Consider the following 144,179-nt stretch of genomic DNA (forward strand, 5'->3'; position numbering starts at 1 on the left):
TAATTCGATCTCCTTTATAATATACGTAATCTTGATTTACGACCTAAGAACGTTTTGAAGTGTCTAAAATATGGTGCCAGCCTAGCCTGACAGGGCTAATTCTTTCATTCTCCGTTAACATCTCGAGAATGAAGCATACATTTTTGTGAATATTAAAATATAGAACGTGTATGTGAAAATATATTGTAAAAAGTGTAATTTTATAATCATTAAAGTGCTTATTGAAAATGGCAAATAGCCGAAACGTTTAAGCAAGAATAGTGTTTCATTTATTTAGACCGAAAAACCCAGGAATAAAAATATTTCTATTTATATATATATATATATATATATATATATATATATATATATATATATATATATATATATATATATATATATATATATATATATATATATATATATATATCAATTTACAAATTATTGGGTTAACAGCTGAAATGGAAGACTCAGTGTACTCTTTTCTACGATTCCAATATTTCGTTAACAGTCGTTAACATCATCAGGGACGCTGAAATAATATTAAAGGTATTATGATGTTAACGACTGTTAACGAAATATTGGAATCGTAGAAAAGAGTACACTGAGTCTTCCATTTCAGCTGTTAACCCAATAATTTGTAAATTGATAATTACTAATCAGCTGTGATCATTGCTAGTTTATATATATATATATAATCGATAACTCTTCTACCCTAAGGTGTTGGGTATAAAGTCTAAAATAAAGTAATAGATAAAATTTTTATGCTTCGTACACAAACTTCCTCCAATCCTTCTTATTTCTTGCCATTTTCTTCGCTTGTTCTTTAGTGACTCCTCTTTTGTCTAGGATGGCAGCGATTTCATCGTCCCAGGTCTTCATGGGCCTGCCCCTCGGTCATTTCAGGTTTCTTCTCGCTTCCCAAACTTGTTTTACTGGCCTTCCTTTATCCATCCTAACCATGTGGCCGTACCATCTTAACTGGGCTGCTTCGATTTTCTTCTCTATTGGTTGGACTTTAAGGCGTTCTCTTATTTCCTCATTCCGTATCCTGTCCATCCTGGTCACACCTAGTACTCTTCTTAAATACTTCATTTCCATGTTTGCAGTTTCTTCTTTAGTCTGGTGGTGAGCGTCCAGCTTTCACATCCAAATGTTAGGATAGGTACGAAAACTGTGTTGTAGATTGTTATCTTGGCTTTTTGGGATACTTCCTTTTTTCGATAGGAATGTGCTCTTAATTGCATGCTATATGCTAGCTGCGCTTGCTATTTTGTTGTTTATCTCAGTATCGTGTGCACCCCTACTCTCTATTTGAACTCCCAGGTATTTGAAAGTTTCAACTTGTTCAAAGATGTCGTTATTGATTTTAATTTTTGTACGTTTATCTGTTTTCCCACATATCATGACCTTAGTTTTACTTTCGTTGATCCTCAGATTACGTTTTTCAAGTTTATCCCTCCATATTTGGAGGTTTCTCTTTTCTCTGTAGTGCGGCCTCATCTCTTCCAAACACAACGAGATCATCTGCAAATGCACATTCTGCTATCTGTATCATTTCGAGATTTCTATGTCCAACAAATATTTTCGATGTTCCTTCTCAGGTTTCCTTCATTACATCATCTAGAACAATATTGAACAAGATGGGACCTAGTACACCTCCTTGTCTTAAGCCATCTTTAACTATAAACTCGTCCGATTCCATATTATCTGTTCTTACTCTATTTCTTGTGTTTTTGTATAGGCTCATAATTGATTTTCTGAGTTTAGTGTCTACTTCCCTGTTCATTAAGTTTTTGTCGATTTCTATCCTTGGAGTTCTGTCAAATGCTTTTTCTAGATCTATAAAAGCTTGGTGTAGTTCTGTGCTTGTATTTCGCGTATTTTGTATTAGCTGCTTGAGTGTGAAAATATGGTCATGAATGCTTCTTCCCTTCCTGAATCCGCTTTGTGACTCTTCCAGTTTGTGGTCCACTTCTTGTAATAATTTTTTCTCTAGTACACGTTCGTAGACTTTGGAAGGTATACTCAGGAGGGTTATACCTCTATAATTACTGCAGTCTCGTCTGTCTCCTTTTTTGAAAATGGGTAGAACAATCCCACTTCCCAGTCTATTGGGATCTTACTCTCATTCCATGCTTTAATGCAAACTTTTCTGAGCATTTCATTTCCATTTTCTCCCATATTTTTTAGCATTTCCGCGGATATCTTATCATAGCCAGCTGCCTTTCCTCTTTTAAGCTTGCATATTATTTATTTTATTTCATCTGTTGTTATTTCGGTTTGATTTTGGTTTTCAAGTGCATTTTCTTCGGTGTTATCTGATTATTATTGGAGTCTTCTTGGGTCAAGAGGTTTTCAAAATATTCTCTCCATCTGTTTATGATGCTTTCGTTCTCGCAGAGAATGTGCCCATTTTCATTTTTAATTTGTTTTGGTGTTTGTTGTACCTTCTCTGCTCTTAGACTTCTCAGCGTTTTGTAAAATAATTTTTGATTAGTGTGGTAGTCTTTCTCCATTTTATTGCCAAAGTCCTCCCAGCTCTTCTTTTTCGCTTCCATAACCATGTCTTTTACATTTGCCCTCTGCTGTTTATATTTTTGATAGCTTTCTGGGCTCTGCTTCCCTAGGTATTTCTTCCACGCTAACTTTTTTAATTTGACCTCTTCTTTTATTTCATTACTCCACCAATTTGTGCACTTCTTGTTTTTATTGTTTATAGTCATTCCGCAGACTTACTTGCCTCCATCTAGGAGTGTTTCTTTAAGTTCTTGCCAAGTTTCTTCTAAGTCATAGTTCTGGTTTAAATGCTTTTGTAGACTATTGTTTACATAGTTTTTGTATTTCTGTGCTATTTTTTTATCTGCTAGTTTATATGACTTAATAGCTGCGTTTGTGAGATTTTTTGGGGTTTTGTCTCTTTTTCTCAGTTTCCTTTGAGTTAGTTTTTGTTCGTGTCCTATACTTGTTCGGATACTACCAAGTAATGGTCGCTATATATTTCTGCTCCCCTTCGCACTCTGACATCTTTAATATATTGTCTTAAAGATCTGTTCACCAATACATAATCAATAATAGATCTTTCTACTCTGCTCTTAACTTCTCTGGTGAATTTATGCACATCTTTATGCTGAAAAAACGAATTCATTATTAAAAGATCATTCTCTCTGCAATAGTCTATAATACGTTCTCCATTATTATTTCTTGTTAGTTCTCCATATTGGCCCAGTACATCCGAGGAGTCGTTGTTGTCTTTTATGCCTACTCTACCATTAAGATCTCCCATTACTATTGTGTTCCCTTCTGCGCTGTCTATAATCTCTGTCGCCTTTTCCCAAAAAATATCCTTGGTCTTCGCTCTTTCGGTATAATTTGGCCCGTATATGACAAATATGTTAAGTAGCTTCTTCTCATCGGTTTTCGTCATTATTTTCAAGATCCATTCGGTGATACATTCCCAATCCTTAATGCTGCTAGTCAAATTTTTATTGATTAAACAACCAACCCCTTCACTTGCTCTTTCTAATTGCGATACTCCGCTGAGGATTAAAAAATGGCCATTTTCTAGAAACTGTGTGCTCTTGCCCTTTCTTTTTGTCTCTGTTATACCTAGTATGTCTACTCTAGCCTTATCAAATTCTTCTGCAAGTTCTGTCTCCTTACCGTTGAGACCTCTTACGTTTCAAGTTCCTATTGTCCATCCTTCGGGTATTTTGGTCTTCTCAGTTGCAGTTGTTTCTATACTTTTGATCTTGTTATTTGCAGCTGTTCTGTGTATTTGTAAGCATTTCTCATCATTCTTACAGTTTAAGTTTCTATCCTGATCGTTGCATATTGCTTTATTTCTACTCGTGTCCTTGTTCATTTCCTGTTCCATTATCGTTTTTCCATTGGCGCTTTTTATTAGTTTTTTGATTTTTCTATCTTATCTTCTTTATTATTCCATTTCCATTCTTCATTATTTACCCAGAGTTTATTTGTACCAATTTTATCTCATTACCTTTATCTCTCTCTTCTCGTGCGATCATCCGGATAGTTTTTTGTATTTCTCTTTCTCTCATTGTGGTGTCATTGTTGATATATATTTTTTCTTCCTTGTAATTTTTTAGCTTGGACTTATTCTTCATGACTTTGATTTTGTCTTCCTGGTCTTCTAGTTCAATCAGACAGGTTTTTGTTCCCAACTTTTATGCATTTTTTATTTTGACCTCAATTTCCATATGTCCTTTGAACAAATTCAGCATCGCCTCTTTTATTGCTCCTTGTTCATATGTGTCTATTGTTAATCCATTCATTACTACGTTGTTCTTCCTCCGTTGTTTTTCCATAAATTCCATATTTTCCTTTATTTCTTTCAGTTCCTCTTTGATTTCCTTGTTTTCTTGTTTAAGGTGTTTGTTCTCGTTCTTCAACTTTCGGTTATCTTCAATGAGCTGTTCTATTGCTTCTTTACTGCTCTTTTGGTCTTTATTTATCTCTGTGACATCGTTTGACAATTTACTCATCATTTCAATTATGGTATCTAGTTTTGATTCATACTTTTTTGTGGTGAATTCATTGAAAGCTTTCTGCTCTTCGCGTGCTCTTCTCTTTCCTCATTTTCGTTGTCCCCCTCTCTCATTTTTCTTTTTGTTCCTTCGTCCGTTGTCGAGCTATCACTCTCATAACCTTTTCCTTTCTCCAAAGTTGTTAGGTAGATTTGATCGATATGCAATCACAAGAGGATCACGGCTATAAGTTTAATATGGTTTATCAAGACCATTTAATACAATTTGTTTTATTGAGACCGTTATAAAGTAAGAGGGCGGCAAAAGTTGCTTATCAATAATTAATAATTGATATTAACAATATTGTCGGTGATGGATTGTCCCTAAGGCTTGGAGATTGCCCTTGAATTGCCAATTCTAAGCTAGTATGGGAGGGATTGTGTGTGTCCTAGATAAACTAAGAGACCGTAGCAAGGTTACGGTAGCCTGGGTACTGGGACGCGAGGGTCATGAAAAAGCCGATGAAATAGCCAAACAGGGCTCATCAATGCCATTCGTTGGACTGGAATCCTTCTGCGACATTGCAAAGAAAGTGACAAAAACGACTACAAGAAAGTGGGTAGCTCACAAATATTTTGAATGGTGGAGGAATTCACCAGGACAAAGACAGGCGAAACAGCTCATTCCAGAACATTCGCCAAAATTTACGGCAGACTTAATAAGCAAAGACAGGAAAACAGTCAAAGCCATAGTAGGTCTGCTAACAGGGCACCATAAGCTGAATAGGCACTTGAAGCTAATAGGATTGTCAGGTGATGACCTGTGCAGATTCTGTCACCTGGAAGAAGAAACAGCAGAACACATTCTATGTGAACACACAGTCATTGTGAGAGTCTGGCAAATGTGTGGTTTTTTGTCCAAAGTGTGTGGTCCAAACACATTTGGAGAAGAAAATCCACCGATAAATAGCTACACAGAAGGTTCAGTCTCGAAGCTATTGGACTTTTTAAAAAGGGCCAGGCTACAGGATGTTATATAGGTCTAGTAGACCACAATAGATCTGAAAAGGTCGCAGTGGAATAGGCCAAAAGGCCACCTGTTTAAATCTATCTATCTATCTATCTATCTATCTATCTAATATCTCGAGAACTATACTTCCATGTGAAAATCCAAAAAACACGTGTTCAATATTTTTCAAAAACTATCGAATAATACTAAACACGATCCCATTTCCATCCCATGGAGATGGGGTGGGGGTAACTTTAAAATCTTAAATAGGAACCCGGTTTTTATTGCAGATTTGGATTCCTCATGAAAAAATAGAGAATATTTATTCGAGACATTTTTAGAATTGTTTAAAGATGGCGCGAAAATTGGAAAAATACGATTTTTTAGCGGAGTCTATCAACAAATCTAAAAACTGTCTCAAATAAGTGTTACTTACTTTTTTATGAGCTATTCAAATCTGCAATAAGAAATGGGTTAATAAATAGTTTTTTCCGACTATAACGCCATCTATCAACAATTCGAAAAAATGTCTCGAATAAAAGTCACTTATTTTTTTATGAGGTATTTAAACTTTCAATAAAAAATGTGGATTCCTATTTAAGATTTTAAAGTTACCCTCCACCCCACCTCTAAGGTGTGGAAGCGGGTGTCGTGTACGGTGTCATTCGATAAATTTTTGAAAATGATTGAAAACGTATTTTTCATTTTTTGATGCGATGTATAGTGCGCGAGATATTCGATCGTCCCATTACTTTTGGGACACCCTATATAATTATAACTATATTTATCTATTTTTTAATATAGTAAGCATCTATTTTTATGTAATATCGTACAATAAACACAGTGGTTTAATTATTGTTCCGCTAGCTACTGTAGTTTTCGAGAAAATTACGGAAAATCTCTATTTTATCATAGAAAATCTCTATTATTATGTAAAATCATCCAATAAACACGATGGTTTAATTATTTTTCCGCTGGCTACTGTAGTTTTCGAGAAAATTGCGGAAAATACCTATTTTACGATTTTTTCGGATTTCCCGGCATTTTCTTGCAAAAAAACACATTTATTTTTATGCAAAATCGTCCAATAAACACGATGGTTTGATTATTCCGCTAGCTACTGTAGTTTTTGAGAAAATTGCGGAAAATATTTATTTGACGATTTTTCCGGATTTCCCGGCATATTCTTGCAAAAAACACATCTATTTTTATGTAAAATCGTCCAGTAAATTCGATGGTTTAATTATTTTTCCGCTGGCTACTGTAGTTTTCGAGAAAATTGCGGAAAATACCTATTTTACGATTTTTTCGGATTTCCCGGCATTTTCTCGCAAAACTAATTTCAGATTCGGAATCCTGAGGGTCGAAAACATGTTTGCAAAAGGTTTTCGTCTTCTTTGCCAATTTTGAGCAGTTGAGAATATTTCAGTGGACTATTTATTTGCGTTCCAATCGTAGAATTGATTAAATTGCTAAAATCTGTTGCAATAAATTCCTAGTTAGAATTATATCTGTGCAAGTATCTACGTACATAGTATAGGTATTAGTTACGATGTAAAATACAATAACCTTTTTGATGAATTGGAGTTTATTTGTGAGCTTATAAATACGGGGTTGAAGTCTTGTGAGTTTGGAGTCTAATTAGAATATTTACATCATTAAGTAGTAGTTAAGTGACTGTTTTTTTTTTTTTTTTTTTTTTTTTTTTTGTAAGCATTTATTAACAATCAGAATTACATATTCTATAAGCTAATTTGATAACAAGTACAATAACATATATCAATGTATTATTGTACACTAAAATGGCGTTATGAGGTACATCACCCAGCGGTTTCACCTCAGTTTCAGCGAAGATCTATGGGCCATAATCTTCGCAATCTTCTGTTGTTTAGTGGCTGTAGTAATGGTAATATTAATTGGTTGGGGTGGTCTTCCAATTTCTCGTGATGTCTGTTGGCTCTTTCTTGAATTACTGTGCTGACTAACGGGATGTTTAGGTCTGTATGAAGGGTTTGGTTGGAAATGTACCACGGGGCATTTGCGATGGTGCGTAGAATTTTTGATTGAGTTCTTTGGATAATTTTTGTATTTGATTTGCTGGCACAACTCCATAGTTCTATACCGTACGTCCATATAGGTTTGATGACTGTTTTATAAATCAGCAGTTTGTTCTCAATTGAGAGTCGAGATTTTCTACCTATAAGCCAATTAATTTCTTTCACTCTCAACTCAATTTGTTTCTTCTTCTTAAAAATGTGTTGTTTCCAGTTTAATTTAGAATCAAGATGAAGCCCCAGGTATTTAACGATGTTCTGTTGTGGTATGTTGACTTGATTAAGGCTAATATTTGGGCATTGGTCTTTCCTTAGTGTGAAAGTTATATGTGTTGACTTAGTTTCGTTAGCTTTTATCTTCCATTTCTTTAACCACTGTCCAATTTGGTCTAGGTGTTCTTGAAGTTTTAATACTGCAGCTCTTGGATCCTCTTCAGTTGCAAATATTGCTGTGTCATCAGCGAAAGTTCCAATGGTGGTTTGTGGAGAGGTTGGTAAATCGGATGTGTACAGTACATAAAGAAGTGGACCCAATATACTACCTTGTGGGACTCCTGATTGAATTTTGTTACGGTTTGATAGTTCATCCTCCACTTTAGTTTCAAATTCTCTGTGATTTAGATATGATTTGAATAAGTCAAAGTATTTGTTGGGTAGGGATTTTTTGATTTTATAAAGTAATCCTGGGTGCCATACCTTATCAAATGCTTGGCTGATGTCCAGAAAGGCTGCTGTGCAATACTGTTTATTGTCCAAAGCTCTATTAATTACATTTGATATGCGATGGCATTGTTGCACTGTAGAATGACCTTGCCGGAATCCAAATTGGTGTTCTGGGATCCAGTTTTGGAATTCTAGGTCGCTCATAATTCTTTTAAGTAACAGCTTTTCAAGAAGTTTTGACATTATTGGCAGTAGACTTATTGGGCGGTATGATGAAACATCCGTTAAAGCTTTACCAGGTTTCGGTATCATAATTACTTGGGCAATTTTTAGTGATATAGGCCAATAATTAAGTCTTAAGATTGCATTTAATATGTACAATAACTTCATTATACCTTTTTTAGGAAGTTGCTTTAGCATTGTTGCTGTTACGAGATCAGTGCCTGGTGCCTTCTTTTCATTCAAATGATTAATTTCATCTTTGATCTCCTTCGGTGTAATTAAAGTTAGTCGCTCTCGTTGATTAATTGGTAAGGCTAGTTCCTGCTCTACTTCTTGTACTTGGTCATTGTCGTGTGGCTTGAAGACTTCAGTTAGATGTTCAGCAAATAAATCAGCTTTTTCTTTGTTGCTTTTTGCCCATGGTCCTGGTGGTAATGAGTTTTTCCGAATTGGAGGTGAAGTATTTATTGGTTTATTTTTGTTTTTGATTGGTTTCCAGATAGAGTTATCTTGACGCGAAAGGTTTGATACATAGTTTTCAAATGAGTTGTTTCTCATCTGTTCTAGAGCTGTTTTTAAGTTTCTTGTTTTGTTATTATAAATTGTCCTGTCGTCTGGTCTGTGAGTTCTTTGCCAAATTGATCTAGCTTTTCGTTTTTCTGCTACTAGTCTTTTTATTTCAAGAGGAATGTTGGTTGAAAATTTTTTTTGTCCAGGTTGAGGGGTAGACTGTTTGGCAGCATTTTGAAGTAAGTTGATTAGATTATTAGTTTCTGTTTCTATTTGTTCGGGAGTTTGCAATCTCACTAGTAGATTTACTTCCTGTTCTATAATTAGCCGGTATGTGTCCCAGTTTGTTTTGAAGTTATGCAGTCAAGGTGTTGGTTTTTTGATTATCACCGTTGTGCTAATTGTGGCAATTATGGGACTATGATCTGATGATAAATCAAAACTTGGTACTACATCTGTATATGATTGAGATATTCCGTTTGTAATAAAGAAATCCAATAGGTCTGGTGTTTTATTTGGATCGGTTGGCCAATATGTCGGTGATCCCGTCGATAGGAATGAGTAGCTTTTATCCTGGATAACTTTTGCTAGCTCTCTGCCTTTGGTGGTTGTTAGGCGTGAACCCCATAGCGTATGTTTACAGTTGTAATCTCCACCTGCTATAAATTTTGGCCCTAGAGTTTCGAAAAAGGGTAGAAGATCTTCTTTTGTAAGTCTATGCCTGGGTGGACAATAAATTGCTGTGACAGTTATATCATATGGAAGAGTTTGTATTTTTATCGATGTTGCTTGAATGTGATTTGTTTCGTATTTTAGCATTTCATAATGTTTTATAGTTTCTCTTATCAATATGGCTGAACCTCCGTGGGCTGTACCATCTGGGTGATTTGTGTAATATAATTTATACTTAGGTATCTTGAAGTAGGTTCTGTCTGTAAAATGGGTTTCACTTACTAGTAGTATGTCAATGAAATTTTGTTCCAGAAATAGTTTTATATCTTTTTTATGATTAGGAAGACCATTGGCATTCCATTGGGCAATTCTTATGAACTTAGACATTGTTAGTTTACTTTATTTACTAGCATGGAAATCATGTTGAGCACCATACTGTTTTGTTGCATTAGCTGGTTAAATAAATTTTTAAACTCTTCTAGAAATTTGGTAAGTATACTCGCTGTATCTTCGTTATTGTTCTGATTATTTGCTGCAGCTTGAGCGTAACTTTCATACTGATTCTGAATCCTGGGTTGTGTATATATTCTGGGTTGTGTATGTATTTGATTTATTGCTGGATTTAATACGTTTCCTCTGTTATGATACCTGTTATTAAAATTATAAATTTTTTGGTAATGTTCACATCCTTTATAATTTGCGGGGTGATCCCCACCACATAATGCACATTTTGCTGGAGTTTCTCTAGTCTTCTTACAAGTTGTGGTATTGTGGGCTCCTCCGCATTTAACGCATACAAATGGTTTATTGCAATATGACTTGGAGTGACCGTACGATTGGCATCTCATGCATTGTATTATGCGATTTTTGGTTGTTCGGGGAGGTTCAATTTCAATAACTCTATTCTGTAGCTCCCTTAAGTTATAAATATCTTTGTTATTTGCTGCCGGTTCGAGATCCACGAAGAACAAATTAAGTGGCTCTTTAGTAATTCTGTGTTGTGCATTTATTATATTTCGAACTTTATGACCCAGTTTTAGGAGTTCGTTTTTTATATCCTCGGTGTTAGTAGAGTGGTGAAGGTATTTTATTACAATTCTATAGGCTCGATCCTGTTTTAACTGATATGTATGGTGATAAATGTTATGTTCATTAAAATATCTAACCATTTTTCTATATGTATCTGGCGTGCCACAACTTAATTTTACGACATTGTTAGTTAAACTTTTTGTATGATATTCTTCCCTTTCTGCTACATCCTTAATTTTTTGTACCATTTTTTGATAGTCTTGTACACCGTGTATGAAAATTGGTGGAGGGTTTGCTGTGTTGTTCTCCTTGGGAGGGACTACTTCATTTTCTAGCGCTTCAAATCTATTTTCTGTTACAATAATATTTGTACTGTTTGCATTGTCTGTTGTTTTTCTGATTTTTCTTCTTTTTGAGCTTCTAATTGCTTGCCAATCGTTGCTGCTAGCTGGTTCGTTGTTTTCTTCCTCTTCTTCACTGGTGGATGGCAATCGTTGTAATTGATAATTTGAAGCAGAACTATGATATGTGATCGGCACTAATGGAATTTGTGTCTGTGGTAGTGGAGGGTACAAGTTAGGTGGCTTTGGTTTAGTTGGTGATGGTTGCGACATCGATATTAGATATGGCGTGGTTTCTACATTCATGGCTAGTTGTCCTTGTGTGTTGACTTGTTGATACATTTGTGGGTTGGTTATTGAATTATTACTAAACTCTGTATTTATCCCGGATGGAAACATATTTTGAAAAATATATTTATCATCATTTGCGTACCTGTGTATTAGTTTTCCTGGACTGGGCTTGTCACAGTCCCGAACAGGGTGTTTTTTTGCTCTACTAAATTACTTCGATATGTCGATACAAGAATGGACTGAACAAATTTTATCTACGTTAAATAATCTGTGGTTATATCACAAAATTCGAAGAGAAACTTTGAATTATGTATTTAAACTTTGACAGTTATTTTGACAATAAGTGACTGTTGAAGTTACGTCGAGTGTACGTATTTATTAGCTACCAAAAAGTTTTTTACTTCGCGACTTCGAATGATTTCAAATTTCTATTATATTCGAATTTATTATTCAGTTATTATTATATAAAATATGCCACAATCTAACTATGGCAATGCCAAGTTAGCATTTACAACACAATCAGTAATAGGCGAGTAAGGCACCCCTAGAAATAAAAACGAAAAAAGACGACTGATTCGAACAACGTGGAATCGATTCCTTGTGACAGTTAACACAAAAAATCTAAATATTATTTTTATATAGGAACGGCAGATAATTTTTTATTTACATTTATTGAATTTTTTTTTCAAAAGTAAGAAAATATATATTGCAAACATTTTTTAGGTGAATTTGACATTAATAAACACTCATTGTTTCTTAGATACGCTAGTATAGCTTAGATACACTAATAAACACAATTATAGTAAACAAAAAATTAATTCCAAATCACCAGTTTGGCTTTAGGCAGAAACACTCAACTATAGACTAACTCCACAGAGTCACCGTTATTATAGAAAATGCACTAGAGGAAAGAAAAGTTTGTTCAGCTTTATTCTTAGATGTTGCCCAGGCATTTGACAGAGTTTGGCATGAAGGACTTTTTCATAAATTAGAGACTCTTCTTCCTAAATCATACACAGACATAATTAAATCGTACTTAACTGATAGATATTTCAGAATCAGGCAAGATGATGCTTATTCTGAACTTAAAAAAATAAAAGCCGGAGTCCCCCAGGGCAGTGTATTGGGCCCGGTATTATATCTCCTTTATACATGTGATCTACCAGAATTTGATAACTAATGTTTAGCTACTTTTGCCGACGACACCGCCATATTAGTAGTAGATAAAGATTACGTAGAAACAGCCAATAAACTACAAAATGCGATGAGCAAATTCCAAAAATGGACTAAGACGTGGAAGACTACATTGAATGAAAGCAAATCAGTACATGCTGATTTCACTAATGAAAAAATTCTGTACGCACCAATAAACATTAATGGACAAGACATTCCCTATGCCAACGCAGCCAAATACCTGGGCTTAACCCTAGACACGAAGCTTAGCTGGAAAGCCCATGCAAAGAAAAAGAAGGAAGAATTAAATATCAAATATAAAAAATTGTACTGGCTACTGGGAAGATACTCAGGGTTGTCAACGTATAACAAGATGCTAATCTACAAACAAGTTATAAAACCAGTATGGACGTATGGTATCCAACTATGGGGATGTACAAAAAAAAAACAAACTTGAAAATAATACAGACTTTTCAAAACAAATTATTAAGGGGCATAGTTAACGCACCCTGGTACATCCGTAATGACGACCTCCACAAGGATCTACGAATGGAGCCCGTCGACAAAGAAATCCGAAAACACGCAGAAAGTCATGAAAAAAGACTTCTTCTCCATGAAAATATTGAGGCCATCCAGCTCCTGGACAACTCAAACCTGAAAAGAAGACTGAAGAGGACCAAACCTCACGAATTGGTGTAGTGTGCGACAAAGCTAATAGCGGAGCATTGCGCGACTATTGTGCAAGCAACGTGTTGGTGTAGTGCGTGATAAAGTGAAAAGCAGCGCTTTGTGTGATAGTGCGCAAGCAAAAGTAATAATAAAGACAACTAAGAAGATATCAAAGGGTGACTCTTAGATATTAAGTAGTTAGAAATATAGGATGGATAAAAAGTTACTCATTGGTCAAATACCAGATTGTAGCAGTTAGCAAATAAATAAAAAAAAATTGTTTCTTAGAATTGTTTGAAAAAGATCATGCTTAAATAGTAATTCTATTTGCTACTATCCTTTTTTTCTATTTTAGGGTCCATTATTCAACTTTCCATACGCAGCAAGACAGAAAAAACCTAACATCTGATCATTCGCATTGTGATCTCTAGACTAAGTTCTGATCTTGTAAAAAATGTTTTCATGTTCATGCATGTTTTTCTAGCATTTTCCATTCATGATAGGATTTCATTTTTGGGTTACACTCGCTGTTGATATTTGTTCCCCAATATTTGATGGAATTTATTTGTTCTATTATTTGTCCCTTGGCATACAAATGTATGAATCGGTCATTTTAAAAACGACAGAATATATCGACATTTTCTCAAAAATAACTTTATAACATTTTCATGGAGTTGGTACCAGTCTCTACTATTTGTCGAAAAAATCACACTAATCGGACCTCCGAAGGCGTTGTATATAATATTATAAAAGTAAGTACCAAGCCACAATAATTGCCCCCTTAAAAAATATATTGCATTTAAAATGGTTTTTCTCAAAAGTACTTCAGCGGATATATGTCGTTATTAAAATGACCGATTCGTATGTTTATTGATATCTTAGAAAATACTAGAATTCTATCTTTGGAAACATTTAGATTTAAACCGAACATTTCGCTATGACGAACTTGCAATTAGGACGGAATCATCAGCGTACCTGATGTTGTCTCTGCTGGTTCCGTTAATCTTGATCCCATCTTGGACCTCATCTAATGCGTCTCTGAATTATGCCAAAGATATTGTAGATTCCAAATACAAATTAAATACTAGCTGTGATAACATGCAACACTGTCGCACTTCTTGTCGGAATCGCATATCTTCCGAGGTTGTGTACTTTACTTCAATTGTTGCCGTTTGTTGCCAATGTAGTGCTGAGATAATTCGCAAGTTTTGTTAGTCAATACCAGTTGTTCTCAGAATTTCGATCATCTTTTGATGATTGATGCACTCAAATACTTTTCGATAATCAATAAAACATGTATAGACATCTACATTCATATCTCTAAATCGTTGTGTATATAATATAATATATGTGTATACCTACCATATGTGTATAAGAAGACCAGGATGAAACACAATTTGGCTTCAAAAATGGACTGGAAACCCGGGACGCACTCTTTGCACTAAATGTGTTATTGCAGAAATGCCGAGATCAAAGGGAAGACGTCTTTGCTGTATTTATTGACTATGAGAAGGCCTTTGATCGAGTACAACATCACAAATTAATTAAAATATTAAAGGATAAAGGAGTTGATAGTTAAGATGTACGAATCATAGAAAAATTATACTGGCGTCAAACAGCGACAGCTTGCATAAATGGATAATCAACAGAAATATGCAAAATACAAAGAGGTGTCAGACAGGGTTGTATACTGTCCCCACTGTTATTCAATTTATATTCAGATAGAATAGTTAAGGAAGCGCTGCATAATTTGGAATGGGGTGTGAAAGTTAATGGAATTCTGATAAATACAATCAGATATGCAGACGATACAGTTATTTTAAGTGATGATATGAATGGATTACAACACCTTTTAAATGCCATTGACACAGTGGGAAGAGAGTTTGGCCTAAATATAAACTGTTCAAAAACAAAATACATAGTATTTACACGTTTGGCCCATCAAGATTCACGGTTATATGTTGATGGTCATATAATTCAAAGAGTACCCAGTTTTAAATATCTTGGTTGCCATATTACTGAACAACTAGATCTAGATAAAGAGATAAAATGTAGAATCGAGATAGCCTACGCGACATTTTTAAAAATGAGGTCATTCTTCTTTAATGATAACTTGCAACTTCAACTTCGAAAGCGCATGATTAAATGCTACATTTGGTCAGTCCTCTTGTATGGTGTCGAAGCATGGACATTAAAAATCTCCACCATTAACCGTTTGGAGGCCTTCGAAATGTGGCTGCACAGACGTATACTGAAAATAGCATGGACGGATATGCTGGCAAATGTGGCAGTCCTTAAGAGAGCAAAGGCTACTCGCGAGCTGCTTGATAACATCAAATATAGAAAGATGGCCTATTTTGGACACGTAGTAAGGGAAGACCGGTATAATATTCTTCAACTTATTATGATGGGTAAAATCGAAGGAAGCAGAGGAATTGGTAGAAAGCAGGCTTCTTGGTTGAAGAATATCCGGGAGTGGACAGGAATAAAGAAAGCAGAACACCTATTTAGAATAGCTCGAGACAGAGACAGTTTCGCCATGTTAATCGCCAACGTCAAGGGAACCTGATAGGTCACTTTAAGAAGAAGATAACATATCTAAGGCAAAAAAGAGCTTCTCGTGTTCCCAATCCGTTTCGAAATCCAAATTGAGTGTCACTTACCTAAAACTAACACACTAACACTTCTTGTAAATTCGTGTATGGATGACTCAGAAAAGTCTTAAGGAGGTAAGAGATCAAGCTTAATATTCGATACTTATGCTTTTGTTAATGTTAAGAATGTGGATTTTAGCCAGTCTGGTGGTACCTACTTTATCTGTGTCATATTCTTATTGAACAGTGCTGTTATTAAGGCTAGGCTTTTACTTTCGTTATTTGCAATTAATTTAAGTTTATTGGCAATTGATGGAAAAGTTATTGGCATTATAAGGCAATTGATGGAAAATACAGGAATAAAAAACAAACGCTCATATGGTATTCATTCATCTTGAGAAAGCGTATGATAAAGTTCCTCGAGATATTCTGTGGTGAGCACTCAATAAGTACTGAATCTCTAGTGAATATGTAAGGATTGTGAGGGATATGTATCAGGGAGTAACGACTAGTGTTATAACAGGTGTAAAAGTGACTGATAAATTTCATGTGAAAGTAGGATTGCACCAAGGCTCGGTAATTAGTCCTTATTTATTCTCAGTAGTTTTGGACCAGATAACAGAGAAACTACAGGTTAACATTCCATGGTGCTTAATGTATGCTGATGATGTAGTGTTAATAGGAAATAGTGAAAGAGACACAACAAAAGCTGGAACAGTGTTGACAAGCTCTGGAGGAAAAAGGTTTAAAACTTAGTAAGATTAAAATAGAGTATTAGGAATGTTTGGAATGAGAGAAAAAGTTATACATTTTAAAGCTATTAATGGAAGAATCTCCTACATCAGAATCGAAAATAAACAAGCCAATATATCTTTAGTTAACTGCTATGCACCTACCAAGGAAGCAGACCAACAAGATAAAATGGAATTCTATGAACTTTTAGAAGAAACCTGCGAAAATATTCCTAGGAACGATATCTTAGTAATACTGGGAGATTTTAACGCGCAAGTGGGAAAAGAGAGCTACAACCAAAATGTAGCAGGTAAAGAAACGATCCACAATGTCACAAACGATAACGAGGCAAAAGTTTGCAATCTGGCAGCAGCAACAAATACCTACATCGTCAGTACGAAATTTATTCATAAAAGGGAACATAAGATAACCTGGATGTTACCAGGGAGATCAGATGGCAACCAAATAGATCATGTTTTGATTTCGAAAAAATGGACAAAGATAATACAAGATGTGAGATCCTTTAGAGGAGCAAACGCTGACACTGACCACATACTCTTAATAGCCAAAATGAAGATGAAAATCATCAAAGGTAATAACAAAATAGGAAAAAGAAGGAAGTGAAACTTAACCAAATTAAAAGTGCAACAAACAAAACAAGAGTATTCAGAGGAATTAGTACAAAAACTAAAGAGGTACGATGGCACGAACGTAGAAGAGGAATGGACAAATATAAAAATGAGCATCATAGAGGCTACGGAGCAAACCATAGGACCTCAAGAAAATAAAAAACTAAAGAATGGTTTGACGAAGAATGTCGATACCAAAGTCAACTGAAAACGCTGGCACGAAACAAATGGCTTGAAAATAGCGGACAAAAGGAAAGATAACAATACCAGAAAGAAAAGTAAAAATGTATAAAACAACAATATAATGGTAACAAAGTGACCAGCAAAATAAACAAAAAAGATTGGGAAAATCACTTTAAAGATATAAATACAAGCAACCAAGCGATCGACACAGAAGAAGAAGATATAACAGATAACCGAGATGAAGAAGAAGATGCACCTACCTACCAAGAATTTATAGAAGTAGTAAATCAACTAAAATCTGACAAAACTCCAGGACCAGATGAGATTAACAATGAACTTATTGTAAATGGAGGAGATGACCTTCTAAACCGTATTGTATATAAATTAATGGTCAGTATATGGGAAAAGGAATACATGCCTGAAGAATGGAAGAAAGGACTCATTGTACCAGTTTTTAAAAAAGGAGACCCAACGCTTTGCAGCAATTATAGAGCAATTACGCTATTAAATACAACATATAAGATCATAACAACAATTATAAGAAATCGGCTAACCAGATACACAGAAAAAAACTTAGGACCATATCAACAGTGATTTAGAAAAGGGAGATCAACAATTGATGCAATCCACGTTTTAACGCAAACAATCGAAAAAAGTTACGAACATGGCATAGAATTGCACATATTGTTTATTGATTTCCAGCAGGCTTTCGACAGCATCTACAGAAAACAGCTATTAAAAGAAATGAAAAATATGAATATACCTGCAAAATTAATAAGATTGACCAGAATGACAATGAAGGACTCAACAGCAAAGGTCAAAACAGTGGATGGTGAAACGAAGAATATCAACATAGAACATGGGGTAAGACAAGGTGACAGCCTGTCGACAACGCTCTTTAATATAGCCTTGGAGGGAGTAATTAGAAACACAGGGCTAACAAAAAAGACAATAATCCAAAGTTCTACACAAATAATAGGGTATGCAGACGACCTAGGGTTGATAGCCCGTGACAAGAGAAGTCTAGAAGATGCACTGCTAACATTGACAAGAGAAGCAAAAATCAGGGGGTTAATAATTAATCAGAAAAAAACAAAATACTTAATAAGTACGAGAAATCAAGACCAAGTAAATAGAATAAAAGAGATAAGAATAAGTGATAATGTATTCCAAAGGGTTGACTGCTTGAAATACTTAGGAGTGACAGTAGATGGTCAAAACAGAAGAAGCAAAAAGATAAATGAAAGAGTTAAAGCAGGAAATAGGGCATTCTGGAAATACCACAAGTTACTTAAAGATAAAAACCTGAGCAAGAAAACAAAGACAAAGATATATAGAGCGGCAATTAGACCAGTCATCACCTATGGAGCAGAAGCAATGTGCCTTACAAAAAAAGATGAAGAAAAACTGAGAATAATAGAAAGAAAAATTATTCGGAGAATACATGGTACAATCAAAACAGATCAAGGAGAAATACGAATTCTGATGAATCACGAAATAAGAAATCTAATGGAAGGAGAAGATATAGTGAGATTCATTAAAGCACAAAGGCTAAAATGGTTTGGCCACATCCAACGAAGAGAAGCAGATGCACTAATTAGGCAGATAACAAATTGGACGCCAGTAATAAACATACCTAGAGGAAGACCGAAAATAAGTTGGGAAGACCAACTGCGAGAGGATATATCCAATATGGAAATTACAGGCTGGAGAGAAAAAATACAGAATAGGAAAGAATGGAAACAGATTACAGAAAAAGCAAAAAAACACGAAAACCTATAAAGGATAATGAAGAGGAATTATGCGGACCAATCCACCGCATGAAATGGATTAAAAGAGCTCATGAACCTGAGCGACCTATACTCTATACTAGAGTGACCGGTCTATATATATATATATATATATATATATATATATATATATATATATATATATATATATATATATTGAATGTTTATTTAAAGATGGAGTTAATACAAATAAAATGGTATCTTTGGATGGTGAAATAATTGTGAAGAGCAATAGTTTTAAGTACCTACCTAGGATCGGTATTACAGAGTAATGGAGAAATAGATGGAGATGCATGCAGTAGAATTAGGGATGGATGGATGAAGTGGAAGGAAACGAGTGGTGTGTTGTGTGACAGAAACATTCCAATGAAGCTGAAGGGAAAATTCTATAAAACAGCCATAAGACCGGCAATTATGTACGAAACTGAATGTTGGACAGTGAAAAAGAAAGAGGAACAACGAATGCATGTGGCGGAAATGAGAATACGTAGATGAATGAGTAGAGTGACATGAAAGGATAAAATTAACAAAGAGTATATTAGGGGAAGTCTAGGTGTGGCACCTATATTAAAGAATTGCTCTAAATTAAAGAATTGCTCAAGAGCAGACAGGTTTGTAAAGGGCATTAATATTGATATGACCCAAGATAGAATTGTGTGGAGAACAGCAATTAGGTAAGCCGACACCGCATAGGGATAAGGCAAAGAGAATGATTATTTGCAATTAATTTAAGTACTTGGGCATTGATATTGTCCGGATCGGTGGCTTTTCCGTTTTATGAGCTTTTACTGCATGAATAACTTTTCTTTGGTTATTTCCGGACTTTTTTATTTATTTTCTTGGAAGAAAATGAGAAAATAGGGTTTTCTTAAGACGACCTTATCTTCAAAACGATTTGACCATTTTAATAATTTTTGCTCTTAAAACCGTACATCGTATAATATAACCCAATTGTCCAATTTTCAAATATAACCCAATTGTCCAATTTTCATCGAGGATCTTTTATATTTAAGTGTTTTTAACATTTCCAAATCGAAAACGAAAACTTTCAATTAGGAATCATCCTCCTCCCAAAATTAATAAAAACCTGCATTTCTTTATTTTTTACTTAACAGATCATTTTTGTTGTATCGAAAAAACTTTTCATATTAATTAATTTAAACCTTCCATTACACTTACGTTAGGTATTCAAAGTATAAGAACATTAAGTTTTTTAGATACATAATAAAAAAAGATCCGCCTACATAAATTTGATCTGTATCGAAAACATTTTTTCTTGAGAAGATGTTATATTAGATGTTACAACGACGGGAGACGTGACTAAATTATTTTAATTTGTAGTCGTAAGACCTCAGATAAAACTGCACTATGCTAGAGAACTGTGGTCTGCAGAAAACCGAGTATTGCTTTTGCAGCATACAAATTATCCGAACAATGTGTTCATATCAACAAGACCAATACGTATACTATGTGGTAAAAGTAGACAAAAAGTTAAATAATAGAGAGATATTGCAAATTTAACAGAGCCTACGTGGCTCTATTTAAACCGCGCTATTTTGACAGAATTGACATTTCTCAGACGTTTCATAAATACAGATATTGCCCAACATTTTGATTGCGGTATTTTACGGCTCAATGAATATCAGTTGTTTGTCTTAAATTGTATGCAATTTAAAATGGATCACGACTTAGAAGCTCATATTTTGGCAAATGCTAATGATGAAGACATCCGGTTTATCATCTTGCATAACATTCTGGGAGATGAACATAATATTACATGCTCAAAATCGAGAATTTAATTTAGGTTTAATAATAAGGTCGAGCAAGAGAAGCACATGATCCTAGAATGTTCTTATAAAAAAAAGATTTTCCTGTTGCACTCTTCATGTTTTCCTGAACTAACGTCCAATTTTCTGAAGAGGTCAATGAATTTTGACATAACATTTGTTTTAATAAACACAAATCGTCATCAGACGTAAATCTAATTCGTTTGCTATTCTGGGGTACTAATTTTAGAAAATTATTAAGTACGAATAAATTTGGTTTAAATGAAAGACAAACAATAAACATAACCTGAAAAGAAAACAAAACGAATACGGCACAGCGTAACGACTCCCCTAATAACGACAGGCTGCATTTCCAATAACACAGCGTAAGCCAAATATCACATCTGCGCATGCTCTACTGTCAAAATAATGCTTGCTGTAATACAGTAGTGCAAAAGTGACTTTGCAATATCTGTCTATTGTGTTTATATGGGATTAGCCACAGTAGTTGATTGTTGATGAAAATTATATTTTTACCTAAAAAGATTTAAAGTTTCGATTTCCATTCCATTCCAGGGTCTTTCATTCTTCTTCTTCTTCACGCGCCTTCTCCGTTGCGGACGTTGGCTATCATCATAGCAATTTTAATTTTGTTTGCAGCGTTTCTGAATAACTCGATCGATGTTAGTCCAAACCATTGACGTAAGTTTTGAAGCCAAGAATGTCTTCTTCTGTTGGGTCTGCGTTTGCTTTTTTTTACCCTGTATTGTCAGTTGGAGTACATGATATTTATCATGTCTCATAATATGACCGAGGTATTCAAGTGTCCGTTTCTTAATTGTGAAAGAGATTTCTTTTTGTTTTCCCATTCGGCGCAATACCTCTACGTTGGTGGTAGATAGAGTCGTCCAGGATATTTTGAGGATACGTCTATACACCTACATTTCGAATGCCACCAGCTTCCTCATTAATGATTCCGTTAGTGTATATACCTCTGCGCCGTACAGCAAGACCGGAAATACATAGCATTTTAGCAGCCGTATTTTTAGTGGAAGAGATATATGTCAGAATGGGTGAATATATTTCTCATGTTGTTAAATGGTGTTTCATTGGGAAACGGAAACACTTAAATGGTAACTAGAGGTCATTGAGGCGGTTCTAGATATACTACATTTATTTCCTCACCGATTTTTATAACCGAGTTACAGGATATTTTATCGATATTGCCCATTTCTTTCGAGACACATAACTTAAGAACCACCTTGTATATTTTTTTGAAATTTGGTACACATATGTCTCATTCAGAATCCAAACCACCCAACTACTAATTACAAGCAAAATTTAGGTCTGGACTAAAAAAAATATAAATTCATTGTGACCGTAAAACAATACCCTGTATTTTAAAATTTTCAAAATCCATTTGCACATTTGAAAAGAGCACAGAAAACGAAGTCAATGGTTACCTTCAATTTCTTGGCCAGATAATTTAATGACTTAATTTTGAAATTATATAAAAATTTTTAAAAACTCTGAAATTAAAAAGCAGGTATTATTAACTTTTAATGATAAATTATTAAAGTTAATGAACAAATCCTCATTTTAAAAATAATCCATACTAATTTACTACATTGGAACGACCCATGTAGTGTCCATCACAAGAAAAATCCAGGTCCGGATTAACAAAAAAACATAAACTAATTGTGACCTTGAAACAACACCCTGTATATTAAAATTTTCAAAATATGTTTGCACATTTGAAGAGAGCACAAAAAGCTGAGTTTATAGGTTCGCATTAATTTTTTGCGCAGAAAATTTAATGGCTTTAATTTTGAAGCTGATTCTAGAACAGACCCACAACAACCCACCATGGCTTGTAGAGCCAATGATGATGATGATAACATTGATTGCATGTATAACATTGAATTATCTCTCCCAATTCATTTGAACTATACCCTATAATACAGTCCACGCACTCTGAAATTATTTTAATAATGTCCCATATGTACAGGGTTATTCACTATATTTTGACCCCCTTTAAATTGCTTTATTTACAGAATTAGAAAAAACGTAAGATACAAAAGCTCTTCGATTTTTAAATTATTATTTTTTTGGCATATATATCATACTAGTGACTTGACGTGATCCATCTGGGCGTGATGACGTAGTCGACTATTTTTTTAAATAGGAACAGGGGTCGTGTGCTAGCTTCTTTGAAAGTTTATCAATTCTCTATTCAGTAATATAAACATTAAGATAATTATTTATACAGGGTGTCCAAAAAAATTTTTTTTTAATTAAATTAATTGACACAAAAAGTTAAGTCTTCTACAGCTGGTAGAAAACAGAAATAAAAATTTATTGCACAAATAAACATTGCTTTTTGTTTAAATTCAATGTTCAAGCTGCCAAGAGGCAGATGGGTAGCTTGAACATTGAATTTAAGTGAAAAGTAATGTTCATTTGTTCAATAAACATTTATTTCTGTTTTATGGCAGCATTAAAATGTGGTTTGAATTAAATACATTACATACATTCTTCTTTCTGTGTCAATTATTTTAATTAAAAACAATTTTGGACACCCTGTATAAATAATCATGTTAATGTTTATATTACTGAATAGGGAATTGAATAACCTTTCAAATGAGCTAGACACGACCCTTATTCTCATTTAAAAAAATAGTCGATTAAGTCATCACGCTCAGATGGATGACATCACTAGTACCATATATATGTCAAAACATCATAATTTAAATTTGAATAACCTTTGTATTTTACATTTTTTTCTAATTCTTTAAATAAAGCAGTTTACAAGGGGGTCAAAATATAGTGAATAACCCTGTACATGTCCAAAAACTATAAATAACGTACCCGTAGGTTTTGGTAGTTACTTCACCTATCTCTTGGAAGGCAGAATTGAATAAATAAAATTGCCATTGAAACACCTATGACTAATACCGGGTGTCCATCTATATTTTCCCCCATTTTAACTGCCTATAACTTCTAAACGGCTCAAGATAGAAACATGCGGTTTTCGCTGAAATGTTTTATTTTACTAAAAGTTTTGTATGAATTGATTCAGTTTTTTATATCGCTTTTAATTACGAAAATAAAAATGGCGGATTTTTGAAAAAAACTTTGTTGACTTTTTTTTAATAGAATACCCAGTATATTTTTTTGTAAATTGAAAGAACGATCATTCACCTATCCAGCGATATAAAGTTTTTTAAAATCGGTTGTCAAATGTGGATATCACATACCTAAATAACATGTAACTAAGCAAATGATATTATGTTGTGATTTTCACATTGCATCTCTCATTTTAAAAATTAATTTCTCAGTCATTTGACAACCGATTTTAAAAAAAATTATATCGCTGGATAGGTAAATGACCATTTTTTCAAGTTACAAAAAATATACTGGGTGTTTTAATAAAAAAAAGTCAACAACGTTTTTTTTTCAAAAATCCGCCATTTTTTATTTAAAAGCGATATGAAAAATGGCCATTTACCTAAAAAATTGAAAAAACGATCATTTACCTATCTCGCGATATAAAAATTTTCAAAATCGGTTGTCAAATGACTGAGAAATTAATTTTTAAAATGAGAGATGCAATGTGGAAACCACATAACATAATATCAATTTGCTTAGTTAGAGAGTTGCACCTCTCATTTTAAAAATTAATTACTCAGTCATTTGACAACCGATTTTGAAAAACTTTATATCGCTAGATAGATGAATGACCTTTCTTTCAATTTACAAAAAAATATACTGGGTGTTCCATTAAAAAAAAGTCAACAAAGTTTTTTTCAAAAATCCGCCATTTTTTTTTCGTATTTGAAAGCGATATAAAAAATTTAATCCATTCAGACAAAACTTTTACTAAAATAAAACATTTCAGCGAAAACCTCATATTTCTATCTTGAGCCGTTTAGAAGTTATAGGCAGTTAAAATGGGGGAAATATAGATGGACACACGGTATATTCCAAACATAACTATAATTACTCTGACATCCCTATATTCTCCGGTTACAGGTTACGTGTAACAGGCAGTGTATGCCTAAGACTTTTATCCCGCTGATTTTATGAGATATCATCAGGCAACCACCACTTTCGTGTAAAGGACTGTCAGGAGCGCGACAATGTTATTAATTTATGGGTTTCATTAACGAACCTCGATTACAATAATGTTAGTTTTATGCGTTTAATGTCTCCAGCAGATTCTAAGTATCATTGGCGAGATTTAAGAAGGATGATATTAACCGGGGGGACTTTCTTTGTTTCGTATTGACCTGAGGGGAATTGTTAAAGACAAAGAAAATTCATTCAGTGAATCAACAATAAAGTTATTTATAAGATGTTGGCCAAAGCAGAGACAAGCATTCATAATCCAAATTCATTTTTTTTGTTGGATGAAAAGGGGGCTTAGCAAGGTTTAGATTTTTTAAACATATTTTTATTTTATATTTACCTGCAAAATGTTGACTATTTGGGAACAATGGAGACCATTTGCGACCAGTTCATCCATCTATAAACGCGTGTGTGATGCATTGTGTATTAGTGAGACAAAACTCAAGTCGGTTTTGAAAAATCGAAAAAGTGTAAACAGTGAAGAAGAAGTCTCCAGCAGATTCTAAGTATCATTGGCGAGATTTAAGACGGAAGATATTAACCGGGGGGACTTTCTTTGTTTCGTATTGACCTGATATGAGGAGAATTGTTAAAAACAAAGAAAATTCATTCAGTAAATCAACAATAAAGTTATTTATAAGATGTTCGCCAAAGGAGAGACAGGTATTCATAATCCAAATTAATTATTTTTTTGGATAAAAAAGGGGACTTAGTAAGGTTTAGATTTTAGAAACATATTTGTCTTTTATATCTACCTGCAAAATGTTGACCATTTGGGGACAATGGAGACCATTTGCGACGACCAGTTCATCCGTGAATGAACGCGCGTGTGTGTGTGTGTGTGTGTGTGTGTGTGTGTGTGTGTGTGTGTGTGTGTGTGTGTGTGTGTGTGTGTGTGTGTGTGTGTGTGTGTGTGTGTGTGTGTGTGTGTGTGTGTGTGTGTGTGTGTGTGTGTGTGTGTGTGTGTGTGTGTGTGTGTGTGTGTGTGTGTGTGTGTGTGTGTGTGTGTGTGTGTGTGTGTGTGTGTGTGTGTGTGTGTGTGTGTGTGTGTGTGTGTGTGTGTGTGTGTGTGTGTGTGTGTGTGTGTGTGTGTGTGTGTGTGTGTGTGTGTGTGTGTGTGTGTGTGTGTGTGTGTGTGTGTGTGTGTGTGTGTGTGTGTGTGTGTGTGTGTGTGTGTGTGTGTGTGTGTGTGTGTGTGTGTGTGTGTGTGTGTGTGTGTGTGTGTGTGTGTGTGTGTGTGTGTGTGTGTGTGTGTGTGTGTGTGTGTGTGTGTGTGTGTGTGTGTGTGTGTGTGTGTGTGTGTGTGTGTGTGTGTGTGTGTGTGTGTGTGTGTGTGTGTGTGTGTGTGTGTGTGTGTGTGTGTGTGTGTGTGTGTGTGTGTGTGTGTGTGTGTGTGTGTGTGTGTGTGTGTGTGTGTGTGTGTGTGTGTGTGTGTGTGTGTGTGTGTGTGTGTGTGTGTGTGTGTGTGTGTGTGTGTGTGTGTGTGTGTGTGTGTGTGTGTGTGTGTGTGTGTGTGTGTGTGTGTGTGTGTGTGTGTGTGTGTGTGTGTGTGTGTGTGTGTGTGTGTGTGTGTGTGTGTGTGTGTGTGTGTGTGTGTGTGTGTGTGTGTGTGTGTGTGTGTGTGTGTGTGTGTGTGTGTGTGTGTGTGTGATGCATTGTATATTAGTGAGACAAAACTCAAGTCTCCAGCAGATTCTAAGTATCATTGGGGAGATGTAAGACGGAAACTATTATCCGGAGACTTTCTTTGTTTTGTACTGAACTAAGTAGAATTCTTGATTTAATTACTGGGGAAATCTTAAAACATTTTCCTAGGAAAGCCATAGTAAAACTGACATTTCTTATAAATGGCTCTTTCAGATTAAGATATATTCCCAAGATATGGAAAGTCGCTGAAGTAATAATGATCTTTAAACCTGGAAATCAACCAAACACAGTATCATCGTACATGCCTATTTCATTACTACCTGCGTAATTTTAAAACTGTATGAGAGAAGCTATTGCTGAAAAGGCTGAAACCTCTCATAGACGCTAAGGCTCTAATTCCATCACACCAGTTTGGGTTTCAAGAAAGTCATTCAACTGTCGACCAAGTACATAGAATAACGGATAGAATAGACAAGTCGCTGAAAGAAAAGAAAGTTTGCTCCGCTGTCTTCCTCGGCGTGGTGCAAGCTTTCGATACCCCCTGCTACACGTCACCATGCAAGAGTAGAGGAAAGAAATGGCTTGTGAAGAAAGAAGAAATCTTGGCTGAGGAATATCAGAGATTGGACTAACCCCAGTGTTGGATGTCTATTTCACGTTGCAAAAGATAGGAAAATGTTTAAAGAAGTGTTTGCCAACTTCCGTTAGAAGACGGCGCAATAAGAAGAAGAAGAAGACACTCACACAGGATACCAGATATATTTCAGAATATGTAATATATGTTAAGTATCTCGTAAACATAGACCAGTAAACAACTAGTTAAAGAATTCGCTAGCTCTGTGTTTTTAGTTTTTGTCTATAAATAGCCCGAATGAACTAATTTAGCCTAAACGAATATAAATAGCCTAAACGAACGAATAGAAAATTCAACTACATCTTAGATCTAAAGTTTTTGATGCATGCATTATTCCGATATTAGCATATGGGGCACAAACATGGACAATCACAAAAAAGAATATGAACATACTCAGAGCCACTCAACACCCGATGGAAAGAGCAATGCTTGACATATCACTTAAGGACAGGAAAACAAACACATGGATAAGACAGAAAACCAAAGTCACCGATGTGGTACAAAAATCATTAAAATTGAAATGGGAATACGCTGGACATGTAGCTAGGAGCGATCTAAACAAATGGCACAGAACAGTTCTAACCTGGAGACCATACCAACACAAAAGACCCAGAGGCAGACCTCCTATGAGATGGACAGATGATCTGAAACGAACTGCGGGAAAAAAATTGGCTACAAGTAGCGTACAACAAAAAACAATGGAAAGGAAGACTTGAAGAGGCTTATGTTCAGATGTGGACGTGAATAGCTATACGAAGAAGAAGAAGAAGCCCGAACGATATAGGTCATAAATCATACAAAAACCGCACTTCGGTTTGGTAGACTGAAAAGTGAGGAGGAATATAGCAGGGAACGAAATGTCCTTATATTAATATAAAATACCGCTCGACGAGGCATATTCGAGATATGTACTTTTTTATATAATATATCCGCTTCTATTAGGATAAACTAGTTTAGCCTAGTCTAAACCAATTTAATCTAGTCGAAAGTAATTGATTACAGATTGGTTGCTGATTTAAACGTAAGTTTAGAAGTCACTATTAAGAGTTGTAAGACTTTTAAGTATTTAGGGTAAATGATAAACCGAAATGGCACTTGTATGAAAGACATAGAAATGAAAATAGTACGGGGAAAACAAGAAACGAAAGCACTCCATGGAGTGATATGGAAGAACACTCTAACTAAAGAAAACAAAAAAGGATTTTTCAGGGCATAGTGCTGAATATTACCCTAAAAGGGCGGAAGAATGGCCGGTGATAACAATAATACGAAATAAAATACGAACAGTTGAATTGGAATTTGTGAGAAGGTGTCTACAAATTACCAGGTATGATAAAATAAGAACAGAGGAAATATGAAACAGAATAGAAGTAGAATGCTAAATTGCAAATAAGTTGTGGTAGCAAAATTAGAGCCCTGAAATGGTACGGGCATGTAAAAAGAATGTTGGAGCACAGGTGGCTAAAAAGGTTACTGTACAGGATCCGCGGGGAGGAAGAAGGAGATGAAGACCGGCTGTGAGATGGAAAACTCACATAGGAAATGCTATGATAGATAGAGACCTCAGAGATGCTGACTGGGAGAATAGAGTGCTATGGGAGACGAAAACGGCAAACACATAATGGGAAAAAGCCAAGAAGAAGAAAGTAATTCAGCGAACTAGTACGGCTTAACATAAATAATAAATTGAATAAAATACTTCGTTCTTCTAAAAATAATCATTTTTATTAAAATTATAATTATTCGTAACAAACAAACAATAATATTCCAAAGGTCAAATTTCTCACCTTTAGTACCTACCATACTTGGATTATAAGCTTTCATTTGACACCTCATTTGTCATTCTACCTGGTATAATGACGCAGGAGTTGAGTTCACGGACAGGCAGACAGACGGACGGACGGACAGATGGACATGGATAATTCAACGTTTTCACATTTTTTCAAAATTGGTGAAAACAATATTAATGCGTACTCGATTTTATTCGTAAGTGTATCCTTTCTCTTAATTTTTGGAGAAAACCTTATTCTTTTATTTATTATTTTTTATATTATCTAATTATACAAGAATAAGTATATTGATTTACAGCATGTATCAATATCTTTATTCGATGTATCATATGATCCAATATATCGATGTATAATTTTTTTTGCCATCACTGTTGGGACGTGATTTGGAATTCCCCGCATGTAAAAGTCCTTACATGTTCGCTAAATTATTTTTCGACTCGGCTAAATTGGTTTAAACTAGGCCGTACTATTTATTTATTTAGCGTATGGCTTAAGTATATCACAGAATATATTTAGATTTATGCATTATACAATGCATCACAAACAGATGTCCAATTTTTTTATATATTCGATTGACCCTTCGGTTGCCATTACAAAGTCTATAGGGTCGCCTGTGTATGCTCTGCGTGGGCAGTCCTGAACAATGTGACTGATCGTCTGTCTTGCAGCGCCGCAGTCACAAGAAGGCGAGGGGAGTTTACCCCATCTGTGGAGGGAGTCGGCGCATCTTCCACAGTTTGTTCGAATTCGATTAAGGGCTGCCCAAATCTTACGGGGACGTTCAAATTCGCCAGGTTTCCCTATGATGTCCGGTAGACTATGATAATGCGGATCTGTCCTACTTTCCCAATCTTCTCTCCATCGGGTATTTAAGTCAAAGTTGGATTGCTGCAGCGCTTGAGCAGATTGTAGAGGGGGTAACCTGGATCGGAGACGGTTTCCAAGAATATCGGGGATGTCGTTGTGGACTAGAAGCTGGCGACTGTCCATTATTTTGTTATATTCTTTAACCAATGCATGTTCGCGGCGTAGGTTGGGTGGTGCTATATTACTAAGGGTAGGTAGCCACATTGTAGGGGTGGGCTTAATTGTGCCTGTTATCATAGGCCGTACTAGTTTATCCTGAAGTGTGAGTCTTTATTATATCAGGATAAAGTGTGTGTATTTATATCAGGATAAACTAGTTTGGTCTAGGACAAACTAGTTTGGCCTAGGCCATACTAGGGTATCCTATCGCGTTTAGGACAAACTAGTTTGGCCTAGGCCAAACTAGTTTGTCCTGAAATCGGGTTTGACCGATAACATATTATACAGGGTGTCCCGAAAAGATTGGTCATAAATTATACCACACATTCTGTGGTCAAAAATAGATCGAATTAACCTAACTTACCTTAGTACAAATGTGCCCATAAAAAAAGTTACAGCTCTTTGAAGTTACAAAATGAAAATCGATTTTTTTCAATATATCGAAAACTATTAGAGATTTTTTATTGAAAATGAACATGTATCATTCTTATGGCAGGAACATCTTAAAACAAAATTATAGTAAAATTTGTCCACTACATAAAAATTGTATGGGGGTTTTGTTCCCTTAAACCCCCCCCCCCCAAACTTTTTGTACGTTTTAATTAATTCATTATTGCGGTACCATTAGTTAAACACAACGTTTCTACAACTTTTTTGCCTCTTAATATTTTTTCGATAAGCCAGTTTTTATCGAGATGCGGCTTCTTTTTTAATATATTTACATAAAAATTTTATGGGGATTTTGTTCCTTTAAACCCCCCAAATGTTTGTGTACGTTCCAATTAAACTATTATTGTGGTAACATTAGATAAACACAGTGTTTTTAAAACTTTTTTGCCTCTTAGTCTTTTTGTGAAAAGTCACCTTTTATCGAGATGCGGCTTCTTTTTCCAAATATACCTAAAAATGTAAATTATAAATAAATTTTCAGATTATTAACAGGTCTATAATCGTGTACTTACTTAACCATATACAAATATGTGGTGGATTCGACAAATATTCAAAATATCTCGATAAACACTGGTTTTTCGAAAAAGTACTAGGAAGCAAAAAAATTTTAAAACATTGTGTTTAACTAATGGTGCCACAATAAAAATTTAGTTGGAACGTACACAGAAGTTTGGGGGGGTTGAAGGTAACAAAACCCCCATAAAATTTTTATGGGGTGCACAAATTTTACTTTAATTTTTTTTTAAGATATTGCTACCATAATAATTCCACATGTCCATTTTCAATAAAAAATCTCAAAGAGATTTCGATATATGAAAAAAAATCGATTTTCATATTGTAACTTCAAAGGGCTGTAACTTTTTTTGTGTGAACTATTGTATATAGGTAAGTGAGGTTCAATCAATCTATTTTTGACCCCAGAAGCTGTGTTATAAATTATGACCATTCTTTTCGGGACACCTTGTATAATGATTCCTTCTATGCATGCAGGCTCACTCATTATACAGGGTGTCCCGAAAAGATTGGTCATAAATTATACCACACATTCTGGGGTCAAAAATAGTTCGATTAAACCTAACTTACCTTAGTACAAATGTGCTCATAAAAAAAGTTACAGCCCTTTGAAGTTACAAAATGAAAATCGATTTTTTTTTCAATATATCGAAAACTATTAGAAATTTTTATTGAAAATGGCCATGGGGCATTCTTATGGCAGGAACATCTTAAAAAAAAATTATAGTGAAATTTGTCCACCCCATAAAAATTTTATGGTGGTTTTGTTTCCTTAAACCCCCCCAAACTATTGTGTACGTTCCAATTAATTCATTATTGTGATACCATTAGTTAAACACAACGTTTCTTAAACTTTTTTGCCTCTTGGTATTTTTTAGATAAGCCAGTTTTTATCGGGATGTTGCCTCTTTTTTAATATGTTTACATAAAAAATTTATGGGGGTTTTGTTCCATTAAACCCCCCAAATGTTTATGTACGTTCCAATTAAACTATTATTGTGGGACCGTTAGGTAAACACAGTGTTTTTACAACTGTTTTACCTCTTAGTCTTTTTTTTGATAAGTCACCTTTTATCGAGATGTGGCTTCTTTTTCAAAATATACCTAATAATGTAAATTATAAATAAATTTTCAGATTATTAACAGCTCTATGTAATCGTACTTAACCATATACAAATATGTGGTGGATTCCATAAATATTCAAAATATCTCGATAAACGCTGGCTTATCGAAAAAGTTCTAAGAGGCAAAAAAGTTTTAAAAATATTGTGTTTACCTAATAGTGTAACAATAATAATTTAATTGGAACGGACACAAAAGTTTGGAGGGGTTTAAAGGAACAAAACCCCCATAAAATTTTTATGGGGTGCACAAATTTCACTATAATTTTTTTTAAGATGTTGCTACTATTAGATTGCCACATGTCCATTTTAAATAAAAAATCTCTTAGAGTTTTCGATATATGAAAAAAATTCCATTTTCAGTTTGTAACTTCAAAGGGCGGTAACTTTTTTTGTGTGCACTATTGTATATAGGTAAGTGATGTTCAATCGACCTATTTTTGACCCCAGAATCTGTGGTATAAGTTATGACTAATCTTTTCGCGACACCCTGTATATTTAGTGAGCGATCGTTCTGTAATATATGAGATATAATATATAGTATTATAGGTCTCCGTGCGTGAATCTTGCGCTCGAATGCAGATCCTATAATGCTATCTGTTTCTAGAACAAATTCTTATATACCTTTTACAAATTTTTTTCCTTTCTCTTTTTGTACATATTCAATGTAAAAATGACAAAAAAACAACAAAAGACGCGCTTTCTTTCATTCGCGAAAAAAGCGTTCCATATTACAGAAAAATACATCGAAATGATATGTAATGTACAGAATGTATTGATAAATATATATCCACTTGAAATTTATGATGTAATAGATACTCAAAGAGATGCTTGTAAATCCTCTTCAATAAATATATTTATTCAGGCGTAAATTGGCGCTACATTTTCTGAGTTCGTAAAGTAGCTTAGTGCGAATTGAAAGCTTGTACACTTTTAGTTTTATCTGCTCTTCACTCGCACTTTTTTATTAAAAATAACATGTTTCAATTGGTTTATTGAATCAAGAAATTTCGTTAAAGACCAGCTTTTGCAATGGAGCAAAATACTGTGATTAGAAAGTACACTTGGCGTCATAAAAAACTGGTACAACTCTTATAACCGAAAATCGTTTTTTAAGTTGTATAAGTTGGTCTTGCCAAATGTGTTATTCTAATTTCTAGGGCATTGTTGCCAGTTAAACGAAAATATTATTGAACTCTTGAGCCAGTTTTCGGACAGACCAACCATCTTCTATTTTAGAAATAATTATTCTCGTTTTATCACACTTAGGTACTTAATTGACGTGGCATCGTTAAAAATTTACTTTGACCAACTTGTCAAATCTGACTGATGATATGTAATTAAATAAGTCATCGAGGACTGAACCTATAGCTTTTTATTATTTTTAATCGTTTAATTTTTCAGTTATAAGTGGATTTTTTAAAGATTAACAACGCTCTCTCTGGTTATTAAATTTATTATATACGGTTTTTTGATGATAAAAATAATATCTATACAGCGTGTCTACTTAAGTTGGAGACATATGGGAAACTTTTTTATTATTAATTTTACGAAAAAAAGTTATTCTTTATAAAAAGTTCTGCATGCCCCAAAACCTAAGATTCAATCATCAGATATAAAATTTTTTCAATATTATACGAGGTATGTCAAAAAATATGAATTTCGGTCAAGGGTAAAGTACCTTTATTTCTCTCAATATCAAAAATTCTTATGATAAAAAGTTGTTTGGAATTAAAAACTAAGATCCAATATGCAATTACATGCTTCTAATTGGAAAAAAACATTTTTCTCAAATTTATGGGTACCCAACATTGTTTTTAATTATTACAAATATGATAACTCGTTTATTATTCCTTTTACTAAAAAAAGTTATTCTTCTTAAAAAGCTTTGCATGGTCTAAAAGCCATGATATATCAAGACACAACCATGATATATCAACTATTTTATACGAGGTGTGTCAAAAAATATGAAATTCGCTCAAGATTATAGTACTTTTATATTTCACAATATTTCAATTAGAAGGATGTAATTGCATATTGAAACATAATCTTTAATTCTAAACAACTTATTTAATAACCGTTTTCAATATTGTGAAAAATAAAGGTACTTTACTCTAGAGTGAAATTCATATTTTTTGACATACCTCGTATAAAATTAATAAAATGTGATATCCGATGGTTGCATCTTCGGTCTTAGGACATACAGAGCTTTTTATAAAGAATATCTTTTCTTCGTAAAAGTAATAATTAAAGAGTTATCGTATGTGTAATAAATAAAAACGAAGTTAGTATCAATAAATTTGATAAAAATTTGGAAAATATTTTTTTCCAATTAGAAGCATGTAATTGCATATTTGATCTTAGTTTTTATTTCCAAACAACTTTTCATAATAAGAATTTTCGATATTGAGAGAAATAAAGGTACTTTACTCTTGAACGAAGTTCATATTTTTTGACATACCTCGTATAATATTGACAAAAATTTGATATCTGATGATTGAATCTTAGGTTTTAGAGCATGCAGAACTTTTTATAAAGAATAACTTTTTTCGTAAAATGAATAACAAAAAAGTTTCCCATATGTTTCCAACTTAAGTAGACATGCTGTATAAACATTTTATACATTTTTGAACGTTATTTTTTTTATTTATATCTAGTGAAATTCCGTTATCTGTAATGGCTACAACGAAGTGATTCACTAACCATTGTGTCAAGTCTGAACACAGGTTTACATTAGGAAAAAAGTGTACCAGTTTTTCATGACGGGAAGTGTACCTACCACTCTAGGAAACGAAGCATTTGAAAATCGAAAAATTCTTCAACTGGAATATCTCTGGAAGTCAATAGACAAGGCGTAGCATCTTATGGTTGTCGAGATTTTTACAGCGTCATGGATTTTTATTTTTAGCAAAAATGCGACTTTTTCAATTCATTTCAATATTTTGAACAAACTACGCATTGTACTAGTAGTCCAGGGTAATAAGGTTTTTTCCATGACACTCGAGCAGCCAGGGTACTGAAGCGTCTTTTCGACAGGTAATACCTATAAGAGCAAATTGTAACTATTTCCTGCGTGGGATCTGGCGGCCATTTTTATTTATAAACAATTAAGTGTCAAAAAATGGCATTTTCCCCTTTTTTTCAAATCAATGGAAAACAGTGAAACTTATGGTTTTTTAGTACAAATATCTTTGATATTATGGAAAAAGCTTTAAAATGACGTATTACAAAGTTTGATATACTCATTTATTGTTAATGTAATTGCGAAAAAAGGTCGGAATTGCAAACAAAATTAATTTCGCAATATCTATTGCAAAAATTAGTGTACAGCTTTGAAATTTTTGTCATATAAGGGTTCTTTGATGCTTAATATGTGATAAAAATTTCAAAGCGATTCATTCAATTTTTTAAATTTTATTCAAATTGTTTATCCCAGAGAGCATTTTTTTTACAATAACATAAGTCAGAAAAAAATGACGTTAGAACCATTCCACATATGTCAAATGAAAGTGCATGAGCTATATGTTCAACTTGGTTTAAAAAAAGCGAATAAAAAGTGCATTTATTAGTAATAAATAATTATGCAAAAGTATCGTAAATCTTTCCTTATAACTTTTTATTTTGTTATATAAGAAATTATATATATTTATTAAAATTTTTATCAATTATGATATAAATAACATTACTTGGTAGTTGTGCACTTAAAACAGGGTAAAAAAGTTAATTTTTTTGGAAAAAGTTATTCAAAAAGTTTATAAGGAAAGATTTACGATACTTTTGTACAATTATTTATTACTAATAAATGCATTTTTTATTCGCTTTTTTAAACCAAGTTGAAAATATCGTTCATGCTCTTCCATTTGACACCTGTGGAATGGTTCTAACGTCATTTTTTTCTGACTTATGTTAGTGCAAAAAAAATGCTCACTGAGATAAACAATTCGAATAAAATTTTAACAATTGAATGAATCGCTTTGAAATTTTTATCATATATTAAGCACCAAAGAACCCTCATTTGACAAAAATTTCAAACCTGTACACTAATTTTTACAGCAGTTATTGCGAAAATATTTTTTTTTGCAATTCCGACCTTTTTTCGCAATTATATTAACAATAAATGAGTATATCAAACTTTGTAATGTGTCATTTTAAAGATTTTTCCATAATCTCAAAGATATTTGTACTAAAAAAATCATAAGTTTCACTGTTTTCCATTGATTTGAAAAAAAAAGGGAAAAATGCCATTTTTTGACAGTTAATTGTTTATAAATAAAAATGGCCGCCAGATCCTACGCAGTAAATAGTTACAATTTGTTCATATAGGTATTGCTTGTCGAAAAAACGCTTCAGTACCCTGGCTGCTCGAGTGTCACGAACAGGGTATATTTTTGTCTTTGTCTTATTACCCTGGCCTATAGGGCGGTTTAGCTTTCAAAAGAAAAACAAAATTTTTGGAAAATTGGCGATTTATTTCTGAATGTAGTCTCCTTTAGCTCAATACACTTGGCCCAGCGATGCTTCACTTTCTTTAACCCGCCTGAAAAATACGTTTTCTCAAGGTCTGCAAAGTACCTAAACTTCAGTGGCGGTGATAAACTCCTTATTCGACTTAAATTTCTGCCCGGAGAGTGATTGTTTCAAGTTTGGATAGAAAAATAAGTCGTATAGGCCCAAATCTGGAGAATGCAATGGATAGAACAGCAGTTTGTAGTCTAATAGACTAAGAGCCGCTATAGGTGAAATTTCTTAATCATTTTAGGCACGATGGGACCCTATAACTTAAATAGTAGAACCTAAAAGAAAACGTTTGAACACTGTGCCGTCACTTTTCAGTGGCACATGCGTCGACAGTGGCGCATCAAACTTTCCACTTATGGACGGGATAAATAAATTAAAAGTTAACAGACCTTACTAACAGAATTAATTTTTTTTTATTTTTTAAGTTCTATGTGATTAACACATAGGATTCATCGTAATTTTAACCCACCACCGCCTTCCCCCTGCCCCCACCATCAAAAACTTCATTTTTCGTTTTTATTTTTTTTTTTGGTGGGATGCAATCAATTTTAAAATTTCAAAAAATTCACACGCATAGTTGAGGCTTTTATAAAACATGCCTATTTTTTATAGACCCATAGGTAGAGTGTACATAACCTCAAAAAATTAAAAGAAATCTTTTTTTTTTTCAAAAAACCGTATAACTTTTTTTGAGGAATAGCTGCAGGTCTAATTTTTTCTTAATCTTGTGTGTTTTATCAAACACTATATTTTTAATTTTTTTCAGATTTTTCCGTAAGGTTCACCACCTTCAAAAATCCAAAAAACTGTTTTTTGGGGGGTTTTGGGGGATTTTCCCTATTTTATAGACTTCATAATATATCAAATCAATTTTGTTTTTATAGGTTATATGTAACTTGAAGTAACTGAGTTCTTTAGAATATTTAAAAACCAGAAAAACACGTTCAAACCCCCCCAAAACCCCCTTAAAAACAGTTTTTTGGATTTTTGAAGGTGACCAACGTTACAGAAAAATCTGAAAAAAATTAGAAATATAGTGTTTGATAAAATACACAAGACTAAGAAAAAATTAGATCTGCAGCTATCCCCAAAAAAAAGTTATATACTTTTTTTCAAAAAAAAAAATTTTTTTGAGGTTATGTACACTCAACCTACAGGTCTATAAAAAATAGACGTGTTTTATAAAAGCCTTAACTACGCGCGTAAATTTTTTGAAATTTTAAAATTGATTGCATCCCACAAAAAAAAAATAAAATCGAAAAATAAAGTTTTTGATGGTGGGGGCAGGGAGAAGGGGGTGGTGGGTTAAAATTACGATGAATCTTATGTCTTAATCACATAAAACTTAAAAAAATGAAAAAAATTAAATTCTGGTAATTAGGGAGGGTATTTTTAAATTTATGTATCCCGTCCATAAGTGGAAAGTTTGATGCGCCACTGTAGACGCATGTGCCACTGAAAAGTGACGGCACAGTGCTCAAACGTTTTCTTTTAGGTTCTACTATTTAAGTTATAGGGTCCCGTCGTGCCTAAAATGATTAAGAATTTTCACCTATAGCGCTCTTAGTCTATAATTCGACCAATTTTGCCACGGCGATAGCGGAGGTGTGAGCCGGACCGTTTTCATGGCGGAAGAGTATTTTTTTTCCAAATTGGGGATTTTTTGTTTGAAATTCGGCGTCGAATCGGAACATAATAAAGTCCTGTGATCGTTTTACCCTTTTCCAGGAAGTGGATATACAGGGTGATCAACTTCTGTAACAAAGTCCAATATATCTGTTATTATAAAATATGTGAAAAAAAGTTGTTAATAAAAGTTATAGACACCTTTAATGTACACATTTTAAAATTAGTGAGAAATATATAGGGTCCTCCATAACACGGTGCCAAACCAACGTTTTGTTTTTTTTTAATGGAATACCCTGTATTTTATTCAAAATCTGGTTTCTCTACATTTTTCTGATTAAAAATATATGACACTTGTCTAGGATTATACTGAGTGTTTCAAAGTTATGAGCACTTTTATCAAAAAATCATACTGATTTGATCGCCCTGTATGATTCTAACAGTATAATTTAAACTTATTTTTTTACTGCTGTTGACTGTCAATATTAAAGTAGTTTTGCAACAACGTACAATTTTTTTATCACTACACAAATTGTATACAGGGTAAGTCAAAATTCAAATAAAAGATTTTCTTCATATTTTTAAATGGAACACCCTGTATTTTATATTACCTTCGAAAAGTTCTTTCATTATACTTGCATATCTTTTAAATATTCCCTATACCTAAAGTTATTAGTTTTCGAGATATTTTAGTTTTATTTTTGATAACTCAGAGATACGTTAATTACAGTAAATTAATTACCCTTAATATTAGAAACCTCCAATGAGTTTGTTAACGATAATTAAAATTAGACTGCATTTCATTTTTTCTCCAAGTTTATGGTAAATTCTATACAATAACGAGAATTTTATTGTTTAAGGTGGCTTTGAAATAATTGACACAAGAACTCTCGTAAGACTTTAATTATCTGTACGTTTTATTTTTGTTATTGATTATAATTGTTTGTCATATTGTTATAATTGTTACCTAACAATGAATTTTAGTCGTGAAGAAATGACAGACATGATATGGATTTTAGGAGAGTGTTTCAAAATCTCAGTAGTTGCCAAAGGAATTTATAAGGAACGGTGTCCATAGCGTCAACAACCAAATAAGAGAGCATTTGACAACTTATTAGACAGGTTTAATTGTACTGGTTCTGTTTATGAAGCAAAGGAACCAACAAAAATCATTATTACGGATGAAAATTAATTAAATTTTTTACTGCCTGTTACAGAAAATCCTCATACAAGTATTCAACATATTACAATAGAGCAAGATATAAGTTATGGATCTATCCAAAACATACTCAAGAAAAACAAAATGCACCCATATCATATACAATTACATCAGGAACTTGTTGGGGATGATTTCGAACGAAGGGTACAATTTTGTCAATGGTCACTACAAATAGTTATACAGATGGATTTTTTTGAGTTTGTTCTATTTTTTTTTTTTTTTGGAGACGAGGCAACATTCCACAAAAATGGTAGTGTAAACAGACACAATTTTCATTATTATTCCACAACCAATCCGTACTGTGCTCAGACACATAGTCAAACGAGATGGTCCTTAATTGTTTGGGGTGGAATTATAGGCAATTACGTCATATGTCCTTTTTTCTTTGAGGAATCGGTAAATGGTGAGGTATATTTAAATTTTCTAGTGAATCATTTATCTATTCTACTTGAAAATGTACCATTAAACATCCGTCAACATATGTGGTACCTTCACGACGGAGCCCCTGCTCACCGCAACGCACTTGTCAACGGTGAACTCGATGAACTATTTCCTGAAAGATGAATAGGAAGGGATGGGCAAGTTCATTGGCCACCAAGATCACTAGAATTAAACGAAGTTGACTTCTTTTTGGGGTCATATTAAAGACGTAGTGTATAGGACATCCCCAACAGTAGTTGCCGATATGAAAATAAGGATTCCAAACGCCTTTCAAAGTGTCACACAACAAATGCTTACAAACATCAGTGAAGTACGTTGATAATTTTTTTTATTTAATTTAGTTTTTTAATAAATTTTAATAAATTAAAGTATTGTTATTAATAACTGAGTAATACATGTTGTTATTAACAATAAAACTAAAATATCTCGAAAACTAATAACTTTAGGTATAGGGAATATTTAAAAGATATGTAAGTATAGTGATAGAACTTTTCGATAATAATATAAAATACAGGGTGTTCCATATAAAATTATGAAGAAAATCTTGTATGTACATTTTGACTTACCCTGTATACAATTTGTGTAGTGATAAAAAAATTGTACGTTGTTTCAAAACTACTTTAATATTGACAGTCAACAGCAGTAAAAAAATAAGTTTAAATTATACTGTTAGAATCATACAGGGCGATCAAATCAGTATGATTTTTTGATAAAAGTGCTCATAACTTTGAAACACTCAGTATAACCCTAGACAAGTGTTATATATTTTTAATCAGAAAAATGTAGAGAAACCAGATTTTGAATAAAATACAGGGTGTTCCATTTAAACAAAAACATAACTTTGGTTTGGCACAGTGTTATGGAGGACCCTGTATATTTCTCACTAATTTTAAAATGTGTACATTAAAGGTGTCTATAACTTTTATTAACATTTTTTTTCATATATTGTATAATAATAGATATATTGGACTTTGTCACAGAAGTTGATCGCCCTGTATATCCGACCCAGTGGCGGTTCTAGCCCGGGGAAGGGGGCAGCCGCCCCCCAGTTTTTACAGGACCAAGAATAATTTGCATATAAAGAAATGTATTGGCCAGGCGTATGATGGTGCTTCAGTTATGAGGGGACATATAAATGGCGTTAATGTTTTAGTCAGAAGAGCTTCTGAAAACCCATGTGTTTAGTGCACTGTTATGCCCACCGGTTGAATTTGGTATTAGTGGATACATCTAAAAATGTGAACATGGTTGACGAAACTCTGGTATTGCTTGAAGCAATTTATTCCTTTCAATCGGCTTCTACCTTGAGACATCAGAAATTTAAAGACGCGCAAGATCTAAAGTCCAGAAAGTTTGAGATGTCCCAACAAAGTGATACCAGATGGGTATGTAAATACAAAGGGGTAATGAATTTCAAAAATAACTTTTTAGCTGTAATATTTGCCTTGGAGGACCTGAAATGCTCTACAAACAAAGTTGAATCTGCTACTGCTAAAGGATTCTTGCTGCAACTCAAAGAGTTTGAAATTGTATTTGTTTTGCAAATTTAGGTTTAGGGGAGATTTTTGAATATACAAACAAAACGTCTGTAGCTACTAGTGAGCTCTGCCGTTAAAGTAATCGATGCTTTGAAAAGGTTACTACAAAGTAAAAGATCTGATAATCTATTTGATGAATGCTGGAGACAAGCTTGTTGTGTAGCTGAAAAAACGGAAATAAAAACTCTAAAAGACTCTGATAACCAAATAAAGCGTAAGGGGCAAATATCAATAAAATTTGATGATTCAGTCATCATGACTGCTACAGGGACAAAGATATATGCATAATGATAAAATTCTATTCAAACGAATGTTATTTGAAGTGCTAGACCATATGATAGGCGAGCTTGAGCACTGAATTCCCCACAACTGACCCTGCATGAAGTTTTACAGAGCAGTACAGTAGATATGTTCATTAATACAAAAGATCTTAAGTATGCAATTGAAATGGCAAAAGAGGTTTTTCATGATTTCAAAGGAAAGACAACAGATTTTATTTTGATTTACTTCCCAAAAAAAATTTTGTATCCTGAGCTTTCAAAATTGGCCCAGCTTTTATTTGCATTATCTGTAACGAGTGATGTAGCTGAAAGAAGTTTTTCCATAATGAAAAGAGTCAAACCTTATCTGCGCTCTACCATGACAACTAATCGACTGACGAACCTTTCAATAATATCGATAGAAAGAGAAGAAAGTAAAATGTTGATGAACAATCCAGACCAAATTATAGACATTTTTGGCCAGTAATGTTGGCCAGAGAAGATTAAATTTGTAAATAAATATAATAGTCTAAAAGCTAGTGAACCCTCCGACTAACGGTCTTCCTGTAAGGCTAGAAATATGTATAGTGATAATTTATATAGCACACCAAGGCTAAAAACCATGACTTGGCAGGCATCAGCCCTGCACGTGTATCTACCAGGTGAATCGGAAAGTGCATAGTTTAGGGGAAAAATAAACTTTCTCCTGCAAAGTTTAAATTTAAGTATGTATTTGAATAAGCCACTTAGAAGAAATGTGTACAATGACAGGCGATTCTGAACAGCACAAGGCCTTGCCAGGCGAGGGGGAAAGATTAGGGGGTTTTCCAAAATTTATTTTTTTTTTTTGCATCGAACAAAGTTTTTTTAGGTTTCTTGAATCATTCCAAACATAAAATGTCTCCAGTGATTTTTCTCTTAGGTTAATAGTTTTTGTTATATAAGCGATTAAAAATTTTGAAAATTGCGAAATCGGCCATTTTTAACCCTAAATCGGACATTCAACTAAAAATTTCAATTTTGCTAAGGTAGGTAGATATTCTTTAAGCAATGATTGATAAAATCTCGAATAGTTTTTTGCAATACAATACCGAAAACCCCTTTGTATTTTAATTGCTAATCAAGCGAGCGCGACACTGTAGTATAAGTGAGGACGTTTGAGTTTGCATAAATTCATTATCTCGAGAAAAGGCAAATTTGAAGAGAAATCCTGACAGGTCGATTTTTATTCTTAAATTAGGACTTTTTGGCATATATATATATATATATATATATATATATATATATATATATATATATATATATATATATATATATATGAAGAGGGCGAAACACATTTCTAAGAACTGGTGTTTGGATCTTTGATTCTATTCGAAAAATTTTTCCCAACCCGAAATGGTGGATGTGTGAATTGTTCGTAAGGGGATTTTTCCACATTCTCTATTTCATCTGTTTGATTTTATATATATATATATATATATATATATATATATATATATATATAATACTAGTGACGTCATCCATCTGGGCGTGATGACGTAATCGATGATTTTTTTAAACGAGAGTAGGGGCTGCGTGATAGTTCATTTGAAAGGTTATTTAATCATCTATTCAGTAATATAACCATTAACATAATTATTTATACAGGGTGTACAAAAAAAATTTTATTAAATTAATTTAGACAAAAAGAAGAAAAAAATTGTTTGTACACCCTGTATAAATAATTATGTTAGTGTTTATATTACTGAATAGAGAATTAAATAACCTTTCAAATGAGCTATCACACAATCACTACTCTTATTTAAAAAAAATCATCGATTACGTCATCACGCCTAGATGGATGACGTCACTAGTATTATATATATGCCAAAAAGGCCTAATTTAAAAATAAAAATCGACCTGTCTGAGGATTTCTCTTCAAATTTGCCCATTCTCGAGATAATGAATTTATGCAAACTCAAACGTCCTGACTTATACTAAAAAACAAAGGGGTTTTCGATATTGTATTGCAAAAAACTCTTCGGGATTTCATCAATCAATGTTTAAACAATATCTACCTACCTTGGCAACATTGGAAATTTTTAGTTAAATGTCCGATTTAGGATTAAAAATGGCCGATTTCGCAATTTTCAAAATTTTTAATCGGTTATATAACAAAAACTATTAACCTAAGAGGAAAATCACCACAGACCTTTTCTGTTTGGAATGATTCAAAAAACCTAAAAAAACATTTTTCGATGCAAAAAAAATTATTTTAGGAAAAACCCCTAATTTTTCTCCTCGCCTGGCAAGATCTTGTGCTCTTCAGAATCGCCTGTCATTGCACACATTTTTTCTAAATGACTTACTCAAACACATACTTAAATTTAAACTTTACAGGAGAAAGTTTATTTTTCCCCTAAACTATGCACTTTTAGATTCACCTGGTAGATACACTGCAGGGCTGATGCCTGCCAGGTCATGGTTTTTAGCTTTGGTGTGCTATGAATTATCACTATACAAATTTCTAGCCTTACAGGACGACCGTTAGTCGGAGGGTTTACTAGCTCTTAGACTACAAACCTTGTCAACAAGCAGTAAATCTGTATAAAATAAAATGTGTTGTTACAATTTCTCATTTATTTATTTATTGTTTAATATATTTTTATTTAAAGATGTTTTTGGAGGAGGATTGATAGATTTCATTGATCAATAATTAATCAATGTTATTTCATAAGTGTGCTGAAACCGATGGAATTTCGAAAATTCAATTAATAACTATCTTTTTGTAGAATTGATTTTTTGAATGTTTACATCCCCTTTCAATGATTGGGGCTTTTGAGAACCAAACGTAACCACCGGTCACTCAAAATCCATTGTGATTTGCCCCCCAGTTCTTTTGGTCTAGAACCGCCACTGATCACACCCTGCGAATCCCAGAAAATGGTGACCATCACCTTTCCCGCCGATTGGACAGTCTTTGCCCTCCTCGGAGCACGTTCACGAGGTAACGTCCACTGTATCGACTGTTTCTTGGTCTTGGTCTCTGGTGAATACCGGTGTAACCATGTTTCGTCGTCAGTTATGACACAATGTAGAAACACATTTGAATTACGCTTAAACAGTATCAGACACTGCTCTGAAGTGGTCTCATGGTTGCGTTTAATGTTCGGGGTTAGAAAATGCGGCACCCATCGCGCAGAGAACTTTTTTATGCCCAAAATTTGATGCAGGATATGACCAACGCGAATATGATGCTGCAATATTACAGTAAAAAGTTTGCCCAAAGTTTACCACGTAAACATACATAATTATTAAACAGACATACTTAACACTAGAGAACAAAGATTTATGATATACTATATTCTGTCGAATAGAGAGTTACACCCGTCTCTAATCTTGGATGTAAGAGCACTAACATCAGCAGAAATAGGAAGCGATCATAAATTGGTATTGTACAAAATCAGAATGAAAACACATATATGTGATAACAAAACAGCAGAATACACCACCAAGATTAAAGTCGAAAGCTTACAGGACGACATCACAAGATACCTATTCCAAAAAAGACTAACGGAAAAAAGCATCAACATGTGTATCACAGAAAGTGACGGAGTCGAAGAAAGCTGGGCAAAAATTAAGTCTAATATCTTAGCCTCAGCCAAGGAAGTTCTTGGTGAAAGAAACATTAATAAAAATAAATCGTTTCCAAGACGAAGAACTCCATGGTTTTGTACAGAAGTGAAGGAAAAATGTAAAGAGAAGAAAAAAGCTTACCTAAAATACAAGTCAACTAAAACACAAGTAGTCCAGGGCTCATCTGTTTTGAGATAGACGTTGAGAGGTGACTCAAATTTTTTTGCAGAAATTGCTTGAAAATAAATCAAATAATAATATTTGAGTTATCCTCCCTCTCAAAAAGTCCGGAACATTGTTTAAATAATCAAAATGTCAAAAAATGAAGGAAAAATTCGATTTTTTTCTTCGTTTTTTGATTATAACTTTAAAAGTTTTCATTTCCGAGAAAAGTTGTACTGACGTAAAAGTTGCGTAATTAAATTTGATACAATATAGAATTGGTTAAAAATTTAAAAAATAGTCACCCTAGTTGCAAAATAGCAATAATTGCGAAAAACCATACAAAAACAAGTATTCGCATTTTACGTTTTTCAACCATTTATGCTACACTTAGGACCTTCACATTTCACCCAGAAAAACTTTATGATACAGTAAAACAATACTGTAAATTTAATTAAGATCGGTTCAATAGATTTTGCAAAATAAATTTTGCAATCCAGCTTTCGCAAAAAAATTTATTTTTTCAAAATGCTACAGAACTGAAAATAAAGCAGATAGCAAGTTGAAATGTTTGTGCTTATAGAAGTGTATTGCACCTTTCATTTGCAATTTTCAAAATTAAAATTGATTAATTACCACGGCGTCAGGAAATTTTTTAAATAAACATTAATTTTTGGTGCTACGCGCAGGACAGCGGTGTTCGATTCACACAAGTTGATTTTCACCAAAATTTCTTCCAATCTTTATCTAATATATTATTTTCTTACTAAAATCAAACTAATTTTATTATTGTTTGTGAAATATTGTTTAAACAATTGCATATGTTTTAAAAATAATAAACTTTTATTCTCTAAGTTAAAATATATGAACAAAGAAAGTTTTTGCTAATAAAAGTGTTATTTCAAAGGATAGAGTATGTGTTTTTATTTTGCAATAAACAAATTTATTTATTTATCTCGAAATATAATAAAAATTAAAACGTATCAATCATTATCAAAGGTTAATGGAATGCCCAATCAGAGCAAACTATCCGCTGTCCTGCGCGTAGCACCAATAATTAATGTTTATTTAAAAAAATTCCTGACGCTGTGGTGTTAATCGATTTTAATTTTGCAAAATTGCAAATGAAAGGTACAGTACACTTCTATAAGCAACAAAAATTTCAACTTACTATCTGCTTTATTTTCAGTCCTGTAACATTTTGAAAAAATGAATTTTTTTTGCGAAAGCTGGATTTCAAAATTTATTTTGCAAAATCTATTGAACTGATCTTAATGAAATTTACAGTGTTGTTTTACTGTATCATAAAGTTTTTTTGGGTGAAATATGGAGGTCCTACATGTAGCATAAATGGTTGAAAAACGTAAAATGCAAATACTTATTTTTGTATGGTTTTTTTCGCAATTATTGCTATTTTTCAACAAGGGTGACTATTTTTTTAATTTTTAACCAATTTTATATTGTAGGAAATTTAATTACGCAACTTTTATGTTAGTACAACTTTTCTCGAAAATGAACACTTTTAAAGTTATAATCAAAAAACGAAGAAAAAAATCGAGCTTTTCCTTAATTTTTTGACATTTTGATTATTTAAACAATGTTCCGGACCTTTCTGAGAGGGAGGATAACTGAAATATTATTATTTGATTTATTTTAAAGCAATTTCTGCAAAATAAATTTGAGTCAGCTCTCAACGTCCAAATGTACTAATATTTTTACAGATGCGCCTTGGTCTAAAGAGGCATACGATAATTATAAGACTATAAGAAGCGAAACACATTCAGTAGTAAGAAGAATAAAAAATGATCACTGGGAACGTTTTTCGAAAGAAATAAAACATTATTTTTATGGTCTCCAAAAGGAAATATGGCGCTTTATAAGAGGTCAAAGAACGGAGGTAAAGTAACTAATAGAATTAAACACATAGAAAAGGATACATGGATTGACTATCTAAAAAAGCTCTATGCAGAAGAAGAACAAATGATGCTAGAACCGGAAACACCAGAAATTACCACAAATGAAGATGTTAATATAAGTGCACAGGAATTACGAAAGACACTCGAAAAGCTGAAGAACAGAAAAGCTGCAGGTAAGGATGGAATACCAAACGAATTACTGAAATATTGTGGAGCAGCAATGACAGAACAATTAACAACATTAATTAACAAAATCATAAAATACAATAAAATACCGGAAGAGTGGAGAACGAGCGAACTAATTCTACTATTCAAAAAAGGAGATAAAAAGCAGCCAGAAAACTACAGAGGTATCAACTTGTTAAATACTACCCTAAAACTTACAACGAAAATCTTACAAGACGTAATGAATCAGAGGATAAGTTTAGCAGATGAACAGCAGGGTTTCCGTACTGGAAGATCGTGTACAGATGCAATATTCGTCATAAAGCAAATTACTGAGAAATCACTAGAGTATAATAGACCAGCATTTCTATGTCTGATTGACTTAAAGAAAGCATTTGACAGGACAGAGTAAGACTCAAATATGTAATCCATCTTCTGTATAATAAAAAAGTCCCTCTAGATATCATAAAAACTATTGAGAACATCTACCAAAACAACAAAATGGAAGTCAGAATAGATGGACAACTTACAGAACCTATAGATATAGGCAGCGGAATAAGACAGGGAGACTCATTGAGTCCTATGATTTTCAATTTAATCATGGATGAAATCATCAAAAACGTCAACAAAGAAGAGGATATAGAATAGGAAACAAAGAAGTAAAAATACTCTGCTACGTAGATGACGCAATATTGATAGCCCAAGATGAAGATAGTCTGCAAAAATTAGTCCACAGATTTAACATAAGAGTAAAAGAATTCAATATGACAATTTCATCTCAGAAAACCAAAACAATAGTAATCAGTAAAGAACCAATCAGATGCAAAATAGAAATTGATGGTATCAGTATTGAACAAGTAATGGAAGTAAAATACCTTGGAATTACATTATCAAGTTACGGAGACCTAGACAAAGAAGTGAGAAATCAAGTACAAAAAGCAAATAGATTGGCAGGATGCCTTAATAACACTATATGGCGAAACCGACATATTAACAGTGAGATGAAGTCAAGAATATATAAAGCCAGTGCAAGACCAATAATGACATATGCATCAGAAACAAGACCCGATACAGCCACAACACAAAGACTACTGGAAACGGCAGAGATGAGAGTACTGAGAAGAATTACAGGAAATACACTGAGAGATCGAAAGAGGAGCGAATATATTAGAAGACAATGAAACGTACAGTGTATAAACGAATGGACACTAAATAGAAAAAAAGAATGGAACAACCACATAACCAGAATGGGGGAGACACGTGTGGTCAAAATAGCACGAGATAAATCACCAATCGGTAGAAGAAGTATCGGCCGACCGCGCAAAAGATGGAGTGACAACCTTCCATAGAGGTATCAGTCCGCCAATGAACAAGCAGAATTGCTTATAAAGAGGAAGAAGAAGAAGAAGACTTAATTAATAAAACCAGCGTTAGAAACAACAAAAAACTAAGTCCCATGAAAAGGAATTTGCTCAGACGCATTTAAAATAAAACAAGGATTGAAATAAGATCTATTGAGTAAGGTAATCATAAATCCACTGAGCACTTCTCGAGCATGATATTTCCCCCAGGGGACCAATGGAATAGAATATCACGCAATGCAGTTCGCTGGATGTGATAAGAAAGAACTAAATTTCATGAACTATTATCCCGTTTAAACGAGAGATGCATGTAGCGAAAAATATACTACATCAAGTGTTTTCAAAGAGTTAAATAAGTAAGAGTTGAATTGAACTATTTTAAGGTCGCGTCCCCAAATATAGCTTTCTAGATAAAAACAAGAATGCAGTCGAACCCGCTTATTAGAATAGCCTTCGTGCCAAGCAAAAATATTCTTATAAGCGGGATATTCTAATAACCGATCATTGGTGGCTAGCTGAAATAAATATACCGAATATACGTTATAATATTACATACTATGTCAATATGTATATGCATTTCGAGTGTTAAAAGTTGGTGTGAACACAAGGTGATTTGCTCTCTGGTGAAAAAAGTTGTTTTAGTACGGAAGTAAACATTGGTTTTTGGTGAAATTTTCACAAAGTGTGTGGTGAATTCAACATTTCAACTGTAAGTCATCTTTCTGTTAATTTGATGCACGTAAGAGAGGAGATTTAAAAAGGTAAACTCAAATACACAAGAGACTGTAGAGAAATATACATAGACGCAGCGCTGACGTTCAAGGAAGCAAAGATACAAAAAGAAATCAGAGACATAGCAAAACAACAGAGAAGCAAAGGAGCAAAAGTAAAAATCAGATACCAGAAATTAGAAATAAATGACAAAGTGCTAAAATGGAATGCAAGAGAAAATAAACTTATAGAAATTGAAAATGTCCCAAAAAACTAGACAAAAGAGAATGGATGGATGAAAAGGAAACAGACAATGCAAACGAAGAGGTAAATGAGTCAAGGTATATTCAAAATAATAAGAAAAATACAAAAAAAAAGGAAGAGAATTAAAAAAATGACAAAAAAAATTGGAACATGGAACGTCAGGACACTGCTAGAAGAAGGAAAAATGGAAGAGCTAGCGACACAGTTGAAACAATACAATATAGATATTGCAGGAATTCAAGAAACCAGGTGGGGGGGACATGGAAAAATCGAAAAAGAAAATTATACAGTATGGTATGCTGGAGAAGAAAAACAAGGATATGGAGGAACTGCTTTTATTGTGTTAGGGGAAATGAGGCAAAAAGTTATGGAATTTAAACCCATAAGTCAAAGATTATCATACATAAGAGTAAACAGCAAACCGAACAAGTTGTCCATAATAAATGTCTATGCACCCACAGAAAACAGTGATGACTTAATAAAACAACAGTTCTATGAAACACTAGAAGAAAATGCCGAAAAAATCCCGGGAGAAGATATATTAATTATTATAGGCGATTTCAACGCACAAATAGGTAAAGAAAAATGCTTTAGGGAGGTTGCAGGGGAAAACTCATTACATAGCACAACAAACAATAATGGAGAAAGATTATGTAATTTAGCAGCGGCATTAAACATGGACATAAGTAGCACGAGATATAAACACAAAAACATACACAAGATAACATGGATGAGACCAGGCAGTCTGGAGGGGAATCAAATAGACCATGTACTTATTAAAAAGTCACACAAACAGTCGATAAATGACGTGAGATCTCACAGAGGGGCAAACATCGATTCGGACCATATGCTAGTGATTGCAAAATGTAAAATAAAAACAACAAAGAATGAAAGACGAAAAGCACAGGGAAGATGGGACGTAGATAAATTGAAAGATAAAGGAGTAAAAAGATTTGTAAAAGAAGTAAATGTAGAGATGCAGTTCAAGGAGGAACAAGAAATGGAGGAGCAGTGGAAAAAAATCAAACAAGGAATAAACGCTGCAGCAGAGAAAGTAGTTGGAAAAATGCAAAAAGAAAGAAGAAACAATTGGTTTGACGAAGAGTGCAAACTAGCAGTGGACGAAAACAATAAAACAAGATTGAAATGGCTAAGCACAGGTAAAGAAGAGGAACGAGAAAAATACCAAGATCAAAGGAAAAAGACAAAGAAATTGTTTAAATCAAAGAAAAATAAAAAAGTAGACGAAATTATGAACGAGATCGAAACAGAAAATAAGAGACACAATTCAAAACCACTGTACCAATACTTAAAGCTAGGTAGTAGAAAACGGACAGCTAATGTAACCATAGAAGCAGAAACATGGCAGAAGTATTTCGAAGAAATGTATCAAGAAACGGATGTAGAAGAAGAAAGAGAAACAATAATGAACCCGGGACAAGGTGAAGAAGAAGAATTGACCTATACAGAAGTAAAAGATACAATATGCAAACTGAAAAACGGGAAAACAGCGGGAGACGACGGAATATGTGCAGAACTTATAAAATACGGGGGTGAAGCACTATACAGAAAGATTTATGAACTAATACAGAATATATGGAATAAGGAAACAATGCCCGAAGAATGGAAGAAAGGAATTATTGTAACAATCCCAAAACAAGGAGACCACAGGATATGTAAAAACTACCGAGCAATTAATTTACTGAATGTAACATATAAAGTACTGACTGGTATAATTAGAGACAGACTAACAATATACACAGAACAAAGCATAGGAGACTACCAGTACGGTTTCAGAAAAGGAAGATCCACGATAGATGCTATCCATACACTAAAACAAGCGATAGAGAAAACATACGAGTACGACGGAGAAGCACATATACTTTTTCTAGACTTTAAACAGGCTTTTGACAAACTAAGTAGAAGAAAAATGATCCAAGACTTACAAGAGAGCAAAATACCAAATAAAATTATAAGAATGATAGAAATGACAATGCGAGATTCCCAAGCAACAATAGACACCGGAAGAGAGAGAACAGAAATAATAAAAATTAAAAATGGAGTAAGACAAGGAGATGCGCTCTCAACTGTACTATTTATTCTATCATTAGATAAGATAATAAAAAAGTTGTCAAACGCAGGAACTATAAATAAAAATACAGTACAAATAATTGGATATGCGGACGATATAACCATAGTAGCAACAGATAAAAAGGCATTAAAGAAAACCTTTCAAGAAATAGAAAACGAATCCAAACTAAGAGGACTGGAAATAAATGAAAATAAAACAAAATACATGAATGTAAGTAAAAAAAAGAAGACGCAACTGACAGAAATGACAATAGACGCACACAGCTTCGAAGAGGTTGAAACATTCAAATATTTGGGAGTATTAGTCAACAGAAGAAATGAAAGTGTAGATATGAAAAGAAGAATTCAAGCAGGAAACAAAGCATTCTACAGAAATAAAAAAATTTTCAAAGATAAGAAGATAAGCCGAAATACAAAAATGAAAATCTACAAAACGACCATAAGACCAATAGTGCTATATGCTTTGGAGACATTCACATTAACAGCAAGAGAAGAAGAGCAGCTGAAAGTTTTTGAGAGAAAAATTATGAGAAAAATTCTGGGACCAAAGAGGGAAAACGAAGAGGATGCAAGGCAATGGATGAACCACGAAATACAAGAATGGATGGGTCAAGAGAACATAGTAAGAGCAACAAAAGCACAGAGAATTAGATGGTATGGACACATAATGAAAAGAGAGAAGAACAATCCGTTAAGAGTTATAACCGAATGGATACCACCAGGTACAAGAACCAGAGGCAGGCCTAAACTCAGATGGAGACAACAAGTGGAAGAAGACTTAAGAAGTATGGAAATTAGAAATATAGGAAGCAAAATCAGAGAGAGAGAAGAATGGAGAAAGGTAGTGGAAACAGCGAAGTCACACCAGCAATTGTAAAACCAAAGTCAGAATGGGATGATCCCCCACAAAAAGGATCTTCAAGTGAAAACAGCTTCAGCTTCCTCGGGAGCGTACAGCTTGTATATATATATATATATATATATATATATATATATATATATATATATATATATATATGGTTTTAGGTCTTTTTATGTCAATAAAAATTTATAATCTATTTACAAAAATAATTACGAAACGATTAGATAATAAATTAGAATTGGGTTTTAGAAAAGACTTCCGAACAAACGATCAACTATTGGTAATAAATAATCTTATAGAAAAATGCTGTTTCTAAAAACAGCCAAGTGTGTGACAATGTGTGGCATAGAAATTTGTAGACAAATGAAATTATTTTATGACCTTGTCGGCATACGATTGAATTTTCTGTGGGAAAGGAGCGTTTACTCATAACACAGTAATAAAGTGTTTATTAGCTACCTGACAAACCGCAATAATATACAAATTAGCAGGCTTTCGAAGCTCTTACCGACAAAGCATTATATCAGGCAAATTTAAAATTTTTAGGAAATTGTACGTAAAAATTTATTTTTTGACCTGATATAATTATTCTAAAAAGCGGTATTAGGTTACTAAACCATATTCCAATAAACGGATAAATTTATTAAAGGGCAAATTGAAACCTTTCGGGACCTCGAATTTATATTTCATAAACCGGGATATTCATATAACCGGTACTCTAATAAGCGGGTTCGACTGTAATTAAAATAATCGAAAATATCTATCCGAACAACACAATAAAAGTAAAAGTAGAAAAACTAACTGACCCAATTAGAGCTGGCAATGAGATAAGACAGGGACACTCCCTGAGTCCTCTATTGTTCAACCTGATCATGGATGAAATAATAAAAAAGTAAGAACTAAAAGAGGATACCAATTGGGAGAAAAACAACTTAAAATAATCTGCTATGCAGATGATGCAATACTAATCTCTCAAAGTGAAGATGATTTACAACAACAAGTGTTGCCCAAATGCAAGACCAAGACGAGACTTAGAGAGTCTTGGTCTTGGTCTTGCACCAATACACCTGGTCTTGTTCTTGGTCTTGGTATTGCACTCCCGGTATTGGTCTTGGTCTTGGTCTTGCAGCAAGAGTCTTGCAAGTCTCGCAGTTACCCACTAGCATATTGCTATTAATTTATTAAACGTTACTTTAGATCTTAGAACAACGTAACAGTATAGGTACATTTTCAGCTTGACTTAACATACAGGGTGAGACAGATAACCTTCCTATTAGAAATATCTCGAGAACTAAAGAGAACAGAATCATGAAAATTGGAATAAAGGGGTTTTGAAGAGTGATCTATTTAATGAAAATATTTTTATATATTTCCGACTTCAAGTTATACCGGAAGTTGCTTATAACTTCGTTTTTTTAAAATAGGATGCCCTGTATATTTTTACATTTCTGAATTCTCTTCATGTCTTCTTTATAAAAGTATGAGGTTTTGTAATGTTATATAGGGTAGTTTAAAAGATAATTACGTTTTCTTATTAATTTCGTATCAACTTTCACACCCTGTAGAATTGTAGTTATTTGACATCAAAAACTTTATTTATGTTCAAATGATGCACAACGCATGCATGTAACTTTTCTTTCAAAACCTTCATAGTATGCACCAAGTATGCTGTCAGCGCACACAACATGTACCACCTGATTACAAATTATGCACATATGTGCGTCAGAGCTCTCTTTTTGGCAAATACAACAAACCACATCTGAAGAAGTAATCTGAATTGTTTGACAATTTTCTTCCTCTCCTAGTAACGACGGTCCATGGGCTTCGTTAGTATTATGGTGATCCTTAGTTTTTTCTCCGATTGCAATATCTTCTTTCACAGTTGACGATGGAGACGAATTTTATTTTAGCACAAACAGGTGGAATGGGAATGTCACCGTCAACTGTGAAAGAAGATATTGCAATCAGAGAAAAAACTAAGGATCACCATAATACTAACGAAGCCCCTGGACCGTCGTTACTAGGAGAGGAAGAAAATTGTCAAACAATTCAGATTACTTCTTTAGATGTGGTTTGTTGTATTTGCCAAAAAGAGAGCTCTGACTCACATACGTGCATAATTTGTAATCAGGTGGTACATGTAGTGTGCGCTGCCAGCACACTTGGTGCATACTATGAAGGTTTTTAAAGAAATGTTACATACAAGCGTTGTGAACAGACAGAAAAGATTAAAATAAATAAAGGAAAGACGATTGAAGGTCTCCATGCCCAAGCTAATGCCATGAAACAATTAAGTGAAAAAAAATTCCTCCAATTTCGATCGGAAAAACTGTAACAATACCTATCCCCAGCTTTGATAGAGCCAAAGGAGATGCTCTAAATATTTTGGGTATCATACAAGATAAAACAATTGACGGTTTATATAAAGTTGGTACGAAATACGAAACAATAAACACACTTTTTTTAAGAAATCAAATAAGAGAATGCAAAGAGAATTTTCTTAATTTTGATGATGTTCCACACGTCAAGCTGTCTCTAAGAGACATTAGTACAAAAGATTATTTTGGAGTACAAGGCTTTATAAGATGTAACTGCAATAATAAATGCTCTTCAAAATTATGTAAGTGTAAAAGGTCTAACGTCTTGTGCAATTTTAAATGCCATAAAGCCTCAACATGTGAGAATAAACACTAATTTTTTTATTTTAATTACGACAATATAACAATAATAATCAATAAAATTAAAAACTAACGTTTTATTAAACCTAATCTAACGAATAACGACATATTATTAGTTGATCGGGGTTTGACTAGTTTTCATAAAATTAAATTTCGACCTTTGCCTGACCAACTTACTCTCTCCTAGGTTTGACTAGTCAAAGGCCGAAACTGTAATTTATTTGAGGCTTTCACTAAGACCGTCAGTCAGACCCGAGGATTGCCTAGTCAAACCTAATATAGAGAGGATCAAAATTATTATGGAATAAATTAATTTGTTCGAGAATAGGCCACTTTGCAGAAAAATTCCGAGATAAATAGATTTTTATTTTAAAATTCTGATTTTTTGGCAAATATATCATACTAGTGATGTCATCCATCTGGACGTGATGACGTAATCGATGATTTTTTTAAACGAGGATAGGAGTCGTGTGCTAGCTCGTTTGAAAGGTTATTAAATTCTCTATTCATTAATATAAGCTTTAACCTAATTATTTATACAGGGTGTTCAAAATAATTTGTTTTGAATTAACAAAAATTATTTGGCACAAAAAGAAGAATGTATGTAATTGATTTAATTCAAAATACATTTTACTGCTGTCAGGAAACATGAAAAATGTTTATTTGGCAAATAAATATTGCTTTTCGCTTAAATTCATTATTGAAGATGCTACCAACCTGCCTCTTGGCATTTAATTTAGGCGAACGGCAATGTTTATTTGTTAAATAATTTTTTTCCTGTTTTCTGACAACAGTAAAATGTATTTTAAATTAAATAAATTCTTCTTTTTGTGTCAATTACTTTGATTTAAAAAAACAGTTTTTTGGGCACCTTGTTTAAATAATTAAGTAAATGTTTGAATTATTGAATAGGGAATTAAATAACCTTTCAAATGAGCTAGCACACGACCCCTGCTATAATTTAAAAAATAATTGATTAGGTCATCACGCCCAGATGGATGACGTCACTAGTATGATATATATGTCAAAAAATTATAATTTAAAATAAAAATCGACCTGTCTTGGGATTTTTCTCCAAAGTGATCTATTCTCGAAAACGTGAATTTATTCCATAATTTTGAACCTCTCTGTATAAGAAATTAATCCGTGTCTCCGTGGAGCAAGGATAATCGTGGTTCTACTGCAATTACATCTCGAAGGCTTCTATTAGTCATCTTATAAGTACGTTTACATAATCTATTACATAACAGATGATTCTAGACACCCATGGCCTGTTGAGCTAAATAAAAATGCAAAAATAATAAAAAGGGTAGTTGGTTAATTGAGTTGTGTGATAGGAAAACCTTTTTTGTCGATGATAAGCACTTTGTGTTCAGTAAAACCAGAGAATATCACGCACGGCCGATTGCAGATAATTTCCTGATGCAAATTTCGTAAGCCCAAACCGATTTGGGGGATTTAAATTTTTCATGAAATTCAGAAAAAGCGTAAACTTCTATTTTACGGGCTAAATATCATAAAAGCGATAAAATGACAAATGTTTTATACATAAAGTGAAAGCACTTGCTTGCGTTCATACCCAAGTTTAAAATCCATATTTCCTGAGAGGATTCCTGTAAAGAACTAAATCAAGTCAATAATTTGAAATTAAGTTCAACTCTCTAACTCGGAAAAGGCATAAGCGCGACAAGAAATCAAAAAAGGTGCTCATTTTTAATGTTTTTCTTATATAGTTGAAGTTTTTTATTCGTTCATATTGCACAATTTTTCCTTTTCTTTATTAATTAACTCTTCTTCACAGATTTTTAGGTATTCTGATATTTGAAAACTGTATACAGGGTGTCCAGAAACTCTCCCGACAAACGAAGAACGGAGATTCCTCAGATAATTTAACCCAATTCATCTAGTCCGAAAACGCTTCCTACGGAAGCTAGAGTTCTTTGAATACGGAGACTTGTGATTATTTTTTTTTAAATAGCTCCAGAACGCTTCTATTTAGAAAAACGAAAACAGGTATGCCTATTTATCTTCCAGAGATAAATGGATTCCATCAATTGCGAATTTCTATTAACGGTCATAGACCTCCGTTTTGGGTAGGACAACGGTTATTTTATTCCATTTTTAGTCCAAAGACTCTTTTGTCTTTAACTTTTAAGTATTTTTGACAATGGATTCTTAACCTCTGAGATATTCTAGTACTAAAAGGTACGCTTGCTTTAAGTCGGTATGATTCACCGTTTTCTCAAAAAATCAATTTAAAAATTTCTCGTTTTTGTTTTAAAAAATTTTTAAAAAAAAAAAACTATTTAGAAAAACGATAAATCCACAGTTTTTTTATCTTACCATAGGTAAATCGATTTTATCAATAGCGAATTTCTAGTACCGGTTATGGGCGTCCGTTTTGGGTAGGTCAACGGTTATTTTATCGCTTTATCGGTTTCGTCTTTAATTTTTAAGCATTTTTGACACTAGATTATTAAATTATGAGGTATTCTAGTACTAAAAGTTATTCTTGCTTTTAAGTCGATAAAATACACCGTTTTATTTTGAATTTTTTTTTTTTTTTTAATTCAAGAAACGAAAAATTTTCAAATCGATTTTTCTAGAAAACTGTGTATCCTACCGACTTTAAGCAACACTACTTTTAGTTCTAGAATACATCAGAATTTAATAATCAGAGTTTAATAATCAAAAATACTTAAAAGTTAAAGACAAAAAAGTTATGCGATAAAATAACCGTTGCCCTATCCAAAACGGACGCCTATGACCGGTACCAGAAATTCGCAGTTAATAGAGTCAAATTATCCCTGGAAGATAAATAGGTTTACCAGTTTTAGTTTTCCTAAATAGAAGCGTTCTGGAGCTATTTTAAAGAAACGAATTACCAAACGCCATCTTTAAAGAGCTCTAGCTCCCTTAGGAAGCATTTTCGGACTAGATGAATTGGGTTAAATTATCTTAAAATTATCTGAGGAATCTCCGGTCTTCGTTTCTCGGGAGAGTTTCTGGACACATACCTTCTATATTAAAAATTTTAGAAAAATAAGAACTAGTTAAAAAGGATAGTGATAGCGACATAATAAACTGAGAGCTACCTGATCAAGATGAAATGGAGATTATCCCTGCAATTCCAAAAGAAGAAAAAGAAAACATAAACCCAAAGAAAGCTCCTGGATTTTACCCAAAAATTACGGAGGAAATTTTAAAGAAACTTCCAAGGAAATCTATAATAAAACTAACACAGATATGCTTTCATTTTGAAACTAGGGCGCACAATTCGTATACAATACATGCCGTATGTCATAACACTTATGTCGTATTATGGATAATGCATACACTGTGTCCGTAAAGTATGGAACAAATTCTTTTTTAGCTAAACAGAGCATTTTAAGAAATAATCCTGAAACACGTCGATTTTTGATTTTAACTTACCGTATTTTAAAATAATATTCTAATATACAGGGTGAATTACTTTCGAGTAATGACGTCACCGTCATTTTTTTTAATGGAACACCCCCATTTTGTCTCAATTTTTGGATTACTCTAGCTGAGCTGATTCTAAAAATGTATCACATGTTCATTCAAATTGGTACAGGGTGGACAAAAATACAATAGTTTTGTGTGTGCTCATAATATTAAATTTTGATTAATTTTTGATACTAAATTAAAATATTAAATTAAACAATATCAAAAATTAATTAAAATCAAAAATTAATTAATATATCAAAAATACAATAAGTATTTTTGATAATATTGTTAATTTAACTGACGCGTTACTTAATTTAACTAACAAAAAAAAATTACAGACGATCCACTGTGTAGTTGTGGTAAAATGGGTACATTGGTACATGTTTTACTTGAATGTCCAATAAATATTGTAAACATTAATAATCTATATAAAAACTTAATTCACTACAAGATAAACCTTCCAATAGACCTAAATTGTATTATTTTTTCAGGAAATAATAATATACTTTATGTACTTCATCAATACATCATAAACTGTAAACTAAAATTGTAAAATTACTAACCAATTTTGTAAGCAATTCTGCAAAACAAACTAAATGTAAAGCATTAAAGGAAAAAAAAAAGGTGAATACAAAAAAAAATAATAAAAAAATAAACCAATTAAAAAAAACAAAAAAAAACAAAAAAAAACAAAAAAAAAACAAAAAAAAAACAAATAAAAACAAAAAAAAACAAAAAAAAAACAAAAAAAAGGAAAACAAAAAAAATTAAAAACATACACACAAAGAGGGTAAAACGTCCGCGGCGTTGAACCGGGTTGATGCTCTAGCGCGGAAGGAAAAAAAATTAAACACCTTACACTTTACTAATGCTACATATTACTAACAAAACAAATGAATACATCATGCTCAAGTTTGATACTATGAAACAATTTACACAAACTATTTATACAATCTAACATAGTCTGGCTAATTGGTTCTCACCAAAGCCATAAATTCCACAGAAAAAAAAACGCGTTACTTTATGAACACACACAAAGCTATTGTATTTTTGTCCACCCTGTACCAATTTGAATCAATATGTGATACATTTTTGGAATCGGCTCAGCTAGAGAAATCCAAAAATTGAGACAAAATGGGGGTGTTCCATTTAAAAAAAATGACGGTGACGTCATTACACGAAAGTAATTCACCCTGTATAGTAGAATATTATTTTAAAATACGGTAAATTAAAATCAAAAATCGACGTGTTTCAGGATTATTCCTTAAAATGCTCTGTTTAGCTAAAAAAGAATTTGTTCCATACTTTATGGACAAAGTGTATACATAATATACATATTATTATGTATCACTACTTTATCAATCAAAGATAGAGTAAAAACTTAAATTTTTAATTATAACGCGGGCACATAAATTTGATACACCCTGTATATTGATTTGTAACTACAGTGGAACCTCGATTATCCGTCTCTCCATTAACCGTCACCTCTGTTAACCGTCAGGGTCCATACATAAGTTGTATGTATTGACTACATAAGCAAACATTGAGTCATCAATTCATTTTGTTTGAACATTTGACAGTGGCGATGTCAATGATGCTATTGCAACTGACAAAGATTTGCTTAAAGAAGCTAGAGAAGCTGTATCGCTCATGCAACAATTCATCGAGTGGTATTCTCTACAAAAAGAAGCCAATAAAGTAGATTGCATGATCTTACGCCGATTGAGAAATTCAACCGTTGCAGAATTTGAAGCAACAGTAAAACAAACAAAAATTTCATAATATTTTAAACCAAATTGATTTGATTGTCCCTCTTGTATTTCCAAACAAAACATACCAATAAAATTTGAGAGTTGTACTATAAATTTTTATTTTTTTTAATGTTCTGTTAACCGTCTTTTCGATTATCCGTCATACCATTGGTCCGGTGCCCTGACGGATAATCGAGGTTCCACTGTATTTAGTAGAAGGTAGCTTTTACGCAGTGGGTTTCTCCTTAATGAGTTTTTCCCTGAAGACTTAAAGACATTTGTAAATACAGTGAAGTGAAATGACAATTTATTTCGGATTATAATTTAAAATGATTGTTTGTTACGGGAAGGTAAAATCCACAGGTAGTTGTAATTATTAGTTTTTAGAAAAATAAAGGTAAGGAGATTTGGAATTTTAAGGCTGTTTGTTTTAAGCACAAGAGTATTTGTATAATTTCCGGAAAGTGATTAGGGTGAGTAGAAGTATTGTCTGAAAGAATGCCTGGTTTTTCGAATGAAAAAGAGGAATGAGGAAAAGAGAAATGTTTCTGATTGGCTTGGCAATTTGGAATGGGGAAAGGGAAGTTTGAATGTTGAGACAGTTTTGGAAAAGAAAGATCATTGTGCGGTCGGCATCCGAGAAAGCAGTCGAAAGTTTTCGCGTATAGTTCAGAAGCAAGTACTAGTGGTTGTTTGATAGTGGAGAGTAGCTGAAAAGTGGAACGAGAGACAAATCAAATTGAGAAGAAAAACCTCTTTGATTCTGTAAAGTCCAAGAGAGTAAGTTACAAGATTTATCGTTATTAAAATTATTTGTGACACCAAGTAAAAAAGATACTTGGGTCTCAGGAGATTATTATTGAGAGAAAGAGAGGAGAGAGTTTTGGAGTTTATTGAACGAGTACTGGTCAAAAGCGTGTGTTTTGGAGAAAAAGTTGCTGGTATGCTGCTGGATTGATGCTGAGAATGGAGAGGGCTTTGATTGGTAGCCTAACATAATGAACAAGGAAGAGCTGTTTGGGTCAGGAGGAGACATCCTTGTGTGTGCATCAAAAAGATCAGTCAATAACTTATGTGATAGATGTTCTTTATACTCATAAGTTAAGATATTTGCGTAAAAACATATGAATTAAGGTTCCAACATTTCAATTATTTAATAGGAAGTATAAGTAGTTTTGCAAATACCTAAATTTGTTTGTTTAGCTTAATTTATAAATGGTATCAGGAACAAAGCGATAAATATTTGTTTAAATTAGATTAATTATATGGTAAAAGTTTCATTTGGACAATTATGCCCACAGGATTTAATTGATAGATTTTCAGAGCATTGCTTTTGATAATAAAGGTATTTGTATGTGCTTATTTAGGATTTTTCTGTTTATTTCCTTTTCCTGTTTTATCCTGATAAGGATAAACTAAGAGATACTGAAGCCACGAGAAAGGATAAGTATAACCTAAGATAATTTTAGTTAATTTTTATGACAAAAAGGCACCCTGAGATTTTTTATTAATTGTTTATGTATGATTTGCGTCAATTCAATAATTAATTAAATAAATACTCAATTAAAATAAAAGTAATAGAAAGCAGATCATAACAACATGGCGAACCAACGTGAGGCATGAAAGTATCTCTGGTTGTGAATTTGAAAGGATAGGAAACGGAAAAACAGGTGCTGAAAATTTTATTTGCCCGTCGGAAAAAGTTGATATATTTAAAGTTTATGAAATAATTTGCTTGAGATATTTTTTTATCTAGGTACAATTTTACATATTTATTTTATTTTTGATTGATTTGAATTTTGATAAATTTAAAAATTTGTGTGATAAACTGATTATATTTGGGGAGAGAAAATTTTTGTCTCTACAGCATACAAGGTATTTTCGAATTTCGTATCAGGCGGGGATAAAATTTTAACTTCATGCCGGCCACCAGAAGCAAAAGCAAAGAAAAGAAAAAACAAGAGGAACATTTGGAACAAGAAGAACATTTGGAACAAGAAGAACATATAGAAAAAGAAGACATTTTTGAAACAACCATCATAGCAACAGAAAAACAGGAATTATCAGGAATAGATAAATTATTACAACTGATGCAAATCCAGTCACAAAAAATGGAATAATCACAACAAATAATGGATAAAAATCAGGAAGAAACATCAAAGAAATTGGATAAAACACAACAAAAAATGGATGACAATCAACAGAAAACAAAACAAGCAATAGAAGAGAACAATAAGAAAATAGAGGAACGCATAGAAAAGTATGAGAAGGAAATAAAAGAATGTTTGACAACAATGAAAAACGAGATAGAACAATAAGAAATGAAAATTAAAGATCACATGAAAGAACAAGAAATGAGAATGAAAGATCACATGAAAGAACAAGAAATGAAAATTCAAAATAAAATGGAGGAGTTAATAAATTGTCAGAAAAATGAACTAGAAAATTTGGAAAATAAGTTAGAAAATGCTATTCAAGTAGACAGAGAAGAAGTAGAAAAAAGAATAACAGAAAATGAGAAACTAATTGATGATATCAGAAAACAACGAGAGACGGGAGACAAGAGAGAAATACTCATCCAAAGTCCGGGTGATATAAAAATACAGTTTGGCGGGGATGTAAAAAATTACACCCAGTAATTTTCATAAATAATTTAAAAAAGAAAGTACGATACATTGGTAACTTCGAAACAGCCAAAGAAACGATAAGGAACCATCTTAAAGATGAGGCGAATTTATGGTTTGATAGCAAAGAAGAAGAATTGGACAATTGGCATAAATTCGAACAAAAGTTCCTGAGTTATTTCTGGGGAAAAATACAACAGATAGAAATAAACAAGCAGTGGCAAAATGGGAGGTACCATGATAGAATGGGTATTTCAGAAAAAACATACGCACTACAATTATACAACAATGCAAAACACATACAGTACAATTATTCGTCCGAACAGTTAGTAGAACTGATAGCCAGACATTTTGAAGATACCTTAGAAGATCACATAACTTTACAAAACTACAAAGATATCGACAGTTTGTGCCAATTATTACAAATACGAGAAGCAAAAAGGAGAGAAAGAGAAATAAGAAGATCGCAAGAAAATTATAGACAACGCGAAAATCAAAACTTTATAGATAGAAGACAAAACTTTAGAAGAGATTATACAAGAAGAGAATTTATTCCGAGGAGGGAAACTGAAAATAGAGACAACGGAAGAGGAAACTATGAAAAAAGAAATCGGCAATGGAACGAAGACAGATATCGAGAAAACCAGCATAGAAATAACACCCGCACATATCAAGAAGACAGAAATGATAATAGAAGGAATGAACAGGAAAATCGTGAAAACCGATACGGGTCCAACAGACCAAGAGAAAATAGAAGAGCGGTAAACAATACGCAAATAGGTGAATATGAGGATGAGAGACAAAGCGACGAAAGAAGAACCGAAGAAGAACAGCAGGCGTTTTTTCACGAAGGCGCTCACTAGACACAAAAAAACAAACAGGAATTTTTTGTCACCCGAAGGAATTTATTAAATTAGCAGGAAATAATGATAAAAGAAGTGGAGTAAATTTAAAATTTGTAGATGGTTTTATCAATGAGAAACCGATTAAAATTATGATTGATACTGGTTCGGAAATTACATTGATTAACAGGAAATTAATAGAAGAGGTCGATTTAACGAATTTAATTTACAAAATTCCCAGGGTAAATTTAGTGGGCGCAAATAAACGGACTTTGGCAACAATAAATGAAGGAATACGAGTAAGGGTTCGATTGGGGAAGAAATTTTATGCACTACAATGTGTCATAATGCCGAACATGATGCATGATATGATCGTAGGAGTGGATGAATTGTCAGAAAAGCATGTGGTGATAGATTTCAAAAATAACACGATGAAAATCACAGAGGAAAAAGAAGAAGAACAGGACATTCTGGAAATGGACAAGGAACATGAGAAACGGAAAAAGGAAAATTTAGACAAAAAACAAACGGTGGAAATGAAGTAAGGACAGAAAAGAAAGAGGAGAAAGCAACAGAAGATAATTAAAGAAGATGAAGCCTGGGATTCCTCGAAAGAAGAGATGAGCCCAGAAGAAGAAAAAGAAGAAAGGAGATCGACAAAGGAAAATGAAGCTTGGGATTCTTCAAAAGAAGAGATGAGCCCAGAAGAAGAAGAGATCAGAATAGAAAAGGAAGGCGAAAGAGATACAATTGAAACTGTAGTATTTGAAGAAGAAGTATGCGAAATGGAGGAGGCAGAATACACAATAAATATGTATAAAGAATCGGAGGAAAAAGAAAGAAAATTGATATGTGGAGAAGAAAAGGAGAAGGAACTGCATGTAATATTGAGGGAGTATGAAAATTTAATAAATGAAGAAAACAAAGTAGCCAAAAAGTATGAACATTCCTTTGAGGTTAAAAACGTAGAAAATTTTCGATCGAAAACTTACCCAATAATCCCATATAAGTACAGACACTGGGACAAAGGAAGCAATTGTTTTTCAGGTGGGACTAAATATTTTAACATAAGAGAAAATCATTCTTTTCGTTGCACTTGTTAAAAACGATTTTATCTCAAAACAAGGCGGGGATGTTATTATGTATCACTTTATCAATCAAAGATAGAGTAAAAATTTAAATTTTTAATTATAACGCGGGCACATAAATTTGATACACCCTGTATATTGATTTGTAACTATTTAGTAGAAGGTAGCTTTTACGCAGTGGGTTTCTTCTTAATGAGTTTTTCCCTGAAGACTTAAAGACATTTGTAAACACAGTGAAGTGAAATGACAATTTATTTCAGATTATAATTTAAAAAGATTGTTTGTTACGGGAAGGTAAAATCCACAGGTAGTTGTAATTATTAGTTTTTAGAAAAATAAAGGTAGAGAGATTTGGAATTTTAAGTCTGTTTGTTTTAAGCACAAGAGTATTTGTATAATTTCCGGAAAGTGATTAGGGTGAGTAGAAGTATTGTTTGAAAGAATGCCTGGTTTTTCGAATGAAAAAGAGGAATGTGGAAAGAGAAATGTTTCTGATTGGCTTGGCAATTTGGAATGGGGAAAGGGAAGTTTGAATGTTGAGACAGTTTTGGAAAAGAAAGATCATTGTGTGGTCGGCATCCGAGAAAGGCAGTCGAAAGTTTTCGCGTATAGTTTAGAAGCAAGTACTAGTGGTTGTTTGATAGTGGAGAGTAGCTGAAAAGTGGAACGAGAGACAAATCAAATTGAGAAAAAAAACCTCTTTGATTCTGTAAAGTCCAAGAGAGTCAGTTACAAGATTTATCGTTATTAAAATTATTTGTGACACCAAGTAAAAAAGATACTTGGGTCTCAGGAGATTATTATTGAGAGAAAGAACGGAGAGAGTTTTGGAGTTTATTGAACGAGTACTGGTCAAAAGCGTGTGTTTTGGAGAAATAGTTGCTGGTATGCTGCTGGATTGATGCTGAGAACGAAGAGGGCTTTGATTGGTAGCCTAACATAATCAACAAAGAAAAGCTGTTTGGGTCAAGAGGAGACATCATTGTGTGTGAATCAAAAAGGTCAGTCAATAACTTATGTGATAGATGTTTTTTATAATCATAAGTTAAGATATTTGCGTAAAAGCATATGAATTAAGGTTCCAACATTTCAATAATTTAATAGGAAGTATAAGTAGTTTTGCAAATACCTAAATTTGTTTGTTTAGCTTATTTTATAAATGGTATCAGGAACAAAGCGATAAATATTTGTTTAAATTAGATTAATTATATGGTAAAAGTTTCATTTGGACAATTATGCCCACAGGATTTAATTGATAGATTTTCACACCAATGCTTTTGATAATAAAGGTATTTGTATTTGCTTATTTATGACTTTTCTATTTATTTCCTTTTCCTATTTATCCCGAGAAGGATCAACTAAGAGATACTGAAGCCACGAGAAGGGATAAGTATAACCTAAGATAATTTTAGTTAATTTTTATGACAAAAAGGCACCCTGAGATTTTTTATTAATTGTTTATGTATGATTTGTGTCAATTCAATAAGTAATTAAATAAATACTCAATTAAAATAAAAGTAATAGAAAGCAGATCATAACAATATATATACATATATATATAATAGACCAATATTTTTATTATTAACACGCAATTTAAGCTCAAAAAAGAGCACAAAGTAACGTGGCTAATACCTGGAACAACAGACGGAAACCAAATAGACCACATCCTAATCTCAAAAAAATGGAGAACAATTGTACAGAATGTAAGGTCTTACAGGGGAGCCAATGCTGATTCGGATCACATTTTGGTGATAGGCGACATGAAATTGAAGATACTTAAAGACAAAAACGGCAGAAAGGAAAGAAAGAGGTGGAATCCGTCGAAACTAAATACAGAAAATGCAAAAAGAAAATTCTGTACTAAATTGGAAGAAAAATTACTAGTCCTAAAACCATCGAACATAGATGAAACATGGGAAGACATAAAAGATAGTATCTTAACAACAGCAGAGGAGACGATAGGACTAATGGAAGACAATAAAAGAAAGGATTGATACGATGAAGAATGCGAGCAAGCTAGTAAAGACAAGTACAAAGCAAGACACAGGTGGGTGGCCACAGGGAAACAAGAAGACCTCCTACACTATAAAGAGAAGAAGAAAGATTCAGACAAATGTTTCAGAACTAAAAAGAAGAAATGGATTGAAGACGTACTGTTGGAACTCGAAGCTAATAGTAATGATAATGCAAGACTATATAAACACATAAAAGCACAGAATAAGAAAAAGAAATATATTGGAAAAAAGGAATGGGAAACACACTATAGAGAATTGTTCAAAAAGAATGGCGATGCTGAAAATGCAGAAAATAAAGAACAAACAGAAAATAGCAATGGAGAACAATCAGAGCCTCCCTCATACAGCGAAGTAGTGCCGACCATAAACAGATTAAAGACAAGGAAAGCAGCAGGACCAGACGACATTATAAATGAGTTCTTCAAGAAAAGGGGGAGAGGAATTAGCTCACAGAATCCACAAGCTGATAGAACGAATATGGGAAGAAGAACGCATGCCGAACGACTGGAATTGCTGTCTGATAACACCAATCCCTAAAAAAGGCGACAAGACGAAATGCACTAACTACAGGGGAATCACGCTACTAAATACAATGTACAAAATATTAACTAATTTGATCAGACCAAGAATAGAAAAAGAAACGACAACAAAAATAGGTGAATAACAACATGGATTCAGAGAAGGTAAGTCAACAATAGATGCAATACACATTGTAACCCAAATCGTCGAAAAAATTTATGAGCATGGAGTAGATGTACATTTATTGACTACAAGCAAGCCTTTGACAGTGTAATAAGGGAGGAGCTAATTAGGGATATGAATCAACTAGGCATTCAAGAAAAACTAGTAAGTCTCACGAAAATGACGATGAAGGAATCCAAGGCACGAAACTTAACAAGGGAAGGCCCGTCAGATGAAGTACAAATGGAGGTAGGTGTCAGGTAGGGAGACTCCCTGTCAACAACAATATTTAACATTGCCATAGAGGGGGCAGTAAGAGCAGCCAAAATTATGGGAACGATTATCGAATCTTCAGCCCAACTGATAGCGTATGCAGACGATATTGCACTGGTTACTAGAGATTTAGAAACCATGCAGAATAAAATATTAATATTAGATAAAGAAGCAAAGAAGAGAGGGCTAGTAATAAACCAAAGCAAAATGAAATACCTCAAGTGTTCAAGAGAGAATACGAACATCGAGAAAGAAATTAAGCTTGATGCATATACATTTGAAAGAGTACACCGTTTCAAATACTTGGGAGTGATGGTGAATGGCAGAAATGATATAGCTGATGAAATAAATGAACGCATCCTACTGGGTAATAAAACCTACTGGAACTACCAAATATTCTTGAAAGAAAAGCACGTTAGTAAGACAACTAAATTAAATATTTACAAGACTGCAATCAGGCAAGTGATCACCTATGGTGCAGAGACGATATGCCTAACACAACAAGATGAGATGAGGTTAGAAATCTTAGAGAGAAAGATAATTCGACGAATAATGGGACCGGTGAAGATAAGTGTAGGCGAATTTAGAAGATCAACCAATGAAGAAATTAAAGAAGTCATCCAGGGTGAAGACATAATCAAGTTCGTGGAGGCGCAAAGGCTCAGGTGGCTGGGACACACAGAAAGAGCTAACCCAGACTCTACGCTAAAGCGAATACCTAACTGGCTGGAGACCAACAACAGAGAGACCAAATGGAAGACCCAAAAACAAGATGGAGAGATCAAGTCTTAGAAGACATAAAGAAGCTGAGAATCTGCAATTGGAAAGAGCGCTGTAAGGACCGGAAAGAATGGAGGAAAATTGTAGACAGGGCCAAGTCACACACGCTGCTATAATAATAAAAAACAACAGCGGACTGATTGTCCGCAATAAATGAATCAGAGAGCCCAAAAGGGCGGCAAACATTCCTCCAGGAGTGAATAAGACATGATGATGATGATGATGATACATATACATAATACTTTTATGTCAGCTTTGCACTGTCAGCAGTTTGTACACCACATGCTTGATCCAGTAACGCTTTTTGTGTCATATAACATTTGTTGATATAAAAGCAGAACATGTGAGATTTGGCACACTTAATAATAAACTCGATACCAGTAATCTGAGTTACGGGGCATCCGATAAGCGTGTCATGTAAATCGCGGTATATCATCAATTAAACACTAGATTCAGCATAACTGTAATCGTCAATAGTAAGTCACGAATAAATATGTAATAAATAAATGTATGTGTATCCTGAATCTCCACATCGGCTACCCCAGTTAAGGGCTACCCCCAGTTCCATCATAGAAGTGATGGAACCGGTGATCGCGGATTTTTATGCAACCTTCACAAATAATTTAAATATTACAAAACCCCTCTGGTTACGCCTATGCTAGCTGTTATAAGATAGTTGGTTCGTTCGCAAAACGGTTCTGTTTTAGGAATGTCTTAGAACGTAGAAATGCGTGTGCTGCTATCTTTTTCTATCCCACAGTCTTTGTATAGTTTCTTGTCACGTGACTAAATCAACAGTGGTTCCGTCTTTCGATGTGTCGTTTTGGATTATGGCTCGAATGACAATAAGAGACGGATGAATGATATCCGGCTGTCAATTAATTGGGTTGTCTTGACAGTGTTCGGCCATGGCAAAATAAGAGTAATTTTACAAATCCGATTTCATCAACAATAATTTAACTGCGTTTTATGAAAAACCCTCGTCTTAAAGTGCTTGCACCGGTGACGGATTTGAGGCTGAATATTTTGGTGTGCTGATGACTTTTATTTAGTTGCTTGACATAACCTCAACGGACACGTGAGTATTTTAGAAGATTATATTATTATAATCAATAGTTTTGGTCATTGTTGTATTCTTGGACTAATGTTCTCTGTCGTTCCTAGGATTTCCCACTATGGTCGGCGTGTGAGGAGAGGCACCGTACCAAACTTCTCTTGTGGCCACCTAACACCACAGGTAAATATCTTTAAAACTATTATTAGACGTATAGTCTCTTGTGTTTCTACTGTCTAGTCTCTACTGACTCCCTATTTTCTATCCTTGGTAGGCCAATTTCGTGAGGACACACCTTGGGGACTCGTGGCTGTCCTAACACCCAATACAAATAACTAGTAGCTAGCCTAGTGTAACCAGAGCCACCACCACTGGAACGCGCACCTACTAGACCAGTAAGCAAGAACAGAGACCTATAAGTCGGTATCAATGACCATATAACCTTTATTTTATATATATACCATAACATATCCTATACTGTGTCTATACCTACCACTTTGTTCAGATCTAAGTCCTTCCTGTTACCCTTATTGTACACCTGAATATAGCGCTATAAGAGGGTATTAATTTTAACAGAGTAATTACAGGGTAATTAATATTTAATTGTACTTAGTTTATTCCACAGGTAGACACGAAGTAGGTATTTCAGGGTATACATTAATAACAATATTAGTATGGTTACGGTACCTACATATCTGATTCTTGCTGAACGTAGGTACTTTTGACTCTTCAGCGTGTAGTTTGCTAATCAATTATAGTATTGTATATTCATCTTTTCTATATTGCAAGGTATTAACGGTATATGTTTGTAATAAGTTAGGTCTTTTAAGTCTTAACAATATTATGTATTTAATAGTTCAATAGTCATTACATTTTTCTAATATTTTGCTTCATTTTATGTTTTTATTTTATGTTTATTAAATATTTGTAGTTATAGGTTGTTTTAATGCTCAGAATCATCCAGAAGCTCCCTCTTTGAACCAACTATAAACCCCTGAGATAGACTAAACTGAGATAGTATTACTAATTTTAATTAAATAGATACACTGATCTTGCATTTTAGTATAATGAGTTTCCAGCAGAATGAGTTTCCAGATAAATTCTTAATTTGGTCGGACCATCTAGTTGGTGATCGTCCTCTTGATCTTCTCCCCGGAACTTTTCCAGAAACAATTAATCTCTCCAAACTATCGTCGCCTCTGCGAACCACGTGACCGAAGAATTGCAGAATTCGTTGCAGACATAGTGTGGACAGCCTTCTTTTATTTTCGAGTTGGTGTAGGAAGGAGACGTTTGTCCTATGAGCTGTCCAAGGTATGCGCAGCATTCTTCTTCAGCACCACATCTCAAAGGCATCAATTTTTTGGCGCTCGCGTGCGTGAAGAGTTCAAGTCTCTGCCCCGTATAGAAATATTGAGAATACAAGGGCATTCACCAGTCCCATCTTGATATTTTGAGAGATAGATCTGTCTTTCCAAACTTTAGAGGTGATACACATACAGACTAATACGAAATCGATATTCTAGCATATCGAAAGTTGTTTATTTTGTTACACACTATATTGTTTCACATAATCTGATTCCCAACGTGTATAATTATAGCCTTAATTGAAATGCAGGCCGAGATTTCTGAATAAATAATACATTAATGAATAGTAGAGATATAAATATAAATAATCCAGCGCGATGAGATGAAAAACAGAATTCCTCGTACATTTTAGTTGGTATTTTGGCTTTGATATAATATGACGTATATATAATCCTCAGTCTAATTAAAATTCATAAAAAAACCTCCACCAACAAAGTTTCCATTAAAAATCTTTCATATTTCTGGCTCTATATTTCTCCAATTAGAAATTTATGATTAAAATGTGCACACATTAAAAAAACCGTATGAGTGCGAGATATGAGATATATGTAGTATATGGAAACAGAGGTAATAAAAATGCAGCACCTCAGCTTTGGCACTCCGAAAATTTATTTGTCCTTTTATCCCTGATCACTATAACACAGGATGAGGCAGAAAAACATCCAATTAAAAATATCTCGAGAATTAAAGGTAACTGAATAATGAAAATTGGCATGAAGGGGTTTTGAAGAGTGAGCTGTTTATTGAAAATATTTTCATTTATTTTCTACTTCTCGTTATACTGGAAGTTGTTTATAACTTCGTTTTTTTTTAATAAGACCCTGTATATTTTGAAATTTTTGAATTTTCGTAGACGTTTTCTTGCTAAAAATATTATATTTTATATATTAAATGGGGTTTTATAATATTAAACGGGGTAGTTTAAAAGATAATTAGGTTTTTTTTATTAATTTCGTAGCAAAATTCATACCCTGTAGAATTGTATTGATTTGATTTTTAATATGATTTTTAATATAGCCTAATATTGATAAAAATTATTAATATAGCAAAATGTTTAATTTTAGTATACAGAGTTTAGTCAAAACTCGGAATTAGTATAATACTCTGGGCTAATTAGCGAAATACACGGAAAAGTTATTTACCAGCAATTTTATTGCTGGAATCAAATCTTATGATTGTATATATTATCTAATATTATAGGTATGCAAAGTCCGCAGATAGTGTGCTACTTTTTTTATAAACAAAATGGCGCCCGAAAATCGTGTTTTTTCAATTTTTGTTCTACAACTCAAAATATTGTAACTTTACACACTTTACACCAAAAACACCAAAATAAAAATTCACCGTAATTAAATTCTGTGAATGTGTTATTCCCGATTTACTTCGACAAAAATTTTCCTCAGAAAATGCGGGTTTTTCCAACAAAATCTTTAATTTTCAACTAAAATTTTAGATAAGTAATTGTTTATCAATAATTAAATAGCTTGGTAATATCTTTTCTTTTCAAGCTCTTTTCGTATAGATTATAATTCCAGAAACCGATGGAACTTGAATGAACAGTTTAGCAACAATTAAATGGTTAATTAAAAATTTACGATCGCTATAATAAACACAATAATTATGATACATAAAAATAACATGATTTTTGTATAAAAAAAAGACACTGTACCTATCGAACGTACTTTACAGAACTGAAATTGGACTATTTAAGCGGTCTCATGGATATTTTAAAATTAAAAACAATTTTTTGGCTTATAAATAAATAGAATATCTCGGGAAATATAAAACTAAATTAAATCATATGTAATTTTCGAACCATTACCTTTTTATTCTTGTCCTCTTTCTCCACACCAATTTTCATATCTTTAAAATACTCATAACATATATTATTATAATAAAAACGATCGATATTGCGAGTGAAAATTGCCAAAATTAGCAAAATTCCAATCAAAAATTAGGTTGGAGAAAATGTAATCTCAAAGTTCGAAATCGGTATACGTTAAAAAAATGCATTTTCTCGGTTTCCCATGGAGCAATTTTCTTCATTATTTTTTTGTTCCCAAGTAACTCTACCAAGTAGAGCCATCTAAATAACGCATTATTAAATGTCAAACTTGCTTTTGTTTTGTTATAATAGATTAATTTATACTACAAGTGTACCTTTTAACGTTAAAAACACAAATATTCTCATTTGAAAGCTATATAATTATTTAAACAATCTTTATTTAAGCAAATTTAAAATTTTTGTTAAAATGTCAAACTTGCTTTTGTTTTGTTATAATAGATTAATTTATACTACAAGTGTACCTTTTAACGTTAAAAACACAAATATTCTCATTTGAAAGCTATATAATTATTTAAACAATCTTTATTTAAGCAAATTTAAAATTTTTGTTACAATAAATAAATTAATTTTTTATAACAAAACACAAGCAACTTTGACATTTAATAATGCGTTAGTTAGATGGCTCTACTCGAGTTACTTGGGAACAAAAAATGAAGAAAATTGCTTCATGGGAAGCCGAGAAAATGCATTTTTTTAACGTATACCGATTTTGAACTTGGAGATTACATTTTCTCCAACCTAATTTTTGATTGGAATTTTGCTATTTTTGGCAATTTTCACTCGTAATATCGATAGTTCTTATTATAATAAAATATGTTATGAGTATTTGAAAGATATGAAAATTGGTGTGGAAAAAGAGGACCGACATGAAAAGGTGACGGTTTGAAAATTATGGTCCTATTGTTTATATCTTTCTCGTAAATGCCGGTCAACTTTGACCGGTTGTATCTCAGGAACCACTCATCACAATTAAAAGTTGGTTTTCCCCCTTAAAAGAAGCGTTCTGTCGCTTTTTTCTAATACCGTTTACACCATTTAATTTAATTTAATATTTCCCGAGATATTCTATTTGTTTATAAGCAAAAAATTGTTTATAATTTTAAAATATTCCTGAGGCCGTTTAAATAGTAAAATTACAATTCTGTAAATATCTTTGTACATTAGTAATGTACAGTGTCTTTTTATACGAAAATCATAGTTATTCTTATGTATCATAAATATTGTGGTTATTATTATAGCGACAGAAAATTTTTAATTAACAATTCAATTGTTGCTAAACTGTTCATGCAATTTCCATCGGCTTCTGTAATTCTAATCTATACGAAAAGAGCTTTTTTCTATATTACCAAGTTATTTAATTATTGATAAACAATTACTTATCTAATATTTTAGTTGAAAATTAAAGATTTTGTTGGAAAAACCGTATTTTTTGGGGAAAATTTTCGTCGAAGTAAATCGGGAATAACACGTCTCTATACAGAATTTAATTACTTACGGTGAATTTTTATTTTGCTGTTTTTGGTGTAAAGTTGAAATCTTTGGAGTTATAGAGAAAAATTGAAAAAAACACGATTTTCGGGCGCCATTTTGTTTATAAAAAAAGTAGCACACTATCTGCGGACTTTGCGTACCTATATTATTAATATATACAATCATAAGATTCGATTCCAGCAATAAAATTGCTGGTAAATAACTTTTCCCAAAAATGGCCTATTCTCCGATAATCTGCCCAGATTACATTAATTAAATTTTCTTACATGGAACACCGTGTATTTTAGTACTGTAATGAAATAATATTTTATGGTACTTTTTTTATTTCTTAAGCATTCCCTATACTTAAGTGCTTTAATTTGTAAGTTATTAGTTATTCTTTAAGCGAAATATTAATTGCACCAAAAATTACGTGAAATTTTATTAGGTGGCCGTGAATATATTCAATATGCAATATTTCTAATTGGCCGTTTATCTGCCTAACCCTGTATGATTGCCCGTTGACAGGGTGTGGGGCACAGGCGCTATAACTTTGAGTTGTATAGAAGTTTTGGGAAACATAACGTTGTAAAATTCATTAAAGTAGCACGCCTTAGATGGATAGGGCATATAATTCGGCAAGCGGTAGGTTCAACACAGAAAAGTTTTTAACCGAAGAGGGCCGAATGGACAACGAGCCTGAGGAAGACGAACGAGACTTAAGGCTGATTCTCACTAGCATGCAAGGCAAGTTCTCGGCATGGGCAAGGCATTGGCTCGGCAAGATACATTTTACATAAAATCTTATGCACTTCACGGGATGTAATTCACACTATGCGTGCCAGGCACCGGCAAGCGACGGGCTTTGGATGCGACGTTCTTTTCGAAACAATCTTTGCCGAGCATGTGCCTTGCCGTTGCCGGTCCGGTTCCTTGCACGTCTAATGAGAATCGGGCTTTAGGTATCAAGACAGCTAAGGAATTATTTAAAATCTATTGAAGTTAGAGCATGGAGAAGAGTTCCTAGAGACAGGGGTGAATAATGGATGGCAGGGGCGGATACAGAGGCGGTCAACGTGTCCATTGACATATTGCATTTAGTCTCTTATTTTTTTACAGTTTTACAATTAACCCGACCTCAGCAAAGGAACATTACTACTATAAATTATCAATTTATGTAACTATTGTATGCAGAATGCTTTATTTGAATTATTAATTTATGCGTTTGCTGCAACTGAATATATGGAACGGCATGAGTCAGTAGAAAAGATCATTCATTTAGAGATAGCTATCAAAGTGAGACTCCTCCATCTCCTATATCATCAATACGTTCCTGAGAGTATGCTTGAGAATGGCAATTACAAAACTGGGATTACAGACCAAACGGTCTCAAATAATGGAACAGATTTCGTATTAGTCAATAAATTCATGAGACAAACAACACTAATTGATATTGAGATACCTAACAAAAATAATCTGCGTGTCAAATATAACGAAAAGGTGGCCAACTACGTAGATTTGGAAGTAACAGAAAATACCTATTATTCTCTCTACTACTGGAATCATTACGAAGAACATTATAGAAACCATAAAATAGTTGGGTCTAAATGAACATATCTATAGATAGACCATATTGAAAGCTCTACCACTTTTTGAACAATACACGAAAATTTTTGGTAGATACTCCAGCATACCAAGTCACCTAGGGCTCGATAGCACGGAAAGAGCGCCACTAGAGCTCAATCCTTTTGATACCGTAAGTATCTGGGATGAGTGAATTTTCCCCTTAGAAGACGTAAGAGCCGTGTGGCTCTAAATCTGAAATAATGGAATTATAAAATGGTCAAAAACGGATATAGAAACTCTTCAGCAGAAAACAAGAACACTTCTCGCAAAGGCACAAAAATATCATCCACTCAGTGCAGTAGAGAGAATAACATTACCGCGGCACTACCATCTACTTTAAATAGCGCAATTTGCGCAGTAGATGAAACAGCGCTGCTTAAACTGATGGAACAAGCAATGAGCATGAACTACCTTTCTAAGCCAGAAAAAATGCTAACCTGGCTGAGTAAACCTCTGCATGGGCGACATCTCAATGAGATCAGCCAAAAATATGTCGGCAATATAGTGTCTAACTATTGGTTGACTTCAGGATATTTGCCGAAACAGAGAGTTTCCTACTGGCCATTCAAGATCAGGTTATTCCAACTAAAAATTACCAAAAATATGTAGTCAAAGACGCTCAAGTCTAAAATGACAAATGGCGATATGGATGTCAAGCAAAAAGAAACTATCCAACATCTTACAGCGGGCTTCCAGAGCTGTTAGTCGATACCGATTATAAAGAACGCCATGACTCAGTAGGAAATATTATGCACCCGGAATTAGCCAGTAAACTGGGACTTCTACAAACCGACCATCTTCCTTGTTATCAATACGTCGCTGACAGAATGCTTGAAAATGACAACTATAAGCTATACTGGAACCGCACTGTGCTCAGAGCTTTAGAGGGAACGTGAGCCGTATGGCTAAATCTGGATAATGATAATAATATTTTCGGTAAATCTGGCCCCCCTATTATGAATTTCTAGATCCGCGACTGATAGAGGGTTGTTCTGTCGAAGGCTTTTGCTTATAATGACCTGTGATGCCAATTGTGATAATAAAAATCGAAGAAAAGAATGATACTTTTAATCAGCATGATAGCATTAAAAAATTGGGCTATTCAAAAGAAAATTACACTCAATAATAACAAAAACCGAACACACAAATGGGAACCTGAATAAAAACTTCACTGATGAAAGAAATCCTATCGGAACTCTCAGCAGATCAACAATTTATGTATATCAGATATCAAAATTTTAAACACGTATTACTGCCTATGGTATGCTTATTTTAACAGACTTGATGTCTCAAAAGTCGAACCGACAGATCAAACAACGATCTCAACAAACAACCAACAAAAGGTGTACCACTCTATACCATAAATTCCTGGCTTAACAAATATACTTTTAAATAGGTTTGGAGAAGTACTGATTATCAAAATTGGAACCCTAATTATAAAACCAGTATCGAAGTTACACACCCAAAATACAAACAATAAATATTAAAGAAAGCTCCAAAGTTGCGTACTGTCTACCCTGTAGTAATTGCAACAAAGTATATATTGGACAAACGTCCAGGAATTTTTTGAGAAGATTAATATTGCACAAGAGTAACATTAAGCTAAATAAAGTACAAGCATGTGCATTAAGTGGACATTCAGCCACGATAAGTCACAATCCAAACTATGACCAAAAGTAAAAATATTGGCAAGCGAAAGAAATCACAACAAAATACTATTTTTAGAAAGGAGTTTAAATAAAACTACAGAGAACACCTTGAACAAAAGAGCGGACATAGAGAATTTAAGTGCTATATATAGAAATCTACATCTACTATTAATGAAAGAAACATCACATACTATATAAAAGCCACATAGAAAGTACACAAAAGATTGGAAGGGTTATTCCAAGTTCAAATGAAAGTGTTGTTTTTTTTTGTTTTCGATTTTTGCCTCTTTCATCAGTAAGAAAACATGTGTTTTCTTACTAAAATATGTTATTTGTTTAATAAATACTAAGATAGAGCAAACAGAACCGCTCTAGCTTTTATGCCAAAGCTTGCAATGAAGGTTGCAAACCAAACCTTTCATTCAGTGCGTCAACGATAAAATGTCGAAATATACTATAGACCGGTCTATAGTATATTCAGTCTGGTTAGACTCAAAAATAGGAGTGAGGTTACAATAATTGCCATCAAGCTGAATATTGACAGGATTGTTCAAAATACCATCATAACTGAAATCTAAAAAGTCCTCATAAATTCGACCCAAACTAAAAAATTTATGCCGGGTCAAAGTTACCAAATATGGTTTTTAGCGATTTTCAGCGAAACGGTAAGTTTTATAATAAAATTAGTTCTAACAAAAAATGTAGATTAGATAATTATCTATAAAAAATATCTTAATACTTTTTTTCGTAAGAGCCACCGTTTTTGAGATACAACGATTCAAAGAGTTGAAAGAGTTCTAATCGTCATAATATGTATTAGTACACCACGTATATACATACATCACTGAAGCTGTAATACAAGTAAACATAATATTCGGTCAACTTAACTTATATTACACTTAATAATATAAGATATATTAGAAATATGATAATGTTTCTAGTATACAGCTTGCGGTCTACCGAGGGATGCAATGTATAAGCTGTATTATATTACAGTGCCAACAAAAAAATCTTTACAAAGTGAATGTAACGTGAAAATAATAATAATTTTTATTTCAATTCTACGGCTTATTCCCAATAAAAATATTAAATTGATATGACAAAGTATTAACTTATAATAATTCTTCTTACTTATGCGTCTTATTGAATTTGTAAAGATGGGATTTATCGGAATAAACACGTTCTATCGGTACGTCGGCTAATCTAATCACCCTACCTATTCTTTTCTCAGAAGGCTTTGAACATAATAATGAAAGCCAACATTCTAGGCAAAATGTTTATTGCTAAGTACTAATAAACATTTCAATATACAATAAACTTTATGCAAATTTAGTTTATTTACTATTATGCAAATTACACCATTATCTTCCTGGGTGGCGAAATCCTTTAGGTAGATGACACCCTCGAGTTATTATTTAGTCTTGAGTACTACTCCGGAGTGAAAATACGTGTTAAATCTATTATTACTTGAATGTGCTGAAGTTTAAAAAAAAAAACTAATTCAACTCCACAAGAAGTTATTTCCAACGAAATTAACTTTCTTCTCTCTATGCATGGAGCTCCTAAAAAACTACGTACTTAGATAAGTTTCGATATGCATGTTTCTTTAAAAATACTCGAAATAAAAAACAAGTGCAATTATCTTGTCTTCCTCCAACCTCAGCGGCTGCTCATCAACATATTTTTCGGGTATACATATTACCCAGTTCAAGTGTGGCTTGGTTATCAGCTAGATCCAAAAGACTGGGGATGGAAATTAGTCGACAGTTCATTAGAATCAATTCAAATTTTACTCCCACCTGCGCCGGAAAAACTCCTGAACACAATTTTTTGCAACTGTAAAAAGGGATGTAGCACTAAATGTGGTTGCAAAAAGGTTGAACTGTTTTGTTCGGTATCATGTACTAATTGTCAAAACCGGTCGTGCTCCAATGTTGAATCACCAACAATTGATGATTCATTTGATCCTATCGAGGAGCCATGCGATGTGTCATTATTGATGCAATTTACTTGCAACCAGGATGAACAAGAAGAAGAAGAACAAGAAAACGAAGAAGAACAAGGAGAAGAGGAAGCAGAAGTATTAGAAAATTATGAACCAGTTGGATAAATTTTGCTTTTTTTAATGTATACCGCTTTTTATAACTTTTATCATTTGTAACCCTTGTCAATATAAATTACTCAATAGCTTCAAATTAAACAGAATCATAAAGATCCGTAGAATAGGCCTACTGGGGAAACCACGTTAAAAAAACGCGCTAAGTACACTACCTCAAAGGTGGTGTGAAAACGTGTGCGCATATTATGACGATTACAACTTTTTGAATCGTTGTATCTCAAAAACGGTGGTTTTTAAAAAAAATAATACGATACATATTTTTTATATGTAGATAATTATCTAATCTACATTTTTTGTTAGGACTAATTTTATGATAAAACTTACCGTTTCGCTGAAAATCGCTAAAAACTATATTTGGTGACTTTTCACCCCGCGTATTTTTTTAGCTCGGGTCGGATTTATGAGGACTTTTTAGATTTCATTTATGATGGTATTTTGAACAATCCTGCCAATTTTCAGCTTGATGGTAATTTTTGTAACTTCGGATGTGTAAGTTGACCGGAGTACTAACCTAGAATGACAATTATTGTCATTTTACCCCTTGACCAGGGCAGCTTCATCCATTAGGCAATATAGGCAGTTGCCTAGGGCCCTAGGGCGGCACATTATGAGAGGGCGGCGAAAATATTATACAATAAATATTTTTATGTAAAAATTATGGATCTGGGTTCTGTCATTAAGGAGTATGAAGCTCTTTCAAATTACTTTACCGCAAGGAAGCCCAAAAATTGTGCTCAAATAAAACATATAAAGAAATAAGAAAGAGAAAAAGAAAAATTCAATTTGACGAGGGGGCCGATGATGAACTAAACTTTTCACTTTTCAGCTAGAGACGAGATGAAAATCCACACATTCTATATTATAATCGACACTCTAATAAGAGACCTGAATAGACGTCTGGAATCTTATCGACTTATTTATCAACGTTTTCGTGTAGATTTGGCAAAATTAAGCAATGAAGAAATTATTAAAGAAGCTGAAAATCTGATACAAAATAAAGACGATCAAGATACATCATTCGTAAATGATGCATTCACTTAAAGGGTCATTTGGATACCACATTTGACATAAGTATCTTACTTAATTGTTAAAGAAGAGTTAATGCAGTCACTGAATTAATGAATTACCTCCGATTTCGTTGAACCTTTATCTATTTTCATGAAAATTGGCGAGTGGCTAGAGGATATCTCAAGGAACAAAGGTGATATGGTGTCAAATTGCGCTTTTACCCTGGGGTGGATGCCACCCCTTCTCGTGAGTGAAAATTATTTTATTAAAAATATTCCCAGAATTCGATAGAGGAACAAATTCTAAGCAAAATTTGTTACATAAAGTTTTTAGATTTTTCATAAATAACTCAAAAACTATTAAGCTACTGAAAAAAGATTTTACAAAAAAGTTATTACCAAAATTGAAACTAATAAAAAATGAAATAAACTTCTTAGGTACTGGAAAAACGTTTTAATGTTAACTAAAAGTGAGTTATAGGAGGTAATCGAATGTATATTTTTTTCGGCGAGTACCCAAATCTAAGTATTCAAGCTTAAATAACGGGAAAATGATGCATTTTATAACATTAACCTTATTAAACATTTGTCAAAGTACTTGAAAATATCAAATGAGCCCCCGAACAAGTTAATAGCATTAAAATTTAAACGAAAAATATTTTTCAAAATTTATCTTTTAAAAATTTTTCCAAAAATTTATTGTTTTTTTTAATAACTCCGTTAAATTTTACAATATCAGGTTTGCCTAAAAACCATTTGAAATTTAATATTAATCGCTACTAAACCACGTTGAATTTAATCTTTTAAACGCCTTACTTTTTAAAAATAAAAGGTTAAATGATCCCGGTTACATGATTCTCGCAGCAAAATTTAAGCTTTAAACGTTTATATCTGAATATATCTGATACAGAAATAGTAAAAGGGTAAAATATTTGATACAGAAAAAACTAAAATTTGGTTACACATAATCACTTTTTACATATTTGAGTATTTTTGGAGTTACTATCAAAAGAAAACGAAAATTACGATAATTTTAGAAATTCTGATTTCTATAAATTAGGTATATCTTTTTTTTCAAAAATATGCATTCTCAACCGGTCAAAATTGTTGAAACCATTACTTATGCTAATATAAAGAAATTCTTCTAACATTATGTCCAGTTGCACCAACAAATAAACAATTGATTTGGATTGCCCGTTTATTTTAAAACATAATTGTCAAAAAACTGCCAAAATAAAAACAGAAATTTTAACGATTCTCCCAACAAATATTAAATTTTAACCTTTTTCGAAAGAAAAGAAAAGTGTTCTGTCATTATATCTAATGGTAAAAAATTTAATATTTTTCGGGAGAGTCTTTCAAATTTCTGTTTTTAATTGACAGTTTTTATTAAAAATATTCCCAGAATTCGATAGAGAAACAAATTCTAAGCAAAATTTGTTGCATAAAGTTTTTAGATTTTTCATAAATAACTCAAAAACTATTAAACTACTGAAAAAAGATTTTACAAAAAAGTTATTACCAAAACTGAAGCTAATAAAAAATGAAATAAACTCCTTAGGTACTCGAAAAACGTTTTAATGTTAACTAAAAGTGAGTTATAAGAGGTAATCGAATGTATATTTTTTTCGGAGAGTACCCAAATCTTCAATCTTAAATAATGGGAAAATGATGCATTTTATAACATTAACCTTATTAAACATTTGTCAAAGTACTTGAAAATATCAAATGAGCCCCCGAACAAGTTGACAGCATTAAAATTTAAACGAAAAATATTTTTCAAAATTTATCTTTTAAAAATTTTTCCAAAAAAGTTATTGTTTTTTTTTAAATTACTCCGTTAAATTTTACAATATCAGGTTTGCCTAAAAACCATTTGAAATTTAATATTAATCACTACTAAACCACGTTGAATTTAATCTTTTAAACGCCTTACTTTTTTAAAAATAAAAGGTTAAATGGTCCCGGTTACATGATTCTCGCAGCAAAATTTAAGCTTTAAACGTTTATATCTGAATATATCTGATACAGAAATAGTAAAAGGGTAAAATATTTGATACAGGAAAAACTAAAATTTGGTTACACATAATCACTTTTTACATATTTGAGTATTTTTGGAGTTACTATCAAAAGAAAACGAAAATTACGATAATTTTAGAAATTCTGATTTCTATAAATTAGGTATCTTAGGTTTTTTTTTTTCAAAAATATGCATTCTCAACCGGTAAAAATTGTTGAAACCATTACTTATGCTAATATAAAGAAATTCTTCTAACATTATGTCCAGTTGCACCAACAAATAAACGATTGATTTGGATTGCCCGTTTATTTTAAAACATAATTGTCAAAAAACTGCCAAAATAAAAACAGAAATTTTAACGATTCTCCCAACAAATATTAAATTTTAACCTTTTTCGAAAGAAAAGAAAAGTGTTCTGCCATTATATTTAATGGTAAAAAATTTAATATTTTTCGGGAGAATCTTTCAAATTTCTGTTTTTAATTGACAGTTTTTTGACAATTATTATATTTTAAAATAAACGGGCAATCCAAATCAAAAAATCAACCGTTTATTTGTTGGTGCAACTGGACATGTATTATTATAAATTTCAATTTTTGTGGAAATGGCGTATGTTTCACTTTTTCCTAAAAAGTTCTAAAGGGTTTTTTTTTTATTTTCATCATAACTTGCTTAATTGTGATGTTATTAACTTCTACTGGATCTCATTTGATAGGTACTCCGAAGTACTTTGATAAGTGCTTAACAGGTATATTTTATAAAATGCATCGTTTTCCCGTTATTTAAGCTTGAATACTTAGATTTGAGTACTCGTCGAAAAAAATATACATTCAATTACCCATAACTCACTTTGAATTAACATCAGTTTAGTTCTTTAAGTGAGGAGTGTATTCAGCTTTTTATTATCTTCGATTTTGGCAATACTAACTTGTTTGTAAAAGCTTATAGTTTTTGAGTTATACGTGAAAAACAGCTTTAAAACATGCATTTTTTACGAAAAAATAAAATCTTTGATCTTTAATAACTCAAAAAGTAATGATTTATATTATTAACTTTATATACCTAACAAATTTTGCTTAGAATTTGTCTCTCTATCGATTTATGGTATTATTAAAAAAAATTATTTTCACCTCCGACAAGAGGTGGCATCCACCACCACGGTAAAAGCGCAAGTTGGCATCATGTCACCTTTGTTCCTTGAGGTATCCTCTAACCTAACTATTCACCAATTTTCATGAAAATCGATGAAGGCTCAACGAAATCGGGGGTGAAAACCTTCAGTAACTGCACTAAGTGGACTGAAATATATTTTCCCTAATTTTGACATTGCTTTGCACATTTATTTGTGCATCCCAGTGGCCAACGTGTCCGCTGAAAGGTAATTTTCGAAAATGTCAAGAATTAAAAATATTTTCCCATCAACTATGACGCACGAAGGTGTTAACAATTTGTCGATTTTGTCAAGAAATTTTTTTTTAGTCTCTGATGTGATCGAACTGAAATGAAAATTTTTTCTGTTATAGGTATAGTATAAACATCGTAGTTTAAATCCATTTTTAGTGTATACTTATTTAAAAAAAATTTCTGCAATTTTTTTTTGGCAAAAATGGTACATGTTTGAAGGGCGGCTACTAGAGAATTGCCTAGGGCGTCAATTGACCTAAACGCGGCCCTGCCCTTGAAATTGTGATAGTATGCAACTATCCGTCAACGAATGCATAATTTTCTGAGTTCTATGTATAATAATCACGATAGAGAAAATTCGACAAATTAGGATGCACTGAAAGAAGGATTTGGTATTTATTTTCAGTATGTTTTTGATAATTAGTTAAGACGTTAACTGTTAAGGTCTTATGGCAGAATAATGTTAAAATTTACAAAGCAAAATATCGACATTGACCACATTTTCATTAGAATGACGTCGGGAAACGTTGCACCAATGTTTATTGCATGCCTTGCACGTATGGTCAATTGCGCGCTTGCTATCCTGAATTGCACAAAATCGTTACTGACCTATGTGTATTGCTTTGCAAGTGCAATTTCACGGAAATATGTACTTATCTCCAATCCAACCAAGATGTTTACGGAGTTTACAAGCGAAACAGAGAAGGAAGAGTCGCAGTATTTCTTTTACAAAACAGTATCTCTACCTGCAATCCTTTCGCTATTTTTCTTTTCAGCAGAAAATAATCAGAGCGTGGAATTTGGGCGTGACAGACAGAACCGTATTTAGAAAATATTTAACTTTTTCTCTCGTAAAACTCATAAAACAAAAGAAAACTAAATAATTCTGTAAATAATAAATATAATTTTAAATTCATTAAAAATCCTATACAGGGTGTTGTTCTGAAGCTATTTTCTTGTGACATTTTTACAATTTTAACTATTTATAATGGGAAATAAGCCACAATATTATTAAAGAATGATTTTTATTAACGTTTCGACGCCCAAATCGGGTGCCGTTGTCAAAATACAAAATACTACAAAAGTAGTATTTTGTATTTTGACAACGGCACCCGATTTGGGCGTCGAAACAAAATACTACAAAAGTAGTATTTTGTATTTTGACAACGGCACCCGATTTGGGCGTCGAAACGTTAATTAAAATCATTTTTTAATAATATTGTGGCTTATTTCCCTATACAGGGTGTTTCAAAAAGGTATATCATATATTAAATCACGCATTCCGGGGACAAAAATAAATTGATTGAATCCAACTTACCTTAGTACAAAAATGTACACAAAAAAAGTTACAGCCCTTTGAAGTTACAAAATGAAAATCGATTTTTTTTTTCATATATCGAAATCTCTTAGAGATTTTTCATTGAAAATGGACATGTGGCATTCTTATGGAAGCAACATCTTAAACAAAATTAAAGTGAAGTTCGTGCACCCCATAAAAATTTTATGGGGGTTTTGCTCCCTAAAAACCCTCCCAAACTTTTGTGTACGTTCCAATTAATTTATTATGTGGCACCATTAGTTAAACACAGTGTTTTTAAAACTTTTTTTGCCTCTTAATACTTTTTCGATAAGCCAGTGTTTATCGAGATATTTTGAATATTTGTCGAATCCACCACATATTTGTATATGGTTAAGTACCTATGATATACCTGTTAATAATCTGAAAATTTATTTATAATTTACATTTTTAGGTATATTTTTAAAAGGTGACTTATCAAAAAAAGACTAAGAGGCAAAAAGTTTTAAAAACACTGTGTTTACCTAATGGTACCACAATAATAGTTTAATTGGAACATACACGAACATTTGGAGGGTTTAAAGGAACAAAACTCCCATAGAATTTTTATGTAAACATATTAAAAAAGAAGCCGCATCTCGATAAAACTTGTCTTATCGAAAAAATACTAAGAGGCAAAAAAGTTTTAAAAACGCTGTGTTTAACTAATGGTACCACAATAATGAATTAATTGGAACGTAAACAAAAGTTTGGGGGGTTTAAGAGAGCAAAACCCCCATAAAATTTTTATGGGGAGCACAAATTTCACTTCAATTTTTTTTTAAGATATTGCTGCCATAAGAATGCCACCTGTCCATTTTCAATGAAAAATCTCTAAGAAATTTCGATATATGAAAAAAAATCGATTTTCATTTTGTAACTTCAAAGGGCTGTAACTTTTTTGTGTAAACTTTTGTACTAAGGTAAGTTGGATTCAATTAATTTATTTTTGTCCCCGGAATGCGTGATTTAATTTATAACATACCTTTTTGAAACACCCTGTATAATAGGTATATTTATTTTAAAAAGACCCTTTGAAGCTACACCATAGGACGTTTTCGGAATTACAATTCTATCGTCAGTGCTGCTTACGAGGTATACATTTGTATGTATGTATGTAGCCCATTATACCTCCTGTGGGCATAGGGTTGTCGAAAATTTTTTCCATTTCTGTCTGTTTTCGCGATGTAACTCATCTGTCTGAAGGTCATATTGGCTTCTGCTTGGTACTGTGACATGATTATATCACTGGGTTGTTTTCAGCTACTGGCCTATTTATTAACAGACCCTTTTTGTTTGCTGAATTTGTTTGTGAATGCTTTTAAATGGGGGACTTTTTTAACAGGTACACACCTCGATATTTCTTTTTCATTCTAGAAAATGCTTATTTGATATTTATATTAATAACCCTTCGATTGTTATTCTAGAATAAGCTAAATTCTTCCGTAATAATCTTTCTTATTCTGGAACATTGTAATAATGTATAAATAGGGGTTTTTGGAATTAGTAGGTCAGTTGTGAATTTGAAACCGTCGGTGTACTTTTGAATTTGTAATTAGATAAATTAGTAGATTTGGTGTAATAAATAAATTAGATATCGCAGTTTGTAAAATAAAGGATATAAATTCAGTGTTTTTCATTTGTTTAGAAGTAGGTTATTAAAAATAAATAAAGTCAACTAATACTAAATATTAGTCCCTAAAAGATCATAGAAAAGTCAAGTCAGTTTTGTAACAGTACTTCCAATCAGTATCCTTTGGCTGTCCTTGTTTTCTTCTTCCTTGTGGGTTCCAATGTAAGACTTTCTTTGGAATTTGGTTTTCGCTTTTTCTTAAGTATATCCCAGCCATCCAAACTTCCTTTTGCGTATTTGTTTTCCAATTTTCTCTTCTTCTGCTCGAGCCCATAGCTCTAGGTTGCTTATAACTTCGGGCCACCATATCTTAAATATTCTTCTTAGACATATATTTATGAAAACCTGGAGTTTATTTACTAAGAGGTTATAGAAAGAAGTTATCAAGCATTAAACAATAATCTGCACACTGCCACTGTTTTTTGTGATTATGCCCAAGCTTTTGATTATGTAAATTACAACATTTTGATAAAAAAAAACTAGATTTCTATGGAATTTGAGGTATTTCGAACTGGTTTCAATCTTACTTGGATAATAGGAAACAACGGGTTAGAGCAAATGATACAGACTCTAGTCTCAAAAATGTTGTATGTGGGGTACCACGAGGTTCAGTATGGGGTCTTCTACTTTTCCTTATCTTTATTGTTGACATCACTAGCTTAAAAATCGAGGGAAAAATTTTTCTTTTTGCTGATGATACCAGTATCACTTGGAGCATCTCAAATATCGCAACTCTTCATGCTACTATAACTTCTGATCTACTCACAATAAAATCCTGGTCCGCTTCAATTTTACTCTCTTTTAACGTAGATAAAACAGTAGCATTATCCTATAAAGGAGCTCTTCAACCCTTACCTCTTCATAACAGCCAGATCAGTATCGTTGATTCTGTAAAGTTTCATGGTATTTTTTTAGATAGCAACCTTAAATGGTCCCTCCATATCGATTTGTTAAGCAAGAAACTATCCTCAGCTTGCTTTGCAATAAGATCTGTTTCGAAGGAAATAAATTTAGCTTTTTCCAAAATAACATATTTTTCTTTGTTCGAGTCCCATCTTCGATATGGTCTCGCTTTTTGGGGTACTGGTACGGCTGCCCAATGCGATGTTATTTTTAAATTACAAAAAAGAGCAATAAGATAGCTGTTTGGCCTCAGAAGAACAACACATTGCAGAAGCTACTTCAAAAATCACAGGATTCTAACTCTACCTTCTTTATATATTTTAGAAACTGTTTGCTTAATTCGTAAATATCTACATGTCTTTTCAGCAAGACCTAGACATGACTATTCCACCAGAAATTCTACCTTTGACATCTATTTACCGATCCCGTTCAGTGAGTTAGTAAAGAAATCTATATTATATTCTGCAAAAAAACTTTACAACCATCTCCCTCTACAACTTAAATCTGCAACATCTTTCCCCAAGTTCCGTAAAATCACTAAAGCCTATGTATCTGAAAGACCATATTATTCAATAGCAGAGTTTCTTAACCAATAAGTAAGAAAGTACAGTATTCTTATTTATAAGTAGAATCTTAATCTATATTTGAATGCCATATGCAGCAGCTTAACTTAACTTATTAAATTTCTTAAAGTAGATTATGCAATTTGCAAATTTTTTTAAATTTTGCAATAGATTGTTACTGTTTTTTGTTTCACTTCATTATATTTTATTTATATTGACGATTTATATCATTTTAGTAAATTGTATTTGTTATTTGTTATTGTTATTTATGATTCTTGTAAGCTTTGTCCATAAAATTCTTAAATTTTTTATGACAATAAAGCATATTTCTATTCTATTCTAAGTAAGTGTGTCCAAAGATTGTACCAAAGCTTTATGTCAGATATACAAAAAAGGGGGACAGATTGGCATTTGAAAATGAGAGAGGTGTTGTTCTGTTAGATACTTGTTACAAGTCATTAGGCAGGAACGACAACAGATTTACTGAGGATAAACTAGGTGAATATCAAGACGGTTTTAGAGTGAACAGTGCCACATTAGATTTTTACACTAAAAGAAATCCAGACCACCTGCTATGAACATAAGGTATCCCTCAGGGCCGGTTCTAGGGTTTTGAGCGCACCGGGCAAAACAAAATTTGGCGCCCTTTAAAAAATAGTAAAAAAGGCAAAAAATCAAAATTTCATTATAAAGAACTATATGTAACAATATAATCTACATAAATAAAAATGAATGTTTGTATGTATCTATGTATATTCTATGTATGTTCCTATTCTATGTATTCTATCTATGTATGTTCCTTATAGACTCGCAAACTATGCATTTGATCGTATGATGACCTTAATCGAAGTTGTTGTACATGAACCCGGGATGGTTTCTGAGTTGGTACGACCAATCTAAGTAAAAAGGGGCTTGCCCCCCATAATTATTTTTAATTTTCTTGGACAAACTGTTCTTTGTTAATTTTATATGATGAAGAACCAAAAGATACATACAATCCTAAATTTTAACTTTTCTATCACCAACCGTTATTTTTTAACAGCCATCTAAATATTACCTCTTCTATATAAATAAAAATGAATGTTTGTATGTATGTACATATGTATGTATGTACTTTATAGACTCGCAAACTATGCATTTGATAGTATGATGATCTTAATTAAAGTCATGAACCTAGATGCCAACTCCGCGAGTATCGAGAATCGGCGAAATTAATAAATTCAATGGAGGGTATGATATTGTAAAATTTGTGAGAAGTGAAAGACTGTTATGGCTGGTATATGTCTAAAGACAAGAAGATACAAAAACAATAACGAAAATATTACAATAGATGTCGACATGAAAACGAAATAAATGAAGGCCTAGAACCATATGGTTGTTTGACGTTGAAGACGACCTGAAAACTATGAATGTACGACAATGGACAAGGACATAACTATACAGGCAGAGACCAATCCAGGTTTATGGTGTCAAAGGAACAAGAATAATTAAAAAATACATACACCACTGAATTTTTGCCCTTTTATGACCTACTCTTATTTGTTAATAGCCAGATTAGTAACTTAATAATTTCTAACCGAGTTCGATAACTGACCAGTAATAATTTATCAGTTGAAAGACCAGTCATCCCACCAGGCGTCTAACGGTGTCACTTCTTACTCAGTAAACAGCAATATAGTTGTTTATGTATCGAAAGTAATAGTGTCGATTAATTGGTAGTTTACTTTCTCAATGTAACTGTCAAGTAAATTTATTATTAATTTGCTGGGCCACAATCACCAAGGAGAAATACAAAGGAGAGGATGTCTTTGTCCCGCGTATTCCGATGATTCCAACAGATTTTCTATTTGATTTCAGATATCTACAATGTAAAAATACAAAAATAGACGGTTTCGTTTTGATTTAAACATTTATTTCACTTATCTACAATGTGCCGTGCCCTTGGCTTTTACCATGACATTAAACAAAGCGTAATTTTTTGGAACTAAAAAGCATGTGAACTTTAGTAAATTTTATATATTTCTAAGGTGGTACGAAGTTCGCCGGGTCAGCTAGTATAATAATAATTAAATATTATTTAATCAAAAAATAGTAAAATAGTCAGTTATTATTTATAGCTGACAACATATGGCGTAGCATAACGAGCGCATTTGAAATTCAAACAACGAAGGAGCGAGACAAAAGATAAAGATAAATGCACATTGCCAACAAACAGAAAAAATGTAAAACGTTGTACTTTTACACAATACCAAAAAAAATGTTGATCGTGCGCACTGCAAGCGCACTGCATATCCCCAATGACTAAATTGAGGGCGTGGGATCCACATAGCATAAAAAATAAGGAGGAAATTCTTTACAAATACGAGCTTGTACACCTTTATTTCTTCCCTTCATGTTAACGTTGTCATATCTTTGGCCTCTACAATCATCTAAATTCAATTGAAAATGATTCACTGTTTTATTATACATATAATGAGTAGGCCTATGCCTTGATACCTAGAACTAAGGCTATGGGAAACAATGGAAGACCTCGAAGTTCCACGAATATTAATAAAAGCAGTATAAGCACTATACAAGAAGAACAAAGTAGCTATCAAAACGGACAATATAATATGCAGTCCATTTAAGCATCTAAATAATCCTGGAAAAAACCCTGAAACCATGGAGAAGAAAGTGCGAAGGAATGGGTATACCAGTAACAAAAGAATAGGCTGGAAATAGACGAAGGTAAACAAAGCAAAAGAACAGGCAAGTACAAGTATTTAGGTTTCATAATATCAAACAAAGGAACAACTGAAGAAGATAATATAAAACATAGACTGGGACAAACAAGAGACTGCATATGAAAATTTTGAAAATTAATCCGATATTGTTGGACAAGAACATCAGTATAAAAACAAAAAGAAGAATATATCACACCATGACAAGAAGTACCTTGACTTATGGGTGTGAAAATTGTATAATAAATAAGAAAACCAAAAAACAAAATAAGAGCAACAGAGATGGAATTTATAAGGAAAAGCTGTGAGTAACAGCTAAAGCTAAGATCAACAAAAAGAGATAGAAAAAATAACAAAGAGATTAAGAAAAGAATGGAAATGAACTCAGATATAATAGACTACATAAAACAGAAGGAATTAACCTGGTACGGACAAGAAAAGCAGACAAAAAAACGTTGGATCAACAGAATAATAGAGTGGAGCCCAATAGGAAGAAGAAAGAAAGGCAGACCAGAAACGCTTTCCGAGGTGAAGTGGACGAAGCAATGGAAAGAAGAAATCTGCAGGAAGGAGACTGGTAGAACAGAGAGAACTGGAGAGAACAGTTGAGTGAAGGAATACACTGAAAACTGTGGAAATTAGAAAGGATACAGGGTGTTTAAATATAATTGCGACAAACTTTGAGGGATTCTACATGAAAAAATGATGACAGTTTGTTCTATAAACGTATGTCCGCAAATGTTTTGTTTCCGAGAAACGAGGTGTTGTAACTTTTTTAACAAACTGACGATTTAATGATGTTTCAAATAAAAAATCATTTTGTAATTCCTCGTTCAATTTTTGACAAAAAATTTACCCTTTTTTTCATATGACGCGCCGTTTTTTGAGGCAAAAAATAAAACATCTTAACGCTTACAAAGTATTCGAAAGAGGTTTCTATACATTCATATGCAGAAGAACTTGTCATTCCTAATTCATACATACCCAGATTGGTAGAACAAATTTTTAAATGAAGAAATAGATCACTTTACAATAAAGAATAGGTAAATTTAATTACCACAACCGAGAATAATAATTTTAAAAAATCACTTCAAATGTTCAAAGTTCTCGTCGTTTACCTCATGACCTCCTGTGAAATAACTTAATATTATGATTTCCTACGATTCCTACCATAAATTAAATTATTTATTTTTTTTTTTTTTTGTTATGTAGATAGCTACTTACCGAAATTTATGTAACAGAAAAATAATAAAAATTTATTAATTCCACAACTAATATTTTACAAAACTTTTGTTATTCCACTTTAAAGCACACGCGTCAGTGTTAATTAAAATTTACAGAAAGACAAAATTATGTAACCAAAGAGTTTTATGACATAAGCACCAGTAGGTATATAGTATCACTGACTATTCATATTTTGTTGATAATTTCAAATTTTATCTTCGTCCATTTTTAAAGTAGATTGTTGACATACGTGATTCCTACGTGACAAATGACCCAATGGACAACCTTTTTATGCCGTAAAAAGAATTTGTCTGCACTAATTTTTTATGAGTGATAAAAACCATAACATTTCTTAGGTTGCATTATATTTATTAGTAAGCTTTGGTTTTAGACTGTTAATTTTTTTTGAGTTATGAATTCTGACTACAGATAGAAATATTTTTCTTATAAATAATATTGGTATTATTCAAAAAATGTCATAGTAAAAATGTTCAAAGTTAATATGTAAAATCAAAAAAAAAAGAATGAAAAAATATATTTTTATATCGGCGTCCTTCAAAATTTGGCGCCCCTCAAAATTTGGCGCCCCGGGCGGTCGCCCGGCTCGCCCGCCCCTTTATCCGGAGCTGGTATCCCTTCATGTGTTGTTCATAGATTTTAAACAAGCGTATGATCGGATAAGAAGGAAGAAAATGTATGAAGCACTGAGCTCCTTGGGCATACTCTCAAAACGAATTAGGTTAGTACGAATGACTTTGAATAACACATGAAAGCATGTAGTATGGAGAGGATTCTCATCGGATTAATTTGAAATGAACAGAGGTCTTAGACAAGGAGATCCATTATCCACGGTGCTTTTTAATTTGGTATTGGAAACAATAAGCAGAAATAGCAGAGTTAAAACGACCGGATCCATCTTCAACAATAAACATCAATGTTTGGGCCTTCGCTGATGATCTTACTGTTCTGACGAAAATGAGAAAAGAATGAATGAATTTACATGTTATAAAAAGATTAGAAAAGAAGGCAAAATATTTTTTCCTAGAAATAAACCGGGAAAGTCAAAGTACATGATACTCAGAAATACAGAGCAAAAAGAAGAGGAACTGTCCATTTTACTTATCTGGCGGTTATTATAGAAAATAAGGGTCAGAAAGAATGGGAATTAAATCCCAGATTCGCAAAGAAAAATAAAAAGATGGAAAGCCTAATATCAGTGATGAAATCCAAATATGTATCCAGAAAAACAAAGTAAAGCATATAATATAAATAAATAAAGTAAAGCATAATAATATAAATATAAAACAGTGATAAGGCCCCCAGTAACGTATATTCTTGGTCAACATAAAACTACTAAAACAATCGGACATTGTGAGCTTCTGATCATTTTCTTTAATTATATAAAGTAATGTTAAAATCAGTTAGGCCACTCTGGCTCTCATGTAGTGATGTTAATTATAGTTACTTTCGAGTATTCGTTACAAATCTTTACTTTTGTATAAAGTAATCATTTACAGTATTCGCTACTTTGATTACTATGATTACTTTTGTTACTTTTGTATTTGAGTACCGGTAATCATATCGAGAATCGTATTTCTCAGTACGTAGGTATACTAAATTTACAATCAAGATTCAGTAGAAATAAACAAATCAAGACACGTTAGAGGCTACTAGGAGCACTCCCGAATTATAATTTACAATGTATAAACTTTAGCAATCATGATTTGGGATTTACAATGTATATACATTGTAAAGTATGATTCAGGAGCGCTCCTAGTAGCATTTAACATGTATTGGTTTGTTTATTTCTACTGCATCTTGATTGTAAATTTAGTATAGGTATTTTGTATAGATATTAAGATATAACAACGACCTTCACCGGTCTGTTTAAGGGATAAAAACGATTTGTTTACTATGATTACTTTTGTTACTTTTGTATTTACGTACCGGTAATCATATCGAGAATCGTATTTCTCAGTCCTCACCCTCACACCCTTAAAACGCTGCATACCGATAAAGATATTCGATAACACTCCTAAAATACCGGTCCCGTCCGTTACTCGCTGGGATACGATTGGTAGAAAGTAATCAAGTGTACTGGTTGTAGATACAATAGTCGTTACTCGCTCTGATACGATTGGTACGAAGTAATCAGAGTAATCAAAGTAATCAAAGAAGATACAATAGTCGTTACTCGCTCTGATACGATTGGTACGAAGTAATCAGAGTAATCAAAGTAGATACAATAGTCATTACTCCCTCTGATACGATTGGTACGAAGTAATCAGAGTAATCAAAGTAGATACAATAGTCTTTACTCGCTCTGATACGATTGGTACGAAGTAATCAGAGTAATCAAACCCAAGTAGCACCGAACGGGTTTATTAAGTCTTTTAAGGATGCTTTAAAACCTTCTTAAAACTTTGTTTTCTTAAGCAACTGGTTTTAAAGCTGCTGTGAAGGTGCTTTTAAAACCATGTTAAAAGACAGTTTAGGTGCAGGCAGTTTTATAGCTAACTTAAAAAGGTTTCTTAAATGGAGACTTTTAAAGACAATTTACCATATTAAATTATTCTTTAAACCCATATACTCCATATAGGCCAACAAATTTTTACATGTGTTGTGATAGGTAGGTAGACACGTACGTATTTGTAACCATAAAATAATAAAAAGTACTTGGTTATTTCGGACTGCCAACGTAGAAAAACACTTGCGCACCCAACTTTATTGATAATGTTAACAAAAATAGGCCTAAATAACTCACGCGCCCTAAAATTTCTGACTTTTGGCGATTAAAAAATAAAAATAATGAAAAAGTTTAAATCCGAAAAATATTAATTTGAAATAAAAATAACTTTATCTACAATTTTAATGCTTTAATGTTAAAATAAATCCAATTTATGTCTTTAGGATGCTTATTTATTGTTTTGTGTAAGCCTTATATTGTAATATATCATGGCTTTCAGCACCTCCAGAAGGCAATATGGCCGAAACCCAAATAAAACTATTTGGTCTATCGACAGAGAATTGTTAAAATAAAATGGTTTTATTTTATACCTTTCCAAAAGTATATATTCTACATAAAAGTAAGGTTGCCTTGCAATTAAAACCGTTTAGCTTTAATGCTGCTGTCAATAATGCCACTCGGTTTTAATGTGAATCTAACCTAAAATCGAGGCGTCGTAGTGCTGTGTGTGTTGTATTTTTCCTTTAAAATGACCAGTTCATTTATATTTTAAGTACTTGCTACTTATTTCTTCCATACTAACTGTACTTCCACTTTTACAACACACTACTACACTGTTTCGCTCTAAAACAAATGGCCGACCATTTTGGACATGTAAGAAGAGGGCATGAGTTTAGTTTTATTGTTTCTAACAAGAAGAATAGTTTAGCCTTTGTGATAACCAAATTGATTCAATTAAGAGCGTTTGGTTTTAATATAGCCTACAACTTTAAAGCAAACTAAAACTACAACTAAAAAAATAGTTTTAAGGCATATGTTTTACTGACATAATAGTCTTGAGATCAAGTAGTTTTAACAATAGGTTTTATTAGTCATATTAGGAGAATCTTTAAAACTGCAATAAAACTAAAAGGTAACAAACTAGTATCTAATAAAACCAAACAGTCCGGAAGTTCTTCATTAAACTAATTAGTTTTAAGGTGAACTGAGAATAAATCATTTTAAAACTACAGTAAGACAAATTATCTATTAAGATTAATTAGTCTTATTTGATTCCCTTATTAGGTACTTTAAAACTAGTGACAAATGCTTAACAGTTTTAAAGTTTTGCCAGTATATCTAAAAGGTAACTTTAAAACCATTATCTTCTAATTTACCATAATAAAACCTTTATAAACCTTAAATAAAACGTTTTTATTGTGCTACTTGGGAAGTAGCGATCAAAGTAACGATTTGCCTCTATGTATAGTAATCGTTACTTTCGGTATTCGTAAGTAACGAGTAGTTTGTAACGAATAGATACTTTTTCAACATCTCTACTCTCATGGCCTCAATTGTAACTGTTTTGAATATTCTGTACCATAATGGAGTTATCGACCTGGGTCGCACTAAAAACTCATCCTGAGTATAAAAAATTTAATAGTGTTATACATTTTTAAGCATAATTCTCCTAGCCTATATTTTTTAGGGAAAACCAGTTATGATTAAGATCGGTAGGTTTTTGTGAGGATATTATGCTCTACTTATTAAAAATTTACGCAATTTGACCAATTTCCACTAAGTGGTGTGAGGGGTTCTTTGCGCGTTTTTAAGGTTGAACGCGGGGTTGCTTTGGCTTTAATTTGAAATGCTCCGATAACCTTTAAATGGACCGTACATTTTCTGTGCCATCAATTGCATAGTTCAGCACATTTATTGCTGTCTTTTAATAGAACTTATAAAAGAGGTGAGAATGGTTAGATGGATGAGAGGTATAACAAAAAAAGGGAAAATTAAAAATTAATATACAGGGTGGGGCATTAGTGTGAGGAAATCCAATTACTCGTTTATCGTAAGAGATACGGAAAAAAGTTATTTAGTAAAAGGCACAGATAAGACCATAATTTAAAAATATTTTCAAATATACAGGGCCATAAACTTATGTTTTTTTTAATGGAACACCCTGTATATTTTTATATTTGGGTTCTCCTCGATGTCTTCTTTCTTAAAACATAGAGTTTTGTAATATTATACGAGGTAGTTTAAAAGTTAATTTCGTTTTTTTTTTTAAATTTCGTAGCAATATTCACACACTGTAGAATTGTAGTGATTTAAAATCAAAATTACTATTTATATTCAAACGATTTTTAATATAGTCTACTGTTGTTAAACCTTATTAATATAGCGAAATGTTAAATTTTGCATACCATACAGGGTTGGTCGAAAGTCAGAATTTGTATTTTCTGACTTTTCTTAAATGGAAAACCCTGTCTTTAGTATTGTAATGAAGTAATATTTTATGATACTTTTTTATTTCTTAAGCATTTCCTTTAATTAAGTGCTTTAATTTGTGAGTTATTCATGATTCTTTAAGCCAAACAGTAATTGCAACAAAAATTACGTGAAATGTTATTAGATGGCCGTGAAAATATTCAATCAAAAGTAATTTTTCAAAAAAAAAAATACATATTAATCTAGACTGATCCTTAATTTAATAATATTGGATGAGATATCAAAATACTTACCTAGTTAAGATGGTTGGTGCGTAAAATATTAATAAAAACATACAATATTCTACCCAGTTAGCTACGACATTAAATTTGCTTAAACATTTGACATTATACTATTTTTATAGTTCCAGTTGCTTTGTTACCATTGCTAATATGAATTTTTCTAATGAGGAACTGATTAATATGGTGTTTGTGCTAGGATAGTATAACAAAAATGTGCTACTAGCAATAACAACTTATTGCTGACAACCAATACAACCAGTAAGAAAAACTTTTGAAAGTTTACTAGAACGGTTTCAACGGGCTGGACACTTAGATTACGAGAAATGTGATCGAACAAAAACAATGAATTAAATGAATTAAATGTAATCCTTAATGTCACTGAGGATCTGCATATTAGTACGACCGTTCTCATAATCTAAGTGTCTAGTCTGTTGAAACCGTTTTAGTATATTTTCCAGTTTCTCTTCTTGGTTGTCGTCTATCAGGGAATTGCTGGTGATAAATTCTTATTACTAGTAGCACATTTTTGTTATACTCTCCTAGCACAAAAACCATATTAATCAGTTCCTCATTAGAAAAATTCATATTAGCAATGTAACAAAGTATCTGAACCTATAAAAATAGTATAATGTCAAACTTTAAGCTAATGTCATAGAATATTTTTATATTTTTATTAATATTTTACGCACTAACAATCTTAACTGCGTAGGTGTACTTGTATCTCATCGAATATTAATAAATTAAGGATCAGTCTCGATTAATATGTATTTTTTTTGAAAAATTATTTTTGATTGAATATTTTTACGGTTACCTAATAAAATTGCACGTAACTTTTGTTGCAATTGATGTTTGACTCAAATAATCACGAATAACTTACAAAATAAGGCACTTGGGTATAGGGAATGCTTAAGAAATAAAAAAGTATTATAAAAATACAGAGTGTGTCAGTGAAGAAAACTCAGAAAATACTTGATCAACGCTGTTTACTAATATTAAACATTTTGCTATATTAATAATATTAACCAATAGTAAAATCTACAATATTTTCTTATATTCTCTCATCCAATTAGTATATATATTATACATTATACATGTTGCCCAAATACCATATTATGGATCTTCCGCAAATTACTTAGGTATCACACTTAATGCAAGACTTCGCTGGCAAATTCGTATTAAAAAGACAAAAGGGAAGAACTAGATATCCGTAACAAAAAATGTATTGACTGATGGGAAGAAACTCAGCATTGTCCATCCATAACGAAAAACGTCTATACAAAAAAATACCAAAACCAGTATGGACGTACGGTTGCCAACTCTGGGGCTGTGCCAATTCAAGTAATATCCAGATCATCTAGAGATTCCAGAGTAAAGTGTTAGGAACACTGTTGATGCTCCATAGTATATCAAAAATGTCGACCTCCACAAGGACCTTGAGATGAAAGACTAAGAGCCGGTACTTTATGTCCCAGTTAAACCTCGGTTAGCTAACCGGGGTTTAATCGGGACAGAAAAGTACCTCATAGGGCCTCTTGCGTTGTAATAACAGCAATTATAATTATTATTATAATTATTTATGAATATAATAATAAGTATAATTGCGTTTATGTCTATGTTATGCATATATTTCTGTCCCGATTAAACCCCGGTTAACTAACCGACTGTTAACGGAGACATAAAGTACCGGGCCTTAGATAAACTTACAAAGAAGATGGCAGATAGTCACGAACAACGGCTCCATAGTTATGTAAACATCGAGGCCATCCTGCCCCTGGATAATACTGGGTTAGAAAAAATACTCAAACGAAAAAAACCATTTGAGTGAATGCGAAGTCTTAACTAGTGTAAAAGGATAGCATAGTGCTGTGTTGTGTATACGGGCTTGTTCATATAACAGCGGGTTGCCAACGTCGACGCCGCGATTTACCAGTTTAAACGCAGGTAAACTGGCGGTTGCATATGTACGATGTTGAGCGGTTGCATTTGTTTCTATGTTAACTTAATGTTACTATGTTTTCCAGGTAAACCGCGACGTCAACGTTGGCAAACCACCCTTATGTGTACGACGACTTAGCTATAGTGCATAGTTGTTAAATAAAATAAGAGCGATAATATAAATTTATGTATGATTTAGTAATTTAAGGCAAAGAAGAATTGATAACATTGGTCCACTGTGACCAGAATTCAGTAGTACTGTTATGTTAGTACCTGGCCATTCACTAACCCCGATCACCCTATCAGACATTTAGTCGCAGAAAATTTACCTACTGTCTAATGTACGAGATAATTTCTTTACCTCCTTTCTAATTCTTTACCTCCTGTCTAGAGTCGATAATTGGAGACGGTTCGAATTACCTTCTTCTTCATGTACCATATCTTTTCAGAACGTTGGTTACCATCATAGCTATCCTAATTTTATTCACTGCCACCCTAAATAGCATGCTTGTATCAACACCATACCAATCTCGCAAGTTCTTCAACCATGAGGTTCTTCTTCGTCCTGACCGCGTTTGCCTGCTATTTTTCCTTTCACAATATTTTGTAGCAACCTATATTTGGGACCTCTCGTTACATGTCCGAAGTACTCCAGCTTTCTCTGCTTGATGCTTTTTATGATCTTAGTAGTCTTGCTGAGACGTTCTAGTATTGTGGAGTTTCGAATCTTCTCCACCCAGGAAACTTTTAAAATTCTTCTATAGCACCACATTTCGAAAACCTCAAGGAGATTTAGATCGATTTTATTCACAGTCCAGGACTCGACACCATAACGTAAGACCGATAACACGTAGCAGCGAAGTAGGCGGATCCTCAATGCCAATTTTAGGTCTCTGTTACATAACACCTTGGACATCCTTCTAAAAGCGGCTCTAGCCTGCTCTATCCTAGATCTAATTTCGCCGTGACTTTCTGCGTTACAATTTAGTTGCTGTCCAAGGTAAATGATTTTATCAACTTGCTCAAGTTTGGTATTATTTACATATATAGACGGTTTTATATGCTGCTGTTTACTTATTACGAGTATTTTGGTTTTCCGTATGTTCAGATCCAGATTCCGTATCAAGTAGTGTTTGCAGATCTTCTTGACTAGAAGCTAGGAGTACTGCATCGTCCGCATATCGCAAATTATTGATGACTTCACCGTCCACAAGTATTCCTTCTTGTTTTTCAGAAAGAGCTTTTCTGAAAATTCTTTCCGAGTAAACGTTGAAAAGCAGTGGTGACAAGAGGCATCCCTGCCGTACTCCTCTTTTAATATTAAGAGGCTGTAATTCCACACCATCTACTACAACTGATGTTGTTTGATTCCAATATAAATTTGCAATTATTCGAACATCTCTGCCGTCCAAGCCTATGTATTTTAGAGCTTCGATCAATATAGAGCGCTTAACACGATCAAATGCCTTTTGTAAGTCAATAAAACAACAGTATATGTCTACAGATATCTCGACATCTTTGAGCAAGTACGTTCATTCCAAACAATGCCTCTCTCGTTCCAAACCCGTTACGGAAACCAAACTGTGTGTCATCCAGGTATTCCTCGCATTTATTGTAGATACGACCATGTATTACCTTCAGAAAAATTCGAATTACCTGCCAATCGATATGTTTGGAGAATTCACGAAACGACTAGTCTACAAAAGGAAGATTCTCGATTTATTGCGGTAGTATATATTATAATATAACAGACAATTTGAATCAGGAAGTTAAGTTTTTAATGAACTCGCCTGGAAAATAAATTTTAATTATATAGATAAATTATATTTTAGTTTTAGTATATGTTTTAGAGTACGTATTATAAGTTATTGTAAATATTAAATGAATTAAATAAGTGTGTGTAATTTATCTTATTTATCTTTATATGTGTCTTGTGTCATGGTGTGGGTGACACCATGACACCAGACATATTAGAACTAATGGATGAAAGGCGTAAAATGAAGAATAATACAGAAAAATATAGAGAGATTGATAGGTACATAAAACAAAGAATAAAGAAGGACGAATAATCATGGATTAAAGAACAATGTGTAGAAATGGAAGACTATCAAAGAAAGTATGACACATTTAATATACATAAAAAAGTAAAAGAAATTACAGGAACCCAAAGAAGACATCAAATAAATTTGCTTAAGAACAAAGATGGAAATATCATTATATATTTAACTTAATAGATGGAGTCAATACATATAGACCAGGGCGCATCTGTAAAAATATTAGTACATTTGGATCGCAGATACAGATTGGATACATTTGAGAGGTGACTCAAATTTTCTTGCAGAAATTGCTTTAAAATAACTCAAATAATAATATTTGAGTTATACACCCTCTCAAACAGGTCCGGAACATTGTTTAAATAATCAAAATGTCAAAAAATGAAGGAAAAATTCGATTTTTTTCTCGTTTTTTGATTTGATTATAACTTTAAAACTATTCATTTCTGAGAAAAGTTGTACTGACATAAAAGTTGTATAATTAAATTTCTTATAATATAGAATTGGTTAAAAATTTTAAAAATAGTCACCCTTGTTGTAAAATAGCAATAATTGCGAAAAAAACCATACAAAAACAAGTATTCGCATTTTACATTTTTCAACGATTTATGCTACACTTAGGACCTTCATATTTTACCCGAAAAAACTTTATAATACAGTAAAACAATACTGTAAATTTCATTAAGATCGGTTCAACAGCTTTTGCAAAATAAATTTTGCAATCCAGCTTTCGCAAAAAAGATTCATTTTTTCAAAATGTTACAGGATTGAAAATAAAGCAGAAAACAAGTTGAAATTTTTTTGCTTATAGAAGTGTACTGTACCTTTCATTTGCAATTTGCAAAACTAAAATCGATTAACCACCACGGCGTCAGACAATTTTTTAAATAAACATTAATTATTGGTGCTACCAATGACCTTTGATGATGATTGATACATTTTAATTTTTATTACATTTCGATATAAATAAACAAACTTGTTTATTGCAAAATAAAAACACATACTCTATCCTTTAAAATAACACTTCTTTTTTTAGCAAAACCTTTCTTTGTTCGTATATTTTAACTTAGAGAATAAAAGTTTATTATTTTTAAACATATGCAATTGTTTAAACAATATTTCACAAACAATAATAGAATTAGTTTGATTTTTGTGGAATTAAAATATTAAAATACAACAAAATATAGAGTAAGAAAATAATATATTAGATAAAGATTGGAAGAAATTTTGGTGGAAATCAACTTGTGTGAATCTAACACCGCTGTCCTGCGCGTAGCACCAAAAATTAATGTTTATTTAAAAAATTTCCTGACGCCCTGGTAATTAATCGATTTTAATTTTGCAAATTGCAAATGAGAGGTACAGTACACTTCTATAAGCAAAAAAAATTCAACTTGCTATCTGCTTTATTTTCAGTCCTGCAACATTTTAAAAAAATGTTTTTTTTTGCGAAAGCTGGATTGCAAAATTTATTTTGCAAAATCTATTAAATCGATCTTAATGAAATTAACAGTGTTGTTTTACTATATCATAAAACTTTTCTGGGTAAAATATGAAGGTCCTAAGTGTAATTGGTTGAAATATGTAAAATGCGAATACTTTTTTCTGTATGGTTTTTTTCGCAATTATTGATATTTTGCAACAAGGGTGACTATTTTTTAAATTTTTAACCAATTCTATATTGTAGGAAATTTAATTAGACAACTTTTATGTTAGTACAACTTTTCTCAGAAATGAACAGTTTTAAAGTTATAATCAAAAAACCAATAAAAAAATCGAATTTTTCCTTCATATTTTGACATTTTGATTATTTAAGCAATGTTCCGGGCCATTTTGAGTGGGAGGATAACTCAAATATTATTTAAAAAATAAATATAATATAATGCCTTTTATCAAATATTATTATTTGAGTTAATTTCAAGTAATTTCTGCAAAGAAATTTGGGTCACCTCTCAACGTCCATCTCAAAACAGATGCGCCCTAGACTAATAAGAGAATTGTTTGAGGAAAACAGAATTAACATTGTCCAGATAAATGTTGAAACGGGACCTGAAATCCTCAAAATGTGAAAATAGCACTTAGAAAATCCAAAACTGGAAAGGCAAGTGGACTCGCTGAGGTTCCTACTGAAGTACTAAAGCTCTTGAATGATGAATCAATAGGTATAATATTGCACTTACCTAACACAGTATACAATACTGATATTACACCTCAAGAGTGGCTGACTACATTCGTTACACTGCCAAAGAAATCCAATGCAAAAGAATGTTCAGAACATCGAACAATATCTTTAATGAGCCATCTACTAAAGATATTTCTAAAAATCATCCACAACCGAGTTGATCAAAATTGGAGTCGGATATTAGTAATACACAGATGGGGTTCAGGAAAGGACTAGGTACTCGAGACGCTCTCTTCGGTTTGAATGCTCTTACACAAAGATCCCTAGACGTTAATCAAGAAGTACATGCATGTTTTATCGATTTTGAAAAAGCGTTTGATAGAGTACGCCAAGATAAGCTAAGAGAAATTCTCGAACGAAAAGACATAGATAATAAAGATCTGCGAATTATTCTCAATTTATATTGTAATCAGAAAGCTAACATCAAAATAGAAAATGAGATAACACAAGCAATAAAAATACGTAGAGGAGTACGACAGGGATGCATTTTATCACCACTGCTATTTAATGTCTATAGTTAAAGCATCTGCCAGGAAGCCCTTTTGCAAGCAAACGAAGGAATCGTAATCAATGGAGAGGTTGTAAATAATATTCGATACGCGGACGACACTGCACTAGTTGCAAGAGAAGTAGAAGAATTACAACGATTACTTACAAACATAAATATTGCTTGCAACAATTATGGCATAAACATCAATATCAAAAAAACCAAGTATATGGTCATCAGTAAACACATGAAACAACCAGCACATATTAGTGTAAACGGCATTCAAATTGAAGAAGTATCAAGTTACAAATACTTGGGAACTTTAATAAACGATACTGGAGACCAAAACAATGAAATAAAAAGACGTATCGAAATTACCAGGGCCACCTTCATAAAGATGAGAGAATTCTGCTGCAATAGAGATATAAGCATGCCTCTAAGATTAAGAATGCTAAGAGGCTACGTATTTAACACGCTATTATACGGTGTAGAGGCCTGGACTCTCAAACACAACAACATAAAAATATTGAAAGTTTCGAGATGTGGTGCTACCGTCGAATGCTGAAGATAAGTTGGGTAGAACGAATCACAAACCTTGAAGTAATACGAAGGATAGGAAAAGACCTAGAAACTTTGTTGACGATAAAACGAATAAAACTTGAATAATTGGGTCACCTGATGAGAGGTCATAAATACGCATTACTTCAAAATATAATGCAAGGAAAAATAGAAGGAAAACAGAATCCAGGCCGTAGAAGAATGTCATGGTTGCGGAATTTGAGAGAGTGGTTTGCTGCACCACTAATGAACTTTTTAGGTCAGCTCTAAACAAGGTCAGGGTAGCCTTGCTTATTTCCAATCTCCGATAGGAGTGGCACAAGAAGAAGAATTTAAAGAATATAAATTAAGTGTTATACAAGTGTTAAAAATATAAATAAGTAAAGAATTCATTGCAGTATAAACACAGCTTAGGTGTTTAATAAAAAAAAAGAATGTGTGTGTACTTTGTACGCACGTAAGAAGTTATGCTTCTATTATGTATAATTACAAATAATAAATATACTTAACAGTTTATTTGTATTTTATTTAAATATTAAACTAACTTTCTTTCCTACCACCTTCAAAAATTTTTTATTAAAACAATACCATAAATTAAAAAAAAATATATGAATCGTCCGGCATTTGAACCCGGGACCTCTCGATCTCTGCTCCAATGCTCTACCAACCAAGCTATCAAGCCCCGTCTACGTGACGTCTCGGATATAATTACACATCACGGTGACAAATAGATCAAGTGAAGTATAAAAATGTTATAATAGATATTTTATTATCTTACTCCCGAGGAAGACAAATCCAAAGACACAAAAATTATAATAAAAAATACATTTACCAAAAACAGTAATATATTCTTTTGATGGCTTATTTGAGCTAATACATACATAACTTGAAAAATTAGCATCGAACTACTTACTCTCTATCTGCGCATGCGCCTAGAAATATAGAATTTCACTCTCGATCGTAAAGAAGTAACTTCAAAATATAAATTTTCAAATTCTTGTCCCCTTATTGTTTTTCGCAGAAAAATATCGGTCTCTGGCGCGCGTCAATTCTGTATTGATAAGATTATAGGGAGTTCGACCTCTAGGTTATTTATTTTAATAGAACTCTATTTTAATAGAACCTCTTCATTGTTACTATCTTCTAAATATGTCAAACGGTTTTTATTTACGAGGGTGCTTCATGTCAAGATTGATTAATTAGGATTTTTACAAGTCGGTCTTATTCGAGTTACGTTGATGGAAAAGGGTCGACTCGGGTTGAAAACAACCCCTTTAGAGATGCTAAGAAATATTATCCAAAGTTCAGTCACAAGAACCCGAAGGTCACTTACTAAAACAGATATCATTAACTCTCTAATATACTGGCTATTTTTCGAATAATAGACAGTGTAATTACTGTTGTCATCCAAACAAAAGTAAATTAGAGTAAAATTAATTGAAATTAGTGGCGGAGAGACGGGAGGGGAAATGGGGAAATTCCCCCTACCAAGACTATCCAAAATTAAAGAAAAAAATGTTGAAACAAAATATACTAGCTGGCAAACAAAAAACTTAAACCACAGACAGACAAATTCAACCCAATAAACCTGCTAATTAGGAAAATTAAGGGAATTTAATGCACATAAGTTATTATTGGCACTTGGCAGACATTCGTGGCCCAAGATGGTTGGTTAGAGTTTCCACGTAGGGTTTCACCATGTTCCCGGAGGTTATCTACTAACATCGGCTTGAAGCCATTTCAATTTCACTACCTTAGAATGTAGATTGAATTATAATTACAACCATTGTTTGGTTCTGGGGCTAGTTAGCAAGTATATATGAATTCACTGATGATGGACTGATAGGTCCGAAAACGTTCTGAATAAACATATTTTATCCAATCCATTGGGATTTTTAAAATTTTAGTAAATATACCTATTACGTAGAAGTTGTTTTACTTCGATGTTAGAGTTTATTATTTATGTCTTTTTTGTAGTTTGGGTTTATCGTTGTTATGTTTTTTGGTTAGTGTTTCCTTGGAAATAAATTGGGAATAAATGGATAGGATCTGAACCGCGTAAGATTTGCCAATGACATTGTTTTAATATCTGTACTTGATAAAGCTACAGAAATATTGAAAACGCTCTATGAAACGTCAAAAACAATTGAGTTTTTAAAACTATAATAATTTTAAAAAAAGAACACGCTTAAAAAATGAATAACCATTTTCAATTTCGTTGCAACACGAAACTACAGCCACATAATATTCTAATCAGAGAGTGCATATGTGCCTCCTGATGAGCCCTAACAACACAAAACATTCCAGGAATGTACTATCAAAGTTCTATTAATGTTTGAATGTACTGGACATTCAAGGAACATTCGGTGAATATCTGATTAAGTTATTCGTGGAATGTTACCACAAGACATTCTATGAACATACTACCAATGTCCTATATTTTAAGAGAGGCCATTTACTATTCAATTTGCATTCATTTTCAAATTTGCTGCGCGCGTATATGTATTTAGACAATCCAAACTACGTGACTTCTGGTTCTGGTTGGCATGGCGCATGGCATACAGGTTACAGAGGTTATGTTTGTAATATCATTTCATTTCATCATTTCACTGATTATCGTCATATTTTGGATTCATTTGGATTTCGTTTGCTGTATTTTGTGAACTTTATAAACTTTACCACACTGCAAAGTGATTATTTAAGGAAATTATTATTGGAGACACCAGATGTTTGGAGAAAGGTAGGGCAAACAATTTTTATTAATGTTCATTTTTCTCTGATATTTATCAATATTGATGAATTTTGCAAGCAATAACATTATTTCTTTTATTGTTTTAGATATTTATTGAAACTGAAAATAATTGGGGATTTAGATCCATATACAATTCAGTCAGAATTGGATTTTACCATAAAGTGCATTCCACCAAATTACTATTATAGATATTATAGATGAAAGCATATAGAAGCCTTCAGGCACATAAATAATTTACAGCTGCATTTGTTTTTAAAGTTGGAAGTCACAAGCAACAACTTCGTAAGTACCTACAAGAATATTGAGGAAATCCAGCTCCTGGAAACTACTGGGCAAACTAGAAGATTGAAGAGGACAAAGCCTTTTGAACTAGTCTGAGTGATAGTGAAAAGCAGAGCATAATGCTTGTGTGCATGTGTATGTTAGAATAGTGCGGTTAGAAAAGCAGAGCATAGTGCTTGTGTGCCTGTTAGATTAGATAAGAGACGCTATGGGTAAGCTCTTCATTTTAAGGAACAGTAGTAATTTAGGTTAAATTAAAATTGCTCATTGGTCAGAGTTATGACCAGATTGTAATTCTAATGAACAATTCAATACAATGAATCGTCATCGTAGTGATGATTATGGAAAAAAATATATGACAAGATTTTGTGCAATAAAAATGTTTATATTTATCAAGGATGTATTATTTGGTATGGCTACATATACAGTGAATATATACAATGATATATATAAAACACGCTGTATTTTCCTGTCACCGTGTCACAAAGAAAATTGTCCAGTGCAAGTAACAATAATTATTACATGTACTTGTGCTGACCAGTTTTTTGTGTGACACGGTGACAGGAAAATACAGCGTGTTTTATATGTTCGTTCATGGGTATTCTTTCATTTTCCCTACTGTACTTCTGGTATATCGTCGGTGATGTGACAATACCTCCTATCTGCTTTTTCATGAATTTTATAGGAGATGAAAAACTTGTTTGGGCCACCTCGTGTTTTCATATATTTTTTGATTTGTTTTGTAGTAAATTCAACTATCTATTTACTAGAAAACAAGTCAAAACTTACGTATGAAAACAGGAGGTGACCGTAAAAACTGTTTTTCGTCTCCTGCAAAACTCATGAAAAAACATATAGGAGGTATTGTCACATCACTGATGATATATTTCAGAGAATGTCTAAAAAATATACTTTGAATGTCCTAAGAACATTCATGGAATGTTTCAACAAGACATTCAGTCTAAACAATATACTGTGAATGTTCAAAGAACATTCGTAGACATTCATGGAATGTTCCAACAAGACATTGAAGGAATGTTTAAAATGCTGACACAGCACTTTCCTGGGACTTTCCAGGGACGTTCGTGTGCTTTTGGGGACATTGCAGGAATGTTTTCAATGCCCTGTGTGTACCTTCTAGGAACATTCCTGGAATGTTTTGTGTTATTAGGGAGAGACTAATAAGTTTCGAAACCGGTAGAAGTGCTTGCTGCACTCTCTGATTGAACTAGAATATAATGCAGCTGTAATTTCGTGGTGCAACGAAATTAAAAATGGATTATTCATTTTGGATTTACATGTTTACTCTGATTGGAGTACGAAGGGAACCATTCTCATTGGAACTTTACCGCGCTGGGCAGATGGGACGTGAATTATAAATTGTAAAATTCCCTCATCTTCCTTAGTCTCAGCATCCGTTATGGCTTGCAAATTTCAGAAGCCTCGGAGGTGTAATCAGAGAAGGTTCCAATTGTTTTCAGTCTGGTGGGATGTAGAGTAATATTTTTGGTGTTATTTTATGTGCTATTAGATTAAAAACTTAGTCTTTGCTATAAGCTGTCGCTAGGACATCTCTGCCATTTCATTCGTTGCAATGTGTGGCTGAACGCCGGGGTTGTCCTGGTTGGGTCAGAGAGAGCAGCATATGTGCCTCCTGATGAGAGACTAATAAGTTTCGAAACCGGTAGAGGTGCTTGCTACACTATCAGATTGAACTAGAATATAATGCGGCTGTAGTTTCGTGTTGCAACGAAATTAAAAATGGTTATTCATTTTTTATTTACATGTTTACTCTGATTGGAGTACTAAGGGAACTATTCTCGTTGGAACTTTACCCCGTTGAGCAGATGGGACGTGAATTATAAATTGTAAAATTCCCTCATCTTTTTTAGTCTTAGCATGCGTTATGGCTTGCAAATTTTAGAAACCTTGGAGGTGTAATCATAGAAGATTCCCATTGTTTTTAGTCTGGAGGGATGTAGAGTAATATTTTTGGTGTTACTTTATGTTCTATTAGATTGAAAACTTAGTCTTTTGCTAGCAGTTGCCGCTAGAACATCCCTGCCATTTTGTTCGTTGCAATGCGTGTCTGCACGCCGGGGTTTATCCTGGTTGGTTCAGAAAGAGTGCCTCCTGATAAGTTTCGAAACCGGTAGAGGTGCTTGCTGCACCCTCTGATTGAACTAGAATATAATGCGGCTGTAGTTTCGTGTTGCAACGAAATTTAACATGGTTATTCATTTTTAATTTACATGTTTACTCTAATTGGAGTAACAAGGGAACCATTCTCGTTGGAACTTTACAGCGCTGAGCAGATGGGACGTTAATTATAAATTACTAGCTGAACCGGCAGACTTCGTACTGCCTCAATAGATAAAAACAAACTTTTGTTTACAATAAATTTAAAATAAACAAAAGGAATTCGTAATAAATAAACAAAAAATGCTCGATGTGATTGAGGTTTTATTATTATTTTTAATTAATTACACATGATGTTTGAAGTAATAAAGTTTAGTTAGAAGTAACAAAATAAAGTTTGTAGTGCAACAGTTACAATCTTAAATTTGTTTATCTTATAATGAATATAACAGCTTTATTTTATCTACATTCAAAACAACCATATATTTATAATTGGGTTCGGAGTTGTTCAACTATATAGGTGTTGATTAATCAAAATAAAATTTAATCAAATTTCATAAAATTGAATAAAAATAAATAAAACTGAATAAAATCAAATAAAAATAATAAATAAATAGAAAAAAATAAATTAAATAAAAGTAAATAGAATCTAATACAAATAAATTAAATTTAATAAAATGAAATAAAATTAAAACAATAAAATAAACGAAAATAAATAAAATACTTAAATTAAATAAAATTAACAAAATTATATAAAATTTTATAATTTGTTGCTTTTTCTTTTCGTGTGCTCAAAACTTTACTCCTGATTGCCGTTTGTCAGAAAAATTCGGTTCAGGGATATTTTTTGAAAATTTCGAATAATTAAAAAATTCATATTTTGCCCAATTTAAGTCCAAAAGTTAAACAGTTGCAATTTTCTTCGATGAAATTTGTTGCTCGATCTTCTTCTGTCCTCAGATTATTTCTACGGCTCAAGATATTGTATTTCGGACACCGATTGCGCTAGAGAAAAGATTTTAGTTTGGTTCTTAGCAAGGAGTATACCTACTTAATTTCATATTTTTCATGTAATTATTGTGAGAGTTATGACGTCATACGCAACCCCCTTATGACATACGGGTATGAAATATAGATCCGACTCCGAGTCCGGTCGAATATATCTGCCAACTTTCATAAAAATCGGTCAAGTCGTTCCGGAGGAGTATGGCAACAAACACTGCGACCGCAAAATTTAATATATTTATAATATATGTTAAATATTTAAATGGCTATTAAAAAATAACGGTTGAAGTTAAAAAAGTGGAAATTTAGGATTTTATGTATCTTTTGGTTCTACATCATATAAAATTAAAAAAGAAAAGTTTATCCAAAAAAATTAAAAATAATTATGGGGCGGCAAGCCCCATTTTCACTTAGGTTAACCGTACCAACTCAGAAACCTTCCCTGGTTCATGTACAACAACTTTGATTAAAGCCATCATATGATGAAATGCATAGTTTGCGAGTCTATAAGGTACACACATACATACAAACATTCATTTTTATTTATATAGAAGAGGAAATATTTAGATGGCTATTAAAAAATAACGGTTGAAGTTTAAAAAGTGAAAATTTAGGATTGTATGTATCTTTTGGTTCTACATCATATAAAATTAAAAAAGAAAAGTTTATCCAAAAAAATAAAAAATAATTATGGGGGGGGGGGCAAGCCCCGTTTTCACTTAGGTTAATCGTACCAACTTAGAAACCTTCCCGGGTTCATGTACAACAACTTTGATTAAGGCCATAATATGATATGATGAAATTCATAGTTTGCGAGTCTATAAGGTACATACATACATACAAACATTCATTTTTATTTATATAGAAGAGGAAATATTTAGATGGCTATTAAAAAATAACGGTTGAAGTTAAAAAAGTGAACATTTAGGATTGTATGTATCTTTTGGTTCTACATCATATAAAATTAAAAAAGAAAAGTTTATCAAAAAAAAATAAAAAATAATTATAGGGGGGCAAGCCCCCTTTTCACCTAGGTTAATCATACCAACTCAGAAACCTTCCCGGGTTCATGTACAACAACTTTTATTAAGGCCATCAGATGATGAAATGCATAGTTTGCGAGTCTATAAGGTACATACATACAAACATTCATTTTTATTTATATCTATAAATAGAAGAGGAAATATTTAGATGGATATTAAAAAATAACGGTTGAAGTTAAAAAAGTGAAAATATAGGATTGTATATATCTTTTGGTTCTGCATCATATAAAATTAAAAAAGAAAATTTTATCCAAAAAAATTAAAAATAATTATGGGGGGCAAGCCCTCTTTTCACCTAGGCTAATCGTACCAACTCAGAAACCTTCCCGGGTTCATGTGCAACAACTTTGATTGAGGCCATCATATGATGAAATGCATAGTTTGCGAGTCTATAAGGTACATACATAAATACACACATTCATTTTTATTTATATAGAAGAGGAAATATTTAGATGGCTATTAAAAAATAACGGTTGAAGTTAAAAAAGTGAAAATTTAGGATTGTATGTATCTTTTGGTGCTACATCATATAAAATTAAGAAAGAAAAGTTTATCCAAAAAAATAAAAAATAATTATGGGGGGCAAGCCCCCTTTTCACTTCGGTTAATCGTACCAACTCAAAAACCTTCCCGAGTTCATGTACAACAACTTCGATTAAGGCCGTCATATGATGAAATGCATAGTTTGCGAGTCTATAAGGTACATACATACATGCAAACATTCATTTTTATTTATATAGAAGAGGAAATATTTAGATGGCTATTAAAAAATAACGGTTGAAGTTAAAATGTGAAAATTTAGGATTGTATTTATCTTTTGGTTCTACATCATATCAAATTAAAACAAAAAAATTTATCCAAGGAAATAAAAAATAATTATAGGGGGGCAAGCCCCCTTTTCACTTAGGTTAATCGTACCAACTCAGAAACCTTCCATGTCAGTTTCAATCTAAATTACCTTGGTTTGATTATGAAGTATTTAAACAAATTAAACAGCGTGACAGGGCTTATAAAGATTTTAAAAAATGTATTGGCGTTATTGAAAAAGAACATAAATGGCAAGTTTTTAAGAGACATAGAAATGAGGTAGTAAATATATTAAAGCTAAAAAAAAGAGCGATTCTATTTTAACAAAATAGACAGGTATAGAAACAATCCAAAACAAATGTGGAAAACTTTTCAAAAATTAATCAATGATAATAGCCGAGAGATGCCAAACTCTGTAATCTTTGAAACTGCTACAGGCCCAAAACGGTTAACAAACAACTTAGAAATAGCTCTAGCAGTGTTAATGAGTATTTTGTTGAAGGCATTGAAAGTATTGTTCAAAGTATTGAGAATTCTGAAACATGGTGTAATGTAAATAATAATCTATATTTAAATTTTGATAAATTTGAAGAGTTGTCAATACAGGATTTGAGAAAAATTGTTGGCAATTTGGATAATAAATTCTCACTGCACGAAACGTTAAACTGCAGAATGGTAAAGGAAGTTTTTGAAACCATTGGGCACGTTATGTTAAATTTAATAATTAATACATCTCTTGCTACGGGTAAAATTCCTGAAGTATTAAAAATAAGTACTATCACCCCTATACAAAAAATACCTAATACTACAAATGCTGAAGAATTTCGTCCAATCAATACTTTACCTCCTATAGAAAAACTATTAGAAATTGCTGTTTATGAACAATTATTGGAACATGTAACAAAAAATAAAATTTTAATTAATAATCAATCAGGGTTTCGTAAACAATTCTCTTGTGAATCAGCATTACAAATTACATTATGTCACATAAAGAATAATTTAGATAAAAATAAGTACGTAGTCGGTGTATTTCTAGATTTAAAAAGAGCTTTTGAGACCATCGACAGGACAATATTGATATCAAAACTTAAACAGTATGGTATAGGAGGTGCAGTAATTGAGTGGTTAGAAAATTATTTAGAACATCGCAAACAGAAAGTACGTTTTAAAGACCAATTATCATCTGAAATGGATAGTAATACAGGTATTTCCAAAGGCAGTGTATTAGGCCCTCTTTTATTTATTCTGTACATTAACGATATCGATATTTTTGTAAATTGTGAGTTTATAACCTTTTTGTCGATGAGACCCTAATCTGTTGTAGTGATTAAAATTTTGATATAGCCATTCAAAAAATTAATACTATTTTAGATATGGTTAACCAATACTTGGTAATTAATAAACTTAAGTTGAATGTTAAAAAAACAAATGCAATGGTTTTCACTACTAAACATAAATATAGCTTGCTCGATCCTGAGAACATAAATTTAAATATTAATAATGAAAAAATTGAAGTCGTTACAACGGCTAAGTATTTGGGATTCCAACTTGACAATATTCTGAATTTTGACAGTCATTTCGAGTATGTTCATAAAAAAATATCAAAAAACTATACTTTCTGAGCAGAATATCTCAAAATTTGTCAATGGAGTCAAAAATTTCAGTATATAACACAATTATTCAACCTCATTTTGACTATTGCTCATCAATTTTATATTTATTTAATCTTAATACATGCTACAAAAATTACAAAACCGTGGAATGAGAATAATTCTTAAAACAAATCGTCGTACTCCAATTAGGACGATGTTAAATACTCTTAACTGGTTCTCTGTTGAAAATATATTGTTTTATTTCACCATGATTTTGGTCTTCAAAATAGTAAATGGCTTATCACCTGAATATTTTCAAGAATTCATTTATTTTAACAAAGATATTCATCCTTATAATGACATAGAGGTTTAGATGACATATATATATATATATATATATATATATATATATATATATATATATATATATATATATACCTAGAATTATGTATAAAAGTACGATGAATTCGCTCTTTTTTAAAAGCTTTCTTAAGTTTAATCAGTTACCTGCAGCTGTAAAAAAATATACTAGTCTCAATAATTCCAAAATATTGCTTAAACAACATATCAAAAATTTATAGTGTACTTTCTTTTCTTTATATTGTATGTATATTAGGTTTTTTCTATTTAAATAAAGATCTATCTATCTATCTACCTTCCCGGGTTCATGTACAACAACTTTGATTAAGGCCATCATATGATGAAATGCATAGTTTCCGAGTGTATAAGGTACATACATACATACAAGCATTCATTTTTATTTATATAGAAGAGGAAATATTTAGATGGCTATTAAAAAATAACGGTTGAAGTTAAAAAAGTGAAAATATAGGATTGTATGTATCTTTTGGTTCTGCATCATATAAAATTAAAAAAGAAAAGTTTATCCAAAAAAATAAAAAATAATTATGGGGGGGCAAGCCCCCTTTTCACTTAGGTTAATCGTACCAACTCAGAAACCTTCCCGGGTTCATGTACAACAACTATGATTAAGGCCATCACATGATAAAATGCATAGTTTGCGAGTCTATAAGGTACGTACATACATACAAACATTCATGTTTATTTATATAGAAGAGGATATATTTAGATGGCTATTAAAAAATAACGGTTGAAGTTAAAAAAGTGAGAATTTAGGATTGTATTTATCGTTTGGTTCTAGATCATATAAAATTAAAAAAGAAAATTTTATCCAAAAAAATAAAAAATAATTATGGGGGCAAGCCCCCTTTTCACTTAGGATAATCGTACCAACTCAGAAACCTTCCCGGGTTCATGTACAACAAATTTGATTAAGGCCATCATATGATGAAATGCATAGTTTGCGAGTATATAAGGTACATACTTACATACATACAAGCATTCATTTTTATTTATATAGAAGAGGAAATATTTAGATGGCTATTAAAAAATAACGGTTGAAGTTAAAAATGTGAAAATTTAAGATTGTATGTATCTTTTGGTTCTACAACATATAAAATTTAAAAAAAAGTTTATCCAAAAAAATAAAAAAGAATGATGGGGTGGCAAGCCCCCTTTCACTTAGATTAATCGTACCAACTCAGAAACCTTCCCGGGTTCATGTACAACAACTTTGATTAAGGCCATCATATGATGAAATATATAGTTTGCGAGTCTATAAGGTACATACATACATACAAACATTCATTTTTATTTATATAGAAGAGGAAATATTTAGATGGCTATTAAGAAATAACGGTTGAAGTTAAAAAAGTGAAAATATAGGATTGTATGTGTCTTTTGGTTCTGCATCATATAAAATTAAAAAAGAAAGTTTTTCCAAAAAAAATAAAAAACAATTATGGGGGGCAAGCCCCCTTTTCACTTAGGTTAATCGTACCAACTCAGAAACCTTCCCGGGTTCATGTACAACCCATATCATGTACATCACATGATGAAATGCATAGTTTGCGAGTCTATAAGGTACATACATACATACAAACATTCATTTTTATTTATATAGAAGAGGAAATATTTAGATGGCTATTAAGAAATAACGGTTGAAGTTAAAAAAGTGAAAATATAGGATTGTATGTATCTTTTGGTTCTGCATCATATAAAATTAAAAAAGAAAGTTTATCAAAAAAAAATAAAAAACAATTATGGGGGGCAAGCCCCCTTTTCACTTAGGTTAATCGTACCAACTCAGAAACCTTCCCGGGTTCATGTACAACCCATATGATGTACATCATATGATGAAATGCATAGTTTGCGAGTCTATAAGGTACATACATACATACAAACATTCATTTTTATTTATATAGATAAAATTCCCTCATCTTCCTTAGTCTCAGCATCCGTTATGACGTGCAAATTGTAGAACCCTCGGAGGTGTAACTAGAGAAGGTTCCCATTGTTTTCAGTCTGGTGGGATGTAGACTAATATTTTTCAAAGAAGGAGTAGATTCAAAGAGGAAGGAGGAACAGAAAACCTAGTGAACAAAAATGCAAAGGCAAAGAACGCCAAAGATGGATTGAGAGCTGGAAACCCATTTGAAATCATTAAAAACAAGATGAAAAACGAATTATTCAACCTTAATTTGACACCATAAATTTATTTAAAATAATAGTGCGATATCATATTTTGACTTTAGTTACTTGGTATTGAAGAAAAAGCGTCAAAAATAAATTCAAACACTAGAAAAACATAAGTATGTATTCTGAAAAATAATAGGTTTGTAATAAAAAAGCACATAATTTTTTACTTCCTAAATGTTTTGACTGCTGTGTATATAACCCTCAATACCCTGAGCAGTAACAATAATTGTGAAATATTAAATTAGGCCACAAAATTTATACAGGTATTTTTCGTACACGAAAGGAAAGGAATTCTGATAAATTATTCACTGCATAGACGGCCTTCTATTATTGGGTGCGATAAGCAGTCTGGATAAACAAATAACAAGTGCACAAATATTTAGAGGTGAGTCAATACAATCAACACGAAATTTCATTGGATCTGTTTACCGGATTGTTTGAGCCCTCTTTGAAAAACAATAAAATAATGCAATAGAAATGAATGACTTTTTTGCATTTAAGTAAAGATAAAAAATGGAGATAATGGTGTATTTATTTGGGTAGGATTTGATAAATTATGGAATAATTATATACTATAGTTTTTTGTTCTTCAGTCTTGTCTTGTCTTTTTCAGTCAAGACTGCTTATATGGTGCCGAATTACCAAAAGAATGGAAATTTTCTATCATGTCAACGCTTCCCAAAAAGGTCAGCAAGGATCAGTGTGAAAATTACAGAGGAATTGAGGTAAACAGCACAATAAGTAGGCTGTATGGGAAACTTATTAAGAACTAAATAGAAAATGACTATAGAGATTACGAAGCATAGGAGCAACCTGGCTTAGAGCTGGACGGTTCACAGTAGACCACCTGTACTCTATTATGCAAGTTATGGGGAAAAACAGCCGTCAATAAAGAAGTTCACCTGGTGTACGTAGACTTACAAAAAGCATATGACAGTGTGCCCCTCAGCAAACTATGCGAACCCTATAGCAAACCAACATTAAACATGGTCTTGTCAAAGCAGTCCAAAGTTTGTATAATGGAACGACTACAAAAATTAAAACTGGATCAAGGATGTCTGAGGGATTTAAGGTCACGGAGGGATTGAAGCAGGGTTGCTGTATTTCGCCTAACCTTTTCATAATTTATGTGGAGCAAGCACTCAAAGTACGATAGTCACAATGTACATAGGAAAGTTAAAGAACTCACAGGTGGACTAAGACGGAGATAGAGACGAAATCTGACTGATTCTGACGGAAGCGTCATCTTTGACAAACAGAGTAAAATTAGAATGTGGAAAGAATATTTTGAAAAACTATTTGAAGACCAAAGAGATAACACTTTTGAGTTAGAAGAAGAGGTAAATGATGGACCAAGAATATTACAGCAGGAAGTTTATTCTGACATAACACAGCCAAAGGATGGCAAAGCAGCAGGTCCCGAAAACATACAAGCAGAACTACTTAAACTGATGGATAGCGAATCAATAGAAATAATCACAAAGATATTCAACAACATATACAACTCTGGAAAATACCAACAGAATGGCTGAAGTTGAATGGCTGAATTATATAGAAGAGGAGATATTTAGATGGCTATTAAAAAATAACGGTTGAAGTTAAAAAAGTGAAAATTTAGGATTGTATGTATTTTTTAGTTCTACATCATATAAAATTAAAAAAGAAAGATTTATCCAAAAAAATAAAAAATAATTATAGGGGGGCAAGTCCCCTTTTCACTTAGGTTAATCGTACCAACTAAGAAACCTTCCCAAGTTAATGTACAACAACTTTGATTAAGGCTATCATATGATGAAATTCATAGTTTGCGAGTCTATAAGGTACATACATTCATACAAACATTCATTTTTATTTATATAGAAGAGGAAATATTTAGATGGCTATTAAAAAATACCGGTTGAAGTTAAAAAAGTGAAAATTTAGGATTGTATGTATCTTTTGGTTCTACATCATATAAAATTAAAAAATAAAAGTTTATCCAAAAAAATAAAAAAATAATTATGGGGGGGCAAGCCCCCTTTCCACTTAAAATAATCGTACCAACTCAGAAACCTTCCCGGGTTCATGTACAATAACTTTGATTAAGGCCATCATATGATGAAATGCATAGTTTGCGAGTCTATAAGGTACATACATACATACAAACATTCATTTTTATTTATACATATAGAACAGGAAATATTAAGATGGCTATTAAAAAAATAACGGTTAAAGTTAAAAAAGTGAAAATTTAGGATTGTATGTATTATTTTGGTTTTACATCATATAACACTAAAAAAAAAAGTTTATCCAAAAAAATAAAACATAATTATGGGGGGGCAAGCCCCCTTATACTTAGGTTAATCGTACCAACTCAAAAACCTTACCGGGTTCATGTACAACAACTTTGATTAAGGCCATCGTATGATGAAATGCATAGTTTGCGAGTCTATAAGGTACATACATACATACAGACATTCATTTTTATTTATATAGAAGAGGAAATATTTAGATGGCTATTAAAAATAACGGTTGAAGTTAAAAAAGTGAAAATTTAGGATTGTATGTATCTTTTGGTTCTACATCATATAAAATTAAAAAAGAGAAGTTTATCCAAAAAAATTAAAAATATTTATGGGGGGGCAAGCCCCCTTTTCACTTAGGTTAATCTTACCAACTCATAAACCTTCCCGGGTTCATGTACTAACTTTGATTAAGGCCATCATATGATGAAATGCGTAGTTTGCGAGTCTATAAGGTACATACATGCATACAAACATTCATTTTTATTTATATAGATACAATTCCCTCATCTTCCTTATTCTCAGCATCCACTATGACGTGCAAATTGTAGAACCCTCAGAGGTGTAACTAGAGAAGGTTCCCATTGTTTTCAGTCTGGTGGGATGTAGAGTAATATTTTTGGTGTTATGTTATGTGCTATTAGATTGAAAACTTAGTCTTTAGAACACGATTCATTTATTTGTTTGTTTAGATGAAACATGGATTTTTGCTAAAGACTGAATAAACAGCCTACTAAATATAGCTCAGACATCAACATCTACATCAGAGAGATAGTAGATTCAAAGAGGGAGGAGGAACAGAATACCTAGTGAAAAAAATGCAAAGGCAAAGAACGCCAAAGATGGATGGAGAGCTGGAAACCCATTTGAAATCATTAAAAACAAGATGGAAAACGAATTATTCAACCCTAATTTGACACCATAAATTTATTTAAAATAATAGTGCGATATCATATTTTGACTTTAGTTACTTGGTATTGAAGAAAAAGCGTCAAAAATAAATTCAAACACTAGAAAAACATAAGTATGTATTCTGAAAAATAATAGGTTTGTAATAAAAAAGCACATAATTTTTTACTTCCTAAATGTTTTGACTGCTGTGTATATAACCCTCATTACCCTCAGCAGTAACAATCATTGTGAAATATTAAATTAGGCCACAAAATTTATACAGGTATTTTTCGTACACGAAAGGAAAGGAATTCTGATAAATTATTCACTGCATAGACGTCCTTCTATTATTGGGTGCGATAAGCAGTCTGGATAAACAAATAACAAGTGCACAAATATTTAGAGGTGAGCCAATACAATCAACACGAAATTTCATTGGATCTGTTTACTGGATTGTTTGAGCCCTCTTTGAAAAACATTAGAAGAATGCAATAGAAATGACTGACTTTTTTTGCATTTAAGTAAAGATAAATGGAGATAATGGTGTATTTATTTGGGTAGGATGAGATAAATTATGGAATAATTATATACTATAGTTTTTTGCTCTTCAGTCTTGTCTTGTCTTTTTCAGTCAAGACTGCTTATATGGTGCCGAGTTACCAAAAGAATGGAAATTTTCTATCATGTCAACGCTTCCCAAAAAGATCAGCAAGGATCAGTGTAAAAATTACAGAGGAATTGAGGTAAACAGCACAATAAGTAGGATGTATGGGAAACTTATTGAGAACTAAATAGAAAATGACTATAGAGAATACGAAGCATAGGAGCAACCTGGCTTAGAGCTGGGCGGTTCACAGTAGACCACCTGTACTCTATTATGCAAGTTATGGGGAAAAACAGCCGTCAATAAAGAAGTTCACCTGGTGTACGTAGACTTACAAAAAGCATATGACAGTGTGCCCCTCAGCAAACTATGTGAACCCTATAGCAAACCAACATTAAACATGGTCTTGTCAAAGCAGTCCAAAGTTTGTATACTGGAACGACTACAAAAATTAAAACTGGATCAAGGATGTCTGAGGGATTTAAGGTCACGGAGGGATTGAAGCAGGGTTGCTGTATTTCGCCTACCCTTTTCATAATTTTTGTGGAGCAAGCACTCAAAGTACGATAGTCACAATGTACATAGGAAAGTTAAAGAACTCACAGGTGGACTAAGACGGAGACAGAGAGGAAATCTGACTGATTCTGACGGAAACATCATCTTTGACCAACAGAGTAAAATTAGAATGTGGAAAATTATCTTGAAAAACTATTTGAAGACCAAAGAGATAACACCTTTGAATTAGAAGAAGAGGTAAATTATGGACCAAGAATATTACAGCAGGAAGTTTATTCTGCCATAACACAGCGCCAAAGGATGGCAAAGCAGCAGGTCCCGAAAATATACAAGCAGATCTACTTAAACTGATGGACAGCGAATCAATAGAAATAATCACAAAGATATTCAACAACATATACAACTCTGGAAAAATACCAACACAATGGCTGAAGTCTGAGTTTATTGCACTTCCAAAAAAACTAGGAGCCAAAAGATGCGAAGAATACCGTACGATAAGCCTGATGAGTCATCTCTTAAAATTGTTCCTAAAGGTAATCCATACGAGAATTTACAAGCTATGTGAAAGTCAAATTTCGCCCAATCAGTTCGGGTTCATAAATGCTGTTGGTACGAGAGAGGCTTTGTTTTCAATACAAGTCTTACTCCAGAGATGCAGAAACATAAATTGCGACGTATACGCATATCTGATTGATTACGAGAAGGTGTTTGATCGAGTACAACACGCCAAGGTGTTGCAAATTCTAAAAGAAGCAGGAATTAACAACCAAGATCTGAAAATAATTAGAAGCCTTTACTGGAATCAGACTGCAAACCTCAGAGTTGACGGTAAACACACCGAATTTGTGAAAATAATGCGTGGAGTGAGGCAGGGCTGCATTTTGTCCCCCCTAATTTTCAACCTTTATTCTGAAAGAATATTTATCGAAGCTCTGCACGAAACTGAAAAAGGTATTCTATTAAACGGGTACCGGCTAAATAACATTAGGTATGCAGATGACACCATAGTATTTGCGGGCAGCCTAGAAGACCTAAAAGTCCTAATGAACTAAATCACGTATTATAGTCAACAATGTGGACTCAATATAAACATAAAGAAAACAAAGCTTATGATCGTCAGCAAGAAAAAGATAACAGAAGGTCAACTCTATATCAACCAAACTCCTGTAGAAAGAGTGAGACACTACAACTACCTCGGCACCATAATAAATGAAGAATGGACCAACAACCAAGAGATAAGAGCGCGCATCGGAAAAGCTAGATCAATCTTCAACCGTATGGGCTTTTTCAAGAGCCACAACCTTTCTCTTGGTGTAAAAGTGAGAATGTTGAGATGTTACGTCTTCTCTGTCCTTTTTTATGGTGTTGAATCATGGACCTTGAGCGAGTATATGTGCCGAAAGTTGGAAGCATTTGAGATGTGGCTATATCGGAGAATTCTTAAAATCCCATGGACTGATCGGGTCACAAATTAGGAGGTCCTTAGAAGAATGGGGCAGAACCGAGAGGTACTGACTACCATCAAGTCTCGAAAGTTGAAATACTTTGGACACATTATGCAAAATGAATCCAGATATCCCCTTCTACAAGCCATCAAAAATATTCGGACTGCAAGGTCCAGGAAGAAGAAGAACATCCTGGTTAAAGAACCTCAGAACCTGGTTCAACACAACATCTGTGCAGCTTTTTAGCGTTGCTGCAGATAAGGTGAAGATTGCCATGATGATCGCCAATATTCGTCACGGATAGGCACATCAAGAAGGAGAAGAAAAAATCAAGCTGTGGAAAAGAAAATGTAATGGCATGGGAATCCCTCCCAATGACGAGACAATACTATACACTTTATGTTTCGCTGTAGTTTAGTGAATGAGTATTTAATGTAAATCAATTTTACATAAGTAAGTACACAATTTTGTTCTGTGTTCCGATTGTTCTGTAGGATTGTTCTTGCTCCGAGTAGGCAAAGATTTCTAAGTTATTTTTTAATTGCCATGTAGTGACCTTTCAATAAATTGACAGATCCCTTCCAGTTAACTAAAGAAGGAATCTGTCCGTATGGAATATGTTTTAAAAAAATGTGCATAAACCCAAAAAATTTATTGTTTAATAAGTCAAAGCAGATTGTGATGTACGCAGACGATATAAACTTGATGGGACGAACCGCAGGAGATATCATAGAACTGTAGTTGGGGCGAAAGAAAATGCGAAAATGATCAAACTAAAACCCTAATACAAGCAAGGAAACAGTGAACCGCAGAATTTGACAAAAGACGACGCTAATATTGAGGTAGTAAAACAGTCTGGTACAGATTACTGACGACTGCAGTGAGCAGGAGGAAATACGGAAACTGATAATGTTGACTAACAAAGTATACTTCTTTCTGTTGCAAGTATTGGATCCAAAAATATCGATAGGGAAGTAAAGTTCAAGGTCTATAAGATTATCATACGACCAATAGCAACATATGACGTAGAAACATAGATCATGACAGAAAAGACAATAAACCTTATCAAAGTTTTTGAAAGAAGGATATTGAGAAGAATATTGGAACCCATCTGCGACAATGATATGTGGAGACTAAGGTTCAACCACGAGTTCTATCAATATTATAAAGAATCCTTTATAGCAAATTATGCAAAAATACGAAGATTGCGCTGGGCAGGTCACCGTATAAGAATGGATAACGACAGAACACCTAGTAGAACGTTTAGCGGAATTATGGTGGAACGTGCGTCGGCCAGTAGGATGACCAAGAAAGAGGTGAATAGACGAAGTGAGAACCAATGCTAAAGAGATATTGAGGCTTTACAACTGGAGGAGAGCAGCCAGGGACAGAGATACTTGGAGGAGGATACGGGGAAGGCGTGAGTTCGACTTATATAGGGTGTTTCATTGGGAAACGGAAATACTTTAATGGTGAATAGAGGTCACCGAGCCGGTTCTAGATATAGTACATTTTTTGCCCTACCGACTTTTATAACCGAGTTACAGGGTATTTTATCGATTTTCCCCATTTCTTTCCTAAGCCATAACTTTAGAACGACCCTGTATATTTTTTTGATATTTGGTACACATATGTCTCTTTCAAAACCCAAACGACCTACATACTAACCATAAGAAAAATCCAGGTCCGGATTAACAAAAAATTATAAAGTAATTGTGACCTTAAAACAACACCCTGTATATTGAAATTTTGAAAATCTGTTTGCATATTTGAAAGGAGCACAAAAAAGTAAGTTTAATGGTTCGCTTCAATTTTTCGGCCAGACAATTTTATGACTTTAATTTTGAAATTATATTGAATTTTTTAAGAACTTTGACATTAAAAGCAGATATTATTAACTTTTTGTTATAAATTATTAAAGTTAATGAATAAATACTCATTTTAAAAATAATCAATACTTATTTACCACATTGGAACGACCCAATTACTAATGACAAGAAAAATCCAGGTCCGGATTAAGAAAAAAATGCAAAGTAATTTTGACCTTGAACCAACACCCTGTATATTGAAATTTTAAAAATTTGTCTGCGCATTATAAAAGAGCATGAAAACTGTGATTAAAGGCTTATTTTAATTTTTTCGCCGTTGATTTAATTACATCAATTCGAAATTATATTAAAATTTTAAAGAACTCTGAGATTAAAAACCAGGTATTGTTAACTTTTAATAATAATTTAATGTTAATGAATCAATACTTATTTTAAAAATACTTAATACTTATTTACTACGCTGGCTTCATATATTCTCTGGATTTGTAGCTATATGCACATCATTAAAAATTAGAATTGCGAGAATTGGGATTTAATGATTTAGTAAAGAATTAAAAAAACTGCTATATCTAATAAAACAAAAAGTTGTTGCAATTCAACAATTTAACATAAATTAAAAATATTTGAATTATAACAGTTGCTCAAAATATCCGCCATTTTGTTCGATGCATTTTCTTGATCGTTTTAAAATATTTCGAATCGATTTTCTAAGTACATTGGGATTGTTCTTCATTTTTCTGGTAGCTTCTTGTGACCTTGGCAGAATTGATCAATATGATTTCAAAATTGCCGTAATTAAATTATCTGCGCAAAAATTTGACATGCACCTTTTAACGCAGATTTTTATGCTCTTTTAAAATACACAAACAAATTTTCAAAATTTCAATATACAGGGTGTTGCTTCAAGGTCACAATTACTTTACATTTTTTTCTTAATCCGGACCTGTATTTTTCTTATCATTAGTAATTGGGTCGTTCCAATGTGGTAAATAAGTATTGATTATTTTTAAAATGAGTATGTATTCATTAACTTTAATAATTTATAACTAAAAGTTAATAATATCTGCTTTTTGATGTCAAAGTTCTTAAAAAATTCAATATAATTTCAAAATTAAAGTCATAAAATTGTCTGGCCTAAAAATGATAAAAGTCGGTAGGGCAAAAAATGTACTATATCTAGAACCGGCTCGGTGACCTCTATTCACCATTAAAGTATTTCCGTTTTCCAATGAAACACCCTGTATAGTCCGAGATAACAAATAATAAATGAGATATAAGAAACGTTAGAAATTACTGATACATAAGTTTGTTAACAACCTAAATAGACATGAAAAAGAAAGTAAACAAGCAAAAAAGAATTTGAAAAACTGAATCAATAAATAAAAAATATGAAAAAAAAAATTTTAAAAACGCTTTTCTTTAGTTATGAGTGACTAAAATTAAAAATATAAAAAAATCAACTACATAGCAAAAAATAAAAAAAATTCAAACTCGAAAGATTATTCGAAAAAAGCTGTTATACAGATTAAATATACAAAAATCTCACAAATTTGTTAAAAAATTGAAAAAATCTAACACATTCGTTAAAGAAAAGCGGGGGGCGCGTCTTCATCGAATAAACGGTTTGAGGATAGATACTTGTTTACTTTTCGCGCCCCACGGTTTTATTAAGCGAATGTGTTAGATTTTTTCAATTTTTTAACAAATTTGTGAGATTTTTGTATATTTAATCTGTCTTGTAAACAGCTTTTTTCGAATAATCCTTCGAGTTTGAATCTTTTTTATTTTTTGCTTTTTAGTTGATTTTTTAACTATTTATAATGGGAAATAAGCCACAATATTATTAAAAAATGATTTTTATTGACGTTTCGACGCCCAAATTTTTTTTGACAACGGCACCCGATTTGGGCGTCGAAACGTTAATAAAAATCATTTTTTAATAATATTGTGGCTTATTTCCCATTATAAATAGTTAAAATTTTAAAAATGCCACAAGAAAATAGCTTCAGAACAACATTAGTTGATTTTTGTATAATATTTTTAATTTTAATCACTCGTAACTAAAGAAAATATATTTTTTAAATTTTTGTTTATATTTTTTTATTTTTTACTTTTTAGTGTTGAACTTTTCAAACATGTTTAAAATATATCGTCATGTTTAAAAAAATGATGTATATGATAGACACATTTTTACATTTATTACAACATTTGATACATACATTGTACATTTTCTGTAATTTCTTCATACATTTCAATTAAAATCATTATTTGCACCTATTACAGTTCTCGCAGTTTTCCCATCTCTTCTATTGCTTTACTATTGCACGGTGTATACCCTGTTAATATCTCGCGAATTAAGAATTCTAATGTTAATTGTAGCACGAAACATCTCTACCGGTGGTTTTTCTAAGACTACGTTAAAAACACGAATTTATTGAATTCGAGTTTTGGTTGAAGTTTTTTTTCGTATCGTATTGAAATTTGACACGAATAAGCCGATGTTTATATGTATAAGCAGAGATATGAGCGTTCAAAATCGTCGCCGCATAGGATGTTTATAAACATGATGTACAAACATGAAAAGTAGTCGGAATCGGCAAAAAATTTGAAACCTTATTATTTATTTATGAAGTATAACGTAAACAATTAACGCAAAGAGTGAAATTGTGTATATAGTTCCTATAACTAGCTACAATCTGTAAAAGTTTCAAGTTTCTACATTGCAAAAAACAAGAGAATTTAAGCATTTTCCATTATAATCGTTTTTTTTTATTTAAACAATTAATAGACATAAAAAAAAATTATTGACTATTTGTGTATTGTTTCCGCGAATGCATAATATGTCTACAAATTTTCATTCCTTTGCACTGAAGAAAAAACAGTCAAAAAGATTTGACCCAAACTATTGAACTAAAGACAAATCGTTTCAAAATCTGTAGTTGAAAAGAAATCGGCATATTTTAATAAGTTTTAAAATTAAAGAATGAAAAAAAAAACGAAATAAAACAGGATTACCAAGTAGGAGTTTAGTAACACCCCGTAAAAATATTACAATCCAAGTAAGTATGCGCAAGTTTTTTTTGAACGATTCTCATCGTAAAAATCCATTGTGAATCCAGAACAATTAGAAAAAATATCATGCTCAACTAAACGCTTCTTTTTATTGTTTTTTTTTCTTGGCGTGTTCCCAACCCAGTACTGTTTTAATTTTATCTTGTCCTTTGTATAAACACGACATTAACTCTTTTTGCTGACATTCTTGGAAATGTTAATATATTCTCCATTTAGTTTGTCTGAAACCGTTGGGAGAACTATTGTTCTCATCTTATCTTCACGTTTCTTTTGCCCAATATACGTTTTAAGGAGTAAAATTGTTATCCAGAGTTCAGGTTTAAGATTAAAAAAGTTCGTTTGTCGAGAGTTTCTCACATCAATTTTTTTACAATACTCTGACTGTTGGAATTTACTTAATAATACGGGAATTTAAACTGCTCAACTCTATTTTTTCTCAGATGTATAAAAGCATAGACTAAAGCCAATTTACTAAAATAAGACTGAAAAGTATACGTACAATATAAAATATGATGGATAACTATGGAATAAATTCATTATTTGAGAAACAGACCACTTTAAAAAAAACATCAATTTTAGTTTAAAAACAATAACCAAAAAACACAACAATGAGTTGTTATGCCATATTAGAAAGATAATCGCTCGATTTAAAAATAATAGCAGTGACTTGGTCTTTATCTGGGTAAAAGGGCATGCCGGAATCAAAGAAAATGAGGTAGTAGATGAAATGTCAAAGAATACAGCAACTTTAAATGAAATAGTAGATTTAACAATCTCCAGCGATTACATTCCAGAATTGCATAAAAAAAGAAAGAAATGGGAAACTATTTGGCTCAAGTTTGTACAAACTTCGAGGAATCCGTACACTTACATATACCCACAACTTCCGCAAAATATCCCACATATATTTGATTATCACGTTACTCGATTTTATTCCACATCCCTAAGTCGCTTAAGATTAAACCATGGCAATTTTCCTGCACATTTAGCTAAAATAGGAATGCGTATCAACTCCCTCTGTTCATGTGATAACTACTCTACTGCAGATTTAAATCATATAATCTTTAATTGTGAACTTAATAAATACCATACGAAAGCACTAATTGCTAGACTTCAGGAGCGGAATGTAAGTTTACCGCTGAATATTTCACACCTACTAAGCTTCAACACCAAAACTATTAATGATATTATCATACAGTTTCTTAAAGATTCTAAAACAAAGATTTAATATAACATCTTCAATCTTCAACTTTCAAATAACTGTGGCAAAAAGTTTATCTAATGCCATCCCCTCTTTGTGAACACACACTTAGTTTAAAAACATACCTAGATCAAAAAATATGTCAATTTTAGATTTTACATGGCCATCAATTACTATACAGTGCTAGTCAAAAGGCCGGAACCCCCCTCGTATTTTTGAACGGTTATACCTACAGTAGTTAAATTTGGATGGAGGAAATAAACGGATGCAGGCTTCTCAACTAATCATAACAGGAGACGTAATAGTGACAGATGACGTTACAGCGCCACTGTGAGAGATAATTTTAAATGGGACCTTATGGCAAGTGTTACCTCGTTTAAAATGTATTGAAAATACCTATCCAATCATACTAATTTTATTTTGATTTAAGTTGGTTTTGATGAATAAATTAAATATGTCAATATAAAATTGAAGTTTCGCATTTAATTAATAAAAATTAAAATGTCCGCCTATGGTTATTTGTCAAAAAACTTAAAACAATTAGAGAATTGAAAAAAGTCAACTTTTTGACAACTAACCAGAGGCGGACGTTTGAATATTTATTAATTCAATGCGAAACTACAATTTTAGTATTTATTTAATTTATTCATCAAAGTGAGCTTAAACTCAAATAAAATTAGTATGATTGAGTAGGTATTTTTAACACCTTTCAAACGAGGTATCACTTGCCATAAGGTCCCATTTAAAATTATCGGTCACAGTGGCGCTATAATGTCATCTGTCACTATTACGTCATCTGTTATGACTAGTTGAGAAGCCTACATCCGTTTATTTCGTCTCTCCAAATTTCACTACAATAACTATAACCGTTCAAAAGAAACGAGTAGGGGACCGGACTTTTGACTTGCACTGTATAAATATGAGTTGGACATTACGTCGTCGGTATTGACGTAATCAACGATTTTTTTAAATACAAACCGAGGTCACGGGATCTTCTTAGTCGGTCGTCGGATTCGAACATCGTACTACCTTGAATTTTCAATGATTTCTCTTAAACCCTCTCCACGTTTCTCTATTCTCTGCAACTCTGAGGCAAATGTTTATTGAAGCTACGACCTCATTTGTAATGTGGTCCATATACGTTGTTAGTAATCTTCCTCGGCTCTCGATCCTTGCACCATCCTCTGCAATGTAAGCTTCTCAAGACCATCTCTACGCACCACATGACCAAAATAAGTGGTGATATTTCGGTCAAAATGATTCGAAGCCTACTTGTACGTGCAGCTGTCTAAAGGAGCGCACTCACTGAATCGGCATAGAGCGGTCGGTTCGGACCGGTCCGCTAGGAACGGTACGATCGGCAAAGTGTACCCGCGCACTGACTCGGTCACCTCGGCGTCCTCGGCATCGGCACATCGGTAGTTTCGCACCGAGACTGCAGTTTCGTGTCAGCAACAGTGTGATATAGACTTCGGTCATTTTAAAAATGAGTTTCTAATAGTTCATCAGATTCTGAAAAAGATGTTATGATTGCCTTAGCGTGCAATGATTTACAAAAACGAAATCCAATTAGGCAAAATTTAAGTCCAATGCTTTTTAAATGCATCCATTTTTTTGAATCCTGAGAAAACTAATAAGAATTTTTGAAAAAATTAAACGCAGAATGAAAGATTGCATTATTACCAAGGGCCGAAAGTCCCTAACAACTTCTATAACGTTTGTTTTAACCTTTAACTACCCGCGCATCAAGTTCTAACATAACTACACGCGTGGCGTACTTTATACGCCACAAGAAAATACACTTAAAGACATCGGATTTGTTTATTTTTTTTTTTTTGAAAAATACATTTAGTTGTTTGTTATAAACCTTATTCTGCATCAGTGAATACTTAGAGTTCCTTCTCAGTAAGGCAATTGGGATTTATAACTGGAATCATGGAATAACTGGATTCTATGATAAACAAAATTACTAAAAAAATTTTTTTTTAAATGTGATTTTTTACAGGAGAAAAAGTATTGTTTATAAAGAAAAATATATTTTGTGCTATAATGACTAAAAAACAATTGAAATATGTACTTATAGTACGACTTATATTAATATAATCGTGGCGTATATTGTCCTGATTCGGTCGCTGACCAGCGAATAGAACACACGTGTTTAGCTCGTATCTTAACTCGATTCTCGGGCAGATATAGCAATAAAACAATTGTGTTATACAAAAGTGCAGTGTAACTATAAACCAATATATGTAGGTACATAAATAAACAACCTAATTAGTTAACTAATTATACAGTGAAAAAATCGGAAAAAAGTAATTCCAACGATAAGGAATTAAATTCTTGTGTAAAGTGATAAAAACTTGTGTGATATCGAATATAAACAAAGCAGGTTTTGCAGTAGGTGGAAACAAAACAATATTGTGAATGGTGTATTTCTACAGGAAAATAAAGCATATTAATAAACAGAATCAGCTGTAAGTAGAAAACTTTATTATAATATAATTAATTTTATTATAAACAGATAACCAGGGCCGGATTTTGATTTTGATTTTACCTAGGAATAAAAGTGCTGGAAAATTAGTAACGGCTAGCGCGGGTGCGGGTGGGAATTTGAACTGTGAGTAGAGTTCTCCACGAAACTTCACCCGTGACGCATTGACTAATAACTCTAGCACGAAAAATAACTAGGAATTAAGAACAATGAGTTCAGATAGCGAATTAGATGATGAAATGAAAAGGAGAAGGGAAGAGGAGGAACATCCCAGCAAAAAATCAAAAATAACAGCTAGAACATCACAAAAAACAGATGAAGATAACATAAGTGGAATGGAACAAATGATGAAAATGATGAGGGAATTAGCAATGGATATAAAAGACATAAAAAAAGAACAATATAGATCTGGAGACGAAATCACACAACTAAAGAATGAAATTAAAGAACTGAAAGATCAACAAAGCGGCTACAAAGATGAAATAAAAAAGCTGCGAGAAACAAACGAAAAAGCTATAAATCAAATAGGTCAATTAGAAAAAGAAATTAGTATAGCAAATGAAAAAATAGAGAAATTGGAAAGAGAAAGAAAGAGAAAAAATGTAATAATACAAGGAATAAAAATTGATACAAATGATCAGAAAGTTTTACGAGGGGCTATGGAGAATTTTATGGAAAAAGAGCTACAAGTTTCAGTAGATGTAAATGGAGCAAGGAAAATAGGAGAAAATACTGTCATAGTGGAACTCAACAGCGTGAAAAACAAAATAGAAGTAATGAAAAATAAAAGTAAATTAAAAACCAAAAAGGACGAAAGAATCTATATTAATGATGATATGTCAAAAGAAGAAAGAATTATTCAGAAAGAAATTAGAAGCAAGGCTATGGTAGAGAGGCATAATGGAAAAAATGTAAAAATAGGATACCAGAAGCTAATCATTAATGGTGAAATATGGACATGGAATAACAGCCAACAACAACTCATAAAAGAGAAAAATATACAACCAAAAAACTAGCAATACAACGAAAGCAGACTGAAATAACGGAGACGACATGGCAAAGTACAGGTACACGAAATAGACAAAATGTACAGATTATTAATGAAAAGCAGCCCATAAAAGAACATATATTAGTAGGAACATGGAATGTAAGAGGAACATACGAAGAAGGAAAACTGAAACACCTAGTAGATGAATGTAAAAAATATAAATTCGAAATAGTAGCACTACAAGAAACGAAACAACTAGGCCAAAACTCAATGGAAATAAATGACTATTTATTTTTCAATAGCGGAGGCGAAAATAGAATGTTAGGCACAGGATTTGTAGTAAACAAAAAGCTGAAAGATCTAATCGTTGACTTTAAACCAATTTCAGAGAGAATATGCATACTAAGAATAAGAGGAAAATACCAAAAAATAACATTTATAAACATACATGCACCGACTGAAGAGAAAAACATAGAGATAAAGGAAGACTTCTACAGTCAAATAGATACAGTATTCGAAAATATTCCCAAATACGATATAAAAATAGTACTAGGTGATGCTAATGCCAAAATAGGAAAAGAAGAAATATACACACCCACCATAGGAAAATATAGTCTGCATGAAACAACGAATGAAAATGGTCACCTCTTAATAGATTTTGCAAAAGAAAAAAACATGATCGTTATGAGCACGTACTTTCAACACAAAAGAATATATCAAGGAACATGGAGATCACCAGATGGAAAAACCATAAATCAAATAGATCATGTGCTCATCGAAAAAGACATGGAAAAATGTATAAAGAACATAAGAACATATAGAGGACCGGATGCAGACACAGATCACTTTATAGTCGGAATACAACTTAAACAGGTTATACCAGTTCTTAGAAATCAACAGAAAAAAAGGTACAAAGTAACTAAACCTATTAGACTACTGTCAGAAGAAGAACAAAGTAAATATGAAAGACTAGTCACTAGAGAACTGGAAAATATTGCAAAAAATGAAAACATCGAACAAAAATGGACGCAAATAAAAGTATGTATGACCAAAGCAGCGCAAGTCAGTAATAGAAATATAAAAGATGGATTCAAAGAATGGTTTGATGAAGAATGTAAAATAGAACTGGATGAAAGAAATAAGTTAAGACTCAAAATGATGCAAGTGAAAACACCAGAGATGGAGATACAATACAACGAACAAAGAAAACGAACTAAAAGAATCATAAGAGCAAAGAAAAGAAAGTACAACGAAGATAAATTGAAATGCATAGAAGAAAACTATAAAAATGGAGAAGTCAGGAACTTATATCAAGGAGTAAAAAATGAGAAAAAGGGGTTCCAAAGAAAACCTGTACACTACAAAAGCAAAAATGGAAGGAATTTAGTAAGCGACGAAGAAATACTGAGCAGATGGAGAGAATACTTCGAAGAGCTTCTAAATGAAATTCCCACAACAGAATATGCAGAAGAAGAAGAAGAAGGACCGAATGAAAATATTGATCAAGAAGAAATACAGGAAAGACCGCCTAATGAAAAAGAAATAAAAGAAATAATAGAAAAACTAAAGAAAAACAAGAGCCCAGGTAAGGATGAAATAACAGCTGAAATGTTTAAATATGGAGGACCAGTACTAATTAAGCATTTGGAAAAGCTGATAAAAGAAATTTGGGAACAAGAACACATACCAAAAGAATGGACTGAAGCCACACTGTGTCCAATTCACAAAAAAGGCGACAAAAGTTTATGCCATAATTACAGGGGAGTAGCCCTACTAAACGTTGCATATAAAATACTTGCAGTACATATAAAAGACAAGATAACACAAAAGATAGATAATGACATAGGAGAATATCAATGTGGATTCAGAAGAGGACGCAGCACGGTGGATCAAATTTTCCTGCTGCGTGAGATACAAGCGGAAAGCTACGAATACGGAAAATCTACAATGGCCCTATTCATTGACTTTAAACAAGCTTTTGACAGAGTTAAACGAAAAGAAATATACAAAGCACTATGTGAAATTGGAATTAGTAAAAAATTAATAAAGATGGTAAAAGTTACACTCAGAGAAACAGAGAACAGGGTTAAAATAAATGGAAAGGAAACAGATAAGTTTAGGGTCGGTGAAGGGGTACGACAAGGAGACCCACTGTCATCACTGTTGTTTAGTATCCTTCTTGAAATAGTCATCAGAGAAGCCGAAATTAACAGGACAGGACTTGTATACCAACGAAAACACCAATGCTTGGCATTCGCTGATGACATAGTAATGATAGCCAGAAGCAAACAAGAATTAAAAGAAATACTAAAAAGACTAGAGGCGATAGGAAGAAAGAAAGGGATATACATAAACGAAGAAAAGACTAAATATATGGAATGGACAGAACGAGAATACACACAAGGACAATACCTGACAATAAACACAGAGGCAAAAATATATAAATTCGAGGAAGTAGAGAGATTCCAATATCTAGGAGCGACATTCACTAGGAGACCAAATATAAAAGAAGAAATCCAAGCGAGAATTATGGCTGGCAATCGTTGTATCTTTGCTCTAAACAACTTATTGAGAAATAAGAACATATCTAGAGGGGCTAAGATAAGAATATACAAGACAGTGATAAGACCTATAGTCTTGTATGCCAGTGAAACATGGACGATGAACAAATCCGAGCAAGTCATGCTTAAAGTATGGGAAAGAAAAGTCCTAAGAAAAATATTTGGCGGAAAGATATGGAATGGAATGTGGATAAGAAGACCAAATGTGGAATTGGAGAGGATGTATGGTGAACCAAACATAGTAGGGATCGTAAAATCACAAAGACTGAGATGGTTGGGACATATCCAAAGGATGCCAAACACGAGACTTCCCAAAAAAATACTAACGGGAGGAATAGGAGGAAAGAAGAAGAAAGGTAGACCGAAAACCAGATGGAAGAAAGATGTTGAAAAAGACATAGAAGAACTGAAAATCACAAATTGGAAAAATAAAGCAGCAAATAGGAGAGATTGGAAAGGAATAGTAAACCAAGCCATGGGCCTTCTAGGCCTGGAGAGCTAAACTATATATATATATATATATATATATATATATATATATATATATATATATATATATATATATATATATATATATATAATGTATATTGTCCACCACCGGAAACAACAAATAATAAACTGTAAATTACGAACTTCCCAGAACACCGATTATAACGAAACTAAAACCAAATTGTAAAGCACATTCAAGTGATAGGTTAGAAAGATAAACAAGGTCAAAAATTAAATTTTGAAATAAATTTGCAGTAGAATTCTTATATCTGGCGTACAAAATACGCCAGCGCGTGTAGTTAAAGGTTAATAAGTTACAGAGATGAAAACGAAAAGAGAAAATTTACTATGATTTTTAATGTCAAATAATTATTATACATTTTTGTAATCAGTATTTCAATAGCTTTTAAATGAGGTGTCACATGATGTACTTTCCTATTTAAAAAAATGAAAGTTATGACTGTCACCTGAAGAATAATCGCGTAAAGTTCGAAACATTGATGCTATAATATACTATGATTATTTTAAAAATTGACCTGTCCGAGCGTTTGGCTTATGTGCTGAATATAAATAAGTTAATATGGAGGATAACACTTATTCCAGCGCACTGTATAAGTAGAATAAAATTGGCACATTTTCAATTAATCAGTCAAACTTTAAAGTATTAATGGATAAATATATGTATCTAGTACTAAGGGAACATCCATAAACTGGAAAAAGGGGGGGGGACTTTGTTTATTACGACGGTGTATGTCGCATATTTTTATTATTTGTGGTACCTATCGTATGGTATATTTAAATTTAATTTAATTTAAACAAAAGGTTCACGAATATAATTATACCCTATTTTAGAATAAACAAGAATTTATATTACTTTTATCGCATACTTTTCATTGCGTTTCATATTTCCTTTTTATCAGTCGCAGTCATAATGTTACCATATAGCACTTTTGTAGCGAACGTCTGGCAGCAATAAATATTAAACTGTTGTTCATTTATTTACTGAAAATTCTATGTGAAACAATTCTTAAAAGAATGAATAGAAATAAAATATTCTATGTTTAGTTAGTAGGTACATTGTATTTTTATACTTATGAAAGAAGTGGCGTTGAAATCAACATAAGTATCAAAATTTATATTTATGATGCAGTTAATAAAGCATAGGAATTTGCTTTTATTAAAAATGATAGACGTGTACCTTGCAAATGGATAAGATACTACTAGACTAAAACATACACAACGGCATCGGACCATTCGGCGGATTTTGCATCTGCTATCATTCTCCGCCGAAGCCGAAGCGATCTGGCCGTTCAGAGTCGAACGTTCATAAGCGGTGCGCGGTGGCTCATTTATTTCCATGTATAGCAAAATCTGCGGATTGCTCTTAGCCGAGCCGATTGCTCTATGCCGATTTAGTGCGCGGCCTGCTTAAGAATAGACTCGTTGGTTCTTCTTTCGGTCCAGGGTATTCGCAACATTCTTCGCCAGTAAAGTTTTAGTTCTTCGGATCCAATACTTCGAACTGCCTTATTAAATCCTTATTATAAACCACAAAGTATCATTTCCCAGTGCTTAAGATATGCTGATGATGCAGTGGAGGTATTTAAAGATGGACTTATTACTACAAATGGGATGATGTGGTAACTTTAGATGGGGTCGTAAAACTGTTCAAGAAGAACAAAGAATGTATGTGGCAGAGATGAGAATGTTTGGATGGTTGAGTGAAGTGACAAAATTTAAAAAATATACACTTTTATTTATTTATGAGCAACACATGTTTATACTGGGGTGTTTCATTAATAATTGGAAATATTTTAACTCTGAAGATTCTTGGGCTCAAAATATTAAGATTTAACTCAAATTACTTAAATAAAATGTTGCTCCTTATTGAGTTCCAAGGTGTTTTATTTAACAATTGAAAGATTATTTGTACCCAGTACTTTAAAATCGTTAGACATATCCTTGTCATACTTGTCAGCAAGTGTAGGTACCCTACACCCTACTAAATTGTGTAAAACAAATGTTGCTGGCCACTGCCAGAGGCGTACGATGGGGAAAGTCATTGGTTGACTCTTTCCAGATTGTACGCCACTGGCGGAATTGTTATTTTAGTGCAACTTTTCGATTCTCCAATACTTTTATATAAACAATATACTTTTCATTAGTAACGATAAAGTTATTAGTGTTCGAGATATCTGAAGTTAAAAATGAAACGGCACAGTTATTTTGATTCATGTATTATGCCCCTTCGTTGTTAATCTCAAATATCTCGAAAACTTTATCGTTACGAATGAAGAGTATATTATTTGCATACAAAGTATTGGAAAATCGAAAAATTGCACTAAAATAGCAATTCCGCCGTAGAAATTAAGAAGGGTCGACCGTTCACTTTCCACCATCGTACGCCTCTGGTAGTACCAATAAACGTTTGTTTAACATAATTTAGTAGAATGTACACTACCTACACTTGCTGCCAAGTATGACAAGGACATATCAAATGGTTTTAAAGTACTGGGTACAAAATAGTTTTTAAATTTTTAAATAAAACACCCCGTAACTTAGTAAGGAGTAACATTTTATTTAAGTGAGTTGGGTTAAACCTTAATATTTTGAAGATACAGTTAAAATATTTCCAATGATTAATGAAACACCCTGTATACTTAATAAACTTTAATTCACAAATCTAAATCAAATTTGGAAAGTAAAGATATCCGTATTATTTATTAACCACCCTGTATAAGAACACAGATATGAATAAATAAATTAATTGAACAATAAAAATAAAACACTATCATAGGATTACTGCATCACCATTATATGACAGCAAATAATCAAATTATATACAGAGTGGTCTAAATACAATTTTCCACTTCGCATATGTTATGCCTCTACTTCTACCATGCTAGATAGATTCAAAAATATGAAAAACTATTTTAAAATAAACAAGCAATTGGACTTATTAAGTCCCAGATTTTCACCCAGCGTGACCAGAAGTAGAACTTTGGAAACAGATACTTGAACTATTCGTGTAGCTTTGCATACATTGATATATTATGATTTCACTGATTTTGAGTAATGTTTGCCAAACTTCTGGTCATAACTCTTTAACCGGAAATTACATCAAAACCGGAACTAAATACTCGAGCTCGACTTTTCAATATAGACCAGGGCGCATCTGTAAAAATATTAGTACATTTGGACGTTGAGAGGTGACTCAAATTTTTTTGCAGAAATTGCTTGAAAATAACTCAAATAATAATATTTGAGTTATCCTCTCTCTCAAAAAGGTCCGGAATATTGTTTAAATAATCAAAATGTCAAAAAATTAAGGAAAAATTCGATTTTTTTCTTCGTTTTTTGATTATAACTTTAAAAGTTTTCATTTCCAAGAAAAGTTACACTGACATAAAAGTTGTGCAATTAAATTTCCTACAATATAGAATTAGTTAAAAATTTAAGAAATAGTCACCCTTGTTCCAAAATATCAATAATTGCTATAAAACCATACAAAAACAAGTATTCGCATTTTACGTTTTTCAACCATTTATGTTACACTAAGGACCTTCGTATTTCACCCAGAAAAACCTTATGACACATTAAAACAATACTGTAAATTTCATTAAGATCGGTTCAATAAATTTTGCAAAATAAATTGTGCAATCCAGCTTTCGCAAAAAAAATTCATTTTTTCAAAATGTTACAGGACTGAAAATAAAGAAGATAGCAAGTTGAATTTTTTTTGGTTATAGAAGTGTACTGTAACTTTCATTTGCAATTTGCAAAATTAAAATCGATTAATTACCATGGCGTCAGGAATTTTTTTAAATAAACATTCATTATTGGTGCTACGCGCAGGACAGCGGATAGTTTGCTCTGATTGGGCATTCCAATGACCTTTGATAGTGATTGATACATTTTAATTTTTATTACATTTCGATATACTTACTCTATCCTTTGAAATAACACTCTTTTTAGCAAAAACTTTCTTTGTTCATATATTTTAACTTAGAAAATAAGACTTTATTATTTTTAAACATATGCAATTGTTTAAACAATATTTCACAAACAATAATAAAATTAGTTTGATTTTTGTGGAATTAAAATATTAAAATACAACAAAATATAGGGTAAGAAAATAATATATTAGATTAAGGTTGGAAGAAATTTTGGTGGAAATCAACTTGTGTTAATCGAACACCGCTGTCCTGCGCGTAGAACCAAAAATTAATGTTTATTTAAAAAGTTTCCTGACGCCGTGGTAATTAATCGATTTTAATTTTGCAAATTGCAAACGAAAGGTACAGTACACTTCTATAAGCAAAAAAAATCAACTTGCTATCTGCTTTATTTTCAGTCCTGCAACATTTTAAAAAAATGAATTTTTTCTGCGAAAGCTGGAATGCAAAATTTATTTTGCAAAATCTATTAAACCGATTTTAATGAAATTTACAGTGTTGTTTTACTATATTATAAAGTTTTGCTGGGTAAAATATGAAGTTCCTAAGTGTAGCATAAATGGTTGAAAAACGTAAAATGCGAATACTAGTTTTTGTATGGTATTTTTCGCAATTATTGCTATTTTGCGACAAGGGTGACTATTTTTTAAATCTTTAACCAATTCTATATTGTAGGAACTTTAATTATGCAACTTTTATGTCAGTACAACTTTTCTCAGAAATGAATACTTTTAAAGTTATAATCAAAAAAACCAATAAAAAATTCGAAATTTTTCCTTCATATTTTGACATTTTGATTATTTAAACAATGTTCCGAACCATTTTGAGAGGGAGGATAACTCAAATATTATTATTTGAGTTATTTTTAAGCAATTTCTGCAAAAAAATTTGAGTCACTTCTCAACGTCCATTTCAAAACAGATGCCCCTGGACTAATACTCGATGATTGATATATCACATGTACTATTTCTACGACCATAATGTGGCTTTTCCGATTCCACTTTTTTAACCGGAAGTGATATAAAACTGGAAGTATACATTTAATGTCATCTTGCTAAGGCACGTCGAGTAATATATTACCTGTATTATTATTGCGACTTTAAAACAATACTTCCGGTTGTAACTCTAAAACCGGAAGTCCTAGGTCAAAGTTCCCACCTTTAATACCATCCTTGGCTTATAAGCTTTCATTCGACATCTCATTTGTCACTCTATCTAGCATACTGACGGGGACAGTTTGGCTTATTGAAACTAGATTTGTTCCTCCTCTAAATTTGGATACAGATCTGGTAACGTGAAGCCTAGTTTATTGTTCCCTACTTCTCAAAGTTCTAATTCTCTCTCCTATGGCTCTACATCAAAAATCGGGCCCTGGCCTCCCCTAGCATCCGCCTCCAAGTAACTCTGTCCCTGGCTGCTCTCCTCCAGTTATCCACCCTGAATATCTCTTTAGCATTGGTTCTCACCTCGGCTATCCACGTCTTCATTAGTCTTCCTACTGGCCAACCTCCCAGCATAGTTCCAGTAAGCGTTCTACTGTTCTCTTCTGTCATTATCCATTCTTATAAGGTGACCAGCTCAGCGAATCTTTGTATTTTTGCATAATTTGCTATAGAGGGTTATTTGTAATATTGGTATAATTCGTGGTTGAACTTTATTCTCCATACACCATTGTCGCAAATGGGTCCCAATATCCTCCTTAATATCTTTCTTTCTAACGGATTAATAAGGTTTATTGTCTTTTCCATCATAATCCATGGTTTTATATATGTACTTCACTATGAATGTGTTTTGATCCCAAACAAATGTGACAGACATAAGTATGATGTGTTAGCAAGCATTTTTCTTTTCCGCATTTCCTCCTCCTTGTTGTCGTTCTCAGTCATCTATACACCCAGATATGTGAGCTATTTTATTACTTAAATGTGAACGTCGTCTATTGTCAAATTCTGCAAGATTCGTTGTGTCCTTGCTTGTATTAGGGCTTCAGTTTATTTAACGGCTAGCCCTATTTCTTTCGCATTGTCTTCAAGACAACAGCAGAAGACAACAGCAAAAACCTGTGCTGATTATAGAACCATCAGTTTGTTAAACCATTTACTGAAAATTTTTCTGAAGGTAACACATGGTCGTATCTACAATAAATGCGAGGAATACCTGGATCACACACACACAGTTTGATTTCCGTAACGGGTTTCGAACAAGAGAGGCACTGTTTGGAATGAACGTACTTGCTCAAAGATGTCGAGATATATCTGTAGACATATACTGTTGTTTTGTTGACTTCCAAAAGGCATTTTATCGTATTAAGCACTCTATATTGATCGAAGCTCTAAAAGATATTGGCTTGGACGGCAGAGATGTTCTAATAATTGCAAATTTATATTGGAATCAAACAACATCGTTTTAGTAGATGGTGTGGAATCACAGGCTCTTAATATTAAAAGAGGAGTACGGCAGGGATGCCTCTTGTCACCCCTGCTTTTCAACGTTTACTCCGAAAGAATTTTCAGAAAAGCACTTTCTGAAAAACAAGAAGGAATACTTGTGAACGGTGAAGTCATTAATAATTTGCGATATGCGGACGATACAGTACTCCTAGCTTCTAGTCAAGAAGATCTGCAAACACTACTTGATAGTGTCGTTAAGAGTTGTAAGGAGGCAGGTCTGGATCTGAACATACGTAAAACCAAAATACTCGTAATAAGTAAACAACAGCATATAAAACCGTCTATATATGTAAATAATACCAAACTTAAGCAAGTTGATAAAATCGTTTACCTTGGACAGCAATTAAATTGTAACGCAGAAAGTCACAGCGAAATTAGACCTAGGATAGAGCAGGCTAGAGACGCTTTAGAATGATTTCCAAGGTGTTATGTAACAGAGACCTAAAATTAGCATTGAGAATCCGCCTACTTCGCTGCTCCGTGTTCTAGGTCTTACTTTACGGTGTCGAGTCCTGGACTGTGAATAAAATCGATCTAAATCGCCTTGAGGCTTTCGAAATGTGGTGCTATAGAAGAATTTTAAAAGTTTCCTGGGTGGAGAATATTCGAAACTCCACAATACTAGAACGTCTCAGCAAGACTACTGAGATCATAAAAAGCATTAAGCAGAGAAAGCTGAGTATTTAGGACATGTAATGAGAGGTCCCAAATATAGGTTGCTACAAAATATCATGCAAGGAAAAATAGCAGGCAAACGCAGTCCAGGACGAAAAAGAACCTCATGGTTGAAGAACTCACGAGATTGGTATGGTGTTGATACAAGCATGCTATTTAGGGTGGCAGTGAATAAAATTAAGATAGCTATGATGGTAACCAACGTTCTGAAAGAGCATGATACATGAAGAAGAAGATTGTCTTCCAGCTCCACATAAAGTTCTGTGATGTCTCTTGCGATTCTTCTTATCATTTTTACATCATCCGCGTACATTACAGTCTACAAGACTTATTAAACAATATTTTCTTTGGGCGTACGGGCATCTTTCTTATAACATATTCCATACATATATTAAACAGGGTCGATGTCAGTTCATCTCCCTGTTTTAGCCATTTAGTTATCTGGAAGAGATCTTTCAATTGATTTTGAACTCGTACTTGCGCTTCTGTGTGAGTCATGGTGGCTTGAACTAACTTTACGGATTTACTTGGTATACCAAATTCTTGCATAAACACATACATTTTATCTCTATTTATGATATCATAGGCTTGTCGAAAATCTAAAAAGATTTGGTAGATATCTATGTCGTGCTCCCAGGCTTTAGCTAAATTTGTTTTACATTGAATAACTGATCAATAGTAGATCGTCCTGGTCTGAATCCGGCCTGGTATTCACCTATGCTCTATTCTATTGTCTTTGGTCTCTTTTTTAAAATTCCAACTGATCAAATTTTTGTTTCTGAAACAAAGCCTTGAGTTACTCCCCACTGCTCGTGTAATTTCTCGTCGTAATATTCCCAGCTCTAATAAACAATTGGTTCTTTCTCACTCGATATTTGAGAATTCCTCTCAAAGAGCTTTTAATAAATAATGAAAATTAAGTTTTTGAGCTCACTCTACGTGTGAACAGCATATGCAATTATAAACGAAGGATTATTATTATATTATGATGTTTGTAAATCCAACGGATTTTGTTAGCAAAACACCTTATATTATTTCGCATAGCAATATTAAACCTATTTATTTTTTTTTATTAAAAATACCTGTATTTCGACAAATATGTAGGTAGACATGGACAAATATATTGCATATTTTAAAATTATCTTATGAAGTGAAATGTTTTGT

Source organism: Diabrotica virgifera, chromosome 10, assembly GCF_917563875.1.
Source record: "Diabrotica virgifera virgifera chromosome 10, PGI_DIABVI_V3a".
Taxonomy (NCBI): Eukaryota; Metazoa; Arthropoda; class Insecta; order Coleoptera; family Chrysomelidae; genus Diabrotica; species Diabrotica virgifera.